The following is a 144,179-nucleotide window of genomic DNA, read 5'->3' as shown; positions in this document are numbered from 1 at the left end:
TATCATTTGAAGAATCGTTATTTATCGCATTGTAATATAGACAGCTTTCCGCGGATATTGAAATAAAAAAATATGATCAATTTCGCAAGGCCCAGTTAACAAAACTATTATTAATTTTATGATTTTTATTTTGTATTTTGTGGAAATACGTCGGTTTAGAAGGCATACTTAAAAAACTATTTTTAATTTTAATTAATTTTTAATTTACAAAAAAATTGACGAAAATATGTTATTTAGAAAATCTTCGTAACTTTATAGTAAAGATATTATCTAAATGACCTAAAGCAATAATTGAATTAAAAGGTAAAATCTTGTAAACAGAAAGAACGAGAGCAAGTTCGGAAAAATTAAAGTTTAGTTTACAAAGTACACTGCTCATATTATTACAATTATGAGAAAGCTCAAAGTGTCATGTGTGACGTCATAAAAATCCATCTCTTTTTTAGGGGTGCCCTTTCCCACTTCTCCTGTCATCCCTCCTTTATAGACGCATTTTAAAGACGTCAGATATGACACTTTTAGCTTTCATACAACTATATATGTAACTTAGGCATAAATTGATTATTTTATTTTTGAAAAAGCAGTTTCAAAGTAAAAACTTAATAAACTTTAATTTTCTTTATAATTCAAGTATTTGAATTCTGAATGCGACGTTTGTATGGACGTACTTACTACTTTTTTATACCCACCTACATAATCACTATACTAAAAAGTAAAAAAAGAGTCATTTGACCGTAAAATTGAGGTACGAAGCGCGCATGCAAATTTCTTTTTATATACCCTCTAATGGGTTTGGGGGAGGGTGGAGACCTTGGGAGGTGTATCTACCCCCTTAACTTTCCCAAGGGGGTAAATGTGCCCCACTTCTGCACGCATCTTGTTGTCTTACTGTAGTACTTTAGCACATTCTACTGTTCTCTTTCAACTTCAATATTTTAGGCTCGGTTCCCTATTAACATAATTCTTCTTGTTATGTTTTGTTGTTATTTACTCCTAAAATAAGATAAATTGTTAATAGCTGTGTATTTTAAGATTAATTATTAGCAAAAATATATCAGAAAAAAAGTCCGTTTAGTCTAGTCATAGGGAAATGTGTACTAAAAAAACATATATATAAATACAGCAGAACTATTTATTAACTCTAAACTTTTTAACTTTCCGCTGATAGTAAAATAAAAATTTTAAATCCAGTTTGGTTGACCCCTGGGGCCAAAGACCCGGACCATCACATCTGGTATTAATCTTATGACTGTTATTTTATCAAAACGGCTAATAACCGGTTCTAATCCAGCAGATATCAGTTGGTTTCTAAATTCTATTGGAATATTTATTACTATCCGAGTCTCGTGCCAATACTGATTATTTATCTTTTTTTAGATATGTCCACTCATTTCAACTTAAATTAAAATTTATATTTGGAAGCGCTGGAAAGTGTCATGTGTGACGTCATTTCTTTTTAGAATTTTCTTTTCCTCCTTTTTTTTATGACGTCACACATGGCACATTCCAGCGCTTCGAATAGTTGTTATATGTGATGGTTTTACAATAAAACAATTAAAAGTATAGGTCGAAATATTTGAATTTATTCTTTTGTAGTGTTCTATCTATAAAGTCATCACTCAATTTTTCCAATCTTACTTCTTTTTTAGGGTAAGTTTTTTCGGGAGGGTCAATGGTATAACCCCCCCCCCCCCCTAATTAAAAACCTTTCTTAGAATTTTCATTGTAAAGAAGCATATTGCTACATACAGACAGACAATTATCGATTAATGTGACATCACAAAAAATGTATCAATAGGTCATCATATTAAAGTGTTAATATTTAGCATATTTGCTGCTAATAAAAATATTGCTTAAAAGCATAAACTCTATATTAGTGGATTTGCTATGATGTGTTATCTTATTCTTTTATCTCTATGCCTACTGGCTTATTGATAAAACAATAAATGGACCAAAACCGGAGCTCGATCTTTAAATCGTTTATAGGTGATTTAAACCGGGGCGATTCATTTGGCGCACCATCAAATTATTAATATCAATCTTTAAATCGAATTTGCATGGGCGATTTGAATCGGGCAGTGGCGCAGGCCCGGCGCGGCAATGGCACTCACCGAGTGGCATTGCCGGTTTAAATCGGGGTGAATCATGCGCTGAGCCCCAACGAAAGACCCATTGCATATGTAATAAATGGATATTTATTTTAATTACTTTAATATTTTATTGCAAAACTATCGTGAAAACATTTTTATAGTTATTTTTAAAATAAATTATATATTAATGTTTTATATAAAATACCATACTGACACGGTATTTTATATAAAATACCTTACTGGCACTGCTTAAGTAATAAAGTTGTACTGGCGCGGATCGATATTTTAGTGAGTGCGCAAGCGATTTAACAACACCGCGCCGAAAATCTTTTAAAAATCAGGTGCGCTGTGGCTTACCACCAGCGCGCCTACGGTTCACCTCTGAATCGCCCCGATTCAGCGCGGCATAAAAACGATTTAAAGATCAAGCTCGGGTCAATTTGGCCCATAAGTAGCGCAGAAACAACAAGATAATTTAATACAGAAATAAATGAAACGTACATTGGATAAAAACAAGGATGAAAACATCCATAAGTAGAGAAGCACAAAAAAACAAGCGATAAATCATAAACAGCAGCCAATAAATTTACATTTCCCCATTAGCGTTACGGACGGACTGACAAAGTGAATTAAGAGTTGCGCTACATAAAACAGCCATCTCTACCTATATGAAGATCAGAAACAATAAGTAAAAAAATAAAAGCCTAACCTTCTTACATTTATGGTTGGTACGTTCTTACGTCAAACTGTCCGTAACACATATCTACAATCATTGATTTATGCATATTTTTAAAGAGTTTCCTGTTATTTTCAAACTTTGCATGATGATTTCTTTAACGGTTAGGTACAATTTAGAAACCATGAAGGTTGAAGACTATAAATAAATAATTTAAATAAACTTTGAGAGATACTACGCGTCACACGAAAAGAAAATTTGAAATATTTGGGGGTACAAATACATATTTTTGTCTCTTTAATGTCAGTTCTAAAGATTTTCTATGACAATAGGGAGCATACTAGCACAGTAAAAGGTTACTATTGAAATAGTTATTTATCGCATCGTATTCTAAACAGCTTTCTACGGATATTACAATGCAAAGTAGTAAGATAAAAACCAGTTTTGTTAGCCTTGAGGGACTCATTTTGATTTTATGATTTTCATCTAAGTATTCGTGGAAAATTGTCTGTAATACAGTACTGTACATATCTTTTCTAGTTTTTCATAGTTTCTAGATAGATTTATCACTGTTAAAAATAGTTTTTTCAGGGGGGGAGGGATATTTAAACTGTAACTTATACTGGTACCCAAAGTTTTATAAACACATTCTCCCATACGTTGTCAGAAAAACAAGGGACTAATTTGTTTATCAACACTGGGGATATTAATCAATTTTTTGTCCTTATTTTTAAACTCTATATCTTTTGATTTGGCATAATCGTCCTAAATTTTTAATGCATGGTTTTCAAAAACCTTAGGAACAACCATTTAAAGGGTTTTGACACGATTTTTAAATTCCTTTCCTCCTTGGGGGTGAGGAGGGGTTAAAGGAACATTTTTTTTTATAAAAGGGGCACAGTGGTTAAATCTTAAAAAATGAACATTAAAACGAATTGATATTTAATAACTTTTGAATTTATAAATATTTTATTGTAGTACAATTTCATTTGTCTTTGCAGGGCTCGGCAGCTGCGCCACAGCTGAGAATAAACCTCAAATTAAAAACAGTTTGAATGCTTTGAAAAGCATTTTTAATAAGAGGGATTGCAATATTTGGGTTAGGTTTAGAATTCCATCTGATTTTTAAAATTGATAAGGGTTGATTTCCCTGAGGCTTGCAGGCAGCTGATACGGGGCTGTTGAGTCCTTGGTTATGTCTAATATCATTGATAAAAGTAGATATATTATCAACATGTTGTTTTGATGGCTATTTACCTGATATTAGCATTAAAATTATGTCCAAATAGAAATATGACATTAAATATCTTTGAAACTTTAAAAAATCCGCCATTTTTCAACTGTGGAGGCAAAAAAAGTTCGAGGGAAATTGTCATGGGGAGAAATATTTGTCAGGAAGAAAATGTCCTGCGGAGAAAATTTGTCTCCTGTTCTGTTCGCAGATTGTACTATTAGTATCTAAATAATAATACATTTCAAAACAAGGATGACAATATTCTTAAGCATATCTATAAATTTCATTAGAAAACAGCAAAGGTGATTTGACAACTACAGAATCACTAGCTCTTTTTCACATTTCTTACAAATGTAGGAGGGCAGAACTACAGAATAAAAACAAGGATGGAAACATGCAACTCCTCTAAAGAAATAATTTTTCCTCTTAACAGACCTAATCAGTTTTATGCTCGAGCTCATTGAAAAGAAGAATCTACAATTAGAGTAAAACACTAGAGAGGGAGAAAGGGTTAAATAACTGTATCTCCCCATCGCAACCACCTTGTGCAACCCTTCTATTGGTTCATTGAAAATTAAATAATTTTAGGGGTGTGTATTAACACAGTCAAGTAGCAGAAAACAATTTGGTAGCAGACTAATAAGGTGATTGAAAAAGGAAGGAAGGTAGTTATCTGTATATACATCTATACATACTATAGATCTGTTAATCTACACACAAACAATTCATCTTTAATAGTAACCAAGAAAATCATGTTTTCCTAAAATCTGTACAAAGTGAACTAAATAGTGAGTTATATGGTAGCTTCTCTACTACAAAATGACAAAGTATAGTCATAACATAAGAAATTCCTATGTTAATATTCAACATATTTACCTAAATATTTTAAGATATTTAATTTTCTTTAAATATACCGTTTTAGAGATTCTATTACACTATATAAAACTAGAGCTAGATTGATATTTCAGATTAAAAAATAAGATTTATTAGGTTTATTACCAAGTCCAAAATAAGTCAATTGATCCATGGATAGAAACATTCATACAAAAAACTTTTTAAAAAATAATAAACATTGAAATTGGTTTCATGGTTTAGTATTTTTTTTGTTAATAGAATTCGATTACTTGGATGATGCGCCAGATTTTCATGTACTCAATTAAAGTCATACTCGCACCTCGCTAAAATAACGATACCCCGCATCCACCCCCTTTTGCCCCATTCCCTCCAATCCTACTGAATGAACTATCTGGCAACATAATGAGGTCCATGTTAGCAACCAAATTTGACTACAAATTCCTGTCAATATATCCACGTATATTCTATATATTGCTAGCAGCGCAGCTACTACATGTGTAAAGTCCATATGTACGTCCGTCCGTTGGTAAAAGTAAGTAAAAAATATAATATTTTCAGAGCAACTGTCCACGTCATTATAATCAATGTCCCTTTCGCAAAAATACTTTATTTGTAAAAAAAAACCTCTAATGGCTCTAAATCCAAAAAAGGCTACTTGGTATACAACAAGTAATACAACTGCATTTTTACATTCTAAAGAAAGAAAAACAAGGAAATTAAACTCAAAAGTAGCGAATTAGAATTAACAAAATCACCCCCCCTCTTTTTTTAGGAGTTCTTATTGCATACTCAACTTTAGAAAACTATAATATATTTTGTGGGTATTGCCCCTAAAACCAACACTCTTGAATGACTTGCGGAGGGTTCTTCTTGGGGGAAGGAAACAGTGATCTAAAGGGATAAGACAATGGCCGATTAACTTATGTACATTCCAACTAATGATAAATAAAATTACCCCTTCTGTAGATTAAGATTAGTGGTTTGAAACGTTTGAACACTCAATTTAATTAACCAACCAATCAAAATTCACTCAAGTCCCGAAAGTTGCAAAGCCAAAGAATAAGAAAACGTTATTATAAAACTTTGGGGACCAGTATGATATTTAGCTCATTGTCCCCTCTCTCTAGATAGGAACATAGTCCTATACAGGCTAGGACTAAATTCGCATAGGAACTTTGTAATAGACTTTGTCAAAATACGTACATACAACAATAACACTATTTCATTGATAGAGAGGTCACGCTGATGAAAAATTTGACTTTTGATGAAAAATGTAAGTTGAATTGCTGAATTGAGATCACATTAAGATTAGAAAATTAAATATGGCAAGTAAAATGTGCATACAATGTTGTTAAACTAGAGGCCTCTTGGGACACTTAAGCTGATGGGGGGAAGTCTTTCCACCCCAACATTATATTTTGGTTTCAAAGAGTCATTTTTTTATAAGGGCAATTTCTCTTAGGAGTGTTATGGTATCGGCCTAAAATTAAATATAAACCTTCTCAGTTCCTATGAAAGATTGACTATGAAGAAAAACCATATCGGTTCGGCAGTTAGCGAGCGCCTTTGGTATAGGCAGACATACGCACACACAGACAGAGATACTTTTACTTTATTATAAGGATTTTTGTTGGTTTAGTAAACTTTTTTTAGTAGTGCTACTTCTCTATAATAAGAGTCAATCGTATTACAAGATACATCTAAAATTGCTTTTTTTTTGTGTTGTCCCACATTATTACAGTTGTCATACTACTAAGTAAGTTTCAGATAGACCTAATATAGACTTCTATTAAGAGATAATTTAAAACAAGGATGACAACATCCATAAGTAGCGAATCTTAAAAAATCATGGATAAGAATACGGACACATGATTTGATAAAATTAAGATTATTGAATAAACAAGGATGACAGCATCCATAAGTAGCGGAGCTCAGAAACTATGAATGTACATTATGAATATATTTACAATATACCAGTGTCATCCTATATATTTGATGAAATAGGAAAATGACGAAAACTTCAAAATCACGCAACCTTTAAATCACGAGAAATTAAAAATCTAGGAATCGATCTAGCACCACAATTTATAAACAAATCTTAATGAAACTTGATAGAAGTATGTAGAATATGAGCATATTCAATCCCTGATAACATCAGCCGCAAATCCTGAATAGGAATTAAGAAAACAATAGAAAACCTAAAAATCTAGGAATCGATCTAGCACCCCTATTAATATAAAAATCGTAATAAAACTTAAGGGAAATATGTAAAATGTAAATTTAAGCAATCCCTGAAAATTTCAGTCCATTAACTTAAAAAGGAGTTGAGAAAATCAGAAAAACATGAAAATGTAGGAATCGATCTAGCACCCCAAATAACAGACGTATGGACAAAACAATGTATAGATTAGATGGGCATATGTTATAAGAATCTTCACTAAAAATTTCAGCTGTCTATCTTTTATAGGAGCCGAGAAAATCACGTTTCCCTCTATTTGTCTCAGACGGACAGACGGACGGACATTTCGATTATAGAGTAGCTTCGCTACTAAAAATTACGAAACCTTTTATATTTTTTTCCATATTTTTTATAATTTATATTATAAATGATAACTGACAGAGTGATGGTCAAAGTTAATTACATTCTGAATGCTTTGAACAACAGGGAATTCAATTTTTATACTTTTATCCACAAAAACTTGGAAAATAGGACCAAAAACACCAAAGACAAGGGAAAATATACAATAACATAAAATTTAGAAAAGCTACCTGTCCTTTTATCTTCTGGAAACAAAAATACCTCGGAACAACAGGAAATTCAATTTTGATATTGTCATCCAAAAACAATTTGAAAATCGAACCAAAAACACCCAAGATATGGGGGAAAATGTGAAAAATATAAAAATAGCCAAAAACTTGCCTAAAAGCAGTCTGACAACCCTGGATGTGAATACTAATTATGCTCCATAATGATGAAAATCTTGACAAAAAGTTTCAGTGTTCTAGCTTTTATAAGAACCGAGATAATCCCAAATTATTGAAAAATATAAAAATAGCTAAAAACCTAACTTAAAGCTGTCTGACTGAGTTGGATGTTTTATACTTAATTATGCTCCATATTAATGAAAATGTTGACAAGAAATTTCAGTCTTCTATCTTTTGGGATGGGAGACCAGTTACGTGCACGCCGTCCATCCTGCACCGTGCATCAATGATCCTAGGAGCTACACCAGAAGAGTCCTACTGTGCTGGAAAGGTCCTAGGGTAGATGCCAGACTGAATTCTGGTCACTTCCCCCAGTTCAGGGGGTTTGGGTGGGGCTAACAATCCCTCCCTAGAAAAAACCTGCTTATGTTCAACCCGCACAAAGTAATGACCAATTTAACTTTGGGCTCGGGAATGAAGTAGAGGTTGGAAACAACAATATGATGTTTGGCTGGGAAACCGCTAACGGACCAGTCAGGCGGATGATTCTGAATTCCCGCAGACCAGCAAAAATTTGCACCTGGAATGTTCGGACAATGTTTCAGTCAGGCCAGACAGAAAACATTTGCCGAGAAATGCTAAAAGCCAAGGTTGACATCCTGGCTATCACCGAATCAAGGTGGACAAACAATGGAGAGTTTAAACATCATTCTGGCTTGAAAATACTATACTCAGGTCATATGAATGAGGATCTAGGCCATAATCAAGGGGTGGCTCTTATGCTGACCAAGCAAGCAGAGCAGGCCATGATCAGTTGGCAACCCCATGGTCCTAGAATTATAGAGGCTTATTTCAAATCCTCAGTTAAAAACATCAAACTGAGAATTATAGTAGCATATGCTCCTACAGAACAAGCAAATACAGAGGTCAAAAACGAATTTTATGACCAGCTTGACTCTGTATTTAAAAATGGTCATAAAGAAAAGGATCTGACCATGCTCCTAGGAGATTTCAATGCTCAAGTGGGGAGTAATAATGAGAATTTAGAAGAAGTTATGGGCAGATATGGCCTAGGCTTAAGTAATGGCAAGGAAAATGACAATGGTGATAGACTTGTAAGTTTTTGTACTGAAAACAAACTTGTCATTGGTGGAACCATCTTTAAACACAAAAAGAATCATACTGCCACCTGGAGATCACCAGATCAAAGAACCTTTAACCAGATAGACCACATATGTATATCTAGACGCTTTAAAGGTTCTCTCCTTGATGTCAGGGTTGAAAGAGGACCTGATGTTAATTCAGACCATTATCTTCTATCTTCTAAAGTTCGGCTTAGATTTAAAAAGCAGGACACAAAGCCTAACCCCAGGAAGAAATATAATTTAACAACCCTCCAAAACTCTGAAAAGTTGCAAGAGTTTAAGCTCACTCTAAAGAATAGATTTGAGTTGCTGACTCTTCAAGAGGAAGATGGAGTGGAAGATATTTGGCAAGGTATCAAAAAAGTTTATAATGATACCAGCCAAGAAAAATTAGGTTTCAAAAAGGCTAACCAAAAGCCGTGGATCACTCAAAGATCCATTGATCTCATGGATCAAAGAAGAGAGGTAAGACAAAAGACACTCTCTAGAAACTCTCCAGAAGATAAAGACCTGTATAAGAGGCTCAGCAGGGAAATCCAAAAAAGTGTCAGAATTGACAAAAAAGAACACTTGGAAAACCTTGCCTTGCAAGCAGAAAATGCTGCTAATCAAAATAGAATGAAAGATGTCTATGAGATTACTAAGAGCATTGCAGGCAAAGTACACAAATCAGGATCACACATCAGGGATAAGGATGGTTCACTCCTTAAAACTGATGAGGATATTCTAAATAGATGGGCAGAACATTTCACTGAACTGCTGAATCTTCCAGTTCCAGAGGAAGAAACTGAGATTCCACCCTCAGATGCACTTGACATTGACTGTCGAGCGCCAAATCTATTGGAAATCAAAGAGGCCATTAAAAGTTTGAAAAATAACAAGGCCGCAGGACCTGATAACATCCCAGCTGAGGTCATGAAAGCAGACCTAGACACATCTGCTGAGGCATTCCTACCTTTGATCACTAAGATATGGAATGATGAGTTATGCCCAGAGGACTGGAAAAATGGACATATCTCAATACTGGCCAAAAAAGGAGACTTGACCCAATGTGGAAACTACAGAGGGATAATGCTTCTTTCAGTACCTGGCCGTATCCTTAGTAAGATTCTTCTTAATAGAATAAAGAAGAAGGTTAATGAAAAGCTAAGACCTAATCAGGCTGGATTTAGACCAAACCGTTCCACTATTGATCAGATAACCTCTCTAAGAATCATCATAGAGCAATCCAAGGAATGGAACTCTGAGCTTTTTATAAACTTTATTGACTACAAAAAAGCATTTGATTCTTTAGACAGGAAATCACTCTGGAAAATCTGCCGACACTATGGCATTCCAGAAAAGATAATCAATATCATTAAAGCTATCTATCATAAAGGAGGTGGAAATGTTATGTATAAAGGTAAACTATCAACCTTTTTTGAGATTGTAACAGGTGTCAGACAAGGATGCCTTCTCTCTCCCTTCCTTTTCCTCCTTGCCATTGACTGGATCATGAAGAACTGTGAAAGCAATGATGGCATTCGCTGGCAGTTATTTGGCAATCCCAAATATTTGGGAGATCTGGACTTTGCTGATGATATTGCTTTGTTAACAAGCAATAGAAGTCAAATGCAAAGAAGGACTAACATGATAGCTGAAACTTCCAAGAAAGTTGGACTTGAAATAAATGTTCCAAAAACTAAAATACTCAGATTAAATGCAAACTCCCAAGAACCAATAACTATTGGAAATCAAATTCTTGAGGATGTTAACTGCTTTGAGTATCTTGGAAGTAAAATTGATGAAGCTGGAGGCACTTTGACAGATGTTAAAGCTAGAATTAACAAATCTAGAACAGCCTTTGCCAGCTTGAATAAAATTTGGAATTCCAACAACATCTCCATAAAGACCAAGTTAAGACTTTTCAAGTCAAATGTTCTGTCTGTTTTGCTGTATGGGGCCGAAACTTGGTTCCTAAACACAGCAGTGGTCTCCAAGCTTCAGACATATGTCAACAAATGTCTTAGGAGAATCCACAAGATCTTTTGGCCAAACAAGATCACAAATGCTGAGCTTTTAGAGCACAGTGATATGTCAGACATCAAACTGACAATAAAACAGAGAAAATGGAGATGGTTGGGGCACACTCTAAGGAAAGGGCATGATGATTTAACCTATCAAGCCTTGACTTGGGACCCCTTCACAGGAAAAAGGAAACCAGGTAGACCAAAAACAACCTGGAGGAGGGAATTCCTTGAAGAACTGAGTAAAAAGAATTTTTCATCTTTCAGTGAAGCCTCTACTGAGGCCCAATTCAAAGATAAATGGAGAACCATTGTGCGTGGCCTATGCTCTGGAAAGAAGAGATAAATGGCGATGATGATGATCTTTTATAAGAGCCGAGAAAATCACGTTTCCCCCCTTTATCTCTTACGGACAGACATTTCGAATTATAGAGTAGCTTTGCTACTAATAAACTAGGATGTTGCAACAGATTTTCATACACTCTTAAAAAGTTACCTAACCAATAAATGAGGTCCGCAAGCTAAATTGACGACAATTTTGCCCTGTCATAAAATCCACGTATATTCTACATCCGTTAGTATGATAAACAAAGAATTATATCAGTGTTTATAAATAAGAACTTAAAATGAAAATGCCAAAATACTCATGGATCTAAAAAGACTTCTGCAATAAATTTATGTACATCCCCAATCATGATATAGAAAAGTATCCCCTAGGTATATTACAATCAGTGGACATTCAACTTAATGAACCAACAAATCAAAATTCAATAAATCCCAAAGTTGTAAGCCAACAAATAAGAACGTTATTATAAAACTTTGGGAACTAGTGTAATAAACAGTCCAAGTTTTAACCTTCTCATGTTGGTTTCATCACTGGGGATGTAAATCAATTTATCGTCCATTGTCTTTACCTTACGATACCTAATCATAAACAAAACAAAAATTAACGAGTTACAAATAACTTATCAAAAACCAATGATAAAAATATAGGTATTTATAATATTTATTTACAACAACAAAAAATAATTATAATAAATTTATAGCATATCCATTTTAACTTGAAGTGAAAAAATAAACATAATATTTTAGTAAGCTGACAACTTGAACAGACGTATTAAACTCATTAAACAGGCCAAATTCATCATCATAATGATCATGATCATAATGACTGCAAATGATAAACTGTGCATTAACTCCATTAGCTACGATGGTAGAAGAGGTACAGCAGACGCCTGGCATGTTTGTCAAGTTGTTGGCAGCAGCAGTAACCCTTCTTGAAATAAAAAAATAAAAACTTATTTTTCCTTTTGGAAATTGCATGTTGACACTAGAAATCTCCGAGCCATCCGAATGTTCATGGCCATCAATACTGCAAATGATGCACTGTTCATTAACTCCATCAGCTACGATGAAAGGATAGGTAAAGTAGACGCCTGGCATTTTTGTCATGTTGTTGGCAGTAATCCTTCTCTGGCGGAAAATCATAATACAGAAAAGAAAAATTGGCAGACAAAGTAGAAAATTAATCGGTTCAATCATTGTGACACTTTCTTTTAAACTAAGCTTAGAAATTTTAATCCCTTGCTTTTATACCCAGCAAAGGGTTGGTAAGCATCTCGTATCCGGTCATAGGATGTTAACATTTCTCCCCCCCCCCCTTTCCTTTCGTAAGTGCGACGTAATACTTGAAAACCCCTTGGATAAGACGACCGACATGTCTTGCTCAAATCTCCGCCCACTTCAAAGTAAAACTAATATTTTAAAAATTAAACGTATCTAGATGTTTGATCAATAAATAAATTAATAAAACGAATAGATATATTAACTAGTTTATAGTAACTTTTTATTGGTTACTGGCAAACAATCTATAAACTTATTTGCTCTATCAAACTGAAAGCGTTATATTGAGTTTAATTTTGAAGGGTTGATGTTTTCGACTAAGTAGCATTTATTAAAAACCTTCGTGGTTGAATATCTTACCTTTGCTATTATAAAATTATAAAACATGACTTGACTGATATCTACGTCGATATTTTGACTGCATTTATTTTTTTTCTAATTAAATACTATTTAATTCTTGGAGCTTAATATTTGAAGGAAGTATGAAAACTGCTGAAAAAAAAGAAAACCTAATATCGAAATAAAAATATATGTACATAAAAGCCTAAATACACCCTATTTTCTTTAAATGGAGAACTCCATCGGTTCAGTAAATATCGTGATCTTTAGCTTAAAACAAAAAAACTTACAACTTTATTTTGTAGGATAAGAACTATTACTAAAAAAACGCAATAACCGATTTTCTCGTATTCATTCGAATCCAGTGGATAGGAACCGGTTCTCATCCATACGAAACAACTATGTCTAGCATCGTATTATATCCAGCTTTCTACGAATATAAAAATGTACAATCATAAGATTAAAACCAGTTTTTTAGCCCCGAGGTGCCGTTTATAATACGATGAAAGAAATAACTATTAAAAAAATGGCTGAAATAATTAATAAATAAAACACTATATATTGCATAAGGGTGACAACATCCATAAGAAGCGAAGCACTTAAAATCGTGGATGGAATTTCGTACAAGTAGATTTAAAGTGTATTTATTAAAGTCAAAAATAGATTTATTGGAGAAAATAAACACGAAACCTTGTTTTAATTTGCATTTTGACGACGGTCAAAGTAAATTGCATAAAAGATGGTCATAACAATACAAAAATTACTTTGATACTGATATCTCAAAAAAGTTTGAAAATTGGACCAAAAGCACCAAAGATATGGGGAAATATGTAAAACATATAAAAATAGCCAAAAAACTGCTAAAAGGCAGTCTGACCGCCATGGTTATTTTCTTAAAACGACAGGAAATTTAATTTTCATATCCTTAACTTTAAAAAATTGAAAAATCGGACCATAAACTGATATCTCAAAAAAGAATAAAGATACTAATTCTATTCAAAAAAGTTTTGAAATTGGACCATACACTTGAGATATGGAAAAATACGTGAAAAATTTAAAAATAGCCAAAAACCTGCAAAAAGACAGACTGACTGTCATGGTTGTTTTCTTTAAACGGCGGGAAATTAAAATTTGATATCTGTAATTGAAATTTTTTTGAAAATTGGACCATAAACACCAAAGATATGGAGAAGAATGTGAACAATATAAAAATAGCCTAAAACCTGCTAAAAAGCGGTCCGACCGCCATTGATGTTTTGTAATTAATCAGCCTTTTATCTTTAACAGGAGCCGAGAAAATTACGTTTTTCCAAAAACCTTTCAGACCGACGAACAGACGGACATTTCAAATTATAGAGTAGCTTCGCTACTAACACATATAACAACAGCCATAATTGAAGCTTTGAAACAGTAGGACAAGCGAACATAAACACTTTTATAGTGTCAGAACTTAAAAACAGCAGCTTATAAATGTATAAGTCTAAACAAAATGAACAAAGTAAGAAATATAGCAGATGTTAAGGTGTCTTTAAAAAAAAAAGAGTAAGTATGCAAGAACAAGGATGACAACATCCATAAAAGCGAAGCACTGAAACGGTAGGACAAACGGAATAAGAACAATCAGAATATAAATGTATAAGAGTCGAAGCAAAATTGTAAGTAAATTTGTTGAAAAACTGCAAGAGGATAATGTTATGGACATACTTACATTTTAAGGACTTGATTATAGAGTTGCTTCGCTTGTACTTTGTTGTCCCAGGAATCAGTATACCAAAAATCAGATCAATCGGATGATTAGATCATATAGATATTTGTTGTTAAAAAAGTAAAAAAAATCAACATGTTTAAAATGGACGTACGGACATTCTTGTAATAATTATACAGTTGCTACGCTTTCTAAATCTTACTAAAGGAATGACTATGCAAAGTTTGGAATCGATAGGACAATTCTAACATGCCTAAATTAACGAAAAAAGCTATCTCTCTGTGACGGACGGACGTACGGACAGACCGACCCTAATTATAGAAAAGCTTCGCTTTTAAAAATCTAAGAAAATCAAGTTATTTTAGCTTTTGAAGCATGAACGACAGCTAGACGGAACTAATGGATAGGCTAGATGCACGCATTGAAATCTTCACTGAAAATATTATCTATAAATCTTAAATAGCAGCCAAAAATAACATTTCCATCATAGCGTTACGGACTGACTGACGAACAGACATAATTCTACTTTGCATTAAATACATTCCTGCAAATAATGGGCGTTATCTAATATGACACATCCATTATAACATAATTTTATTTGGAATTATAAAAATATTCGCCAATTTAGTTTTTTTTTGGAAATAAATTATACTGAAGCTACTCTATAATTCATAACATGGGCATTTTTCTAGCTACTTATCAATGGGGTGTTTGGTTCGAATTTCAGCCCAAATCACATGACTTTAGGATTATTCCTGTGCTGCTTCTATGTCAAACGGGTGTATTAGTAAGAACTTAATGGCCCTTATACAGGTTCAACTCTCATTTATAGACAGACAAAAGTACAATTTCTATATAAAAAAGCTTCGCTTCAATTAGCTTAGTGGGCCTTGTTTGAGAAATATTTTTCCAATGATTTTTTATACACTTTTTTAAGGTTTTAAGATTTTAACAGTTCTTTGTTAGACTGTCATTAGCTTTATAAGAAATTGAGATGTTTATAGTGATATATGAAGAAAAAATTGGAAGCAATAACATTTTTATAAAAAAAAGTTGAATTATACAAAAATAGATAGATAGATGATAGAAATATAGAAGAGTACATTACAAGTGGACAAATAATAGATATTAGATGGACAGATGAGGAGATACGGAAAGTGTCATGTGTGACGTCAAAAAAAATTCATCTCTTTTTTAGTGGTTTCCTTTCCCACTTCTCCTCACATCCTTAAATGATTTAAATGATTACTAAATGGATTAGGTTCTCCTTTTCATGGAAGCTTCCCAATTTTAATCCAAGATTTAAGCCTTTGGTGGGTTGAGGCTATTTTTTCTGTCACATTTTTCCCCTTTTGTAAATAGATCCCTAAGACAATGGGGGCGCAGCTACTAGTAGGGGAAAAAGTGATAGATAGATGATAATTTAATAGATGATAGATGGATAAATGACTGATGGAAAGTGATTAGATGGATAGATAAATAGACGATAGATTAAATAATGTAAGGTTATACTATACCTAAATTTAAAATAGATAAATAGAAGAATGAATGAACAGACACACAGATAGATAGATAGATGGATACCATTACAAATTATTTATGATATGCATTTTTGGTCGGTTTCTTATGTCTATTGCTCCATTATAATCACAGTAGATTTTACACCCAGGCAATCCTGCAATATTAGCTGTTACTGCAGTAATAGATTGTCTTCAGAAATTACTTTTATGATGCACATTCGATGCACACTTCCTTTTTAAAATTCACTTTAGACAAAATAGTAATAGAACTGGCATTTGCATGTTTCAGAATCTATTTTTAGAGGAACATGTAGTAACCCAATATCAGGGATATAAAGGGATAAGTCAATGGTCGATGAATTGATTTACATCCCCAAGGATAATACAAAAAATAACTCTTCTTTAGATTACAATTAGTGGTTGAAACGTTTGCACACTAAAATTAATGAACCAACCAATCAAATTTCAATAAAAGTCCCCAAAGTTGTTGATCCAACGAATAACAAAATTTTGGGGACTAGTGTAATAAAGAGCCTAATTTCCCCTCCCTCCCTGCCAATTATAAAGTGGTAGATTTTTTGTTTGTCCATAAGGATCTCGCTACAGAACTGATTTAGTTCTCCATTTTAAGAAAGAGCTTCACAGTTCACGGGATACTTTTTGGCTTTTTATTAATAATGAAATTCTTTGGTAAGTTTTGGACTATTTCACTATTAGTTCTTTAATCTCTAAAAAGTTCAAAATATCGTCTAAATCGGACAATAAATAATGATATAAGCGTAGCAAAACTGTGTTTAAAAAACTATTATCTGTTTGTTCAACATATGAGTTACAGCCAAAAATAAATACATAAATACAGAGTGAGTGAAATGAAACTTTAATAGTAGTAATAGTAACATGAAAAAATTATAAGATTAAAACCAGTTTTTTTAGCCCCGAGAGACCGAAATCCTGGGAATACAAAACTGGTTTGAATATTATGATTATTATTTTAGTATTCGTGGAAAATTGTCTGTAATGCGTTGCTATATATACTCTATCAGTATGGCTGATAACTGGTTTTAATCCTGTGGATATAATTAATCGGTTTCGAAAAAAATTATGATTTTATGAAAATGATTTTTTCCCTAACTCCAATAGTTTTTTGGTCAAATAAGGAGTTTGAGATTTCAATAAATGATAAATCATAGGGATATACATATTTAGCTGATTGGAAAACGGATGTTCTTTGAAAGCTGCTGAAATAGCGCTACTTATTTTTGCTACAATACAGGTAGCGCAGCAACTTTATAACAAAAATACGTTTTCTATGTAGTATCTCTAAACCCTTTAGATTTTAACAGAAATATTCTGTACTTTGTTAACCTGAATAAATTTAGTTTTTAATTACATTTACTGAATATTAAGATATATAAGTTGGAAAGAATTTTAATGTTAGAGGGTGATTTGAAATCTGCATCAAATTTTAAGGATTTTTTTTTTATAAAATTCGTTTGTTGTATAATTCTTTATCTAAATGGGGAAATACTATTTAAGGTAATTAATTTTGACATCTGTGATTGGTGGATTGAAAATTATCTGCGCTCTGATTGGAGAAGCTTAAGTGTCGCACATCATTCAACCAATTAGAGCACAGGTAGTTTCCAATCCACCTATCCGATTGGTCAAAATTAATTAACTAAAATTGTATTTCCAACTGAATATGCTTCAAAATTTACCGTTTCTGTTTTATTGTTTTATTTATTTACCATAAGTAAGTGATTAACCTTAAATGTTGCGCTAATCATGGACATTGTCCTAGTTGAATATTTGTATTGGAATGAATACAAGATTTGCGTGGATATATTGACAAGGCAAAATTTGTCGTCAATTAGCTTGCTAAAATAGACCTTATTTATTGGTCAGTTCGTTTATCCAGGAGTAGGGGAGATAATTGGGTAAAGGGATAGGTTATGGGTTATTTTAGCCAGCTGCGAGCCAGCATCGAGCCAGCTGCGAGTACATAGAAATCTGGTGAAATTGATCAAAAGTTTGGGTCCTACTAATTTGAACCAGCTAATCAAGTACACGAAGTGTTTAGTAGAACAACGAATGAGTAAACTATTTAAACTTTGGATACCAGTATAATTTTCAGTTTTAAAAGAACATTTTTTCTTATGCTGTGTGTGAATATTGAATATAAATTACAAATATCATATGTAGGAGGGATATCTTACAATCTAGGATGGGGAAAATATTCTTAACAACATATTTCTCTAACATACTTTGTGCGACGGACAGACAAACATTGGCTGCGAGGCATTACTAGGAATTTGAAATCCTCAATTATTATCTACAAAATTACCCTTTAAGATTATTGGTTTAAAAGTTTGGACATAACCCATTCAAGATTTGATACAAATGTTCAAGCCAACAAATTAGGTAACGTGTTTAAAAAACTTTGAGGACCAGTATCTATTGTACACTGTAATATAGTATTGTTGCTGCAATTTTGTTTTTCTGACGTATCTTTGCTACTTTTTGACATAATTGACTTTGTTTATAAGAATAATTATTCCAAGGCGTACTCATGATTTTACTCATATACTGCTTAGCCAAAGATCACTGATATTAAAGCCTACTTGAAAAGGGTATAGGGAAAGTTCAATTAATGATAAATCATTGATTTTTTTCTTCAAATCAAATGTATTAATGTCCAGACATTATACTACATGAGCATTCATACAAGAGTTACAGATGTTGCAGTTTCTGCCAGGGATATAAAAGGATAAGGCAATGGCCGATAAATGGATGTACATTACCAATGATGATACACAATATTTCCACTTCTGTAGATTACAATTTGTGGTTGTAACGTTTGCACACTCAAATTAATGAACCAACCAATCAAATTTCTATAAAAGTTCCCAAAGTTGTTGGGTCTACGAATAAAAAAACGATATTATAAAAATTTGGGGACTATTGTAAAAAATAGCCCATAGTCCCCTTCCTTCCTGAGTTTCTACACCGTTGTGACACTACAATCTAGGAGTGTCAAATAGTTTTAATTTATTTAATGGGTTAATTTTGTTTATCATAATAAATACATAAATTCATCATTCATTTTCTTATTCCTTAAGATCCCTTATAGCTAACTTCACATAATTGTAGAAGCAAAAATATTTAAGCTTTTTATTATGCCTATAAAAAATGACATCAAACTGGCCTACTATTGTTTAAAAATGTATCCTGGCCTGCTATTGGTTATTTGGTCTGTTTATTTGCCTATTTGTATTGTATGACGTCACTTTTTAAAAAGAGCTTCGAGTGTAGAAGCAAAAAATTACTTCTCCAATACTGATATACTCTATGATTTACCAGTTAGACTCTGGACAGATGGACATACAGACAGATGCTAAACATAGAGTAGCTGTGCTCTTCATTAGAAGAAAATACTTGAATTAATATTTGCAAAGAAATGACTTTATATAAAAGTGAAGTGTACAACAATAAGCTTTTGTTAACAATTATCATTTCAGATGTACAAGTAATGTTTTTAGCAGCGCATCTACTCTATACCTAACTTGAATAAACTCTATATGACTGGGACACACATCTTGCTAATGAAGTGCATGATTATGCAGCGCCAAACCTCCTACAGAAAACCAACTCTTTGATTGCACATAAATTTTGTCTGAAGTTCTTTACTCTGCGCCTGTTTTGGGCCAAGGCATTCCCCCTACTCTGACTATTTATTTCCCATTACAGCACTAGGAAAATTTTTTTTACGTCTTGGTTTGGGCCGATGTTCGATATAGCGTCAGGAATATTAACACAGCCAATTTGGGGCCAAGGCATTCTCTGTACTCTTTAAATTGTATACAAATATAATAATAACCCTTTTTCATTAACTAATTTAAACATTTTACTTGATACAGAATGTATCAACAAAAAATATAAACATTCAAGCACTTTTACTAATGATATTTATAAAACTGAGGTATAAGAATTAGTTTTAAAGTAGATAGAAACGTTATTAGCTAGGAACACAATGTATCACCCATAAACAAGGAAATTTATTCATTTAAGTGGCGTAGCATTTAAAGGCTAATAAAGGGTTAAGTAAACTTATACATACAGTAAAGGAAGAAAAATGAAAATCATCAAAAAAAAATTTCATTATAGCAAACTTCCTTTTATATTTTTGGAATTAGTGACGTACTAACATACCCTAGTTATAGAGTAGCTTCGCTCCTCAAAAATATCCTAGTAATGTATTCCTTTCATGTAAATAAGTATGCTTAAAGTCATATCAAGTGAATAGACCTACGAAGAACGCGTGGTAAAAACAACACTTCACTAATTTTCAGGGAAGGAATAGAACAATCCTTACACTAAAGTAACAGGATGTCTGTCTGTGTGTTTGTCTGTTTGTTTGTATGTTTGTACCGAAGGATCTCGCGAACCGCTAAACCGATATGATTTTCCTTTACAGGGTAGCTTCTCATAGTTACCGGGAAGGTTTATAACTATTTTGGGGGAGGGTACCACCACCCTCCCAAGAGAAATCACAAAAAATAAAAAAATTTACGCAAGAGACTTGAACGCAACGTAGCAAGGTATATTAGAGACTTGAACGCAAACATAGAATGGTAATGTATTATTAAAAAAAATATTTAAAGTGCCACTAGAGGCCTCTAGGGGCGTAACCTCTAGTAGACAATAAATAACCCCAACTTCCACAATATCCTAAAATAATTATACCATTGTTGAATTTGAAATATTGGTTTAAAATGATAGGAAAGGGGTGTAATTGTTTTTTTTAGAGTTACCATTATAAGAAAATATTGATTTATATTCCATTGTTACATCCCTGTATTCCTGCTAATACCTTAGATATTATGACTTGGAGAAACAGATAGATAGAAAAAAGATTCATATTGTATACATAAACCCCGAACCACTCCATTATGCAATCTACATTTTCCTGGATATTTTGTCTACGGTAGTCCATAAGTGTACAGCTTTACAGTACATTGTTTCTATTTGTTAAAGCAACACGTATGATAAAAGAAAAAGATTCTTTTTAAAGTAAAATGCTTATATTTCCATCAAAATCTTTATTTTTTTATTTTTTACCGATCCACTTCATTATGCAAATCAAAAGAAAATCAATGAGAAAACGTTTGTTTTGCACTTTTCTCCACTTTTAAAAAATGATTCTGATAAAATAACAATTTTTTTATGGGATTTATGCACTAATTTTAATGAAAAACAGTTTCAGGTAGGTTTTAATGATTTTTCTAAATAAGAAATAATTGAAAAAAAGAAATTCTATCCTTATCACTTTAGAGGACAGCTGCTGACCCCCAGTCTTATGGATGAAGCTAAATACATGTTTAAGATAAAAATTACCCTGAAAAGTATACAAAAATGTTTTTTGATGTGTTAAAAAAATCCATTTTAAAATCTTGATTTTGAGGATGATGGCCTTTAAGATGCTCTTACTGGTTGTGAAGATGAGCTAAATGTTATCTAAGTACATGACCATTACAACAACTTGTCTATTAACCTATGTACCATTTTTTGTAGACATAGCAGCCTCCAGTGGAGCCTCTCGACATGAAATATAACCATTATCTAAAAACTACATTATTTACTTTATGAATTTTAGTAATTAAAATTGCAATTTTTTTCTTTTTTAATATTGCTTGGCTGGAGGCTGCTATGACTACAAAAATTGGACCATAGTTCAATATATAAGTTTTCTTCAAGGGCATGCACTTTGATAACATTTAGCTCACCATCACCACCAGTAAGAGCATCTTAAAGGCCATCATTTTTGTATACTTTTCAGGCAAATTTTTATTTTTTACATGTATTTAGCTTCATCCATAAGACTGGGGGTCGGCAGCTGTCCTCTAAAGTGATAGGGATAGAATTTCTTTTTTTCAATTATTTTTTTATTTAGAAAAATCCATAAAATCTACCTTAAACTGTTTTTAATTATAATTAATGCATAAATCCCTTAAAAAATTGTTATTTTATCAGAATTAATTTTTAAAAGTGGAGAAAAGGGCAAAACAAACGTTTTCTCATTGATTTTCTTTTGATTTGCATAATAAAGTGGATCGGTAAAAAATACAAAAATATAGATTTTGATTAAAATATAAGCATTTTACTTTAAACAGAATCTTTTTCTTTTATCATACGTGTTGCTTTAACAAATAGAAACAATGTACTGTAAAGCTGTACACTTATGGTCTACCGTAGACAAAATATCCAGGAAAATGTAGATTGCATAATGAAGTGGTTCGGGGTTTAGATAGATTTAGATATATATGAAGATAGATATACAAACAGGTAAATTCATAGATAGATAAATAAAAATATTTATTCTAATACTCATAAACCTTTTATTTATAGTAAAGGTCAAATGATATCCTTATAATAAAGTAACAGGATGTGTGTTTGTCTGTGTGTTTGTGTGTGTGTTTGTATGTTTGTACCGAAGGATCTCGCTAACCGCTGAACCGATAGGGTTCTCCTTAACAGGGTAGCTTCTCATAGGTCCCAGGAAGGTTTATAACTATTTTCTTGGGGGGTTGGGACACCCCCAACCCCCCAAAAAAATGAAAAATCCCCCCCTCCAAAAATTAAAAAAAATTTTTTTTTAACTAAAATTAAAAAAAAAAATTTCGCCCCCCTCCCAAAATTTTTTTTTTTAAAATCTAAAATAAGAAATTGAATTATTAAATTTGACTTTCTCTTCCTCAAGTGCCTCTAGAGGCCTCTAGGGGCGTAGCCGCTAGTATAGATAAAAAGATAGATAAATAGATACATATCCTATTATATAAAGTAGTGACGTTTTTTTTTCTGTACCAAAAGATCTCGCTAACCGCTGAACCGATATGGTTCTCCTTTACAGTGAAGCTTCTTATAGCTCCTGCGATGGATTTAGGTTATTTTCTTCTTATAAATTTATAAGTCTGGATAGGGTTTTAGGCTATTTTATACCCATCCACATACCTTCGAATATAGAGCCCCTAGATGCTAGGGGCGTAGCCTCTAGTATTAATATAAAATGAAATAGATAGACAGGTAAATAGATAGACCGATATAGAGATAAATAAGTAGATATATATGTAGATAAATAGATGAATAGATAGATAGAAAGCAATAAAGATAATTGAAATATAGATAGATAGATAAAATAATATATACATATTCAGATAAATAGATAAATCCTCTAAAACATTTGTAAAAAATCTACGTATTTATTTTTAATGAAAAAAATAGTGTCTTTCTGATGATTGCAAAAGCATGAAACTCTGAGTAAAAGAAAATAAAAATTTAAGATAAAATGTTGTTTTACTTTTAAGAGGTAGATAAACATATAGATTTTGAGGAATTATTATGAATTTTCATAAAGAGTTCTGCTTTTGATAAACTAATAAAAAGAGGTGAAAGAATTCCATTTAATTTTATTAGGTTTTATTGCCTCTAGATGATAATAAGTTAAACAAATATTTCATTTATTCTCTATTTTCTAACAAGGATGACAACTTTCATATGTAACAAAGCATTGAAATATCCTATAATATAAAGTGGTAAGGATTTTTTTGGGTTTGAACCTAAAGATCTCAGAAACTGCTGGTCCAAATTGATTGTACTTTTCAGTGAGGCTACAAAGATGTAGGGTTATAGGATATTTTGCAACAAATCAATGTACAATTTTATTAATACTTACAAATTCATGTTCTGCTTATCAATTTCTTATACTCTACAAAAAGTTAGTATTTGTTTGTTATTCTTCTAATTTTAGAGCTTTGCTTTTATGGAAGCTGTCATCCTTGTTTGTTTAAATTTGTTTGCCGGATACCGGATATCTGGCCAACGCCGTATGTCTGGTAAATTACCCGATATCCGGCAGGATAACTGGATATCCGGCATTATAAATCAACCGGATACTCGGTATCCGGATAGTTTCAATATCAGGTATCCGGCCCAACCCTAGTTTAAATTTGCATGCTGCTAGTGTTTTGTAAAATAAACCTAAAAGCTGCTGAATATTTTTAAACATAGTAGACAGATTATCAGTAGAAGAATCAGAATGTAAATACTTCATAGAAACAATAAATTCATAAGTTAAGGTCTCGCGCTAACCTTTAAACCGATAAACCAGTAACTTTACAAAGTGCTGCAAAAATAAGCCATGTGACGTCATAAAAGTGAGAGATTATCCATCTCTTTTTTAGGGGTTTTCTTTCTCAGTTTTTATGACTTCACTTATGAGACACTTTGTAAAGTTATATAAAACACTAGCGGCTTCGCCCCTAGCCTCTAGGGGCTTACCCAAAGAGGTTTGATCAACCTAATTTTTCGTATTTTAGATTTAAAAAGAAAAAGTAAAAAAAATTTTTTTTTTTTTGGGGGGGGGTATTTTTCATTTTTTGGGGGGGTTGGGGGTGTCCCACCCCCCAAGAAAATAGCTTAAAACCATCACAGGACCAGTAGGTATATTCCCTGAAGAGTAGAGCCCAATCGGTTCAGTGGTTACTGAGATCTTAAGCTTCAGACGGACAGACAGACAGACAGACGGACAGACGGACAGACAGACATCGTTCTACTTTGTATTATAGATTGTAGAGGAACTTTGTATCCCGGTGTGGTATTTGGCTATTTTTTTTTAATTTTAGAATGTGGATGGCTATTTTACTACCCTCCCTTCTATAGATGCTACATACAATCCAACAAAAAAGGCATAAATCAAAGTAGCCCCGCAAAACTTATGATCAGTATATTATTCCTCTATTGTATATTTGCAAGCTTTTTTGCCAATGAAACCCACAGAAATGTTTATGGTTGATTTCTAAGGAGCTATTTTTCATTAGATAACTGTTACAGTTCATACCGCTCAATTTCAGAAATCCAAATTTGAACCTCTTAAGACTTATTTCAGTTTATTTATTTTTGGTGGGGGGGGGGATGAGAAAATTTACTAATTTGTTGACTATTGTATCATATCCAAAAAATACTTAAACGTCCTAACTGCTACGCCACTATGGGCATTTTAAAGTGGGCAATGGGGGAGGTTGGGATAGTTTAACCTCTAATTTTAATTTTAGTTCTTAAAAGAAGCCTGGATTTTTTTTTTGTTGGAAGGGGTTTTAATTTCTATGGTTGATTTCTTTGGGAAGGTGGAGTGAACCTTCCAAAAATAAATTTACACCTATACGAAGCTGCACTGTAAAGAAGAACAATATCAGTTTAGCAGTTATAGTAGATATTACGGTACACAAACAGACAGATAGACGTCATGTTTATTTTATGAGTGTGCCAAACACAACAAGTAAGGCAGAGTATGCCAATACTTCATCAAGTTAAGCAGAGTGTGCAAAACACAACAAGTTCAAGTCATGCAGAGTATGCTAATACTTCATCTAGTAATGGTACAGTAGAATGCCAAAAGGACCTTAGAACCCTTTGACTTATTTTTGCCAAATTATTGTGACCAACAAAAACTGTCTCTTTAATATTTTGAAGAAAACATACCCAGTTAAACTTGGACTCTTCGTATTGACATTAAATTTTCTCTGGTTTTAAACCGTATCCTAGTCATGCAGAAAAATCTTGTGTCTTATGGTTATAATTAATAATTTTCCACGGATAGAAAATATAACTATTAATCAGTGACTACAAAACTATAATTAATCTTTTTATTAATTATTTTATTATCCGCGGAATAGTATTTATAAAAACAATGCGATAATAGGTAATTTTCGCATCATATTATTAACAGCTTTCCGTATATAAAATTTACAATTTTGAGATTAAAGCCATTTCTTAGTCCCGAGATGCCGAATATATTTTTATATTCGTAGAAAACTTGATATAATAAGATGCTAGACATAGTTTTTTAGTATGGATGAGAACCGGTTCTAATCCACCGAATATTAATTGGTTTCAAATAAATACAAAAAAAATTACTATTATCATATTTGAAGAACTAGCTTTTGTATATTATACATAAGCGTGTCCAAATTTACAAAATTGCTTCAGCAAAAACTTGGAACTTTTTGTTACTTTTTACCAATTTTAGCATACACAAACAAAAATTAAAGTTTCTTCACCCTTAGGCCTTAAAATGACCAATACATTTAAACAAGAACTATTGTTTCCAAAAGTTTAAAAATAACTTTAATTTATAAAAGCCCATAGCCTTGAGCAAAAGGAAGGAAATCGGTGATTACCCTGAAATTGCCTACCAAGCACTATCGAGCTTGGTAGCACCGAACTCCGTAGGGTTAGGGCATCGCAGGTATAGGGTTCTGATGCTCAACAGGACTTTTTGGGAGAAGTTGTCTGAAAATCTTTCCATTTCTCTTCTGATAACCTTTCTAAAGAAACATCAAATGTCTCTAAGATTAGATAATTGGTCCAGCAGTTATCGAGATTTTACTTAATCAACATAACCCCCTTTTCCCCCTGTACCCCCTTGTTTCCCCATAAAAGTAATTGACTGATGGATAGGCTCTAACTATAAAAAACTTTTCTTTTAATTGAACGTCCTCTTCAAAAGCATATCTTTATAGCCATTAGGGTCAGTCCGTTTATACGGCCGTAACGGATAGCTATTATCGTTAATTGGGGCATATTAGAATCGTCTTAAATATTTTTAACTTTGCATGTTGATTCCTAAAACATTTGTGTACAATTTAAAAAGCGTAGCAACTCTATAATCTTTACCAAAAAGTTAGTGTGTCTGTTTTGAGATGATGAGTTCTGGGACCGTTTAGGGTCAATAATCAAAGCCTCTCCATAGTCCAGTCTATAAAGTTTGATATAAAATCGGTATAAAATCTCATAGCTCTTTACTGTGCCTATGAAAAATGATGTAATACAATACAAATGACCAATGATTGGCCAATACACAGGCCAAACTACCAATGGCAGGCCAGCATAATTTTAATTTACCAATTGGTAGACAATTTCGCAATAATCATGTTTCTATCACTCTATGTCAGTCAATGTTTGTTTGACCGTCTCATTTATTGAGCTCCGCATTTATGGTTGTTGTCATCCTTGTTTATTTTTAAAGTCTAGTTACAAAGAATGAATGGTAATCAAAAGAAAAAAACAAGGAAAACAATTGAACAAAGTGAGCGCAGCAGAAAACAATCCTTATACTAAAGTAACAAGATGTCTGTTTGTCTATATGTGTGTTTGTATGTTTGTTCCAAAGGATCTCGCTAACCACTGAACCGATCAGGTTCTTCTTTACAGGGTAGCTTCTCATTGGTCATGGGAATGTTTATAACTATTTTGAGGGAGGGTACCACCAACCTCCCAAGAAAAATCACAAAAAATTTCATTACGCAGAGACTTGAGCGCAACATAGATAGGTATCGTATTATTTTTAAAAGAAACCAATGCCACTAGAGGCCTCTAGGGGCGTAGCCACTAGTGGAAAAAAATACGTTGATGGCATGAAGCCTTACAAGCTTTACAAAGTGTCTCAAAAAATCAGCCAGTGACTTAATAAAAATTGAGAAGTGGGAAAGAAAACCCCTAAAAAAAGAGATGGATAATACCCCATTTTTATGATGTTAAGATGCTGATTTTTTACACACTTTGTAAAGCTTTTCGTATTTTCTCCTTTTCGTCCGAATTAATAAATATTATATATTAGATTCCCTTTTTAAAAAAAGATTAATCAAGGGGTATATTGTACATATAAATATTTGCACTGCTTTCAGAAAGTTTTACAAATACAATTACTGCATTACAATTATCCTTCTTTTTAATGTTTAATATAGTTATATCGTTCTTAGCGCTGAAAATATTAAGCCTCATCCTTATGATAAAGAAACAGGATATATATCTGTCTGTCTGCACCGAAGGATCTCGTAAACCACTGAACTGAGATGATTCTCCTTTAAATGGGAGCTTCTCATAAACATTGGAAGGTTCATAACTATTTAGGGGCTTCTAGGGGCCTAGCCGCTAGTATAGTGATAAAGTGAAAAAATGTCTCCAAACTAACAATTGTAGAGAAACTACGCTCCTAAGTAATAAGACGGACGTTTAGCAAACAATTTACCATAAAGGGATTCATTGAATCACTATATGAGCAGTTTTCCACTTAAAAAATTTACTAATTTATACATCATCGTATTTTACTCAATTATGGAACACTGAACTGTAAATTTATGAACCCCCTAATTATGGTAAACAAAATTACCCCATATGTATGTATATAGATCAGAATAACTAGTAGAAAGTATGAAGACTGTTACCTTACCTTGCACAACACGATCAAGATTCAATATTAACCCTTTACTACGAATAAAGTATACATTTAAACAAAATATGTTTTCAATAAATTTGTTTCTAATACTTTTAATTTAGTGACACCCCCAATTATGATAAAAAATCCTCCAATATTAATATTATTGTTTAAATAGTTTGGATATCTCTAATTTGCATCATCTAATTAAGATATGATATAAGTGCCAAACATTTTACGACAACGAATAAAAGAACGTTAATTTTCAGTCAAATGCCCCCCTCCCTCCATAGATACTCCAGTCTTATGTTGTTTAGCGTTTTTTAGCGTCTGCTGTTATGACATGGTTCAACCCATCAACACTTAAGATTGAAGAATTTAGTAAATCAAACTTGTTATAATCCTTATTAGTGAGAATAAACATTTTTGCTTAAGTCATCAAGTCAAACAAGCATTCTATCTATCTATATATCTATCTATCTATCTATCTATCTATCTATCTATCTATCTATCTATCTATCTATCTATCTATCTATCTATCTATCTATCTATCTATCTATCTATCTATCTATCTATCTATCTATCTATCTATCTATCTATCTATCTATCTATCTATCTATCTATCTATATCTATATCTATCTATCTATCTATCTATCTATCTATCTATCTATCTATCTATCTATCTATCTATCTATCTATCTATCTATCTATCTATCTATCTATCTATCTATCTATCTATCTATCTATCTATCTATCTATCTATATCTATATCTATCTATCTATCTATCTATCTATCTATCTATCTATCTATCTATCTATCTATCTATCTATCTATCTATCTATCTATCTATCTATCTATCTATCTATCTATATATCTATCTATCTATCTATCTATCTATCTATCTATCTATTTATCTATCTATCTATCTATCTAAAATTAAATAGTATAATTTTATTGGTATAATTTGTATATATGTAGATTCCTTGTAGGATCCCAAATATGAAGTGTTTACAAACAAGAACAATCATTTTAAATAGAAGCTTAGCTTTTCAAAATAATAATCCAAAAATAGGATGTTTATTAAGACTTGATATTATTAGTTTTACCAAAGAAGGAGGCAGTTTAAATATACATATACTAGCGGCTTCGCCCCTAGCCTCTAGGGGCTTTGCCCCAAGAGGTGATAAAAAAAAAATTATTGCAAAAATCGTAAAGGACCATGGAAATCTCCTTCCAAAAAAAAAAAAAAAATGGGTGGGGGATTTTTTTTTTTTTTTTGGGGGGTTGGGGGTGTCCCACCCCCCGAGAAAATAGCTTAAAACCACCACAGGACCAATAGGTAGATACCCTGAAGAGTAGAATCCGATCGGTTCAGTGGTTACTGAGATCTTAAGGGACAGACAGACAGACGGACAGACGGTCAGACGGACAGACGGACAGACAGACATCGTTCTACTTTGTATTATAGATTTATAATTATAAGAACCTAAAAAAAGGTTTATTCTGGAAAATAGTACATAGTTAAACCCACTTTTAAGTCCCTAAAGGCTCTGGACGCAGCTACTAGAAGGTAGTAAAGTCAAGGATCCAAAGGGAAAAGACAATGGCCGATAAATTGATGTACATCCCCCAATAATGATACACAAAATTACCCCTTCTGCAGATTTTCTAATCAAACCAACCAATCAAAATTCAATAAGAGTCCTAAAAGGTGTTATTTCCACGAACAATAAGAAATCACTATAAAACTTTGTAGACTAGTGTAATAAACAGCCCAATGTCCTCTCCCTCCCTGTAGTAAAGTATCTCTATAGGTGATCAACACATATTTAGCACATACTTAATAGTAATATTTATTTGGTGGTCAAACAAACATGTGAATATTATATTATCATATAAAAGCAAACTGAAAGATATTTGATTTGATCATTTTCTATATTTTTCTATATTCTATTTATCTATTCCTATTTGAAATTATGGAAGTCATGAAAAGATACTTTCTCTAGATCTTATAGATTATGCAAACAAATAAAAATTTTAGACAGACAAACAAATTTCCTATCACTTTATTTTTTTTGGCGTTGTTCAACCTAATAAGATACTTTCGAATAGTCTAATACCTGACCAGGATCATATTGTAGGCTCAGTATTTTCCTTTGATTTACATACATTCAGCTACTTTTATTTGGGGGTTGGGGGGGGGGGGTCTTTACTGGACGCAAATTCATTTTGGAGTATGTACCCTCCCCCAAAATAGTTATGAACGTTCACTGGACCTATAAGAATACTGAAGATTATGTGTTTAGGAAAACCATATCGGTTCAGGGGTTAACGAGATCTTTCACTACGTACAGGTAGACTTCCAGCTACTTTACTATATAGTTATATAGTTAATTCGCCATTTGCTTGTAGGGAAAGATGGGCTGGAAAATGGCCTACTCTCCTCCACTAAGATATCTATATGATACCTTGAAAAGTACAGCCAATTCAGACCAGCATTTTCCGAGATATTTAGCTTCAGACAAAATAAAACTACATGGTATATAATAGGATGATTGTAAAAACACTGAACAGGATATGAATATTTATAAATCATTAAGTTAATAGTCTGCATCTTAATCAAATTATAACCTAAAAGGACTTTCCATTTTTTAAAACAAATCCTTATAATAAAGTAACAGTATGTCTGTCTGTGTGTTTGTATGTTTTTACCGAAGGATCTCGCTAACCGCTGCACTGAACCGATCGGGTTCTCCTTCTCATAGGTTTCTAACTATTTAGGGTGAGGGTACCACCACCCTCACAAGAGAAATCACAAAAATATCGAGAAAATTTTTTTATTTACGTAGAGACTTGAACGCAATATAGACAATAATTACATATTTGAAAAACAAACAAACATTTAAAGTGCCCCTAGAGGCGTCTTTAAATATATCTTTGGGTGGGTTTAGTCTTTTTTTCCTGACCTCAATCGCCTTTCCCTAGAGGCTAGGGGTAAATCAACTAGTCCTTTATATAAAGTAGTAAGTTTTTTTTGTCTGAACCTTAAGATTTTAATAACTGCTGAACCAAATGATATATCTTTTTAAGGGAAGCTTCACGGGTGTTCCGGGGATGGTTTTAGGTTATTTTATTTGTAGATTTAATTATTGGAATAGTTTTTGTATAATTTCTTGATGCTAAAGGCGTAGCCACCAGCTTATTAGATATGGATAAAAAATATGCTTTCACATACATTTTCTTTGAATACTTTTCATATTCCAAAGCAAAGGTGCAAAGATTTGATTTGTGAGTTTCAAATATTATACTCCACCCTAAATATTAGGTGTTTCTGTCTTACAGTAGATTTATATGTAGCTTATCTACACTATATAAATACGCTTTTTAAAAACATACTCTATCCTTAATTTAAATATTGGTTAAAAGATTTATTAAAAGTATCCAACGTTTTAAATTAACGTACAGTGTTATACCTGTCCGTTTGTCCAACCTTTGATTCGCTTGACTGTTTGTCTCACTGATTACATGTATGTCTGTATGTAGATCTATAGGGTAATAGGACAAACGCAGGAGTCCCAAACATCGAAGTGGACAAACGTAGGAGTGGACACATTCTATTTTAAACCATATTTTAGGTTTTTTAAATGCATAAACCCTGCGGGATGCTTATTTGTATATTCATATCCTAACCTAACCTATCCTGTATAGAAATACTTACATAAATTAATATTTTAACACTCCTGCGTTTGTCCACTCCGATGTTTGGGACTCCTACGTTTGTCCTTGTACCGATCTATAGTATAGTTGTATATACAGACAAACATCTCCCTTTCTTTTTCAAAGATTTAATATGTATTAATATAAGCAACATCATTGGTTGATTTTCAATGACCTAACAGATGGGTTGCAGAAGGTGGTTGCGATGGGGAGATACAGTTATTTAACCCTTTCTCCCTCTAGTTTTTTACTCTAAAGTCCCTCTGTCCTTCTTTCCCGGTTTGCAAGATTTTTTAAATCATCAAAATGACTGACACGAATAACTTGCATAGATGTTTTGCAACTAACAAGGATGACAACATCCATAAAAGCGAAGCTCTGAAACGATATGACAGACGAACATTAACTTTTGTTGAGTGTCAGAACTGAATATACAAAACATGAAAATATAAGGTTTGACAAAATTATAGGTAAATTTGTTGCAAAACTTCTTAAATACAGAATACTGTTTAAGGACACACTGACATTTTTAATACTTGATTATAGAGATGCTTCGCTAATAATAATGAACCTTATTGTAATAGGAATCAGTAATCAAAAAATCAGATCAATCGGATAATTTTAACACTTAAAAAATTGTTATTAAAAAAGTAAAAAAATCAACATGTTTAAAATGGACGTACGGACATTCTGGTAACGATTATAGAGTTGCTGCGCTTTCTAAATCGTACCTAACTACTACAGAAATCACCATACAAAGTTTGAAATCGATAGGACAAAACTAACATGCCTAAATTAACGAATAAAAGCTAACTATCTCGGACGGACGGACGGACGGACGGACGTACGGACGGACGGACCGACCCTAATTATAGAAAAGCTTCGCTTTTAAAAACACATTAGAATAAAGATGCGTATAAAAGCCGTGCTATTCTTATTCCAATCTAAGTATAGACAGCTTAATATTTTGAAATATTTTCATCATGCATGTTTTTCTTTGGATAAGTCAGGCATCTAAAGGGATAAGTCAATGGCCGATAAATTGAAGTAAATCATTCCTCAATAGTTGTATACAAAATTACCCATTTTGTAGCTTACAAATAATAATTAAACATTTGGACACTTAACTTAATGAACCAACCAATATAATTCAATATAAGTCCCCAATGTTGCTAAGCTAACGAATACTGAAACGTTTTTAAGGAACTTTAGGGACTAGTGTAATAGACAGTCCAATGTTTAAAAACATGTAATTTTTCGGAGAAATCGTTTTAAAAATTTAGTATTTAAATTCTGACACTGAACCAGTAATAGTTACCTTTAAATGGTTCACTCCTACACATAAATAACACCAAGACGTTCCCTTTATCATGAGATTATTTTCTAGAATATAAAATAAGGTGTTTTCTATATGCCATAGGTGAAATGAAACCTTGTTATTTTGGACTATCTTTAGCTTTTTTGGTACATTGAGGTTTCATAGATTACACAATATAGAAGGTGTCTTAGGTATAGATTCACAGATGTTCACTATATCATGAGAGCATTTTTAAATATAAAATTTTGTGTTCTCTATATGTACCGGGTTAAATAAAAATTTGTTATTTTGGACTATCTTTAGCTTTTTTAGTACATTGAGGTTACATAGAATACATAGTATAGAAGGCGTCTTAAGTATAAATTCACATATGTTCACTTTATCATGAGAGCATTTTTAACAACATATGATGTGTTTTCTGTATGTACCAGGTTAAATAAAACATTGTTTTTTTTGGACTATCTTTATCTTTTTTGGTACATTGAGGTTTCATAGATTATACAGTATAGAAGGTGTCTTAGGTATAAAATACACAGTTTTCACTTTTTCATAAGAGCATTTCTAAATATAAAACTAGGTGTTCTCTATATGCAGCAGGTGAAATGAAACTTTGTTATTTTGGACTATCTTTAGCTTTTTTTGGTACATTGAGGTTTCATAGATTACATAGTATAGAATGTGTCTTAGGTATAAAATACACAGTTTTCACTTTTTCATAAGAATATTTCTAAAATATAAAACTAGGTGTTCTCTATATGTAGCAGGTGAAATAAAACTTTGTTATTTTGGACAATCTTTAGCTTTTTTGGTACATTGAGGTTTCATAGATTACATAGTATAGAAGGTTATTTAGGAATTAAATGAACATATATTCACTTTATCATAAGAGCATTTCTAAATTATAAAACTAGGTGTTCTCTATATGCAGCAAGTTAAATATAACTTTGTTATTTTGGACTATCTTTAGCATTTTTGGTACATTGAGATTTCATAGATTACATAGTATAGAATATTTCTTAGGTATTAAATACACAGTTTTCTCTTTATCATGACAGCATTTTTGAACATATAAAACTAGGTGTTTTTAAAGATCTTTTTTTCACTTTAATAATAGAACAAAATGTTCAGTATTAACAATAAATGAGTTTGTATTTTATTCTGATATAAATAGTATTACTTATATCATATTTTTCTATGTGACAAGGAACATATGCTGAATTCTAATGTATTGTTTTCTCTGTTTAGGGTTTATCATTTATCATAACTTTTTATGTTAAGTATAATTATATACATTGTTACTATTCTATCCTATATTGTTCTATGTTTAGCATTTAGCAAGGTATGTATTATGTCTAGCAGGTATTTCATTCAATCAAAATATGTAAAGGTTCTATTCATATCTTTTTATGGATTCTATTTGTTAATGCTTCACCCGTAGCTAATAGGGGTCATATCCAATGCCATATAAAAAAAGAGAGTGGGAAAGGGTAAGAAAATATACTAATTCTAATATACCCAAATGTTGTCATTCGATCAACATACCTCTGTATATAATAGGGAGGAGGGGACATTAGACTGTAAATTATACTGTTACCCAAATATTTCTCTCATTCTTTAGCTTAAATACTTTGGAAATTTTGATTAAATCTTGTATATTAAGTCCAAACTAACAAACTTTCCTGACTTTTAACTTCAGATATGTCAATTTTGTTTCTTATCATTGGGTAAATACATGCATAAATATATCATCCATTGTCTTATCCTCCAAGTTCCCCTACACCTTAGATACTCATTTGAAAATATAAAAATTGACAAAAACTATCCTAAGATTTAAACTTAACATTAAAATAGCCTAAAACCATCCTGTAAAGCTTCCCTCAAGTCGAGAACTCAATAGGTTCAGTAGAAAACCCTAACCTTCAGACAAAAAACCTCACTACTTTACAAAATAAGATTTGTATGGACTTTAACCTATCAGAGTTCTAATTTAAAGCCCTGTAAGATAACGTAGGCTCTGCTCTGGTCTTTGGCCAGTTAAATTTCAGTAGATATAATCAGATTCTGACTTATAAAAGAAAACTTAAAATTCTAATTGTATTATTTTTATTTTATTATTTGTAGAAAATTAGCAGTAATACGATGCTATACATAATTTTTTAGTATGACTGAGAGCCGGTTCTAATCTAGGGGATATTATTCGGATTCGATATTATACTGGAAAAAATATTTATTTGATTATCAATAATAAAAACACAAAAGTAGCTAACGACGTTTGATGTTCAAATTTACCAACTCACAAGACTTACAGAGTAGCCATACCACTAAAAATGTTTGGGTGGGGGGCTTTTTTTCAGCCCCTGCCCACAAATATGGCAAAGTGTCTCATGTTTAGACTTTTTGTTACTCTACTCTTGAATTTAAATATCTAGATAAGAACAAGGAGAAATAATTTCATGGATGTGCTTTAAAGATGGACATTTTTACATGGAGCACTAGAAATATTACAATTTACATTATGGGATTTTTTCATTGGAGGATTTTTTTCAGTTCGAAGATTTTTTTCTGAATGCTTTTGAAAAAACATTGAAAAGGAAAAAAAACATTAGAATAAACATTAAACATTTTTTTTTATGATACTTTTATAATAGTTATTTAAGGCATTGTATTATAAATAGCTTTTTATGCGGATATTAAATTAAAAAAATTTAAGATAATAAACCAGTTTTGTTAGTCGAAGTACCGGGCTAACAAAACTGGAATTCATTTTATGATTTTATTTTAGTAATCGTGAAAAATTGTCTGTAATACGATGTTATACTTAATTTTTCAGTATGGCTCATAACCGGTTTTCATCCAGCGGATATTAATCAGTTTCAAAGCCATGCTGGAACAAAATATTCTGATTGCAGCCATAAACAATGAAAGTACAAAAATACAAGAATTATAGAGATGGTATGCATCTAAAAAGTAAGTCCCACACTTACCATCAGATACAGCTGATAACAATTTCTGTTTTAACACGAAAAAAAAGGCTTGACAAGAAAAATGAGATATTTGGAGTAAAAAAAACAAGTTTATCAAAGAAGCTGCTCTATAATGCAGTAATTCCTGTCTTTCCGTAAAGGTGATGTCATACAATTGATTTTTTTTATTTTTGGCTTTTTATGGACAAAGCCGTCCTCACTAAAAATCATTCATAAAAAAGAAAATCCTATGATCTTAAATAGTAAGGTTTGTTTTGTCTGCAGCTTAAGATTTAAATAAATACTGAACAGATTGAGTTCTCTATTTTATGGAAGCTTCACATCGTTCACGGGAGGGCTATTAAATTTTTTTTATTTCAGTATAAAGCATAATACTCTCATAATAGCAAATTTTTACATTTAGTCTTGAATTAAAGTTATTAATTTACCAAAATCTTATCATTTTAACGATAACATTTTAAGAGTTAAAGGGTCAAGCCGACCTAAAGTGACTTACTTCGTTGTAGGTATAGAGGATCAAATAGACAGACAAGTTAAATCTCACATTTTACAAGAGAACCCAGTAAAAGGGTCAGACTGATTATGACGTAAAAAAAATAATTAGCCAATGAGAGGCCACTATAAAGTTTACCATTGGTCAATAATGGCCTCTCATTGGCAAATTTTTTTTTAACGTCATAATCAGTCCGACACTATTACTGGGTTCTTTACAAGGAACCCAGTAAAACAACATACCTAACCTTTTGATTTAGAGAATAAATCTATAGATATAAATGTATAACCAGACAATTACTTGGATCCCCCTATTGGAGACCATTTTTCTACTACTAGTAAATTGCTTTCTGCTCTTTTGTACTGATTTGGCTGTGTTAATATTCCCGACGCTATTTGTTGATTTTCATAGACCCAAGGCACAGGGTCAATGCAGATGGGGACATCCAGATATTTACCCCTTCACCCTCTATTCTTCTACTCTAATTGCTAGACAACATGTTAGAACATATTTTCCTTTTCAGTAAATTAAACAGATACCTAAGTTAATAATTACGTTTTCAAATGAGTTTGCTAAATGGGTACTATTATTATTTTTTTATTTGTTGGTTCAATCTAATGTCCTAACTTTTAAACAAATAAATTAATCTAAAAGACCAGAGTAATTTTGTTTATCATCATTCTGGATGTAAAGTACATCAATATATCTTCAATTGTGTTATCCCTTTAGATAAATGTTAATAATATGCTTTGAAAGGGGGGTAATATGGTTGTCTCAACTCGTAAAATAAGACATTTTGCTGACAGACATAAAAATTACATGGTATGGATGTATAAGGAATCTGAATGAATGGGCCCCTATATACAAATAAAACAAGGTTTTTTATGCTTAATAAAAAATCATATTTCTGTAATAAAGATGCAGGTCGTCTGTCTATCCGTCTGTATGTTTTTACCGAAACAATCTCTTTTACTGAAGTAAAGTATAATAGTTTAATGCAAGAGACTAATTTCATTTAATTGCATTTAATTCTTTTTATTATAATACGTTACAATATTTGTCTGATATTGTTATTGTTGCGCTACTAATGTAAATATATTTTATTTGTGCGCGATTATATTTCGCGTACTTTTATATAAAACCTTGGCTTACAAACTTGTGGGATCTTTGACGGGGGATTTTTCTTAACTATCCGATTTTGCGCACTTTAGCAGTTTGTTTTTCTAAATTTCAGATGCATAGCTTATCTAAAAATGTGCTTTTTATTTTTATACATTCTTTATAACTCCCCCTCGGCCCCCCCCCCTTAAAATATAAAAAGAGGGCATGATATTACTTGTTCTATTCTATGCAATTGCTCCTAGAGGCCTCTGATGTCAATTTGAATGAGGGAGTTGGATTTAACTTCAAGATAGCCTGATATCTAGTTGCCGAATGTGTACGCAGTTTCCTGGGTGTTTCCTCATCCTCGCTCAATATTTACTACTAGCTACAAATCTTCAAACTTCCCTTAAAAAAATCAAAATTTGAATGTGTAAACGATTTATACAATATACATTATAAATTTGAATTTTTTAAATTTTGATTTTTTTTTTTTGAAGTTTGAAGCTTTTTTAGCTAGTAGTAAATATTGAGCTAGGATGAGGAAACACTCAGGAAACTGCGTACACATTCGGCAACTAGATATCAGGCTATCAACTTCAATCAAGACAGAAAATAATTTTATGGAGGGGGGTATTTCTAGGAATATTTATCAAATTTGATGACAACTTTCTTGAGACCTATTTAGAGATTCTCTAAAATAATTGAATCTAAGCTAAGTAATTTAAATGATTATCGTTCTTGTTTCATGCCTGGAAAATTTTAAATTGAAATAGTAATTTTTCAAAAATAGACATTAATATCTATCTTTAGTAGAACAGACGTAATAGAGCTAATTTAGAGGAAGCCAAGTATTTTGGTTCTCTACGGAGATTTTGAGAGGTAAGACAATGGGCTAATGATGTACATCTCCAATGATGTTTTAAAAAATTACCCCCTCAGTAGATTAAAATTATTTACTACTAGTGTTAACCAAGATTTTTATAAAAAACATTAAAAAGCCAAAGAATAAAAAAAGTGTTTATAAAACATTGGGTCCTAGTATAATAAGTCCAATTTTCTTAATATTAGAGCTTTTTTCCTTAAAAACATTACTTGGTAAAGCTATTCTTATATTATCTTTTGTTGATTAGTTAACAACATTTAAAGTTGGACAAAGGTCTGTTAATTGTTGAATTTGTCTGTAATAAATCTAAGCTAAGCATATTTCTTTTTAAGTAGTTCCAAATCTTAACCATGATAACAAAACAGAAGGGGGAGAAAGTCAGAAAATCAGACACGTGACGTCATGAGGGAGATGAGAGGAGAAGTGGGAAAGAAAGTGCCTAAAAAAGAGATGGAAAATCCCTCATTTTTATGACGTCACATGGCTGATTTTTAGTGACTTTCTCCCCCTACAACAAAACATGTATTGTATAGTATGGCTTTAAACTAATTGCCTACAGATACGTAAATATACATTATATGATAAAATGAGGTGTTTTTTTGGACTTTAGTTGATGGCATCAAATTGCTCTATAATGCTTAACTCTAGAATTTATATTCTTATTTTTCCCATAAAGTACAATAATAATCGAAGTTAAAGGAATAGATAATGAGCAATTTTTTATTTTTTTAAAAATAAAGAACAATTACGTTCAATAATAGCGAAGCTGTCTAAAATTTTAGGCAAAATATACAGAAAAGCTTTAGGAGACATAAACTTATACCTAGTTGTCACAGGAATCATCTTAACAAGTTTGAAATCGAGTGGACAATTCTTAATTTCTAAAATGACGACAAGAGTTATCTGTTATGGACATACCTTTGGACCAACCCTAGATGTAAAAAACATATGAAATGGTATCTATAATACAAAGTAGAACGATGTCTGACTGTTTGTTTGTTTGTCTGTCTGTCTGTTTGTTTGTAGCGAGGGATCTCGCTAACCGCTGAACCGATCGGGTTCTCCTTTACAGGGTAGCTTCTTATAGGTCCCGGGAAGGTTTATAACTATTATCTTGGGGGGTGGGACACCCCCAATCCCCCTAAAAAATGAAAAATACACCCCCCCCCAAAAAAAAAAATTCTTCTTAAAATTAAAATTAGAATAGTGGGGTGGACTACCCCCCCCCCAAGAATTTTTTTCTTACATTCTTATTTTAAATCTGAAATACGAAAATTTGGTTCTATCACACTATCACACATCTTGGGGCCCAAGACCCTAGAGGCTAGGGGCGAAGCCGATAGTATGTAACAAGAAGTTAAATTACTATAAAATTAAAGTTCCTCCACTTTATAAGACATCACTCTCTTGACCAAAAGTTTAGGTTTTGTTACACTTTTTCTACCTCTCTTCAGGTGTGAATTCATTTCAACAATATTTATTAAAATATACTGTCTCTCTGTATGTCAAGTAGGATCTCGTAAATGGCCAAAACAATCCATTTGAGTATCTATCTAGGACTGAGGGTACATGGCGAATTTACGATTAGCAAAAATACAGTTGACTCTCATAAACACATTGATTTATCTGTCATAAACACAGTTTTACTGTCAAATTCACACCTGGGGTAGGAAAAAAATACAGTTATTGCACTATCATATTCACAGTTGATAATAGTTATTTCTCGCATCATATTATAAACGGCTTTCCGCGGATACAAAATGTACAATTATAAGATTAAAACTAGTTTTTTTAGCCCCGAGGTGCCGAAGGCACCGGCTAAAAAAACTGGTTTTAATCTTGTGATTGTACATTTTTATATTCGTAGAAAGCTGGATATAATACGATGCTAGACATAGTTTTTTCGTATGGATGAGAACCGGTTCCTATCCACCGGATTCGAATGAATACGAGAAAAAATATTGCCAAAAATACAGCAAAAACACACCCACTTTTTGTCAAAAACACAGTGGCTGTATTTTTTGTTAGTGATATAAGCACCACGTTTCATATCTTAATAAACCAATAGCAATTAATTGATGAAATTAAAATACTTTTAGAGCCATTTAAGAGCTCTTTAATTTTGTTGTTTTGTGGATTAACTTTCTGTTTTGTTTCTTGTTTGAAATACAAGCATATGTACAAAAGGGGTGAAGTGTTACAGTGTTCATACAATCAGAATATAAATGTTTTAGCAATGCTGATTTGTTAGTAGAGGAAAAAAGTGACTATGTGACGTCATAAGAATGAGGGAGATGAGAGGAGAAGTGGGAAAGAAAACCCCTAAAAAAGAGATCGATAATCCTAATGATGATATTTAAAATCATTCCTTTTGTATATTACATTTAGCGATTGAAACGTTTGGACACTCAACATAATGAACCAACCAATCTAAATTCAAGAAAATTCCCCAAAGTTGTTAAGCCAACGAATGAGAAAACGTAATTATAAAACTTTGGGGATTGGTGTAATGATTAGTGTTAAACCTATTTATAATAATTGTCTGTAATATTGGATCATAACATCCTTGTTGAGAATAATACAATTTGTTTGAGTGTATAGACACCCCTAGTGTAGTGTAGGGTTTGTATTGTTTCTATATTTGGATATCTCTATCTACTACTTTTATACATATCTCATGTCTCTCATATAAGAAGGAAGGTGACATATATTCTGTTATTTGAATCATATAATGTTTGTTTACCTCTAAATTGCTTATTTTAGGTTAGGTTTAGTTAAGTAAGGCTATGATTTGAAACACTATTATTTACGAGTTGGAATATAGGGACCACACAAAAAAATATTGTTACCCTAGAAGTAGAAGTCTACATAGGACCCCTCCATAAAAAAAAAACTTTTTGATGGTGGGGGGACCAAAAACCCAAATGGTAAAAGCAATTTTTATACCCATCCCCCCTTGTAAGTCCTTGCATCCTACAACTAACATTTAATGATCAAGGATCTAAAGAGATAAGACTATGAGCGATGACTTGCTGTACATGCATCCCCAATTATAATATATAAAATTATCCCTTCTGTAGATTACAATTAATGGTTGAAACGATTGGTTTTAATCTTATGATTGTTAAATTGGAATATCACATTATAAAATCGATTAAAATTTCTGAATATCTATTCCTTTTCCAATTTCTCACACACAAAAACAAGCGGACATCACATTACTTGGGAAACATATTTCATGTCTCACATCAAAAGAATCTTTTCCTTTTGACTCTTTGTTTTATAAGCAAAGATGTTCTATAACTAACTTTGTCCGTCTGTCCGTACTGCTAAGGTTAAATCATGATTTCCTGGCTTGCTATGAAAGATAGACGTCTGAGATATTTTTACTACACTAACTCCCATCTATTCTATAACTTACGTACATATGACGTCCGTATTTTAATCGCGTCATTTAGATAAATTTACCGGCTGCATGGTATTAAAGAAAGAAGGCCGATTTTTCCTGAATCTAACTAATTAATACCAACTCTATAACTGACCTTTTTAATCCGTATGGACGTTTATTATGAATATGAAAAATTTGGCTTCAATGTGATTTTTTTTATAAAAGAATTGGAAAGATTAACCGGATTCTTGAACATCTACTTTATAACTTACTTCGTCCACCTGTCTTTTTAAAATTTTCTAAATATTCTAATTAATTGTTTGTGCTTTTCTAATCCTTATATAATTACTTGAATATTGCACCAAATTTTAGTGTACTCTTATAGTTTTTGACAGTTTTTACACCTTGATGCTCGATGCGCATCCGCTAGTAGTATAATCTAGTATTAATACATGATAAAACTTTTTATGAAGTTGTAAAATTTTATAAAAGGCAACCTTTTCATTTAACAGCGAAGTCTTTCTAGAGGTGTTAGTCTATCTATCTATTAATATATCTATTTATCTAATTAATCATTATAACTATTTTAAGTTATCCTATATCCGTAAATAACAAGTCTATCTATCTATCTATTTTAAATGTCTAGAGATAACCAAACATAGCTGGTCTAACTAGCGACCCATCTATCTATCTAATCTATTTATCAGATAAAGTTCACCCTTAGAGTGTCTCAAAACTGCTTCTATAAATGTTTAAAAACTGGAATAACAGAAGAGTTTCTATCTATTATTCCTTTATTCTATTGTTACAAATGGTCTTTAAAACCTGATTCATTAGAAACAAACCAAGTCTAAACCAAAATGGAACATTTGATATTCTTGAATTTTGCTTGAAACTGAATTTAGATAACAAATTTCATGTTTATTTTAAAATCAAGTAGATCAAAGATTTTGTGCAAGGAGTAAAAACGACGTCTTTCTTTCTAGCGTTAAAGTCATATTTATTTCATAAAGTATATATTATTTCATAAAGTTTAATTTGTGAAAACATGGAATTCCAAAATTTCTCCTAAAATGTTGGAGTTCCCTTTCCCCTCCCCCCTCTAGAGGACTTAAAAAGTATTAGCTGGAACGAATTTAAAAAGCTTATATGGTATTTCAATTGTGTTTAAATCCTTTTTGAATATCTCAATAAAAATTTTAAGGCAAGGGTGTAGAAATTTTAAAAATTTTCCCGGATGAAAGGATAAGGCAATGAATAATATATTTTTAAACCTATCACACGCAGTCTATTTTGATCTCTAGTGGATGCTGTGAGTATTGGTGCAAAAAATATGACGTAACAAAAAAAATTAGCCAAAGAGAGTCCACAATAAATTTTACCATTGGTCAATAACGGCCTCTCATTGGCTAATTTTTTTTGTTACGTCATATTTTTTGCACCAATACTCACAGCATCCTCTAGTGCTAATCAAGAATCTTAAAGGTCAATTGACGATGAATTAATCTACTCCAAATTGTAAAAACATATGTATATGTATAATAACTTAAAAATTATATATTATTTTAAATGATGAAATAATGAACAAGGATGACAACATCTATAAAAGCGAATCACTGAAAAGGTAGGACAAACGGAAATTAACACTTGTATAGTGTCAGAACTGAGGGATCATAATATAAATGTATAAGAGTCAAAGCAAAATTGTAAGTAAATTTGTTGAAAAACTGCTTGATACAGGATAATGTTTATGGACATACTTACATTTTTAGGACTTGATTATAGAGTTGCTTTGCTTCTACTATTGTTCTTTGTTGTCCCAGGAATCAATATACCAAAAATCAGATCAAACAGATAATTAGATCACAAAAAAATTAGTTGTTAAAAAAGTAGAAAAATCAACATGTTTCAAATGGACGTACGGACATTCTGGTAATGATTATAGAGTTGCTACGCTTTCTAAATCGTACATAACTACTACAGGAATCATCATGCAAAGTTTGAAATCGATAGGACAATTCTAACATGCCTAAATTAACCAATAAAAGCTATCTATCTCGGACGGACGGACGTACGGACGTACGGACCTACCCTAATTATAGAAAAGCTTCGCTTTTAAAAACATATGTATATAATAATAAAAAAAACTATATATAAGCTGTTTATAGTGCCCATAAAAATGACACTATAATGTCCTACGATTGGTCAATAAAAATGTACACTGGTCTGCCATTGGTAATTTAGTCTGCGTATTGGCCTATTATTGGTCATTTGTATAGGCACCATAAAAAGCTTCCAATGATAAACAAATGGCAGAACAATATCATAAACATTGAAAGGCAACATTATTTACAATCCATTATCCCCTCCCTCCCAGACTGAAGGGTGTGTCTTGTTAACTACTTGATAATCAGTATTGTTAATCTTATTTATATGAAAGTAAATCTACCATTCCAAATTATTTAGGAGGTATTCTTCTTTAAAGTGTTCTAATGATATCGCTCAGTTGGTAGACTAGCAAATAGTTTCCTCTACATATATGTCATACTGCTATATATTTAGGAGGTTTTCCTCAAAGTTCCTAGTCGAGCACATAACCCCATTCCCCTTAATTTGAAATAAAATGAAAAAAAGAGGGGAGTGTTAGTTTTCTTTTTTTTATTACTTTTGGTCAGGTTAGGTTTGATTATATTAGATTCATGATGGTCCCGCAGGGTTAGAGCCCCAAACTGAGGTCAGAAACAAAGAATTTATATTCAATTTATTTTTAAAATAAGGGAGGGGGGTATTCAGTGCTTGATAGGGTCTATGAGGGAAAGCATAATATTTTATTCTTATTATGAAGACATTTAATACAAGATAAAATTAAAATAATCAATAAATTTTGTCTTAAAATAATCGTTTGAGTAGTTTATTCTTAACTAGCGGCTACGCCCCTAGAGACCTCTAGGGGAACTTGAGGAGGGGGGGATTTGAATCCCAAAACCTATTTTTTTTAATTTAGATTTTTTTTAAAGTAAAAAATTCTTATCTTAGTTTTGTAAAAAAATAATCAAATTTTTTTGGTGGGGTAGAATTTTTTTTCTATGGGCGATTTCTCTAGGGAGGGTGGTGGTACACTCCCCCAAAATAGTTTAAAACCTTTCTGGGACCTTTGAGAAGCTACCCAGTAAAGGAGAACCCGATCGGTTGAGCAGTTAGCGATATCCTTCGGTATAAACAAACAAACACACAGACAGACATCCTGTTACTTTATTATAATAATTAAAGAAATAATAGTTTATAGTTTACTAATCCCTGACTTATAATTATAATTTATACAATACCACCTATATGTGTAAATACTTGCTAGAATTTATAATAAAGTACCGTACGATGGGCCAAATTGGGACACTTAAAAACTATAATATGATTAATGTCCCCGAATTTTTGAGCCAACAAATGAGATAACGTGTTTATAAAACTTTGGGTACCAGTAAAATTTACCAGGGATCTAAAAGGATAAAAACATCGGCCGATAAATTTAGATACATACTCAATGATGATACACAAAATTACCCTTTCTGTAGATTACAATTAGTGTTGGAAACGTTTGAACGCTCAAGTTAATAAGCCAACCAATTAAATTTCTTTGAAAGTTCCTAAGTCAACAAATAAAAAAACGTTAAATAAAACTTTGGTGACTACCTGGTGTTTACCCAAAATAGTAAGGTCCCAATAATTCCAGTATTTTCGGGACAGAATCAGTCTTATGGTATGTAAATAAAAACCAAGAATAAGTAGAAAGGTAATTAAAGTAATAAATTACCAAAGCTTCTTATTAACTAAATAAATTCTTTCAAAAATAACACTTTATTGATTTTTTATTGTCCATCAATATAGGGAAGTCGAATGACTTAAGGATTCGATAGAACATCATTTTTATTATCCTATAATATGAAGTAGTAACTTCTATTATAAGCTAAATCTATCAGAAACTGCTTTTCCGATTATTTTACTCTTCAGGGAAGCTTTATAGATGTCTCTAGGAAGTTTTAGGCTATTTTTCTGACCTTCCCGACCTCCTCTAGAGACAACGAGTGACATTAAAAGCATCACATAGACATTAGATTATTTAAATATCTTAAAGATATACATGACTTATCTTGTAAAGTAGTAAAAGTGCCAATAGACACAATATTGATACGATCCGACAAACAGACCAATAATGAAAATTGTAGAGTAGCTTTTAATTACTTATATTTTATGACTTGTTTACCTACATGTTTCTCCACACAAATGGGGATAGATCAATCAATAAAGACTGCTTGGCAGGGGGTATCAATAGGCATTTTAAAATTTATTAGGAAAGTGATTAGTATTCTGTTTAAGTGTCTAGTATGTGTTTGAATGTTTGTTAAATCCAAGATAGGTTTTATGCCATTTTATGTCAGAATTATTCACTCCGTCCTCCCTTTAAAGATATGACCCCTTGAAAAAAATAACCCATACCCCCCACCCCCCAAAAAAATAAAGAAAATGAATATCTTCTTATTTAAATTCTTGCGTAAAACTGGACTGATTTCATGTAAATTTTGTATTAAACCTCAGGTTTTATGCTGTTTTAAGAGATGTAATAAGTAAAGCAAAATGGCTAGAACATTAATCTTTTTTTTATGACGATTATCATGAACATGTAAAATCATTTAGTCTAAATAGTTTTCTTTAGCATTTCACCATCTTTTTATTTTTATTACAAAAAATATAAGTTTATTTGTGTAAATGTTGGAGCACCAATAAAATGTATCCTATTTATTATTTCTAAATAAGGTGTTCAAATTTGTATTATCAATAAGCTTTTGACATACTTAGATTTGTCACGGATAGAGAGATAGGTAAAAGGAATATATTATTTTGGCAGTTAAAAAAGACACGGGAAAATGTGACTAATCAAACACTTCTTTTACCAAAAAATCAAATAATTTTTATTTGCGTTTAAATAAAAAAATTTCTAGTATGGCTTCGAAACTGATGAATATCCGTTGGATTAGAACCGGGTCTCAGCCATACGGAAAATTAATGTATAGCATCGTATTTTTGACAATTTTGCACGATTGTTAAAAATAAAAATCATAACAGAAATATCAGTTTTGTTTTTCCGGGTCTGCGGCACCTCGGGGCCAACACAACTGTTTTAATATTATAGTTTTTCATTTTAATACTCGCGGAGAGCTGTCTATAATCGAAGGGATGAATAAGTATTAAAGATACTAATATACCTTTTTCTAAACCCTGTTTTGTTTTGTAGGAGATGTTACAACAATATAGTTGATAATTTATCCACTTCGATTATCCTTCCAGTAATCGTTATATTATTGCTAGTATGTTGCACAAGATTTTCATTTACTCTAATAAAGTGATACTTGCAGCTGGCTAAGATAACGACACCTTCCATCCACCAACTTTACTCCATCCCCTTCCCTTCTACTAGATGAACGAACTGACCACTAATTGAGTTGAATATTAGCTATCTAAATTGAGGTTAAAAATGTTAGCATCAAAATAAAATCTAAAACAACCAAAATTTAAAGATTTTAGTTGGACACTGCAATGTTCAAAATAATCTGATAAAAATAGATAATTCTAGAAATACACAAGTTTGATGAAAATAAACTTTTTTTAGTTATGCTAACACAACATTTTAGCGGTATCGATAAAACATCCTTTTCTTTACTAAGTGACAAGAAAAGGAGTTCTAGACAATGTCGTTTATCATATTAAATGACACTTTAAAATAGAGGTTAAGGGAAGAAAGGTAGATTTGTTAATAATAATGCTCTTTTAGTATTTTTATGAACTGCAGTGATTATGCGCTTAGCCTCTAGGGGCGAAGTCCCAAGATGCTAGATGAGCAGCTTAAAGAAACGCGCAAAAAAGTCTGATTTTAATAATTGTTTTTCTTGACTTTGAGTTTTTTTTATTGATTTTGAATCTTGACTATTACAGATTATAAATTAACCTACCGTTTTTAATGCTGAGTGTTCAGCCGTTTGGCAGTTAGTAACCTTTAATTTTTTTCACAATAAGCTTTATTAAGACAGGTTTATTGTTTAGTTCATTTATCCATACTAGTGGCTATGCCCCTAGAGGCCTCTAGTGGCACTTTAAATGTTTTATTTAAATAATACGCTACCTATCTATGTTGAATTCAATTTTCTAAGATACCTTGTAATGTTGCGTAGAAGTCTCTATTCGTAAACAAAATTTTGATTTATTTTGATTTCTCTTGGGAGGGTGGTGGTACCCTCCACCAAAAAAGTTATAAACCTTCCCGGGACCTTTCAAAGGGCAGAAAAATAGCCTAAAACCATATCCAGACTTATTTTTTAAAGAAAAGTAAATAGCCTAAAACCTTCTCAGAGCCTATAAGAGGCTTCACTGTAAAGAAGAACGATATCGGTTTAGCGGTTAGCAAGATCCTTCACTACAGACAAAAAAGCTTATTACTTAAACTTATACTACTTTGTATTATAGAGGATAAATCAAATCAATATCTAATATAATTTTTTTGTGAATTATTTTTATTTACCATTTCATTTACCCATGTAAATATTTAACTGATTTTGTTGTCAAAATAAAATATTTTACTGATAAAACACGAAATATTGGGGTAGTAGTCAGAGAGAGGCATGCTATTTTGTTAAACACCCACGTTTCCCATGAAAATAGCCTAAAACCACCTTAGAGTAACCTTCAACTATCGTAATATTCTAAGTAGCTATAATTGTTTTACTACTAATAATAAAATCTCTATAAAATTAATGTTCGCGATTTCCATCTCCCAATTTTGTACTATCTACCAATGACAGAATTCCTCACATACAGATTGAGTGAAATTAAATTCAATATTCCATTGTTCCATTCCTGTGCTTTGCTATCTTAACCCATTTAACTTAGATCCTATCTAATAATCGATATATTATTACTTGGATGTTGCACCATATTTTCATATACTCTAATAAAGTTATACTACCTAGCTGGCTGAAATTACGGTTTCCCCCATCTACCCCCTTTACCCTATCCCTTTCTTCTACTGATGAATGAACTGACCATTAACTGAGGTCTATATTAGCAACATAAACTGGCGACAAATGTTCCCCTGTCAATATATCCGTGTATTCTATATCCATTTATCTATTTAACCCTATCCTGATGTTTTTGTATTACAACAAATAATATTTTACATTATTAGTACTCAACAAAATAACAACGTGTGCGTCTCTCATGCAAGGTTTGTAATCGATAGGACAATTCTAACATGTCTAAATGAACGAAAAGAGTTAACCGTTCCTGATGGACGTAAGAACCCTAATTATAGAAAACTTCGCTTTTAAAAATAAAGATTTATCATAATGTAAAAGTTTTTTTTTAAATTCTAATAAGTAATTTATGTTGATATGCTAACAACAAACTTTTAGACAACATTTTATGGGAAAAATTTTGGGAATAGTCCCTTTCATGGCATCACCTCTTAAGGGGGGCGATGCGTCGTATTTTTAAAATGGCTTTTTATAGGTTATTTTAGGTTAGGTTATATTAGATTAGGTGATTGCCCCAAAGGAATAGGCAATTGGCCCCGCAGTGTTAGAGCCCCCCGCAGGGTCTAGAAATAGGAGAAATCCTACTGTAAAAAATACGAAGAATCGCCCCTAAAGGTGAATTGCCACGAAAGGGACTATACCCAAAATTTCCTATCTTTCATTGGCTTATCTGTGGATCGCTGAAATAACCCTAGCCTAATAATGTCAAAACAATTTGACTGAAAGGCTCAATTAACATTCATAAGATGTGTCCCAGAGTGCTATAGTGCAGGGAGGGAGGGGACAATAGGCTGTAAATTACATTAGTCCCCAAAGTATTATAATAACCTTTTCTTATTTGTTTGCTGATCAAATTTGGGGACATTTAATGAACTTTGATTGGTTGGTTCATTTAGTTAAGTGTCCAAACGTTTCAAAAACTAATTGTAATCTACAGAAGGGGTGTTTTTGTGATCATCATTGGGGAAAACAATTTATCGGACATGTCTTATCCATTTAGTTCCCTGGCTCTAGTGAATTTTATTCAAACTAGCGACTGTGCCCCTAGCGTCTAGGTACTTAAAGGAAAAAAATAGGGGCAAATAGATAGCCGAAACCCATACCAAGGTATAGATTTAAAAAAAAATAGCCTGAACCATTCTGAGAGATGTGTTTGGCTTCCCAAAAATGAGGAACTCAATTGGTTCATTAGTTCATGAGAGCCTTGCGGACAAACAAATCTTAATTATATAATAAGATACTATTTGCTACTATATGTTTTTTACAACAATGAGCTTAGATTCCCTGAATGATGAGGCAAACATTAGCATTATAAGCACTGTATTCTTAATTTACTTTTATTTGCTAAAAGACGCAAGGACGTAACAAAATGATATAAAGATAGCTGACCTAAAATCAATCGTTGAAAATAAGTCTATTTTTAAAAAGTACTTTCAAGCTGAATGATATAAGTTTTATAAAAGCACTAATATGATTAGAATTATTAACGTATTATTCACTTATTTTATACTTACAGAGTTGTTTACATTCGAACTTTGATTTATACAAGTTTTGCTTTGAAAATTATGCACTATAACTTGTTAAACAAAGCATTACATAAAAAATTGGTGTCATATACTTTTTAAACCAGTGTTTATACGTTTTATTCAATAATCTATGGTAAATTTTAGCAAGTTAGTATTTCTTTTTGGGGACCAAGGGAAAATGGGTTAGACTGGTTCAAATTTCGATAAACCCGTTCTCTAATTTGTTGGCTTAAAAACTTTGAAGACTTTAATAAATCCTAATTGGGTAGTACAAACTAGCTACATTAATATGAGTGATTTTTTAAATTTTAATTGGCAATACACATAGATTTATCGTCTATTGTCTTATACCGGAAGATCCCGACTAAAACCCTAGTTTTAATAGCGAAGCTACTCTACAACCATCAATGTCTATCTGTCCATAACAATATGGGGTTAAATTGCTTTGTCGATTGATAACAAAGTCAATTGTTTATAACAAAGGGTTGGTTGCATGTCTGTATGATGTTGTCTCAGATTGTCTTCATATCTAATGGTTTTACCCATTAAATTAGCTGTAACGCTAGAACACCCTAAATTAACCCCAATCGCCCATTTAGGAGTTATAGAGCATTGTCTTTTAAACGGTAGTCACGGGATTCCTCCCCACGGGATTCCTCCCACTGGATTCCTCCCAACGGGATCCCTCCCACGGTATTCCTCCCACACGGGACTCCTCCCACACGGGATTCCTCCCAACCGGGATCCCTCCCACGGGATTCCTCCCAAACGGGATCCCTCCCACGGTATTCCTCCCACACGGGATCCCTCCCACGGGATTCCTCCCAAACGGGATACCTCCCACGGTATTCCTCCCACACGGGATCCCTCCCACGGAATTCCTCCCACACGGGATCCCTCCCACGGGATTCCTCCCAAACGGGATACCTCCCACGGTATTCCTCCCCCACGGGATCCCTCCCACGGGATTCCTCCCAAACGGGATACCTCCCACGGTATTCCTCCCACACGGGATCCCTCCCACGGAATTCCTCCCACACGGGATACCTCCCACGGTATTCCTCCCACACGGGATACCTCCCACGGGATTCCTCCCACACGGGATACCTCCCACGGAATTCCTCCCACACGGGATTCCTCCCAAACAGGATACCTCCCACGGTATTCCTCCCACACGGGTTCCCTCCCATGGTATTCCTCCCACACGGGACTCCTCCTAACAATGTTTCAATTTTTTCCAAGTTTCAATTTTTCAGGGTGGGGTGTCCTTCCACACCCCTGTAAAAAAAAATTTTCAAATTTTTTTTTTTTCATTTTAAAATTTTCGGGGGGGGGGATGACCTTCCACACCCCCCCAAAAATTTTTTTTTCAAATTTTTTTTTTCATTTTAAGATTTTTGGGGGTGGGATAACCTTCCACACCCCCCTAAAAAAAATTTTTTTTCAAATTTTTTTATTTCTATTTTCAATTTTGTTGAGGGTGGGGTGACCTCCCACACCCCCAAAAAAATTTTCATTAAATTTTTTTTTTTATTTTTAAATTTTTGGGGTTGGGGTGACCTCCCTCACCTCCATAATTTTTTTTTTCTTTCATTTTTAAATTTTTGGGGTTGGGTTGACCTCCCACACTTTTTCGGGGGTAAGGTGACCTTCCACCCCCCCTAAAAAAAAAATTTTTTAATTTTTTTTTTCTTTTCTGGATTTAAAATTTTTTGGGGTGGGGTGACCTCCAACAACCCCCTAAAAACTTTTTTTCATATAAAAAAATTTTAAATGGCAAAAAATAAAAATTTGAAAAAATTTTTTTTTTAGGGGGGGGGTGGAAGGTCACATACCTCCTATGGTATTCCTCCCACACAGGATTCCTCCCAAACAGGATTTCTCCCACACAGGATCCCTCCCACGGGATTCCTCCCACATGGGATCCCTTCTACTGTATTCCTCCCACATGGGTTCATTTTACAAAAAAACATTTTCCCTTTTTTTCAGTTATTTATTTAAAAGAAAACCAAGATTTTATTTTTAAAATTCTTTTTCTAAATTATTTCCAAATTTTTTATATAAATTGTCCTCTAAAGATTTTAAAAATATAGGTTTTTTATTTTGACTATATGTCTGAAAAAGTTTCATTTGATTTTATACTTCGTCTGTCTTATCCAGCTTGCACCACGAGGAGGTCAAGTATAATAGCAAGCCAATTTTTGATGTTTTTAATTTAAAAAATTTTTTTTTGCTTTTCTTTTTTTTAAAATCTTTTTATTTTTTTATTTTTTATATTTTTTTTATTTTATTTTTTTTTTATAAAAAATTGTTTCCTCATAGGATCAGACAGAGCTAAAAATGTTAGCTACTGCTCTGAGATAGATCAACTTATTTGGGCTTGCTGCATAAGTATTAACTTTGGCAGCAAGTCTTTGGGCCAACAATTTGTATTTTTGTCAAACTGCAGGATTGTTGACAGCCTGATTGTCAGCATAAACCTTATGTTGGAGTGCAATGTCCTTTATAAGCCCATCTAAGAGTTTCCACACACTGGGATGTTTAGAGAGAAAGAGTGAATTTAATCCATTGAGGTATCCTTCTACAGCATTAGTGGTTCTGGGAACATTATCAGCTGGATCTGTAAAATGGTTCCAAACTTGAGGGGGATATCTAGGAGGATTTCTTGCTAGGCCTTCACCTCTATCTCTACCCTGGATGTAAGTTACCTCAAAGTAGGCAATCAGCTCATTGACTCTCTCTATATCTGGAAATGAATCAGCTAGTTCATGAAATCTTGGTAACACATCATCTAATGGAACAAATGATAATGCCATTAAGGATTTGACTGCCATGTTGAACTCTGGGTTGCTTTCAAATTGGCTCTTTAGACCTAGTTCTCCAACTTTTCTTATTACAGACTGACTAAGGTGGAAAAGGCATCCTTTTACTGAAGCATTTGGGTACGCCAGTCTGAATGCATTTTGAGCAGCATTTTCAAAGTCAAGCAACATAATTTGTGGAACAGAATCAGGCAGAAGTTCCTTTAGGGCATCTAGCATCCTGATGTATGTATTTTGTTCTTTGTTGGGCAAAAGAAAATACACAATTGGAGGATAGTTGTTGCCTACCTTAGCATGAATTGTGTAAAGCTGGTAGAAAACTGATGGCACAACAGCAAAAGTGCCATCACCCAACCACACATTCTCATCATCCAGTACATGTAAAAGCTCCCTGGAGCCTAACATTAAAATGCGGTTAGGATCTGCAATACCTGTGTCATGAAGAAGAACATTCCTGTATTTCTCAGGAATTTCAAAGCTTAAATTCTGAGGATTTGGCTCTACAGGATTGCCCACTCTTCTCTTAGCCCTGATGTTGTCATCTAAAGATGGGCGCTTAGGTAGCCTTTGCAGTGTATCTTGACTTAGACCTGCAAGGCAATCTGCAAGAACAGATCTTGTTGTGTCAAGAGTTGAAGAGGCCTTTGTCCTCATGAGGGACTGCACTCTCAACACATCATTTTTCACTGGATCTCCAGTGTGTGAGTGTACAGGTGCCTCATTTCCCTGAAGTATGCCATTTTTTGTTTTGATAGATGCAGAGCATCTATGTTGCCTCTGCATGCAGCACCTCCATGTCCTCTCACCATTTCTTCCTATTCTATCTTTCCTCAACACATATTGGAATCCATCTTCCACTCGGACTTCACCTCCTCTCTCTGAAAATTGAGCATCTCCACCTTGCATGTTATCTTCTTCTTCTAAGATTTAAAGTAATAACAATTATTTATTTTAACTTACTGAGAAAACAACAGCAGTCTTTAAAGTCCATCTAATTTTAGTTTTACAGAAAATTTTATAAAACAAAACCTTCTTAGAATTTGAAATTAAATATAACACTGTTTTTAAAATTATCTGTTATTATGTTTAACTCTAAATTTGAAAAAAAAATTTTTTAGGGGGGTGTCAAAGGTCATCTCACCCCTCAAAATCTTAAAATGAAAAAAAAAAAAAATTTGAAAAAAAATCTTTAAGGAGGTGTGGGAGGTCACCTCAACCCCAAAAATTTGAAAATGAAAAAAAAAATTGAAATGGGAAAAAATTGAAACATTTATAGAAGGAGTCCCGTGTTGGAGGAATACCGTGGGAGGGATCCCGTGTGGGAGGAATACCGTGGGAAGTATCCTGTTTGGGAGGAATCCCGTGTGGGAGGAATCCCATGGAAGGTATCCTGTGTGCGAGGGATCCCGTGTGGGAGGATTACCGTGGGAGGGATCCCGTGTGGGAGGAATTCCGTGGGAGGGATCCCGTGTGGGAGGAATACCGTGGGAGGTATCCCATGTGGGAGGAATTCCGTGGGAGGGATCCCGTGTGGGAGGAATACCGTGGGAGGGATCCCGTGTGGGAGGAATTCCGTGGGAGGGATCCCGTGTGGGAGGAATACCTTGGGAGGTATCCCGTTTGGGAGGAATCCCGTGGGAGGGATCCCGTGTGGGAGGAATACCGTGGGAGGTATCCCGTTTGGGAGGAATCCCGTGGGAGGGATCCCGTGTGGGAGGAATACCGTGGGAGGTATCCCGTTTGGGAGGAATTCCGTGGGAGGGATCCCGTGTGGGAGGAATCCTGTGGGAGGGATCCCGTGTGGGAGGAATCCCGTGTGGGAGGTATCCCGTTTGGGAGGAATCCCGTGGGAGGAATTCAGTGGGAGGAATCCCGTGTGGGAGGAACCCCGATGGAACCCTTTTAAACATATGTTTTTGTTTTTTAAGTATAGGATTTAAATATATACTAGTCATTTTTAAAAGCGAAGCTTTTCTATAAATTAGGGTCTGTCTGTCCGTTTGTTCGTAACGAAAAGATCTTATCGTTAGTTTAGGCATGTAAGAATTGTCCTATAGATTTCAAACTTCAAGCACACTGTGTTCTTTGTAGAAGAAAGTTTAAAGTGGTGCCCACATAACGATGAAAACAAGGACCCTAATGAATTGGATGTCGACCCTTCACATTCAATTTAAGTTTTTAAATGAGAAAAAAAATAGTTTTTGGTGGGGGGCTTTTTTCTTAAAGAATCTTCTCTTGAGAAGGTGGTGCTACCCTCCAAAAAAATAGTCACAAACCTTCCGACTTCGGTGTAAAGAAAACCATTCAGTACACACAGACAGACAGACCTCCTGTTATTTTTGTCTGTCCTGTTCTACTATTTGTTTTTCCTAATGCTTTAATTTATCAGAAAATCTTCTAAAATCATTAGAATAAAATCAAAATTTTCATCTTCTCATTAACAGATTGGTTAGCTCTGTTAAACTTTATAGCTGTTATTACATCGACACAAGACTTTAAACTATATAAAAAAGGGTTAGATTGGCCCTATAAATAAATCCTTAAAAAAACAATATATAGCAACTGCGAGGAGGCTATAACCCTGCGGGGCTCTATACTTATTATTCAGCAAGCACTTATGACTTTTATGAAAACTCTACATATAAAATAAGTTCTTATAACAATCTGTATATATTATATTTATCATCTATAATACAAAGTAGAATGATGTCTGTCCGTCTATCCGCGCGTTCCTTAAGATCTCGGTAACCACTGAACCGATTGGATTCTACTCTTCGGGGAATATACCTAATAGTTATGTGCTGGTTTTAGACACCCCCAACCCCCCCCCCCCCCCAAAAAAAAACCAAAAATATCTCCCTCCATTTGTTTTTTTTGCGAATTTTTGCGAATTTTGCGAATTTGCCATTTTTCGCGAAAATTTGCGACCCATTTTTGGCTGGGTAGGTAATAGAAGATGTAATTATTTCGATACTCACATAAATTTTTTTTATACACGCAACAAATTTTTTAAAATTACCTCTTGAGGCAAAGCCCATGGAGGCTAGGGGCGAAACCACTAGTTGTAATTTAAGTAGAATATCATATAGGTTTCTTAAGTCTTAGTATTTTTATCCCAACAAAATGCTTTCTAGATTAACAGGGCAAAGAGCATTTAATGGAGTTCCTACGTATTTGCATATAAAAGATATTTGTATTCAAATCATACCAATAAAGTTTGTATCTATAGGTGATTTCCCAAGTAGTACATCAGGACCACAAACGAACTTTTTGATAAGAGACATAGTTTTAATTATTAGTTTAGGTTAGGTTAATTAAAGTTAAGGAGAGCCCTGAAGTTATAGGGCCCCGCAGGGTAGGATCCTATATCAGACGCTATGACTTTTTTCTCTCAAAAATTAAGAATAGAGAAAGTACCAAAACATTGAATTTAAATTTCTTATTTTTGTTTGACTTTTGCATGATATTCATTTGTTCAATATTTCATGAAATCTTATTCTATATTTGTACATGTACCTTTGTCCTACAGCTCGACTTAGATGGATGGTTTTTCCTCTTGTTTGTGAAAACTCTAAAATATAGAACATTAGAATAACAATTAGGATAAACTAATTAAAATATTTATAATTTTGTGAGAAATCTTTTACCCTTGATTGCTACAATGAGTTGTGTTAAATAGCAGTTATGGTGTTACATATATTTTTAGTAGAGAAGCTACTCTATAATTCACTTTGTCCGTCCGTCAGTCAGTCCGTAACGCTATGGGGGAAATGGGATTTACTCAGCTCCTATAAAAGATAGAATGCTGAAATTTTTTGACATCAGTAAGGAGCACAATCCTATTCTATAAAGTAGTAAGCGTTTTTTGTCTGTCTCGAAGGATCTCGCTAACTGCTAAACCGATATTGTTCTCCTTTACAATGAAGCTTCTTATAGGTCCTGGGAAGGTTTTAAACTATTTTTGGGGAGGGTGTCTTTTCCCCCTCCCCCCAAAAAATATTTTTTACTCTTGAAACTCAAATTTAAAATCAGGTCAACTTTTCCCTCTTAAGTGCCCCTAGAGGCTACTAGGGGCGTAGCCACTAGTCTATATTACAAAGTAGAACGATGTCTGTCCGTCTGAAGCTTAAGATCTCGGTAACCGCTGAACCGAATGGGCTCTACTCTTCAGGGAATATACCTACTGGTCCTGTGGTGGTTTTAAGCTATTTTCTTGGGGGGTGGGACACCCCCAACCCCCCCAAAAACAAAAAAATCCCCCCCCATTTTTTTTTTTACGAATTTTACGAATTTTACGAAATTTACGAAATTTACGAATTTTACGAATTTCGCGAATTTAATCGCAAAATGTTTTCCTGCTGGGTAGGTGCGAAAATTTGTGATCCGTTCTGCTGGGTAAGTAATAGAAGATGTAATTATACCTCTTGGGGCAAAGCCCCTAGAGGCTAGGGGCGAAACCACTAGTTGACTATAAAACATCATTGGCGTTCGGACCGATTTTTAGCAGGTTTTAGGCTATTTTTTTAAATTTTTCACATTTTCCTCCATATATTCAGTGTTTATGGTCCGATTTTCAAAATTTTTTCAGTTACAGATATCAAAATTAAATTTCCCGTCGTTTAAAGGAACAACCACGAAGGCCAGACTGCCTTTTTAGCAGGTTTTAGGCTATTTTTATTTTTTTTCACATTTTTCTCCATATCTTCAGTGTTTATGGTCCGATTTTCAAAAATTTTTCAGTCATAGATATCAAAATTAAATTTCCCGTCTTTTAAATAAAACAATCATGACGGCCAGACTGCCTTTTTAGCAGGTTTTAGGCTGTTTTTTTATATATTTAACATTTTTCTCCATATCTTCAGTGTTTATAGTCCGATTTTCAAAATTTTTCAGTTATAGATATAAAAATTAAATTTCCCGTTTTTTAAACAAAATAACCATGACGGCCAGACTGCCTTTTTGGCAGGTTTTAGGCTATTTTTTTATATATTTAACACTTTTTTCCATATCTTCAGTGTATATGGTCCGATTTTCCCAATTTTTTAAGTTAAGGATTTAAAAATTAAATTTTTTGTCGTTTTAATAAAACAACCATGACGGCCAGACTGCCTTTAATCAGGTTTTTGGCTATTTTTATATGTTTTACATATTTCCCCATATCTTTGTTTATTTTGATGCAATTTTCAAACTTTTATGGGATATCAGTATCAAAATAATTTTTCCCATTGTTATGAGCATCTTTAATATAATTTACTTTGACCATCGTCTTCATGCAAAATAAAACAAGGATTCATGTCTATTTTATCCAATAAATCTATTCTTGATTTTAGTGAAGACCTTTTAAATCTACCTGTACGTATTCCCATCGACGATTTTTTGTGCTTCGCTACTTATGGATGTTGTCATCCTTGTTACTTATTAAAGCATTGTATACTAAGATATATAAGTTTTCCGGAATTTTAAAGTTAGGGGGAGATTTGAAATCTGCATCAAATTTTGAGGATTTTTTTTTTATAAAATTCGTTTTTTATAAAATTCTTTATCTAAAAGCGGAAATGTAATTTAAGTTAATTAATTTTGGCATCTGTGATTGGTGGATTTAAAAGATCTGCACTCTGATTGGATGGCGTACATCATTCAACCAATTATAGCGCAGGTAGTTTAAAATCCACCTATCCTATTGGTCAAAATTAATTAACTTAAAATGCATTTCCGCTTTTAGATAAAGAATTATACAAAAAACGAATTTTATAAAAAATCCTTAAAATTTGATGCAGATTTCACATCTCCCCCTAACATTAAAATTCCGGAAAACTTATATATCTTATTGTATACCCGGTTCCTTTTTTTATTCTTCTTTTATTGAGCTCTCTCTCATTTGAATTTTAAACTTCAGTTTCCAAACATCTTACAGAATTGTTAATTTTTATTTATCATAATTGGGAGAGCACATTACTTTATAGTCCATTGTCTTTTCCCTTAAGATTCCTGGATGGGCGTGAACATTTTATCACAAGAGGACAACAATGGCCATATAGCCACTTATAGTGTCCATATAATATCACAAAGTTTTGTCTAAATTTATAGCCCAAACAGAAAACCAAACTTATTACAATAGAATGTTTGGAAAATAGCAAAAAATAGCAAGACATTTTTAAAACAAGAATAGCCATATAGCCATTTATAGTGTCCACACTTTTTACTCATGTATAGCCTTAGCAGACAACCAGCCCTTTGCTTGTAGGATCTTTGATAAAAAAGTACATAAAACCCCTTTAAGACCTAAAAAAACTCTACTACTTTCTTGTACGATAAATTATTATACAAAAGAAAGTCTATTAGTATGTCTAGAGTACTAAAATTGCTAAATAATATTTTTTGCAGTTTTATAGATCAACCGACAAGGACCAAAATCAACTTTATTTATATGAGTCACACAAACAGTCAAAGTAAATATAAAATATATCAGAATTTGCGCAATTGCTCGATTTCGGAAAGGTGATTGGTTTGAATCATGCGTGGAATGTCATGTGCATGCTATTAATAGTCATAATAGGCGCATAAACAGTCGCAGCTCATTACTAAGCACAGTTAAGACTTCCATACAAACGCTGTGCAATCAAATATTTAGTTGGTTGTCTTTAGGATGTGTGTCCACGTAATCATGCACTTTACAAGCAAGAATTGGTCCAGAGATATGCTAAAATAAGACCGAATGGTGTATCACATTATTTAAAGGTTATACAGGTTTGGGCCAAGTCATTCTCCATACTCTAATATTTTATGATGAGCTTCACATAGCAGCAGTAGCAACATTTGTAACGTCTTTAGTTATGACTTTGTGTTGGGAAAAGATTCGAACCTATCACCTTCCCTTCGTGTTACGCCTCACTCGCACGTGTCCTTTATATGCTAACTTTGACCTAACAATGCTAGGCGGAATATTTTTGAAGACTTATGCTTAATACATAACTTCCCTTTATTCACTAGCCACCAAATAAAATACCTTTAGTTCATAAATAATGGTATTAAATAATAGAAGTTGCTGGTTAAAATTTCTTTTAAAAATTTGTTCAAAATAAGCTGATTTAAAATTACACTCACAGAGATAGAGGAGACAATGGGCTGTTTATTATACTAGTCCCAAAAGTTTTACAATAACGTTTCTGTTTTATTGGCTTGCCAACTTTGAAGACTTTAGTGATTTTGATTGGTTGTTTCAATAAGTTGAGTGTTCAAACGTTTCAATCACTAATTTTAATCTACGGAAGGGGTAGTTTTATGTATCACCATTGGAGATATACATTGTACATCCATTAATTGGTCATTGTCTTATCCCATTAGATACCAGCACAATCAAACTATAATAATACAAGATCTTCGTTATCAAACTGCTATAAGGAAGAACCAAACAATTTAAAGCTAAAATTTTGAAACATTGATTTAGATAGATCGCTTATTATTTGGATATATAGAAATAAAAGGATAGATAAAGTAAATGAAAAATTACTAATATAAAATCTTTTTTTCCTAGAAGGGAGGTAAAGGACATTGGACTGTAAATCATAATGGTACCCATAGATTTATAAACACTTTCCCCCATTTGTTAGCATAAATCATTATAGTCTTTATTAATTCTTGATATAAGTATAATATTTTCGTCTATAATTTATATATACACAAGGGGCAATTTTGTTAATCAATTTAAGTTATCATCCATTGTCTTATCCCTTAAGATCCCTACATAAATAATTAGCAAAATTATTCTTAAGTCTTCAACAAATGGATGTAGAGTATACGTGGATATTATGACAGGGGAAAAATTGTCGTCAATTTAGGTTGCTTCCAAGGACATCATTTATTGGTCAGTCCGTTAATTCATTAGAAGGGAAGGAGATTGGGTATATAGGGTCGATGGAGGGGGAGAATCGTTTATTTAGCCAGCTACAAGTTTCACTTTATTAGAGAACATGATAATCTTGTGTATGATCCAAGTAATGATGAATCCATTCTTCAACAGCATTATTACCTATTTACTTCACCCTTTATTCATGGTTTTAATAAAACTTTTTAATGATTTTTGATACTTGATAGTCTTCTACTGGCTAGCGGCTAACTTACATAAAATATAAATGGATTTTTCATGGAAATGTGTTAAATAAGTAATTTTCTCTAAGACCGGGTCCATAGACTTAGGTATCAGTTGTGTTACAGTAAAGTTTTAGATTATTATTAGATGAAATTCTACTGTCATTCTACAGTATTTAACACTGTAGAAATCTTCCTAAAGTCGACCTATGTCGCGTCATTGAAATGTTTTCACGTTCTAACATAACATTTTCAATAAATTTTTAAAATTTAATAGATTGATGACAGTAATATAGCCTAAAACTATTTCTAGATTCAAAGTAAAAAATAGAACAGCTTCATCATCACGGGACCTACTCTCTCGATCAGTCCTTCCAATCCAAAGGCACTTTCAAGCTGAACCCGTCTATCTTAGCCTTCAGAGCCATTCTTTAACCCAAAGTTACAGAACCAATTTGCCGACTTCCCTTACCTACATTATTCTATTGGTCAGAGGTTCTTAACCTTGGAGACCTGCTGCGGATATGCAAAACTATCCGATTTGAAGAACTCAATTTGTTCAGTGTTTTCCGAGATCTTGCGGACAAGCATTATAACCTCATTACAAATGAAATGTTTAAACGACTATATAGTAAGCTTTTAAAAAAAATTAAAAATAGTGTCCTAATTTGCCTAATACAATGTCGGAGCACTCTTAACTGTGTTTATATTAGAGAGGACATATATACGTACATTATTCTATTATACAGAGTAGCTTCGCTACTAACAATATAAAGTTTTGCTGCAATGATAAGCAACCGCCATGAGAATTTAACATTTATGGTTTGCGGCATTTTTTGTGGTGGTGTTGGGTTTTAAGGGGCGGGCACCATTTTAAGGAACCCTCATAGAATTTTAAAATTTTAATAAGTCAATAGAATAGATACTATAGTGTCATAAAATACGTCCGTCCGACCGTTAGTCCGTCAGTTCTTTCGACCGGCCATATATATAAATTGACAAATTAATACTAAGTTTCTAGACATCTAATCGGCTGTTTCAGAGATATTTATAGACACACAATTAAACATTTAACTATCAGAGTTTCTCTTTATGGGTAAAAATGGGGCAGAACCATTCTGTCATCTTTAACCAATAGACTTCAAACTATTTTTTCAAATTTGTACAATCCTTTTTTAAAAATGGATATAATCTAAAGTAAAAGTATTTTTCCTCTAACATTTTCACCAGTGAAATATATCAGTTTTGTATTCTTGTAAATTACAATTACAGAATAATTTATTGTTAATACACTGACAAGCACAAAAGTAACACATTTTGTATGATTTTTTGACTGAAAATGTTGGAGGCGATTTAGTTTTTTTTCTTGAGATATAAAAGCGTCACACAGTTTGTCTTTTTACTCAACAGAATATCTGTTCTTTAATACCCCACTGTCGGGATTACAAAAACGCTCAAATAGGTTGTTTGATTTCGTAAAAAGGTCTTTTATTTTTAAAACAAAATGAAAGTTCTTTCCCTCACTTTGACTGTTAAACACTGAAACTCCCCTGTTATTCTAAAATAAATTGAATACTCAAAGTGCCTTTTGGGGGCCTCAATGCCCAAAAGGCACTTTATGGATAACACCGAATGGCTAAATTTTTTCTTTGTTAATATGACTGCTGTACATATATTGACAATACGTTTTGTTGTACTCTGATTAAAATTTTTAAAACTTTACCCTTTCATTTCATCAAAAAATTTAAATAAACAATTTTTGACATAAAAAGTTTTTCCAAAAATGATTAAAATTTGTAGAAAAGATAGATGTTTGTCGGAAATAGCAGAATCTTTTCCGTCCGTCTGTCTGTACGTCCCTTAAGATCTCGGTAACCACTGAACCGATCGGATTCTACTCTTCAGGGTATATACCTACTGGTCCTGTGGTGGTTTTAGGCTATTTTCTTGGGGGGTGGGACACCCCCAACCCCCCAAAAACAAAAAAAATCCCCCCATTTTTTTTAAAAATAGAAAGTAGTGGGGGCACCTTAGTGGGGGTACTTAATTTTTTTTTAATCACCTCTTGGGGCAAAGCCCCTAGAGGCTAGGGGCGAAGCCGCTAGTAAATCTATAAAGTACCTGATTTGATAAGAATAAAAGTTTTACATTTATTTATTTATTAGCATATACGTCCATAGAATAACATAAATCTTCCTAAGACTTAATATAAAACAATAGATAGCCTAAAACCATCCCGGAATCTATGTAAAGCTTACCAAAGATGTAGAACTGTATAACCTCTTGTTACTATAATTCTCATTGTAAAAACGCTTATTTGGAAAAAAAGGGTTTTTGATTAAATATGTAAAAAATCTGTTCAAATTAGCACTTTTTCCAGACAACAAGAAAAAATTTATACAAAGATATGAGATAAGATAAAATATGAAACTTAAATTAAGCATTTTCTGAATTTAAAATAAAACAAAATTGTCTGTAAATAATTCAAGTACGGTCTAATTGTAAATTCATACTCTACATTATGAAACAACTAGCGACTGCGCAACTAGATGACTAGATGAGGGAAGGGGGTGGGGGGAGTCGACCATCCACATTGAATTTTAGTTATATTGATATTTTCAGCGGTAAGCGAGATTCTTCGCTATAGGATTACATATATGGAACAGAATCATTTTTAAGTTGTTGAACCCCAAAAATTATTTTAAGATGCAAAGTGTTTAAACAAATAATTTTTTAGTGTAGTACACCACAAGTAGTCTACAAAAGGAATCGATATATCATTACTTGGATGTTGCACCTGACTTTCATGTACCTGCAGCTGGCTCAAATACTGATATCCCCCATCCACCCCCTTTAACCCAATCCCATACCCTCCTTCTAGATGAACGAACTGATCAAAATAATAGGAACCATATTAGCAACCTCAATTGACGACAAGTTTTTCCCTATCAAAATATCCACGTTTTATCTATCCATTACAAAATATGATAAGTAAACAAGGACGATTTCGTTTAATAGTAGTGGAGATGATTGAATTTATGTCTGCAAATTATGCAATCACAGATTTAAATGTCAAAGAATAAAGAAAATAAAAGAGAGAAAGAGAGAGAGAGAGAGAGAGAGAGAGAGAGAGAGAGAGAGAGAGAGAGAGAGAGAGAGAGAGAGAGAGAGAGATAGAGATAGATAGAGAGAGAGAGAGAGAGAGAGACAGAGAGAGAGAGAGAGAGACAGAGAGAGAGAGACAGAGAGAGAGAGAGAGAGAGAGAGAGAGAGAGAGAGAGAGAGAGAAAAAGTAAAGGAAAAAAGTTGTAATCCAAATAAGTGAAGTGTTCTAGTTTTCTCCTTTTTTTTTATAAAATATTTTAGTTAAGATAGCCAGTAAGTACACTTTTTAGGAAAATTTTCATTAGAGCTTTTATAATTATTTGTATATAGGAGAATTTGTAAATATTTCTGTGGAAGATTTTATTTGTTTAACTATATTTTAATATTCTAAAGTCGTGTGTTAATTGCCTAGCCTTCGGATCAAAAAAGTGTTTGGACTTTTTTGCCACTAAACCAAGTGTATTATTCAAATGAATATAGAATACTTTGATATATTGATAGAAGAATATTTGTCTATCGTTATTTGAGCCAGCTGCGAGTATCCCTTTATTAATACCCAATGTTTTCTTAATTCGTTTGCTCAATATTTTGTACTGAATTTTTCTTGGTTGGTTCTAAACTAGTTTTTTGATCTAGGAAAAGTTTATAACTAATTTATGGAATGATACCTTCACCCTTCCAAGAGAAATCAACCAAAGAAAAAATACTCTAACCCCCTTATTTTTAAAATAAGTGGTGGAGGGTCTACTTCACCCTCCCATTCCCGCAAGTGCCCCTAAAGGCCTTTGTGGGCTCAGTATCAACAGTATACTAACTTACAAGATTGAAATAAAGCTTCGCTGAAAAAATATTATTTTAATCTTTTTTTGTGATCGTAAAATACAACTGATTTTTTAGTGTAATATTTTCAGTAAACAAAGCAGAAGAGTGTTTTAAAATATGGACAGATTTCTAGTGATTTTTGATGAATTTGAATCGTGTAAAGCGTATATTTTAGAAGCTTGACTACTCTAGAACTAAAGTATTCTCCTGAGACACAAGAACTACATAATTAAATTATTAAAATCTGTCCATGGCATTGGCCGTGAGTGTTATTGGTTTTCAGAATTCATTAGCACCCTATGCCTCACCGTGTTAAAAGCATATTTCAAATCTTATAATTCTATATTAGTGGTTTTGCCCTAAGAGGGAGTGGTAGTAAACCCCCACAACGTTGTATTTGCCTCAAATAAGATAGTCTACAACTTTGTTGGGAGGTGGTTCTTAACAACCCCCAAGAAAATAGAGCAAAATCTTGCTATAACCATCTATCCTCATAATAAAGTAACAGGATGTCTGTTTGTTTGTCTGTCTGTCTGTTTGTCTGTACCGAAGGATCTCGCTAACCGCTTAACTTGTAGGCTTCTTAACAGGGTAGCTTCTCATAGGTCCCGGGAAGGTTTAAAACTATTTTTAAAGAAGGTACCACCACCCTCCCCAGAAAAATCGACAAAAAAATTTGAAAAAACGCCGCCCTGCGGGCATTTTTGCAATAAGCTAAAAACATAACTAACACCATCTATCTGCGAAACATTTTGTTTGGTACATAGCTGATTTTAAAATACATTGAAAGAAACAATTTTACGTGTTTCATGAGGCCTCTAGGGGCGTAGCCGCTAGTGTAAAATATTCCCTTATAATCAGAGCCTTATCAGATTTGTATTTATCGAGATCTTAAGCTTCATTCTGTTCTACTGGGTTCGTTCTATTTAGGGTCAGACATGTAAGGGGTGATTTTAACTTCCCCCAAATTTATAGATAAAAACCTTTCTGGGTCCTAAATGATGATTTCCTGAAAAGAAAAACCTTATGGTTGCAGTGCTAAATTTTTATTTTTAAAATAAATATCTATCTTAAATAGCAGCCAATTTAATCCTATTTCCCTCATAACCTTATGGACATATATACATTATACATAGTACGTAATTTATTGAACAATGATTGAACACCTTCGCTTTTGCACAAAATTATTCTTGTATTATAGTGTTATTAAAAATAACATCTAATGAATATTTTTAGGCAGAGCCCTTTTCTTATTAATTAATAATTTTATTTAATGAATTTTAAAAGTTTATTTTCATTAAGATAGCTTCATAATAACCAAATTAAGAAAACTATTAAGAAAATCAAGCCATAAAATGTTTGAAGCGAAGCTTATCTTTGTTTTCGGTTTATCCGTTCGTCTGTCTAAAGAAATTTTACTATGGAAATGATGATATTTATAACATGATAATCAAAACAATTCTATTGTCATTCATAAATGGCAAGCTTACCAATTTAGTTTTTTTACATTTTAATAAACGTATAATTATAGATGTATGATCCAGACAACTACCTGGCCCAAGTGGTGGAGACTCTTTTAGTCTGCTTGCAAATTCCATTTCGTTCTTTTACTTTAATTGCATTTTAGAAATTTAAAATAGATAAGTAAATTATGTATTTTTTAACATTTATTTAACTTTTTTTTTTTTGGGGGGGGGGAGGGTTAATTTTTTCTTCAAGTTGCCATAACTGTATGGGGCAACCCCCTGCCAAGTAGCCCAGGAAGATTCCAAATCAGTCTTTGGATGAAACTAAAGTATACCTTACTACATAAAAATACTGAATTAAAGAATGTCAATAAATTGACATTAGTTGCTCTATAGAAAATATTTTTTTCCTCATAAAATTATTAAATAATTATTGCTTGTTTTTGCTGCGCTCCTAGTGAACAAAACTATCCTTGTATTAAATGAAATTAAACAAGAAAAATATGTACTTTTAATCGTTTATTCAGATTAAAATGTTAAAAATTGTTAAATATAGTTATAATTGTTAAATACGAGATTTTTTAAATTGAGGGCGGAGAGAAATTTTTTACAAAGTCTCCCAAAATTCAATGTTCTCCAATCAATTTAGGTGAATTTAAATGGAATAGTTACTAACTTTTCTGGCCAAAAATTCCAGAAAAAAAGTAAAATTTGGCTAAAAAATCCCCCACCACCCCTCAATAATATGGCACTATATTTTATACCAGTTTAATAGTATAAATGAGATTACTAAAGTATTAAATAACATTAATAAAAAAATATTTTTTTAAAAAGATTAACAAAGAATTACATTAAATGTTAAATAATAATATTGCAATTAACCCAATATTCTAATTTTAAACAAAGTTGATCACGTCCAAAAGTAGCAAACACTTGAAAAATATACAGTGTTTTTTTTATGAGAACTTTTTTGAAAGCAATTTTACCCCACTTATAGTTATCAGAATTTAATGATTAATGGCTCATTTTCTTTGTTTTTTAAGGCAATTAATAGAACAACAAAAAAATATTTCAGTTTTTATTTCAAAAGTACAGTAAAATCTAAATTTCAAAACTTAGGTGTCAACATCTAAAAATGGTTTTAGCGCATTTTTCTTTAAAAAATGGATTTTCTGTAGTCGACTTTGGGGAGCCAGTACTCCCTCCCTGGTTGAGATATGACCTTTAAACTTTGATATATTCTAGTACATGTCCCTAATAGTATCTGTATACATTTTCAGCTCTATATCTCAACTTTGAAGTGTTTAGCAGCCATTCTTGCAAAAGGTTGATTATTTGAGCATAAGAAAAATGCGCTAAAACCATTTTTAGATGTTGACACCTAAGTTTGAATTTTAGATTTTACTGTACTTTTTAAATAAAAACTGAAATATTTTTTTGTTGTTCTATTAATTGCCTTAAAAACGAAGAAAATAAGCCATTAATCATTAAATTCTGATAAATATAAGTGGGGTAAAATTGATTTCAAAAAAGTTCTCATAAAAAAACACACTGTATATAATTTGGTGTTTTCGCACAAATTCCTTATTGAGCAATGATATCCCCCCGTTACTTCAAAAAATTTAAAATAAGAAGATGGTAGGTTTTCGTTTGTTTGTTTCCTACTTTAGGTCATGTAAGGTTATGTTATATTTGGTACTTTGTGTAGCCCCGCACGCAAGGTTAGGGCATCGCAAGTAATAGTGACACAGGGTTAGAGAAAAAAGTACCCATTTTGCTATTTTCAATATTTGTAAAATTAGGATGTGGAAAGGGGATTTCAGTGTTCAAAAAGAACATTATGTCAAAGTACCAGATAACTATTTTCTTACAAATTCTTTTTGGATATGTAAAGAGCCATTTAAATCCTGCATATTACCAACTGACAAACATAAGCGTACAACTTGTAAAGTAGCTTCGCTACTAAAAATTAGAATATAAAAAGTAGATTAGTAAGGTTTAACATTTTTTAGACAACTTAAAATTTTGTGTAGCACATTTTAAAATTGCATGACAAACATAAGTACTATGTAAAACAAATTTAATTGAACAATAAAAGTTCTATTTCTCATAAATGTAAATTTTTAGTATGACTGAGTGTGAATGAAATTTAAAAAAATAAATTTAGCTTTTTTTCAATAACCATTATTGCGTTTTCCATCAATAAGACTTATATAAAGATTTATAACATTAACATCTTTAGATTGGTCTGTCGTTGTTATTTCTGTGTTCTGTATCGTTGTTGAATTATCCTCATATACTACATAATCTTTGTCTATGGCAGGTGTCCCATTCGAGTCATAAACGACATAATTTCTTGGTAAATCAAGTATGTGAGAGTTGGCAACTTGTGTTGTGGTTGTATCCGGCATTGTTTGGTACACAACGTACTCGACAGATGGCTCTGGTACTGCACTGGCCAGTTGGACGGCCTGCGGTGACGTCATTGGGATCAGCTGTTGAATTTGCGCGCCATTGGCAACGACGCCATCTTGGATTTGATACAGCTGACTTTGTGACGTTGCTGTTGTCACGTGGGACATATTTATTGGTGAAAGGGTTGGAGATACAGGTTTTAACAACATTGTGGGTGAAGGTGTCCTACTGCTGCTGCTACGGCCACTTGAATATGACCCAGCCTTGGATTTCCTCCCGGATTTTGCTGCCGTAGATTTAGCGGATTTCTTAACCAGTCTTTTATTTTTCATCACAATTTTGCCGCGGATTTTGCGCAGGGAACCGGCCGCCGTTCTGTTGCCTTTGCTTGGTGTTGATTGGTTGGCTTTGGGCTGATTTTCCTTGTCGACAGCTGATGTAAATCTGTACTGGTTTGGGTCTAAGGAGCCTGTGTCGTAGTCAACCAACAGACGCTGTAACTCGTTGATATAAGTGATAGCTGACCGCAAAGTTGTAACCTAAAATATAAATTTCATTTTCAACAATGAAATAGACTAAATATATGCCGATCTTTTTTTATGGCTGCCTGACTGTTTATCTGTCTGTGTATGTATGTATGTCTTTTTTTATTTCTATATGTCTGCCTTCCGTTTTGAATTTATGTTTATGTCTGTTTGTCTGTCTGTCTAACTATATTAGTATCTATCTATATGTGCATTTCTGTCCTGATTTCTGTCTATCTTTCTACCCTCTATCTATATATATCTGTATGTCTGTATGGCTGTCTGACTGTCTATCTGTCTATGTATGTCTATCTTCCTTTCTTTTCTATGTCTGTCTGTCTGTCTGCCTTCCTGTCTAAATCATTTTTAATGTTTGTCTGTCTAACTAACTATCTACCTATCTTAGTATCTATTTGTATATCTGTGCATTTCTATCTATTTACAGACTTATTTGTCTGTCTGTCTATTTATCTATCTCCTTACCTTGGTTTCTTTATTATCCTCTTCATGCTTGTTGAGCCCCTCTGGAACAATTGTCTTCAGTTTATCAAACATTTCGTTCACGCGGGACATTCGTTCTCGTTCCTAAAATAAATAATCTCTGTTAATATGCATGGCTATTTCTGACATAATTGATATATTATTACTTGAATGAATCACCCGATTTTCATGTAATCTGATAAAAAGGATACTAGCAGTTTGCTAAAATAACTATACCACCCATCCATACCTTTTACCTCATACCCTCCCCTACTACTAGATAAATTTGTGAAAGTTAATATCTATGTTGATTCAATAACAACATAAAAGTCGACTGTTTGTGTGTGTGTGTGTGTGTGTGTGTGATGAGTCAGAAATTGAATAAACTAAATAACAACCCAGGGCCATCTTAATTAAACATGTTTCTAATCCGTTAAAAGCAAGGAAAAAATTAAACACGAAAAACAGAAACATGGGCGTGCACCCCCCCCCCCCCTTTATATTTGACACCCCTTTTAAACTGAAAACAAGGAATGTGTAATACAGTCATCATGAGTGGTGTAATTTTATTGTTAAGAAATGGATAAACAACAATCCCTTGCTTGGTAAATTGATACAATTGGCTACATTAGAGGTATGTATCAAGGGGTATAAATCGTTGTTTAAGGGGGTGTAGGTAGAAGGGGGTGGGGACTTTGTGTATTAACCCCCATAATTTTGACATAGGTTAGAAACATTATTCATTTTAAAAAGAAATAAACCTGTATAATACTTTACTGTTCACTTTTACAAATATTTTAATGTTGCCATAGCTGCGCTATATATGGGCATAACTGTCCTTGCTATTTTGATATCTATTTTGGTAATTTTACAAGGCAACCAATCGCGTGCCTTAAAAGCATAATCAAGCCCTAGAGATAGTTTTATTTTTATCTGGGCTATTTATCTATTTATATATCTCTATATCTTTTTTTCAAATTTTTTAAAATTAAAGCTTCTAAATAATTAGTGCAAGTGTCAGTCTTAACTAGAGAAGGATAAACGTTGTAGTGTAAAATACATTATTACCCAAAATTTTCGTTCGCTCAAAAACTATGGGTACTTTTATTTAATTTTGATTGGTTGCTCCAAACAAGCAACATCCAACTTTTTCAACCAATAATTTTGATCTAAAAAATTGGTAAATTTGTTAAGCATCATTGGGTATAAATATAAATTTTCTATTACTTGTCTTTTACTATATGATCCCTGGTCTCAACCATATGACTGGAGTGATAAGATAATATAATATAAATCAATATAACCCACAAATTTTGATAAACAAAATTGCCCCTTCTACAATTTAATTTGTTGGTGGAAATATTTTGACACTGAAGGTTTGTACAATCCAATGAAGATTTAATCAAGGTATTAAATTAAAGTTTTGACTAATGAATAAGAATTTTGGAACAAGTATGATTTACAGTTCAATATCGGGAGCATCTAATTTATAGAGTAGTATTGCTACTCAAAAAAAACATTTACAAACACCTTGTATTAGATAAGCTAAAAAGAGAAAGAAAAACACATTAGAATAAGGGATAAGGAGCTTAAAAACATAAAAATGCTAAAGTAAGTTATCGGAAAATTACTATTAAATTAATTTTTTTTGCCAATTATGGCTTCGAAACCGCTGGATTAGAACTGATTTTTAACCATACTAAAAATCATGTACAGCATCGTTTTACAGACAATTTTCCACGAATATGAAGATAAAAACCGTTAAATTAATAACAGTTTTATTAGTCCGTGCCTTTGGCCATTCGGGGCTAACAAAACTGGTATTATAACTCTTACTTACCTCCATATCTACAAGCTACCAAAAGCAAAATTTTAAGAATTAAGGAAATAATAATTTATCATCCCTTGTCTTATCTTCATAATCCCTTATCCCTGACTCTACGCAAAGTGTGTATAACTCGCCCCTCCCTTGGCAAAACATTTTAGCACTTATGCTAAATCTCCACAAAATTATTGGCATCTTTAAATACTCTAAAAAGACTGTCTGTTTTTAAAATTTTATAAACAAAATATAAAAAAAAAGATTACTGTCCTTTCGTCTGAAGATATACATTTCATGAGACTTTCAGTAAAAAATTGCCAAGATAAGCAAAACAGACGACAACGACAGTCAGACAGATGGACGGACTATTATTTTCATAATATACAATATACAAAAAATATCAAATATTTGAAATGTACAGACCTTTTTAAGTTTACGATCTAAACTTAATTTTTCATGAGATGAAAGTTTGCTATCAACTAGTTATAAATGAGCCACTAACAGTCTATGTACCTATCCATTCAAAGGGTAAATGCGTCCACCAGTAGTCGAGGAGAAAATAAGCTTATACAATGATTTTTGAGATAAGACAATGGATGATAAATTGATGTAAACTTAAAACCATATGTGTAGATTTAAATTATTGATTGAACTAACTATGCAATAAAGATGTATTAAAACTTTTTAGGCCAACAAATGTGAGAACGAGTTTTTTTTAACTTGGGTACAAGTGAAATTTATTCTGAATTCATGCCTGTATCATACTAAAGGCGTTAAAAATTTTAACTGCTGCTTCTGTGCTAGGTAAGTGCCAATTATAAAAATACAATAATCAGGAATTGCTTGGCCCATAAACAGGCTAAAAGATAGACATATCTTAAGAAACCAGACGTTTAAGGGTTGTCTGCATCTGCAATAGTTGGTATTTTAGGGCAGTAGGACTGGCTCCACTTTGTTATCAACCATCCATAGATGTAATAATCGACATCTATTAACATTAACTATAACTAATAATAGGAGTTTGTAGAGTTTTAAAAAATATCAACTCTAGGTACAGACGTACAATTTCAAATTATTGAAAATATTTGGTTTGAATATTTATTCTAGACATAACGCAACTTTTAATGTAAAACAATGACAAATATATCCATTATTGACAAAGCTTCAGATACTTGAAATATAATGAATTTTTTTTATGTGTTCAATTGATAGTGTATAAGAATCAAGAGAAAGAAGGGGCTGCAGATTAAGTAAATCAACGTTAAAGTCTTTCTTCAAATTGAAAAAGTAAAGATGTCAATTTAGATAATCATTTTATCAAGCTAGAAATATATGCTTTACAGGCAGACTAACAGACACACATACCTTGTAGAGTAGCTATTCTACAGACCACTGTCTGTCATCTGTATGACAATTGTATCCAATATTAACGTTGACAACTGTAGATAGGGGTAGAATTATTACGCCAATTACATACTTGTCTGGTAAAAAAGCAAAAGGTGCTTCTGCGTTATGACAAATATAATATAATTAAATTAAGTGAAGTAAATTGTACATATATCCAATAAGATCTCATAACCAATTTAACCAACTTTAATTGCAATTTTCATTGTTCATTTATTATTTTTGGTCCGGTTTAATGCTATTTTACGGGAAAATTAGTGTACTATACCTTTCAAAGGGGGAAAAAAAACAAGAAAAACCAACAATATTTTTATTGTCAATTTACAAGTTAATGCTAGAAGGGCTTTTAAATGACTATGGTTAGAACCATAAGAAAACTCTTCTTCAATTTGATTTTTTCAATTTGCAGTATTGCAAAAATCTCCCGAAAAAGTGAAGTTCATACATCTTTTATGACAAGCACTCCTTTTATGAAAATTAACAGATTGTAAAAATTAAATTACACCTCCATTTTTGGGCGGTATGTCGGTGCGGCCGTTCGGCCGCCGATTCGCGACAAGTTTTGCAGTTGTGCACACTATGCAAAAAAATATTATTTTTCAAAAAAAAGCAAATTCAGCTAAGTATTTTGAGGGGGGGGGGGGTAGTACAAGTATCTGTATTTCCTGAAGAGTAGAGCCCAATCGGTTCAGCAGGATAAAACAGACAACATCATACATTGTATTATAGATAAAGATTAATTATAGAAGTTATTTCCTTTGCTTTTTCTCAATCAAGCTAAATCACAAGAACACTCTTATAGCACGGCTGTGTATTGAATTACCAATTGAAAACAATAAAAAATATACACCATGAAAAATTGATTAAAGATGCGTAAATTCAATTATTTAATTTTTCACTTTTTCTGCCCATTAATTTAGTAACTATAATAATGGTTTTTGTTGTTGACAGATTTACATTTTAAGAAAAATTTTGAAAATATAGTTTGACTCAAATTTATTGAGCTGAATTTATATCTATAATACAAAGCATTAATTTAGTAACTATAATAATGGTTTTTGTTGTTGACAGATTTACATTTTAAGAAAAATTTTGAAAATATAGTTTGACTCAAATTTATTAAGCTGAATTTATATCTATAATACAAAGCAGAACGATGTCTGTCTGTTTGTTTGTCTGTTTGTCTGTCTGTTTGTTTGTCTGTTTGTTTGTAGCAAAGGATCTCGCTAACCGCTGAACCGATCGGGTTCTCCTTTACAGGGTAGCTTCTCATAGGTCCCGGGAAGGTTTATAACAATTTTTGGGGGGGGGGGGGTGGGACACCCAACCCCCCCCCCAAAAAAAAATAATGAAAAATACCCCCCAAAAAATTTTTCTTTCTTTTTAAAACTAAAATTAAAATAGTGGGGACGACTAACCCCCCCCCCCCCAAAAAAAAAAAAAATTTATTTTTTATTTTAAATCTAAAATACGAAAAATTGGTTTGATCAAACCTCTTGGGGCAAAGCCCCTAGAGGCTAGGGGCGAAGCCGCTAGTATAATACAAAGTAGCTTGATGTCTGTCAGTCTCTCCGTCTGAAGCTTAAGATCTCAGTAACTGCTGAACCGATTGGGCTCTACTCTTCAGGGATTATACCTACTGGTCCTGTGATGGTTTTAAGCTATTTTCCTGGGGGGTGTGACACCCCCAACCCCCCCCCCATACTAAAAAAAAACACCACCCCCCAAAAGTTTTTTTTTCTCACATGTTTTGTAAAATCTCAGTAAATGCTGAACAAATTGGGCTCTACTCTTCTGGGAATATACCTACTGGTCCTCCGGTGGTTTTAAGCTATTCTCTAGGGGGGTGGGACACCCCCAACCCCCCCAAAAAACCAAAAAATCCCCCTCCCATTTTTTTTGCAGAAGATTTCCTTGGTCCTTGGTCCTTTTATCTTTTTGAAACTCAAATTTTAATGGGATGAGGTCGACTTTTCCTCCTCCTACCTTAAGTAACGTGCCCCTAGATGCTTCTAGGGGCGTAGCCGCTAGTATCTTATAATTCATTGCTAATAACTTCACAAATAAGAAATTTATCCTTATATAAAATATATAAAAGCTAAGATCTCGCCAACCGCTGAACCCATATGGTTCTACTATATAGTGGAACCCCAGAGAAGGATTTAAACTAGTTTTCTTCAAATAAAATACTCCCCGGAAAATCGAAAATGAAAGGTTGACTTACACTCAAGGGGCGTAGCCGCTAGTATAAAATATTATTTAGTTGTGCTAGATATTTGTAATATTATCCTTGTTTATTTACTATAATATTTAGACCCTAAAAGGAAAATTTGTTGTCTGTGACAGTATAAACTTTATTAGAGAAATATTATATGCAGGAAAAAGGAAAATCTTTCAGTCAAAATATAATATTTTTATTTTTCTAATTTTCATTAGATATAAATGTTTTACTTCTACTACTTTCATGGAGGGGAAAATTAAAATAAATCATTCCCAAAGTTTTATAAACACAATATATCATTCTTATAGATGGGGTAGTTTTGTCCATAGTAATTGGGTGTGTACATAAATTTTTCATCCATTGTCTTTTTTTACCATATTTTCTGCATCTATGTAAAAATCGCTTTCTATTAGGTATTTTTTAAAAGATATATTTTTCACTGAAAGAAAAACTTATTTGCCTTTATCAAAATAAATACAACCTTTAAAAGGGACGTCATTATTACTGGCAGAAAAGTTGAAGGCAAAATAGTTTTTTTTCTTCAGATAAATCATGCCTATCCTGAGACTTTGACAATAATAAAGTTTATGACCTAAATATGCGTTTTCATTGTTTACTTGGGTAAACTTTATTTTTGGTAGCGCAGCTACTTTAAAACTTTTGGTATATTTGTCTGTTATTTGCATAGAATAAAAAGAATTTTGTAAAAAGGGGGAGGGGATAACATAAAATCTTAAACATTTTTATTTAAAATTCCTCCCCCCTCTGAACACCTAACTAGAAGAGAAATCAACAGCCCTCCCCATGGGAAAAATAAGATTAATTTTTCTCCAGTTATATCTACCCCCCCCCCCCCACTTCAAGTAATTATTCTGCGCACGCCCCTCTGGTTGATATCTCAACCACAATAGAGTCTGAAAAATATGCTAATTTTTGAGATATTTGAATAATGACGTCAAAACATTGACAAGTTATCTTAAAATCTATTCCACTATGGCTCTGAAACCGATCAATATCCGCTGGATTGAAACTGGTTCTTAGCCATACTGAAAAATCATGTATGGCATCGTATTACAGACAATTTTACACACATATAAAAATAAAAATCATAATTAATACCAGTTTTGTTAACTCGGGCCTTCGGCCCCTAGTGACTTGCAAAACTAGTTTAAAATTTGTAACTTTACAACGTGTCTCAAAAATCAACCAAGTGACGTCATAAAAGGAGGGAGATGAGGGGAGAAGTGGGAAAGAAAACCCCTAAAAAGGAGATAGATAATCCCTCTTTTTTTGACGTCACACGGCTGATTTTGAGCCACTTTGTAAAAGTAGTAAATTTTTGCGAAAAGCTGTCTAAAATAGGTGACTATTATGATATTTTTATAGGCATTTTAAAAGCTTTATATTGGTTTAGGGTAAATTAGTTGTTTGAAAAATACAGGGATCGGAAGCCGCGCGTAAGCCGCGTGTAAGCCTCAGTGAAATCGTCATTTTATCACTATAAAATTTAGCTGGATGTATAAAACTGTCTCTTTAGTAGTCAATCCTTCTTTCAAAAATTTCTTTATCTGCTCACAAGCAGGTTTAAAACTGAGGCTTATGCGCGGCTGAGGCGCGGCTTCCGAACCCTGGAAAATAAGTAGATTTTATGTCAGCCAAGTCCACTTTTTTGCATGCTATATAATCGACATAAACAATTAAAAGTCTTATGCCACCAAATTTAACAGGGTGATGAAAAGTTAATGTTTATTGATGGGTAATCGATACATATCTAATGGTATCGCACATAACTTACGAAAAAAATATAAAATCTTTTCTCGTATTTATTCGAATCCGGTGGATAGGAACCGGTTATCATCCATACGAAAAAACTATGTCTAGCACCGTATTATATCCAGCTTTCTACGAATATAAAAATGTACAATCATAAGATTTAAACCAGTTTTTTTAGCCGGTGCCTCCGGCACCTCGGGGCTAAAAAAACTAGTTTTAATCTTATAACTGTACATTCTATATCCGCGGAAAGCCGTTTATAATACGATGCGAGAAATAGCTATTAGAATATTAAAATTTTGGATGGCAGGTTAAAATTTCTTTGGTTCATTTATTATAAATTTATGTTCTGTCCTATCTTCAAAACACAATTTTATACAAATAGAATAAAATTATATTTTTTATTTCGTGCATTGTTTACGTTGCAAACTTAAAACTTGCAAAATTGCGAACAATTTTTTAGAACATTTATATAGACTAATTTCCTGATTTCTATGTGGATATTATGACCACAATTAAGCCTCATACTAGAATGTTATATACTGTAATTGTAATAATACTATACGTGGAGTAATCAATCCTAAGTTGTGGATCATTCTAATGGCATGTAGCTCTATTTTATATATATCAGAAGATGGCTCAAATAACTTGGGGCTATTCTTTTAGGCATAGATAATGATATTCCACCTTAACCCTGTTAGACGAAATAGTTATTTCTCGTATCGTATTATAAACGGCTTTCCGCGGATATAGAATGTACAATTATAAGACTAAAACTAGTTTTTTTAGCCCCGAGGTGCCGAAGGCACCGGCTAAAAAAAACTGGTTTTAATCTTATGATTGTACATTTCTATATTCGTAGAAAACTGGATATAATACGATGCTAGACATAGTTTTTTCTTATTGATGAGAACTGGTTCCTATCCACTGGATTCGAATGAATACGAGAAAAAACATTAGGGTGACATACAATGTATCGATATATAAATATATTAATATAAATAAAAAGCTGAACTTTAATCCTATAAAACAAGGATATATTACAACTTATTTGCGACTAGTAAGCACTAATTCAAAATTACATAAGTTAAATTAATTAAAATTGAAGCTAGTCTTTCTTTTAGTTCTCAGTTTTTAAAGGATAATAGAACTTTAATTAATCTACAAACCTTTCTTTTCCCTTCTCCTCCATGATTTTAAGCAACGATAATAAATACATTATTTTTACATTAAGACTTTTCTCCATTTAAGGATAGATTGGATGGTTTTTGGCTGTTTTATTTTTGAATATCTTGGGATGTTTTTTCTAACCCTTACTACCATTTTCATATAGAAAGCCCGTAGATGCTAGGTGGAGCGTAGCCGTTAGTTATATAAATATATAATTTTGTCTGTAGCTAAAGATCTCCTAAATGTATTTGAGTTGATTTAGAACGTTTTGTCGCCTCCCTAGGAGCTGGGAACCAAGAAGCTTATAAGACTCTAAAGTGTAAAGGATGAGACAATTTTTACCCCACGGGCAAAACTTTCATTTAAATCACACATAAAATAAAATTTCAATTGTAATAAATACAACTTACTATTTTGGTAATTCTATACAGAAATTATATTTAAATATCAGTGCAGCTACTTTATAGCAAGTGTGTGTAGGTCGAACGTCCATATGGCACTTAGGACGACTGAGTATAGTACCATTCTTGTAAATTTCTGGACAATTATTATTAATATTTTATGTCCTTTTATTAATTTCAGGTTTAAAAGGAAGGTTTTAGTCACACACAAAAAAATATATCATACAAATAGTACAACTTAGTAAAATAGAGTATATAGAAATCTGATAAAATAGGTTTTAAAAGGTGTGAATTTAAATATCATAGGGAAAGAAATCAAGATTAAGGTATAAACAAATAGGCAAAATACACCCCCCCCCCAAAAAAAAACATTTTTGTCCCTTAAACATATTAATTGATTTTGGATCTATTAGAAATTAAATTGGTTATTATGTGTCAATGATTTAAAAATTTAAAATATTTTTGGTAAATTGCTGATTTTAATATAGATTGACAAAATATCAATTTTACGTGACACTAGAGGCCTCTAGGGGCGTAGCCGCTAGTTAAATAAATGAAGAAATAATATATTGATCAAAAATATCTTAAGAACTGGTATCCATTAATGATTGGACTCTAAACAAATTTATTGAATTATAATCTCTTAAGAAATGACCTTTTCTTTGCCCTAGACACTGCCAGCTCATCCTACACAGATCAATTTACCAGTTTTTAAAATATTTTTCCGTTTTCACTAACAAGAACGTAAATATCTCAAGTTTCCTAGCTCAAACTTATAGATAACAATATGATATACGGGTTTGTTTGAATTCACTTTTATATGAATATTTCTACAAAAGTCGAAAATCAACTTTTATTTTCACTATGTTATTTTGTAAATTTCTGAAGGATGGACGGACGGACAAAGTGAATTATAGAGTAGCTTCTCTCCTACTAAAAAAAGTTTAAAAACTGATGTTTCATTTGTAAGGCGGAAAATAAGGTGCGCAGATTCATTGATGAGAGACCAGGGTTTAAGGGATGGGACAATGAAATCAAATAAATCTTCACCCCAAATTCCAAATGTGTAAAAAGATTCCTTATATTTAATTGACATTAGCTGATGCACCCCTAGCATCTAAGAGCGCTGTAATCGAAGGGTTATGATAAGTAGAAAAATAGCCTAAAACTATCACAATAATTAAATCTAAAAAATAAATAGCATAAAACTATCCATATATAGAACACTAGCGGCTGATATATGAACGCTGTTCTCGAACGGGTAGGGAAATTAGCAAATAAAAGAAAACAATCAATTTAATTTAATAAAAAAATCAAATAGCATAAAATCATCCTGGAACCTTTGAGAAGATTCCATTAAATGGAAAACTCAATCTGTTAAGTATTTATCGAAATATTAAGCTACAGATATAAAAAACCTTACTCCTTTATGTAATAGTATTATTTATCGGCTATAAATTATTCTTCCTCTATTTGTAACTATGCTTTCTTTAAGTATGCTGATCTAAGAAAGAAAGAAGGGCTGTAGATTATTTTAGTTGCTATTATCCATCCCCTTTCTCCCTGATGATAAATACAATGTGCATGTACGTACTTCCTCTTATGAACAAATGACGTATATAAATGTGTATTCTTAAAGAAGCGAAGCTACTCTATAATTAGGTCTGTGTGTCTGCTTGTACAAGTGTTTGTTTGTCTATCAATATGTCATATAGTAGGGGTTATTTAGAATTAAAGAATATTAAAATCAAATAATGAAATAGTCCTATAATCTAAATTGATATACATCCCCATGATGATAAATAAAATTACCCCTTCTATTAATCAAAATTGTTAGTTTAAAAATTTGGACACTATAACAAGTTAGAACTAACAAATAAAATTCAACAAAGTTTTAAACCAACAACTTGGTCATAAAACATTGGGTACCAGTGAAATTTACATTCCAATGTGTCATCCCTCCCTGCCAAAACCTGATTTGTGAGCTTATAGGTATAGGCTTTTAAAAGCAAAGAGGCCTAAATATATCCTTAAGCTATTTTCATAAACAATCATACACACACACACACACACACACACACACACACACACACACACACACACACATAGATAGACATGATAGATAGATGGATAAATAAAGGCCTACGTAAGTTTTCGAGACCATAAAAGGAAGTTTTCCTTTGAATGTCCCCACAAAAATTTAAAAAAAATATTTATTTCGTATAATAAACAGCTTTCCGCGGATGTAAAATGTACAACTATAAGGTTAAAACCAGTTTTTAGCCCCGAGATGAAGAAGGCACGGGCTAAAAAAACTGGTTTTAATCTTATGATTTTACATTTTTATATTCGTAGGGAACTGGATATAATACGATACTAGTCATAATTTTTTGCGTCTGGAAGAGAACCGGCTCTAATCCACCAGATATTAATCCAAGAAAATATTTTCCAGCATAGCTTTGAATCACATTAATTTCCGGTGGCTTAAAACCGGTTTTAAGCCATACAAAAAAAAATATTTATTGTATCGAATTATAGAGAATTTTTCACGAATAATAAAACAGTAAAAAAATATTTATTCTAGATTTGTTGGCTGTGATTTTAAAAATTAATTGATAAATCTGTCAAAAAAAGATTATAGCTGCGCTATATATGAACATAATTATTCCTGTTTCACTATTTGGCCCACATTTTTTATTGTTATTTTTGTACGGGAACCTTTTTTACACCCACATTAGTATTAGAGAGCTCCGTACATTTTGACTTTTAAACATTATTCATTACTAGTATTATTATTATTACATTTTTAGAATTACTGTACTTTATCTTCTGCTTGAGTGAGGCCTCTAGGGGCACTTGAGGGTGGTGGGTTTAAATTCGCTAACCAATTTTTAATTTTTTTTTTAAAAAGAAAAAGTAGAAAAAATGGAGGTGGGTTTTCTAGGGGCATATTTCTATCGGGAGGCTGGTGTTACCCTCCAATCAAAATAGTTATAAACCTTCCCAGGACCTGAGAATGAGAATAAACATTGTAAAGGAGAAATATATCGGATCCGCGTTTAGCGAGATCCTATAGTACACACAGACAGACAAACCGACAAATAGACAATCTGTTACAGAAAACTGAGGATAGCATTTGTGAACGTACGGTTTGACAGAAATACTTCAATCATAGAGTAGGTGCACAACGGAAACAAAAATGTTACCTTGGCATTCGCGCATTTCCGCCGGTACTTGCTCAGCTTGGGTTTGCCGGGGGAGAGCGCGGTCGGAGGCCTCTGGCGCGGCTGGCGTCTGCGGGCTTCTGCCTCCAGCCTGCGGGCCAGGGAACTTCCCCGCAGCGACTGTAGCTTGGCGGGCATGCCTTCTGTTATACCTGGAAAAACGGATAGAAATATGAAAAAAGCGTTATTGATTGATTGATTTTGAAGTACAAAAAATAGATTGATTGATAATTAGATTAACATTAGAAAAAGCATAAAAAAGAGAGAAATAAATGGACATTAGATAACAAAATGTAAAGTTAACGATTAATGAAACAGTATCGTAAAACTATAAGACATATATGTTACATTTATATGAAGAAATCTATGATAGACAGACACACAAACATCCTACAACTAACGCTGAGAGTGATATTGGGCTGTTTATTATACTAGTCTTCTAAGTTTTAAAGTAACGTTTTCTTAACAACTTTAGGGACTTTTATTGATATTTAATTGGTTTGTTCATTAAGTTGAGAGTCCAAACGTTTCAACCACTAATGGAATATACAGAAGGGTTAGTTTTTTATATCATTATTGGGTATGTACATTGTACATCAATTTATCGGTAAATGTCTTATCCCTTTAGATCCCTGCAACTAACTAGTAGTTGCGCTACTAAAATTAAATAAGACTACACATGGTAGTTAATAATTTTTCCCTAAATAGATAAAGTAATTTTTAAAAAAATTCATTACTTACAAAAACATGGATATACTTTATTTAAAACTAGTCGCTTCTACGGGAGGGCGAGAAAGGTCAGGAAAATAACCTAAAACCATCCCAAGACATTTAAAAAGCTTTGCTGAAAAGTACAACCAATTCGGACCAGCAATTTATCGCTTCGTATTATAGGCAGTTTTCCGCAAATATTGAAATGAAAAGTTATAAGATTAAAACCAGTATTGTTAGTTCCAAGGGATCGAAGGTCTGGGTTAATAAAACTGGTATCAATTTTATGATTTTTATTTTATTACTCGTGGAAAATTGTCTGTAATGGGATGTTATTGATTCATGATTTTTTAGTATAGCCGAGAAGCAGTTCTAATCCAGCGGATATTAATCAGTTTTGAAGCCATACTGGAAACTTAAAGTGAAAATGAAAAGCCATAACAATACAGGTATAAAATATGAATAAATACCCCTTTCCTGGAAAAACTTATTGAAATTACACCTTCCAGCTAATTGGCGTATCTAGACATTGTAATTGGGTGTAGATTAAAAACAATAAAGATAAAGACATTCATATCTAGCGCAGCACAAAAAAATAAATGTAATTGTATAGACAAACGAATATAGAAACAAATTTGCAAAACTAAAAAAATACGAAACCTTTAAAAAATAAGATCTATGTCATAATCAACAGACGGATGGACAAAAAAATGTATAGTCTATATGCACATATGTTTTAAGTATCTTCTCTGAAATATTTTTTTCTCCATTAACAAACAGACTGTCAAACTAATGACCATGAACAAAAAGCATACAGAAATATTTTGACGAAAATTCAATTGAAATAGGTTGCAAAATTACTTGGGCATTGTGCCTTATAATCATAAGAATCATTTATTCAAAAGTCAAGATGATATGATCATTTAACATCAAAATAAAAATTATTTATAGCTTAAACATATTTGCATAAGTATCTATATATCCTTGTTCAAACTTGTTTATGACTATTACGTGCCTATAATGATTTAAACTAATGTAATCACAATTAGGGGGCATTATCCTTTTTGTGGTTAGTGGACCAATCATTCAACAACCCCCCCCCCCAGGTCATGGTTTTACAATTAGGGTTAATCAGCAGAGAAAGGGGGGACAATGGGCTGTTTATAACACTAGACCCCAAAGTTTTATAAGAACGTTTTCTTATTCGTTGACTTAATTACTTTGGGGACTTTTACATTTTGATCGGTTGGTTAATGAAGTTCAGTGTACAAACGTTTCAACCACTAATTCTAATCTACAGAAAGGGTAATTTTGTGTATAATCTTTAGATATGTACATCAATTTAACAGCCATTGTCTTATCCCTTTAGATACCTGGTTAATCAGGTTTAAGATTAATTTTGCTTGACCAAAATTCACGTAGTGACTTACGGACTTATAGAGTAGCTGCTCTTTAAAGTATTAACATATGAAAATAAAAGAACAGGGGTGTCAAAAGAGGTTCACTTGGATACAAGTGATCTTACCGAGTTTAGGGTGTATAAGAATTTCGAATTAATTAATGTTAAATATTTTTGTTTCTTACTTTCTTTACCGTCATTTTCTTTTATACTAGCTGCTACGCCCCTAGCATCAAGGGGCTCTGTATTTGAAGGGTCATATAGGGTCTAGAATAGCTTAAAACTACTCCCAGACTATAATCTGTAAACAAAATAGCCTAAAACCATCACATGACCTATGAGAAGTTTAACTAAAACAGAGAACTCAATCTGATTAGTAGTTATTGAGATCCTAAGCTTCAGATAAAAAGAAAACCTTAGTACCTTATAAAATAGGATTCTGCTTTTCTTTTACTTTTCTTTTGGGTCCCTAACTTTTCTACTCCATTAATATTTTTTTACATTGTTTTTCAATCTGTCTGTCTGCCTCTTATTCTCTCTCTATCTCTGAGTTTCTCTGTATGTATTTCTGTCTATTTATTCTCTCTCTTTGTCTCTCTGTCTCGTTAAATTTTTTTCTGTCTGTGTTTCTCAATTATCTCTATCTCTATCTGTCTGTCTCACTTTGAATTGTTTTCTGTCTGTCTGTCTTTCTCTATTATCTGTCTGGCTGTCTGTCTTTCTCTATTATCTGTCTGTCTGTCTGTCTTTCTCTATTATCTCTCTGTCTGTCAGTCTTTCTCTATTATCTGTCTGTCTGTCTGTCTTTCTCTATTATCTCTCTTTCTGTCTGTCTTTCTCTATTATCTCTCTGTCTGTCTGTCTTTCTCTATTATCTCTCTGTCTGTCAGTCTTTCTCTATTATCTGTCTGTCTGTCTGTCTTTCTCTATTATCTGTCTGTCTGTCAGTCTTTCTCTATTATCTCTCTGTCTGTCAGTCTTTCTCTATTATCTGTCTGTCTGTCTGTCTTTCTCTATTATCTGTCTGTCTGTCTGTCTTTCTCTAATATCTCTCTGTCTGTCTGTATTTCTCTATTATCTCTCTGTCTGTCTGTCTTTCTCTAATATCTGTCTGTCTGTCTGTCTTTCTCTATTATCTTCTGTCTGTCTGTCTTTCTCTATTATCTCTCTGTCTGTCTTTCTCTATTATCTCTCTGTCTGTCTGTCTTTCTCTATTATCTCTCTGTCTGTCAGTCTTTCTCTATTATCTCTCTGTCTGTCTGTCTTTCTCTATTATCTCTCTGTCTGTCTGTCTTTCTCTATTATCTCTCTGTCTGTCTGTCTTTCTCTATTATCTCTCTGCCTGTCTGTATTTCTCTAATATCTGTCTGTCTGTCTGTCTGTCTTTCTCTATTATCTTCTGTCTGTCTGTCTTTCTCTATTATTTCTCTGTCTGTCTTTCTCTATTATCTCTCTGTCTGTCTGTCTTTCTCTATTATCTGTCTGTCTGTCTGTCTTTCTCTAATATCTGTCTGTCTGTCTTTCTCTATTATCTGTCTGTCTTTCTCTTTTATCTTCTGTCTGTCTGTCTTTCTCTATTATCTCTCTGTCTGTCTGTCTTTCTCTATTATCTCTCTGTCTGACTTTCTTTCTCTATTATCTCTCTGTCTGTCTGTCTTTCTCTATTATCTCTCTGTCTGTCTGTCTTTCTCTAATATCTGTCTGTCTGTCTGTCTTTCTCTATTATCTGTCTGTCTGTCTGTCTTTCTCTATTATCTCTCTGTCTGTCTGTCTTTCTCTATTATCTCTCTGTCTGTCTGTCTTTCTCTAATATCTGTCTGTCTGTCTGTCTTTCTCTATTATCTATCTGTCTGTCTGTCTTTCTCTAATATCTGTCTGTCTGTCTGTCTTTCTCTATTATCTGTCTGTCTGTCTGTCTTTCTCTATTATCTGTCTGTCTGTCTGTCTTTCTCTATTATCTCTATGTCTGTCTGTCTTTCTCTATTATCTCTCTGTCTCTCTCATTCTCTGTCTAAATGCCTGTCTCTCTATTTCTTTGTTTCTCTCTGTCTGTTGGTATGTCTGTATCATCTTATCTCCAACTCTGTTTCTCTTAATGTCTGTCTCTCTGTCTGTTTCTCTGTCTCTCTTTCTCTGTCTCTCTCTCCGCCCCTATCCCCCTGTCTCTCTACATCTTTGAATCATCGAAACAATCAATTATTTTTCATTTATATTTCCCTGTAGGTATAGAATGTACTCAATAGTAATAAATAACTCAAACGAAATCATAACAATATGTTAAGTTTGAGTGCCTTATAACGTTCTTACAAAGCCGCTAATACAATTTGGGTAATGTCCCTTTCGTGGCAACGCCTCTTAAGGGGTGTTTCGTCGTATTTTTACAGTAGCTTTTGGTAGGTTATTTTAGGTTAGGTTAGGTTAAATTGGGTTATGTGATTGACCCGAAAAGTTAGGCAATAGGCCCCGCAGGGTTAAAGCCCCCTGCAGTGGCTAGAAATAGGGAAAAAGCTACAGTGAAAATACGACGTAACACCCCTTAAGAGGCGTTACAACGAAAGGAACTATATCCTAAAATTTTAAAAGATTAAAATTGGGAGAAAATGTCTTAGAAAAAACGGCCAAATCTAACCAAGACTACAATAAATGGACAAACAAGTTACAAACAAAAAAACATTTTAATAGCATCACGCTTGAGGTAGATTTCCAGTATGGCTTCGAAACCGATTGACATCCTCTGGATTAGAACTGGTTCTCAGCCATATTGAAAAGCCGTTTATTGCATCGTATTACAGACAATTTTCCACAAGTATTAAAATGAAAATAATTAAATTAAAAACAGTCTTGTCTAATACGATGCGATGAAAACTTTTTTCTTACTAAAACTTTAATTAGGTAATTCATTAGCTAACTGCATGTCTTTCTTGTTTAAAGTAACACCGTTTAAAGGGATTTAGATGACAAACAAATACAATTTTTTCTTGTACATTTAAAGAGAAAGCCCAATCTGTCCCGATTTTGTATCACTTTTGAAAAGTGCGATTCCTGTGACGTCATAAAAAAAGGGAAGGGGGGAAGGAAATCTCTTCCCTTTTCTCCCATCTCTTTTGAAGAGATTTTTTCTTTCCCGAAACGTATATGACGTAATACAAAATCGGGACAGATTGGGCTTTCTCACATTTAAAAGATGTGTACATTCTCGGACTAATGGGTATCTGGTATCAGGATTCGTTTCACTTTTGGGGCGTGGTCCACTCCTCTTAAACAATTCAATTTCAGGGCGTTTCTTTTACTCAGATCCTTAACCCCAAACCATCCCCTTCGGGGCATATCCCCTCCCCCCATACTTACAAAAAAAGTTCCTTTTACCCCCCGCCGAAAATTTTCTAGATTTTTAACGCGGAATCTTTTGAGAATTTCCTACAAGTGAAATTACATATGTATGGCTTTCAAATTTTATGAATTTATGGATAAGAACAACAGGGTTTCAGGGCTGGGTCAATGGAATATTTTGAAAAATTTATGTTAAAAGTTTGCATCGCAATTTACCTTAAGTCACTCTCATAAGGATCGAGTATCTTAAAAAATAATTATTTTGAACAATATCAAACTTTTAAGCCATTTCAGGGATTCTAAGTTACGATCAAACAATTCACTTGCAGTTGTAAGGTATCCATCTCATATCGATAATAAGCTATTTCTATGTTCTCTATCTTAAGGTACAAGCAAACACAAAACTAACTTTTAAAGATCAATAGTTACAGACGAACACACATACATTCAATTACTTAAGTGCATTAATACCATTAAACATATGTAAATTAAAATCACTTTTAATAAATAATAAGCCGTTTTTATATCTTAAGTAACAAACAGACACACTTTTAGAGATCTTTGGTTACAGACGAACACACATACATTCAATTACTTAAGTACATTACCATTACGTATGTAAATGGATTTAAATTACAGACGTAACTTCAAATCTTCCAAGAATTATTATTATAAACTATAGACGAACCAGGAATAAGGTATAGCCAACTAACGAAATAAATCTAGCATATTATTTTAGGGGTGGGGAAGGGGGGGGGCAGAGAAAAATATTTTCTTTACTACAAGCGTTGCCCCCCCCCCCCCCAAAATCACGAAAATATCATCTGAAATGACCAAATATTTTTTTTTCAAAATAATTCAGTTGTTGGTTCCTGCTAATGGCTAGAGTATTTTCGGGGATATGTGGATGTTTAATGCCTTAAATTCAGGATAGAAAAAAAAATAATTTTAAAACATAAGATTTTAGGGTTTTTCTTAAAAGATGACAACCATTTGCTTTAACTTTTGTTTGAAAAAAAAAAAAAATTTTCTTATCCCTTAACCCGTCTATAATTTGGGCAAGTAATATTTATTTGGCCCTTTAATGTAATTTTTGACCCCTCGCCCCACCCCCCACATTTTTCAAATGGTATCAAAATTAAACAACCAAAAAAGTTGCCTTGATGAATAATTTAAAAGACTATGATTTAGTATTAAGAAGATCAAACATAATCAATTTTATTTTATCAAACTTCGCTTTATTGGAAATTTTCATTCTTGTTTTATTGTTTGATATTTCCTTAAATGTACAAATACCATTTTGATTTATCAAACCTTTTTTTAGCACCTTAAACTCTCAATGCAAGCTTTAAACACTTAGAAATGGATAGAAGACAATTGTTCTGGAATTCAGTATTATCACTGAATAATAAAGCAATAAACAAATATCATAATTATAAATCTAGTCAAGGAAATCTTCCAGAGGCATATTTTAATTTACCCCAATTAACGTAATGGACATAGGGACAACCAATTTGTAAATTGTTAGGTTAGAACAACAAGAAATTTTTAAGTGTATCTTAAATACCATCCATTTCATTTTTCTCAACTTGTAGACAATCTCAAGTTAAAGATTTGCTTTGCTTCCAAAATAGAGAAATTCAAATCTATCAATACTATAAATTGTTAGAGCGCTACTTTGGAAAAAGAACTTATGTTTTCTTAAATCTTTTTCCAGTATGGCTACGATCAAAAGATTAATATTCAATGGATTCGCAGCCATACTAAAAATCATGCATAGCATCGTTTTACAGACAATTTCTCACGAATATCCAAATGAAAATCATAAAATTAATCCCAGTTTTGTTAGCCCGGGTCTTCGATCCCTAGGGACTAACAAAACTGCTTTTAATCTTATAATTTTTAATTTTACCTGTCTATAATACGATACTATAAAGAACTAATTCTGTCCAGTTCTTTTTTCTGAACACAAGGCCTTGTTCAGAAGTTCCATTGCAAGTTATAGCTAGCACCCAAGTGCAAAAACAATAAGACCAAAAAATGAAATTGTATTTAAAATATGTGTAAAATAGTTTAACCTTTTATAGGAGAGTTAGGGTTTATGGTAAAGCGGGTCCGATTCAAAATACCATTTTTCTAGGAAACGTAAGTATAGATAGAAAATTATTTTTTTTGATAGGAGTGCAGCTTTTCTAAAGCTAAGGCCTGACCGTATGTACGTTTATCTGTACACAGGAGTATTTTTGAAATTTGTATTATGACATACCTAATAAAGTTTATTTTAAAATTATTTATATATTTCACCAATGTTCTGTAAATTATAATTTCATTTCAATTAACTACCTACAACCTCCTTGTTAGTTTGATACTTTCTTTAAATATCAACATAATGTCATAGAATAGACAATAAAAACACCTTAGAAGGGAGAATGCATTGGCCTTTGATAGTCTGAAGTAAACTACAAAGGTATTTTGTTAGGGCTCTTATTGTAAATTGTTAGGGTGTAATGTTCGTTTCAATTTAAATCAGATTTCAAATTCCTTAACACTTTTTTTCTGAAACATAAATGGGGTGTTTTTTTTGGGTGTAAGAATCCCATTATTCGTAAATGAAGCTTACCCTCCACCCCCAGCTATAACTCATATTATGTAGGGCCCTAACCTTGGGGGATCCTTAATATACTATTCAACCGTACCTGACCTAACCTATAGAAGCATCACATGTACATATTATTAAAAAAAAATATAAAAAATAGGAAGGCCTATGGGGGTCAACGTGGCTTTACCAGGTTTTTTTTGTGACTGGGTGTGTAATTTAATTTAATGTGCTAGGTTATTTTGAAAAAAAATGTGAACCTACTCTATAAGTCTGTAAAGTTGGTCTGTCTTTCTGTAAATAAACAATGAGCAATTGTCTGCTAATATATTAGAGTAAAGCACTAGAGGGATAAAGGGTTAAATAACTGTACCTCCCCATCGCAACCTACTTGTGCAACATTCCTATTGGGTCATTGAAAATCAACCAATGGAGTCGCTTATATCAACACACCAAGTAGCAGAAAATAATTTAGAAGCAGACGAAAGAGGTCTTTGAAAAATGAAAGGAGGTAGTTGTCTGTATATACATCTATACTATAGATCCGTTGCTAATATAAGAATAGTAAAAATGATCATAATTTAGACAAAATGCAATAATATTCGTCCTTTTATCGCATACATAATAATACAACAGATTAGAAATATTTTCGAAATAATTATCAAAATTCATTCTTAAATCTTTATTTTTTTCAGTATATTAGTCATTAAAATTAACTAGCATTTAACCATTTTAAGAGCTATATCAAAGTAAAACAAGGATGATAATATTTTATCAAAGCGAAGCCTTTTAAAACTTTTATTACACTATAATCAATGATACAATTAAAAAAATCCTCGAAGAAAATGACAATTTAAAAGTACTTAATTATCAAATAATTAGATATAAGTATAAATAACCATATTTAAACATAATAAACATATTGATATTACACATTTAAGGAAGTTATATAAACTTATAAAATTATTTCAAAACGTAAAATGCAGTATCCCAAACTCTAGAAATGTCATGCTTGAAAAAAGCATATTAAATCAATTTCATTTGGTCACCATAATAGGCGCATTTTATTCTTTTTAATAGTTTTCTCGTATTCATTCGAATCCGGTGGATAGGAACCGGTTCTTATCCATACGAAAAAACTATGTCTAGCATCGTATTATATCCAGCTTTCTACGAATATAAAAATGTACAATCATGATATTGAAACCAGTTTATTTAGCCGGTGCCTTCGGCACCTCGGGGCTATAAAAACTAGTTTTAATCTCATAATTGTACATTCTATATCCGCGGAAAGCCGTTTATAATACGATGCGAGAAATAACTATTAAATTTGGATATTCTAAACTGCTTAAAGCTTTCGAGGGGAATGAACTCGGAATACAAGTTTGTTAATCGATAATGCTGTAATAATATCAACATAATCAGGGATCTAAAGGGATAAGACAGTGGCCGATAAATTGATGTTTATCCAAAATTGTCCCTTCTATAGAATAACTAGAGTTGGCTCGATATAACTATCTCCCTATTGGCTAGTTTTCTATATGCATATATATTTCTCAATAAATCTATTTTCCTCACCCGGCATTACTATTTAAACGGAAGTAAATATTTAATAATTTAAATGATCTTAAAAAGATCTTTTAAATTATATTTTTTTCTTTACATTACCATCACCAAAGGGTTTATTATATGATTACAATTTTAGTTCAATATTTGAACACACAAAGTGTCGCCACAATCGAAATGTTTTAAAACAGAGTTTTCTTAAATTTATTATATCATAAATTTAAATTTTCTTTTTTATGATTAGAAATTAAATACTTCATTATAATGTAAATAGCAACATGAAATGAAAATAATGAATTTGTTTTTAATAAAGTAAAATAATGGGTCTTATCGTTCTGGGCAATGAGAATTTATTATGGATTATTGGAGCACTATGAGTTTTCAACGAATAGTCCTTGGAAAACTTGAGCTCGTTTATAGACATTTATTTCCTATATAGATCTGACATGGATCTTGAAGCAATTAAGCAGGCCGTTTTGTACAGGTTAAAAATTGGAAGATTTCATTAAATAAAAGTTATCGCAAATATACTTAGTTAATATTTATTGGTTGAAACGTTTGAATGCTGGACAATGAACCAACCAATCAAAATTCAATGAAAGTTGTATACCCAACGACTAAGAAAACTTTGGGGACTGGTGTAATAAACAGCCAAAAATAGTGTTGAAATGCCAAAAGCTTAAAGTCAAATTTGGTATATATAGGTTTAGGGCAGTAGTTTTGTCATTATACAAAATTAATCGATGGTATTTAGGGCAGTAGTTTTCATTATACACACTTATTCGATAGTATTTAGTAATTGATGTATATCCCCATTGATAAAATGACTCCTTCTGTAGTTTTAAATTTTTATTGACAATTTTGGACAAAGCTATTTTTAACCAACCAATCAAGATTTGATAAAAATGCCCAAAGTTTTTAAGCCAAGAAATTAGATAGAGTTAATATTTTGATAATAAAGTCGAAAAATGACTATAGAGTTGACGAAGCCCAATCTTTACCACTTTTGCCCCACTTTTGATTCCTGTGACGTCATAAAATGAGGGAGATGAGAGGAGAAGGAAAGAAAACCCCTAAAAAAGATATGGAGAATCCCTCAATTTTATCAGGAATCAAAAGTGGTGCAAAAGTGGTACAGATTGGGCTTCGTCTATAGAGTTGCTAAGCTTAATTCATAATACAGACCAACCTTTTTAAAATGGTTTTAGAATATAGGTTGATATTATGACAGAGCAAAATATGTTAGATTACTAACATGGACATTACTTATTGGCCAGTTCGTTGGTCCAATAGGATTGGTGGGGATATGGTAAAGAGGATGGATTTGGGGGATGGGTCCCGTTCTTTTTAGCCAGCTACAAGTTTCACTGTTTTAGAGTACATGATAATCTGGTTTAAGATCCAAGCACACCTAAATGCAGAGGCGAATTATACTATCCACGCCTCTCCGCAAGAATCCGCAAAGTGTGGTGATAAAATTAGGGCCTATATTTCATGTTTTCATTTACAGTTAAATCCTTCTTTCCCCTTCTTCAGAGATATCTAAGTTTTTTTTAAAAAATTAAAAACCTTATCATTAAAATAACAACAACGACTTTTAATTTTCAGGGTTAATATATTGCCTATCAAAAATATATTATATTGAAATACGATTATTGACAAATAATTAGATGAACTTTTGAAATGAAATAAATTATACACTTATTTTTAATATCCCTGAAAATTTTACCTTTCTGAATTTTAAATTTATATTTGTCTGCTACAATGTCCATAACATTCACATAAATAACTCCCAGTGGTAAAAAAATAATATTAATTTGTTGTAATTTATAACAGATTTTTAATATAATATCGTTCGTATTTGATTTTATAAGATATAATCATATATAAAAAAAAGTGTTAAAAGGCAATCAGCATTGGATTTTTTTTATTACAGCCATAGCAGTGCCGCATTTTTTTGCGGTAACCAAGATGAAATTTAAATTATCTCCCGCAAACATGTATTCAATTTGCAAATGAAAAAAAAGGGCCCAGAAGCACTAGTCAGAAAGGATAGTTTGAATTACCTAGGTTAAATGTTAAAATTTTTATAAATTGGGGGGGGGGAGTTCTAACACTTTTACGTAAACAGTGATTATAGGCTTTGTCTTTGGAGTGAGAGGATAAATTATTTCACAATAAAGTTTTCTTTTGGGATGTAGTTTTCCTATTTAAAAAAATTGGGATTTGCCTCCAGGTCTAGGTACTACAGGCCTCCAGGTGGATTCTGGACAGGTAAAAAAATTTCAAGTCAGAACAAAACTTATTTAACAAAAGTTGCTACTTTATGGGCAGTATGAACTAAATTGAAGAAAATTTTGAAATCAGGCTCCAGGTTCAGGTACTGCAGGCCTCTTGGTGGATCCTGGACAGGTAAAAACTAAAAATGTTTACTTTTGAAGTCAGACAAAAGTTGCTACTTTATGGGCAGTATGAACTAATTTGAAAAAAAAATTTAAATCAGGCTCCATGTTCATGTACTGCAGGCTTCCAGGTGGACCCTGGACAGTTAAAAACTGAATATTTCCACTATTTAAGCTAGAAAAAAACTTTTTTAACAAAAGTTGCTACTTTATGGATGGTATGAACTATCTTGAAGAAAATCTCGAAATCAGGCTCCATGTTCAGTTACTGCAGGCCTCCAGGTGGATCCTGGACAGTAAAAAACTGAAAAATTTTACTATTTAAGTTAGAACAAACCTTATTTTAAAACCTGCTACTTTTTAGCTAGTATTACCTAATTTGAAAAGAAGTTGAAATCGGGATCCAAGTTCAGGTACTGCAGGCCTCCAGGTTGATTCTGGACAAGTAAAAATGAAAATATTTACCTTTAGAGTTGGAACTACTACATCTATTTAACAAAACTCCTACTTTGTTAATAGTATTAACTAATTCAAAGAGAAATTAGACTACAGGTTCAATTTCTATTGAACTCCAGATGGATTCTGGACAGGCATAAAATAAGATCAATGTTTTTTAGCAGTTGCTGTGGCTCACCTATGGCCCACCTCTGGACCACCCCGATCCGGCTCACCACTAAAGTGAATTAAAGATCCAGCTCAGAATCAACCTCCACTATCTGAACCTAAAGCTTGATTTTTAAATTTTCTTCAAATTGGTTTATTCCATACATAAAGTAGCTACTTTCATCTTTTTTCAAAATAGGTAATACTAGCTAAAAAGTAGCAACTTTTGTTAAATAAGTTTTACTATAACTTAGTTAGTAGAAATTTTTGTTTTTAACTGTCCAGGATCTTGACTGCAGTACCTGAACATTGAGCCTGATTTCAAAATTTTCTTAAAATTAGTTCATACCATCCATAAAGTAGCAACTTTTGTTAACTAAGTTTTGTTTTGACTTAAAAAAGTAAAATTTTTCAGTTTTTACCTGTCCAGGATCCACCTGGAGGCCTGCAGTACCTGAAACTGGAGCTTGTTTTAAATTTTTTTTTCAAATCAGTTTATACTATCCATAAAGTAAGTTAAATAAGTTTTCTTCTAACTTGAATTTTTTTACCTGTCTAAAATCCACCTAGAGGCTAGCAGTACCTAAACCTGGAGACCAAATAAATTATTTTTTTAAAAATAGGAAAACTACTTCCCAAAAGGAAACTTTTTGTGAAATAATCTCTCCTCTCACTCTAAAGACAAAGCCTATAATCACTGTTTACGCAAAAGTGTCAGAACTCCCCCCCCCCCCCCGTCTTAACACTAATTGAAAGGCCATAATCTATTGAATTAAAAGGTCCTAGGAAGGTTTTAAACTATTTTTTGGGAGGGTGTCTTCACCCCCCTCCCCCCAAAAAATATTTTTTTTATCTTTTTAAAACTCAAATTTTAAATGGGATGAGGTCGACTTTTCCTCCTCCTACCTTAAGTAAAGTGCACCTAGATGCTTCTAGGGGCGTATCCGCTAGTCTTATTATATAAAGTAGTAAGCTTTTTTGTCTGTAGCGAAGGATCTTGCTAATCGCTGCTAATCCTTTACATTGAAGCTTCCTATAGGTCCTGAGGTGGTTTTAGGCTATTTTATTTTATAGATAAATCTGGGCATGGTGTTAGGCTAATTTTCTGCCCTTATTTATCCTTTAGAATAGAGCCTCTAAATGCTAGGGGCGCAGCCGCTTGTATATATTAAAGAGCGAAGCTTTTTTTATCATTATTAAAAGTGAGTTTTTCTATAATTAGGGTTGCTCAGTCTGTTCGTCCAGAACGGATAGCTCATTTCGTTAATTATGGCATGTTAGAGTTGTCCTATCAATTTGAAACTTCATATGGTGATTCCTTTTGTAGTAAGGTACAATTTAGAAAATGTAGCAACACTAAATTCAATACCAGAATGTCCGTATGTTCATTTTAAACATGTCGTTTTTTTTACTTTTTAACAAGTTTGTATGTACGTGATGTTATTATCCGATTGATCTGATTTTTGGAATACTGATTCCTAAGACAACAAAGTACAATTTCATAAGTGAAGCATCTCTATAATCACCTACTAAAAATGTATGTATGCCCTTAAACAATATCCTGTACACAGCTATCCTCAACAGTTTAGCGGATTTATAAACAACACGCTCCAAGCGGTCAATGGATCCTAAAAATAGACAAACTTGCTGAATCATACCTGGTTTTACCTAAATTATACCTGCTCCTTCTTCGGGACTATAGGCTTTTAAAGATTTTCACTTAAATTACCCTATTATTTGACTTAAAAATAGCGTTCGACAAGACATCCTGTCGCTGTTTATAAGTTTTAATACAAAAAAGATGTTATTATTTTCTTTTAAGGCCATCCAAATGTCTTTTATTAGATTTAAATTTAACCAGTATAATTGTTATTGGTTCCCTCTGCCGATTCTATCCATATTTCATGAAATTAAAACCATATGAAAGAGTTGACGAGAAAATAAGAAAAGTGTTGCGAGGATAAGTAAAAACTAAGTTAATGATAGAGGTATAGTATTAAGACTAAAGTAATTTTATCTAATATAAGGTTTAACAAGGTTAACCTCAAGAAAAACGTAAATATAATGGTGGGACAAAGTAAATTATAAAGTAAATGATCAGTTAAGTTGTCATAATAAATAGGAAATCGAGGAATAGAAATAAAAGAAAAGAATGTTTGGAGAATATATAAGAAAACCGAGAAACCCTTAAATATAAATATAAAAAATGTAGCATGACCAACAGACTGACAGACAAAGAAAGTTCGTTGTATGCTGTTACTTTTTGTTAAGGGATATCTTCACAAAAATTGACTTATCTATCTGAAATAGTATTGGTTAAAATTAAATTTTACCATATTGTTATGGACTGACAGACAAGATGAATTATAAAGTAGTTCTGCTACTAACCCGCAACTATGGCTCGTCATGTAGCGCATCCGCTCTTCGTTGGGGATGTGATAGGTTCGCGGTACAATTAAAGAAGTTAAAAATTGTTCCTACTGTTACTATATTAGGTGCGCGGCATAAATAGTTAGAGTAGGGAGACAGGAATCTAAAGGGATAAGACAATGACTTATAAAGTGATGTAAATCCCCAATGATGATACACAAATTTACCCCTTATTTAGCTAAAACTTAGTGGTTGAAAAGCTTGGAAACTCAACTTAAATACCAATCAATCAAAACTTAATAAAAGTCTCCAAAGTTGTAAGCAAACAAATAAGAAAACACTATTATAAAACTTTTGCTACAGCCCAATGTCCCCTTTCCCTTCTCAGACAAAGTGTTGGTTGTCTGTTGAATGTTACTTAAATGAATATCTAACAGTGGGCGGTAGAGCTCCCATGACAAGCGCGCGGATTTTGAAATTAAAAGATAAACCCACCCCAATTAGGTAATATTTTCGCTATTAAAAACTTAAAACACATAGATGTATTTATGTTAAGTATACTCTGCTAACTTAATTTGAAGTCAAATAAGCTGATCATAATTCTACCATCCACTTTCTTATATTATGCCTGGAGTAAAACTCCAATTATAATATATAAGTTAGTACTCTAGCCTATAACTTTTCCTCAAGATAAAAATACAGTTAATCTTTTAGATGATTGTAAATTTCTTTGCTATTAATTATAGCATACTATTGAAAATCGGTATGCAAAAGATAAATTTCTTGTCAAGTTTCACAATTATCATTTTTATCTCTTGATATGATAAAAAGTAATGCATAATTTAATTTTCTTTCTTATCATTGGTGTTGGGCGTTATATACCAAAAATATTTGATGCAGTTATCAGTAAGTATACAAACAGCAGGTCAACAGTCTTTAGATTTATGAAATAATATTAAATATGTATTAGATTGTAGTTCACAGCACAAAAAAACGCGCGAACAGAGGTTAGTGGGTTAAACTAAGCACTACTTTTATTCCTCAAAAAAATAAAAATCACCCTGTGATAAACATGCTGCTACTTTTGTTTTCCATAAATTGTTACATGTCTTTTATTACTATAAATAAACATATGGTTGCCCTTTAACATCCAGGGGATTTGTATTCAAAATGGAAGGAAAAGGCAGAAAAATAGCCTAAAACCATTCTGAGACCGATTTAAATTTTCCATTATTTCGAGAATTCAATCAAATCATTAGTTATTGAAATCTTAAGCTAGCTACAAACAAAAAAAACCTTAAAACTTTAAAAAATAGAATAAGTATAAAATACATTTTACATTTGTGCCAATAAAAAAATTTGATCCTAAATTCATGTTAGTATATTATACTGTAATCTTAGGCAATATAATTATTTTTTAGGAACCGCTATTCTTGACTAGCTGGAGAATTAAACGTACACTAGATCATTTTCTGATGATATTATTTTCTTACTGCCCTGTAATTTACTAATTACATTTCATATTTTGTTTTGTTTTTTTTCTATTTCAGCTTAAAACTGTAGTCATAATGTCACCAATCCTACTTTATAAAGTAGTAAGTTTTTTTGGGTCATGTAAAGGAAACGAAGTTGCGGGTTTCGTCGTATTTTAACAGTAGCTTTTGAAAGGTTATATTAGGTTAGGTTAGGCGATTGCCCCGCAAGGTTAGGCAATTGGCCCCGCCGGGTTAGAGCACCAGCAGGAGCTAGAAATAGGATAAAAGCTATTGTGAAAATAAAACGAAAACCGCAACTTTGTTTCCTTCACATTAGCCAGTTTGTTTTATAAAGCTTAAGATCTGAAAAGTTGTTAGGTTGTACTTTTCAAGAAAGCACAATAAATTTTTTTTAGTTATTTTAGGCTATTTTCCTCCTCCCCCACCTTCCCTAGAGGATCAGGTTGACCAATTAGTAATCTTATAATGTTAAGTAGTAAGTTTTGTGAATGTATGAATTAACATTCTAATATTTGAATGGTAATTTTGTATAAAAACAAACACTGTAAATAATGGTTTTAGCAAACGCTGTTAACAATTTTATCAATATATTAAATGCAAATGTCTCCTTTTTTGTAATAAAACGTATAAACAGCTCGACAGGATGTCTTGTCGAACGCTATTTTTAAGTCAAATAATAGGGTAATTTAAATGAAAATCTTTAAAAGCATATAGTCCCGAAGAAGGAGCAGGTATAATTTTGGTAAAACCAGGTATGATTCAGCAAGTATGTCTATTTTTAGGATCCATTGACCGCTTGGAGCGTGTTGGTTATAAATCCGCTAAACTGTTGAGGATAGCTGTGTGTATTTCAGGAGTTTTTAACAAATTTACTCAAAATTTTTTCGACTTTTATATATTGATTAATGAGTTCTGACAATCTACGGGTGTTAAACTTCGTTTTTCAACCGTTTCAGAGCTTCGCTTTTATGGATGTTGTCATTCTTGTTTTTTAATGTCTATTTTTGGGGCGTCCAAATAATTACTGTTTGGAGGGATCGAACAAGGGGCATAACTCCATCTTTCACACAATTAAAATGAGAGTGCGATCTAAATTTATGATCCTAGTATGTTACTTCAATTTTCAAACTTGATATAAATATAGTTTTTAATTGAAATTAACAGGGTTCAGAAGCTGCGGGTAAGCCTTAGTGAAATCGTCATATTATAACTTTAAAATTAAGCTGGATATCTAAACTTGTTTCTTAACAGACAATACTCCTTATTAAAATTCTTTTTTTTTGCACACCTGCGGAATTTTAGGCTTGTGAGCGGCTGTCGATCCCTTGAAATTACTATTCTTAGCCCAACATAGGAAAACGATATATTCTTTGATAACAGCTGATTAGATAAACAATATTTCCTTTTAGTGAAAAAATATCTATTTTTGCAAAAATCATGTTTTAAAATTTTTTAAAAAGTTATACAGCTTAAAAAATAATAATAAATAATTTTTATTTTACACCATTTTTTATTTTGCTGCCTTAATAAGGAAATATTTAATATATTTGAATCGGCTTAATGCAATTTTTTATCTTTTTTTTATGATTATTCAATACATATAAAAAAGTAACATTTAAAAATCTCGCCACAAGAAGATTTAACAAACAAACCATTGATTTTGAGTACGATTTGATTTTTAAGTTTTAGAAAAACTATAGAAAAATTTCAAAGTTAAGTGTTTGTTTGCATTTTGAAAAAATAATTTTGCCCTGTTCTATTTGATTAGAACTTTTCAAACAAACTTCATTTTATAAAAGATTAATATTTTTTAATGTTTTTTAAAACATATTACTTTAGATTGGTTAAAAGTTTATTTTTCTGTGAGATTTAGGGGTTGCAATTTTTTTGCAAATTACGTTTTTTGGTTTTTCATTCAAATAAGTTGCACAATTCTGGTTTTTACTGTATAAATTTATTAAATGACTTCAGAAAAACATATTATAATCCTTACATTTACTTTTTTTTCTAACAATCTGTTTTTTAGGAGACTTTTTATATCGCTGACAAAAATGGCATTATTCTGCAAAAAAATTATTTTTTTTTGCAAATTTAAAGATATGAAAGTATTTAATAAATGGTTAACTTTAATTTTTGTTTTAGCAAAATGCATTATTGTTTCTTATAAGATGAAAATAAGGTATCGCAAATATTTGTTGCAATTTTAATGCAATTTTATTGCAAAAAGCAGGACATAGGATTTTAGTTTTAACAGATTATGATTCTGGACCCAAAATTACATAGGACTGAAGTTTTCGTTTGTTGATTGCTGAAAGTTAAAGTTTCTTGCTCTAGAATAGCTATGTGAGCAATAATAAATCCATTGTGATTGACTCAAGTCCATAATTAAAGAAATACTTCTCTTTTAATTTAACTCGATTTTAATTAATTTACAATGTGTTCTGTAGGTGCACTGAAGCGTGGTGTTACATATTTGACTTTTTAAACACATGTGTAATATCAATTATCTTTTATCTTGAAGATGTGGTTTCATAAAACAGCAAAAATATGCCTGAATAAAAACAGCCAATTGGAGTTAGTTTCAGCCGTATATGAGAACATATTACCAATTATCCTACTAATTTAATAAACATATGCATAAAAAGTAATTTATAGAGCAGAATCTCATTGGTCAGCTAACTGTTTGCAAAATATTTAGCATTGTACTTCTCTGATAAGAGTAATTACATTTACAGTATGGATTCGAAACCGATTAATATCCATTTTAGATAAGAGCCGGTCATACTTAAAAATCATGTATCCTATCGTATTATAGACAATTTTCTACGAATAATAAAATTAAAATGATAATATTAATACAATTTTTGTAATCTTACTATCCGCAGATAAGCCGACAAAAAAATTGAGCTATAAAGAAGCTCCTCTTCTGAAAAAATTTTTAAGATATAAATGTAAATAATGCTGGAATGAAGGAACATACCCTCTATTAGAAATGCAGTCACAAACACACATCTTGTTTCAAAGAAAAGGTCCATTTAAAAGTTCATGGGGGATTATTCTAGCAATATTAAAAAAGAGTAGGCGAAACCAATACATAGATATACCAATTTATAAAGTAGTAAGTGTTTTTTGTCTGTAGCTTAAGATTTAAATAACTACTTAACAGATTGAGTTCTTCATTTAAGGGAAGCTTTATTTACGTTCTGTGATTTTTTGGCTATTTTACTTTTAGGTTTAAGTCTTGCGATGGTCTAAGGCTATTTTTTATGCTCTTAACTACCCCTACTTTAAAAAAAAACCATAGTTGCAAGGAGTATAATACAAATAATATTGCTGTCTCTCTAAACTAAGTCACTAAAATCTGTCTAGCTACTGGACCAAGTTGGTTAAACTTCTCGGAAGGTTTCTAATAGAGTATAATTAACCTATTAGAAGCTTTGCTGTAAAAGAGAACCACATCGATCCAGCGGTTAGTGAGATCTTTCGGTACAAACAGACATCATGTTAAGTTTGTGTAAGAATGATGGGAATTTTAGAATCCCAGGCCGCCAAAAAATGTTTCATCTATACCCATACTTGGGAAAAGGGTGGGAGAAAAATTTACAACATAAAAACTTTCCTACACATTCGGCTTTTTAACTGTAGCACACATACTCTACAATTAGGTTCTGTCCGTGCGTCTGTTACTATGTAGGGTTAAGAATACTCAAATGACAATATATTTTACAAAGGTTATTGCTACAAATTTCCTAGAAATGAGGGGACATTGGACTGTAAATTACACTAGTATACAAACTTTTATAAACACATTATCTTATTCGTTGGATCAAAAACTTTGGGTACTTTTATTGAATTTAAATTGAATGGTTCTAAACATGTAGTGTCCATACTTTCCAACGCATAATCTTAATCTACAGAAAGGGTAATTTTGTTTATCATCATATCAATATAGTCCATTGTCCTATCCCTTAAGATCCCTGGCTATGCCACAAATACAGCCCTAATAAATTATATCCCCCATTCCAATATCCCTCTTTCCTGTAATATAGGACTAGGCTAATCCTATTATATAAAGTAGTAAGTATTTTTTGTCTACAGCTAATATTTCGATAATTACTGAACAAATTATGTTCTCCATTTTATAAAATCTTCACAAAGGTTCCGGGATGGTTTTAGGCTATTAAATCTTCATTAAAGTCTTAGATGGTTTTCGAATATTTATATTTTTTCTCTACTCCTTCGAATACCGAGCTCCTAGATGCTGGTTTTAGCTTTGGATCTAAATGTACTTGTTTGTACAGATCTGGGTAGAAAATCAGGAATATTTGGATAGGACAATGGAACTGAAATTATGTTTTTTGATGATGTTACAGCAGCCATAAATTTGATACAATCAGGTTGGATCCAAAGTTTTATAAACATTCATTGGCTTAAAATCTTTGGGTGCTTTTATTAAATCTTGATTGGTTTGTTTAAACTAGCAGTGTCTAAACTTTACAAATAATATTTTTTAAAGCGAAGCTTTTCTATAATTAGGGTCGGTCCGTCCGTCACAGTTAGCTCTTTTCGTTAATTTAAACAGGTTAGAATTGTCCTATCAATTCCAAAATTTGCATGATGATTCCTGTAGGAGTAAGGTACAATTTAGAAAGCGAAGCAACTCTATAATCGATACCCGAATGTCCGTATGTTCATTTTAAACATGTCGATTTTTAACTTGTTTGACAACAAATTTTTGTATGTTAAAATAATCCGATTCTTCTGATTTTTTAAAACCTGATTCCTATTACAACAAGGTACAATGTAATAAGCGAAGCATCTCTATAAACAAGTCCCAAAAATGTAAGTATGTCCTAAAACAGTATCATCTATTTATGCAGTATTGCAACAAATTTACTTACAATAATTGTTTGTAATGATGCATTAATATTCTGCTAATTCAGTTCTGACAATCTACAAGTGTTAATGTTCGTTAGTCCTTCCATTTCAGAGCTTCGCTTTTATGAATGTTGTCATCCTTGTTAATCTACAGAAAGGGTAATCTTGTTTAACATAATGAGGGATGTACATTAAGATATATAAGTTTTCCGGAATTTTAAAGTTAGAGGGAGATTTGAAATCTGCATAAAATTTTGAGGATTTTTTATAAAATTCGTTTTTTCTATAATTCTTTATCTAAAAGCGGAAATGCAATTTAAGTTAACCCATTAGTGCCGAGCGCCACTTTTATGGACCGATCGAGCTGAAAATTTCAGGGAAGCTTTGTTATGGTAAAAACGGAATTCCAATTTTTTGTTTTGCTCTAGTGGCGTGCACAGGAAAGTTGCAATAAAACCCGGTTCGGCGCGAGTAAAGAAACCGTTCGGCATAGGTAACCGCTTTTGGCGTTTTTTGGTGCTTTCCCCCGGCATTCAAGCCCGGTTTTGTCCTAAATACCTGGTTATTTGGCCCAAAAAATTAAAAATGTAATTTTTGAACGCCCAAAGTGAGATGAACACTTTTTAAAACTACGACACGATCCGTAATTGAAAACTACATAACCTCATGTAATTGATAGAGCTACAACTAACATACAAAACAATTTATATCACATTTAAGATTTTGGCTATAGGTACCGCCCTTTTCGGTTAAAAAAGCCCATTTCGAGGAATTTTTAAAACTTTTGATATTATATGTGGACGGGTATCTTTACTCGCGCCGAGCCGGGCAATAAAACTAGCGGGTATTTTTACTCACGCCGAGCCGGAGCTATATAGAACGTAAAAAAACGATAAAAAAATCATATAAAAAATAATAATTTGAATAAAACAAATTCACAAATGAATGTAGTTGCCAATAAACATTAAATTTCATGAAAAAAATCACTAACTTTACTTCATAAACAAAAAAGTTAGGAGGGGTATTTTAAAATCACCTCGTTTTTCTTGGTTTTCAAATTTTGTTAAGCTATACCGGCAAACGGAAGTAAGCAAAACTGCCTGCTCCAGGGGGAAATGAAAACCAGGGTAGTAGAGGGGGGATTCATACTGAGAATGATGCAATCCTAAAACTGAGAACCGGTTTTTTTCGGCATTTTCTGGAACCGGGCGTTAAAAGCCGGTTCGTCACTAATGGGTTAATTAATTTTGGCATCTGTGATTGGTGGATTTAAAAAATCTGCGCTCTGATTGGATGGCGTACATCATTCAACCAATTAGAGCGCAGGTAGTTTAAAATCCACCTATCCTATTGGTCAAAATTAATTAACTTAAGATGCATTTCCGCTTTTAGATAAAGAATTATAAAAAAAACGAATTTTATAAAAAATCCTTAAAGTTTGATGCAGATTTCAAATCTCCCCCTAACATTAAAATTCCAGAAAACTTATATATCTTAATGTACATTGTACATCAGTTTATCGTTTACTGCATAAAAGTTACGAGGAAATTAATCTTGCATTGTCTTATACCTTCGTTCCTGTTCTAAAATGTAAAAAAACAAGTGGTTAAACCATTTTAAAAAACATCTGGTTAAACTAATATAATTTATTTTAAAATCGCGGTTTAAGAGTTCCCTGTTAAGCTTTTCCGCTATTGTTTTAGAACTGAGTCATTATGCCATTATTTAAATATAATTGTGTTGATAATATGTCAGTGATGACCACTTTTATCAAACACATGTAATTGACACTAAAAGTGTAAATATCATGTCTAAGAAAGTCCAATATTGATGTAATAAATGTATAAGTATAGATGTACGTACAACCCAGATAACTACCTAGATCCAGTGTTGGGAACCTTTTTTGTCTGCTTTCTGCTCTTTTGTAGCGACTTGGCTGTGTTACTATTTGCGACGCTATTGGCTGATATTCCATAGACCAAATTGAAAGTCAGAACAGGGTCCATGGGGTGGGGGAGTAAGTTTTTTAACCCTTTCTACTGTATTGTTTACTTTAATGTTAATATTTAATGATATTCGGAATCATATTTTATCCAGGGATCTTAAGAGATAAGACAATAGACAATATATTTTTCCAATGAAGAATAACAAAAATACCCCTTTTGTAGAATAAATTATTCATTGAAAAATATCATATTTAATAAAAGATCCAATTTCTTAAGTTATCGAATGAGAAAACATTGATAAAACTTCAGGTACCAACAGTTTGTTTACTGCCTATTGTCCCCTCCCTCCCTGCTTATATCATTGAAGATGATCGAAAGGATTCGATAAGAGATAGAGGGGAAGCTAGTGATAAGAAATTTAACACAATAAAGGAAAAATAAAGTTATTCAGTAAATATAGGGGGAAAAAAAGTTTGTAGCTAGTTATTGTTGCGCTACCTACAGACAACCCGCTATTGTTTACTTCCAGTTTTCTTGGCCCAGATGGTCCTAAGGCCCGGGCCAAAGCTAATATTACTTTTAATTAATAGAGAAAAATTGTCAATAATACTAAACAATACATGATTTTTCAGTAAGGCTCAGAACCGAGTCTAATCCAGCTGATATTAATCAGTTTCGAAGCCATACTGGAAAAGAAAATCTATGAAATTTTGTATTTCAACTATTAGAGTAAAACACTAGAGGGAGAAAGGGTTAAATAACTGTATCTCTCCATCGCAACAGCCTTGTGAAACCTTTCTATTGGGTCATTGAAAATCAACCAATGGTGTCGCTTATATTTGCACAGACAAGTAGCAGAAAATAATTTAGAAGCAGACGAAAGAGGTCTTTGAAAAAGGAAGGGCGGTAGTTGTCTGTATATACATCTATACTATAGATCTGTATTTCAACTCCATGAGATACCTAGTATATGCACATACTTCCGCAGTAGCATCATATTATCATGTCCTCTGAATCGCAAATTATTACTCCAGCACATAGTGAACCTTCTCGTATACATTACCGCATTAAACAATCCTTCTTTTTAAAACTATACTAATGGCTTAGCCCATACCATTCAGCCCAAGACCCTATTTTTTAGGGGGGGGGGGAGTAATGTTTTTTTTTGGAACAATTGGTTGAGCCGTTTACGAGGTCTTAGCAGACAAACATTCAGACACACAAACATCCTATTACTTCATTACCAATTATTGTGTTTTTCTGAAAATAATATGCGGATAGATAAATAACGGAAGCGAACGCACACCATGAGATAGAGATCGAAGGTATCATTTTTCAAATGTCTAAACTTTTGGACTCAAATGATTTGTTATTAGTATATGAGATACCTTTCAGACGACGGACTTTTTTATGTTTTAAAATAAACATGACTTCATAACGTTCATAGTCATATGATTTTAATGGTTTATGTCTACTTTATAGCATCTAATAAAAGTGTTTAACATAAATGCTTTTCTAATTATAAGATTATGCTACAAATTTTGATATAAACAAGGATGACAACATCCATAAAAGCGAAGCACTGAAACGGTAGGACAAACGGGTATTAAAACTTGTATAGTGTCTTAACTGAATAATCAGAATATAAAAGTATAAGAGTCGAAGCAAAAGTGTAAGTAAATTTTTTGCAAAACTGCTTGATGCAGGATAATGTTTATGGACATATTTACATTTTTAGGACTTGATTATAGAGTTGCTTCGCTTATAAAATTGTTCTTTGTTGTCCCAGAAATTAATACACCAAAAATCAGATCAAACGGATAATTAGATCACATAAAAATTTGTTGTTAAAAAAGTAGAAAAATCAACATGTTTAAAATGGACGTACGGACATTCTGGTAATGATTATAGAGTTACTACGCTTTCTAAATCGTACCTAAATACTACAGGAATCACCATGTAAAGTTTAAAATCGATAGGACATTTCTAACATGCTTAAATTAACGAATAAAAGCTATCTATCTCGGACGGACGGACGGACCGACCTAAAACTATCCCGAGAACTATATAATAAAGCTTCCTAAATATGGAAAACCAAGGATGACAACATCCATAAAAGCGAAGCACGGTAGGACAAACGGACATTAACACCTGTATAGTGTCTGAACTGAATAATCAGAATATAAAAGTATAAGAGTCGACGCAAAATTGTATGTAAATTTGTTGAAAAACTGCTTGATACAGGATAATGTTTATGGACATACTTACATTTTTAGGACTTGATTATAGAGTTGCTTCGCTTATAATATTGTTCTTTGTTGTCACAGGAATCAATATACCAAAAATCAGATCAAACGGATAATTAGTTCACATAAAAATTTGCTTTTAAAAAAGTAGAAAAATCAACATGTTTAAAATGGACGTACGGACATTCTGGTAATGATTATAGAGTTGCTACGCTTTCTAAATCCTACCTAACTACTACAGGAATCATCATGCAAAGTTTGAAATCGATAGGACAATTCTAACATGCCTAAAATAACGAATAAAAGCTATCTATCTCGGACGGACGGACGGACGGACGGACGTACGGACGGACGGACGGACGGACCGACCCTAATTATAGAAAAGCTTCGCTTTTAAAAAGGACAAAAAAGTTGCACAATTATATTTCTAATTAATTACAATCTAACCTAGTTATGTTACATTAGATTTTCCTTAACTTAGCCTTTTAAATGATATCTACAATGCAAAATAGTTTCTCTATCCCTGCGGGGCTACCCCGTATCCGATTAAACCTAACCTAACAAGACCTAAATGAATAAAAAAAGAAACAAAAAATAAACAAAAATAAAATCTTTTTAAATGTAAAAACTGGAGGGGGGGGGGGTGTTCTCTGCTCAAAACTCTAAAATCCAAATTTTTACCTTTATCTTTGAACCTAGTAATAGTGTCTGACACTGATTATGACGTAAAAAAAATTAGCCAATGAGAGGCCACTATAAAATTTACTATTGGTCAATTACAGTGTATACTGGCCCCTCATTGGCTAATTTTCTACGTGATAATCAGAGTCAGACACTTTTACAAGGTTCCTATCTTTTTTTTAAACTGCTATATTTTTCTGATAGTTTTATGACATACCTAAAAATAAAATAAAAATATTAGTTTATTAAAATAAAAAAAAAACAAGTTTATTTTAATGATTTATCTTACTACTTATCTAGAATATATGATTTTATCATCATTTTTTTGTTTATTTTATATCTTTTTTTTATTTTTAGTTAAAAGATAAATTTGATATGATTTAAACAAGGATGACAATATCCATAAAAAATCACACAAAAACTGAACAATAACAAGGACGACGGACACATCGATCATGTCATCAGTTATAGATTTTAAGTTTAGAGAAATATTCACAAATATTTTCTGTGTATGACTCAACCTAATAAAGAAGCTTTTAATCTAAAAAATATATGATTTATCGTCCTTTGTCTTATCTCTTAAGATTCCTAGATTTTTCGAGGGATCTAAAGGGATAAGACAATGGCCTATAAAATGATTTTCATGAAGATACACAAAAATACCCCTTCTGTAGATTGAAATTGGTCGTTGTAACGTTTGAACACTCAACCTAATGAACAAACCCATCAAAATTCAAGGAAAGTCCCCAAAAGTTGTTAAGCCAACGAAGAAGAAAGCGTTTGGGCAATGGTGAAATAAACGGCCCAATGAACCCTCTTTCTCTGGATTTTTCATTGCACTATCCCGGATTATCGAAGAGAAACTTTGACTGGCTCCTGTGGCTACTCGTGTTAAAACTATTAACCCATTGATCTCATGTAAACCATCCTATAGGGTGGTTCCAAAATTTATTGATAAACATGTAATTACAGCATAGTTTTAAGCTAGTCTAGACAAGAAATTTACTGTCATACTAACTTTTAAGGCCCGTTATTATATAATATGAGTGTTTTAGCAATGTAATTAGTTAGCTAAAAATTAAATAAACAAGGACTACAGCAACTATAAGTATCGAATCTTCTAAATATAGAATAATCAATAGATTTATTACTATTTGGATCTTACACCAGATAATCATGTTTAATAATAAAGTCTAGTTTGTAGCGGGCTAAAATAACGATCTACCCCATTCCCTTTAACGAATTGACCAATGAATGACAATTTATTTTTGTTACATTGTACTTCACACTAGAATATTTATTAAAGGGTTATCTATGGGTTAACTAGTAGGGTGAATGAAACTATTTCCTTCTCGAAACCGATTAAAACTAGAACCGGTTTTCAGTCATTCTTTAAGAATACATGTATATTATCGTATTTAAGACAATTCTCCGCGATTATTAAAATAAAAATTAGTAAATCAATACCAGCTTGGCTAGGCCGGGCCTTCGGCCCTCTGGGCTAACAAAAAAAGGTTTTAATCTTACAATTTTATATCTTAATATCCTCATAAAGCTGTCTGGATAAAACAATATAAATCTACATATATTGCAATATTAGTAATAATTAGCTTATTAAGATATTAAAGAAATTTTCAGCTGCCTAACTGCAAACAATAAATAACATTTTGTCAAAGAGTAACATTAAGATATAAGATAAAATTGTGTCTTATGTCATATCAACATTTCTTTTCATGGGTGGTGTCCCTCTCCCTCCTCCCTTTCTTAAATGGATAAGATAACTAAGAGTTAAGTTTCTTATAAATGCAGGGAGGGAGGGGACATTGGACTGTAAACAATACTTAACCAAAGTTTTATAAACTCGATCTCTCAGGGTCCCAATCAGTGGTGTGCTCAGGGTTTCCTCGTGGGGGTGTATTTCTTACTTAGGTGAAAAATATGCGGGCCTTTCTAATTTTAATTTTATGGAAGGTGTGGACACTTACCTAAACCCCCCTTCCGCAATCATATGCTTCAAACTTTTTCTCCAATAATTTCGTAATTTTATTTATCATAATAAGGTAATTTTTTGTAAAGCAAAGTTTTTTGATTTAGAATGACGTGTTATTTTTATCCTAATTATCTATAGAATAGCTACGCTAAACCAAAAAAAAACTGGGCAAATTAGCAAAAAACGTACTAAAATATGCTTATTGTCTAAATATATTGTTTATCATGTATGAAAGTACCTCTTTGTAAAATTTTTAAAATGTAAATCAACCGGGTAAAATTTAAAGAAACAAGAATGATAAAAACCAATAGTAGCATAGACTCTACATATAGCAGAATGGAAGAGACAGTAAACAATAAATCAATCTTCTTATATTTTGTCTTAAGAAACTAGTGAATTTTGATATCAAAATTTAAAAATTTAAATATTTCAGAATTTATGCTTTTCCCTCTCACTCAGTAAACGAAAATTGTCTACAGAAGCGTCTGGTACAATACAGACCAGCAGACTGCACCATAAAATACAAATTTAGAGTAGCTGCACTACTAAAAAATGTTGTTGTATAATTTGTTTAAGAGCACAATATATCAAACTAAACAAGCTAAAATTTGCATTTAAACCTCCTTAAAAGTACCAAGGAATGAAAAAAAGATGTTTTATGAAGGAAGGGGACATTGGGCTGTTTATTACACTAGTCCCCAAAGCCTTATAACACCTATCATTTTCTAATTCTAGCCTTGGGAGAATTTTGTTGAATTTTGATTGGTTTGTTCATTAAGTTGAGTGTCCAAAGGTTTCATCCACTAATTGGAATCACAGAAGAGGTAATTTTGTGTATCATCATTGAGGATGTACATTAAATTATCGGCCATTGTCTTATTCTATTATATCCATGTATATTTTCTTATTATTTAAAAATATGCAAATTCATATTTTCAACGATAAAAATAATTGAAATTTCGATTATTTATCCATTTTCTGCTGTTATTTTAGACCACAAAACAATGTAAAAATTCTTATATTGTTTTTATATTACTGTAAATATGTAAATGTTTTCAAATTGCTTTATTTTTATTAACAAATGTTCATTTTTATACCACAAAACGTCATCTTAAGAATGTTTAATATGGTAACTACTGCTGCTATGTCTGGCGCGAATCATCCTTGTTAAGAGTCTTTGTCTAAAAACGGGCACAACTTTTAACTAGTCAAAGTTAGGATGTCCAGATAATGATCTTAATCAAATTGTTGGTTGTCTGTTGGATGTTACAGAAAACATTGTTTATATAAGTTATCCTTGGTTTCCGGTGTGTACATAATTTATATCTAAGTTCTGTTCTAATGTCAGAAAATTTAAGAAATATCAATTCTTACAGTTTTTCCAAAATATCATTATGTTGCTGCGACTCTTATATTCAAATAGTCTTTTTTCCTATAATTTTAAGAAATAATTTAGCTTAAAAGTTAAAACTCTAAAAAAACTTTATGTAGTAAATTTCAGCTTTGAGCTTTGATGCGAAAAAATACTTGCTTTTATTTCTTTTTGAATTGAGACCAAATTTTAGCAGTGTTTTTAGGAAACAACCAATTTATGTCCAGGTAATAGGGTAGCTTTTATGCATCTTTGGTATGTGTCCATCCGTTTGGATTGCTTTAATCTTTAGTTTATACATGTTAGTATCTTAATGCATTAAAAATCCTCTAAAAATAAAACATGAAACTAAGTGTAGCAATAATTATTATATAAAACTAAGTTAGCTATTATGCCGCCAAATTTGTATCTGGTAATTTCTCGGGCGATTAGACATGATAATGTTTCTTCATTAAATTGTTAATGTTTATTTGACCATTTTTTGTTGATTTACTTTTGCTGTATTATAAAAACAATATTTAAGTTTAGTTTAGAACTTAAAAAACAGTAGGGTATTCTTTTACACCAAGCTGAATAAAATTTCTTTGAGCATAGCTACTCTATAGACATGGTATGGATATACGTCCTTTTAAATGACATTTCAGGGACCTTAAGGGATAAGACAATATAATTTAAACTACAATTAAGAAAATTATCACTTCTGTAGATTTTTGGTTGACCACCCAATCAAGATGTAATAAAAGAAACATTTTTTTTGTAAGCGAATCAGAAAACATGTTCACTAGACTTTGGGTACCAGTAAATTAAAATAGTTTTAGTTAGTAGTTTGTTAGTGCTGTATTACTTAAGGATATAAGCATACTTGTTTAATCTTAAATTGAGTAGTTTTAAAACAAGAAAAAAGTAAAACAGTAAAAACAATTACAAATTTTAGATTTAATTTGATATTGTTACATATGCTAAAGCAAAGTATCGAAGCTTCTCATATCCTATAGAATAAAGTAGTAAGATTTTTTGTCTGTCGATAAAGATATCTCTTACCAAACAACTGATTAAGTTCTCCATGATAGGGAAGATTCAAAAGATGGTTTTAGACTTTTTATTGTAGGACACACCTTTACTTATAATGATCTTGCTATAACTCGACTATTTTAGTTAAAACTTATTTTCTGTATTATGAATTACTATTCCGCTTTCAAATTTAATTTGGTATGTTAAATACAGACTTAAGTACAGAACATACCTTTCAAGGAAGGTATGGGACATTGGACTGTAAATAACTTTAATACCTAATGTTTTATTTTGACCAAGTTTTCTTATTTGTTGGCTCAAAAACTTTGGGTACTTTTTTAAAATATTGATTTGTTGGTTTCAATCTTTTCAATTAATAATTTTAATCTAGAGAAGGGGTAATTATGTTTAGCTTCATTGGGGTTATATGTATATCAAATTATCATCCATTTTCTTACCCCTGAAGATCCCTTTCTCAATTACTCTGGATTTGATAGTTATTAATTGGTAAAAATTATATCTGAACAAAAACACAAATTGACAATTAATAAAAGACATTTAAAAGGGTGTTTTGAGAATGACTTATAATTTTTAAGCAAGGACAATTTCGTCCAGAGAAGGATAATTATTTCCATAATTAGCGCTGCAAATTTAGGTGTTGAAAACATATTGATACATATAAATTTTTATATTTAGGTATTTCTTTAGTTTTAACTTTTTATAACCCAGACAGACGTAAAAGGTTTGTTATATAATATTTATTTTATGGTTGAACCGAATTTATATGTACAGAAGCTGTAATCAAAAGCAAATACTTTTTAAAAATCAAGTTAACAAAAAATCTTTTTTACAACTTTTATAATCATGTCTTATATAAAAATGGTTAGAGATTATCTATCTTACTGTTCCATAATCTACAACATTATATGATAACTTTATGAATGAAGCTAATTTAAAAATCAACTTATTGTTGATGTATAATAAAAGCAAAAAACATTTGGTATTTCAAACTACAAGAGCTACCTAATGCCCATTCATAGCGATTGGATTGGCAGGGATATGTATTTTGAAAAGAAAATAGTAGAACAGGACAAACAATGATTAATTGAAGAAATTTTCGGTACTTTAATTCAAACATATGTTAGGACCACAGAAATTTTAAATTTTAAACCTCTTTTACCTTTATTTAACCTAACCTAGTTTAAAGCCATTAAAAAGTTTATCTGCGTAATTAATGCAATAATTGTCCTTGTTTATTTGTCAATATGAAAGAAATCCAGGAATTTTAATGGAAGAAATCTCCGAAAAATAAAATGGCCTCTTTTGTAGAATAAAAAATATCCGTAAATGGGTTTGGTAACTTTTTAAACAACAAATCAAGATTTATAAATGGTCCAAAAGTTTTTAGGATAAATAATGAAAGAGTTATGATCAATCATAAAAACAAGGAAAATTTTCAGTCCAATGTCTCCTCCTTTCCAGATGATGATGTTTTTGTTAAATGTTGAGTTTTGTGATATTAATCTATATGGATGATATTCAAAAGTCAATTTTAATAGAAGCGTAGCTACTCTATTACTAGAATGTTTCCGTTTCTGTACTGACCGAGAAAGGTTACTAAATATTTTTTGTTGTTGTTAACAGACTATAATTTCTGGTCATCTGTTGCTTAAAATAAAGTTTTACCATAATCAAATTGTCGTATACTAAGATTTATTGACAAAACATATTTTCTTTATCAAATTTCTCAGAGGAGCAGAGTTTTAAAATGCAGGTTTTAGTCTATTAATTGAATTTATTTTTTAGTTCGGGTCAAATAAATCAATATGTTTTAATCTTTCTTCTTTTGGGATGGTCTAAGGGCGCAGGCACTGTTATCATAAATATTCACGTGTCCCTTGTGACCAAATCTAAAATAAATAATGAATAATGATCCAACATTTTAAATAGATAAAACTTTAACATGTCAATTTGCTACTTTTATCTTGTTAGGAAGGCATTCAGCCGGTAAAATAAACAATTTTACAAGTTTTTGATAAAGAATTATAACAAACAACAATGGATTTAATATTACTTGCATTTTACACCAGATATTTTTCATGTTTTCTTATAAAGTAAAATTTGTAGCGGGCTAAAATAACTACCTCCCCCCCCTCCTTTATCCCATCTTATCCCCTACTACTGGACAATGATAGTTTTAGTTTATAGTATTTTTCAAAACATACTCAAAATCGTAAACGATGGGTGATTTCGTAGAGAAATGTTACTGTTTTCAATATTTTCAAAATACTAAAATAACCCTAAAAATATACAAATTCCCCGATATATTCAAACGACCGGAAATTGAGACTTCACACCTCTGTTAACATTTTCATACGGAGAGAAGGGGTCAACTTATGCTAGATTTGGGATGTATTTGTAAAGTACTACATATGTTCAAATATCTTTACGGTCAAACATTGTCAGAAAATCATAAAAATTCCGGAAAATATTAACATACGAATAAGGTTTATGACCTCAGTAGAATTTTATGACTTGAATAATAGAGGTTTGGTGAATAGTTTTTTTTTATAGCATCACGCAATCTCGTAGCCAGATTATCAAGATAGTTAATCTTAGTTCTTATTGCTAATTTCGCTTGTTTTTTTATTTCCATTTTGGCAGCATTTCATGCTTAATAAACCAACCAATCACAATTAAAGAAAAAAAGTCTCCAAAGTTGTTATTGCTAATTTATCTTTTGACTTTGCCAGTTACTTTATGTTCTGTTGTGTTTGTCAGTTCAAATAAAGAAATAGGATTTTGTAGATTTATTAATTATGTATTATTTTTTAAAAATGTTATGTAACCCCCCCCCCCCCCAATCATATTTCTTAAAATATCTTATACGTGAGTCACACACAAAGTAGAGAAACAGGTGCACATATATTGTTAATGAATTCTGGCGTGGGGGGGGGGGGGGTTACAATGATGCATCAGATTCAGAAGTAGCTAATATACCAACCAAAGGTTTTTTTATAATATCTATATGTGATACTTAATTTTTCAAAATATTGCTTGACTTTGATGTATCAATGATCAGAAATAGCTATTTATTTATCTAATATACCAAACAAAATTTTTTTTTATAATAATTAATATAATATCTATATCAGTTACTTAAGTTCTCAAATTTAAAATATAGCTTGAATTTTCTAAAGAATAATTCTTACAACATTTCTGTACGAACACCTTGGCTGACCGTAATATCATGTTACCAGTTACTTACCACCCCCCCCCCCCCCATATTCCGTGGGTAATCCCCATAAATCATACATTTAAATAAATACAGGAGAAGACTTTATAATAATAATACTCGAGTCCCCTCCCTCCTCTTTACTACTTACTAGTAATATAAATAAAGACATCTTCTTAGCTTTAACTTTTCCAATTCCGAGCCTAACCAAGGAGAGCGCAAAATCTGTCGGACGACACGAAACAAACAGACCAATGAGAGTTCGAGTTGGGTGGGTTAGCGGAGATTGTTAAATAACAAATTAGCTGTAATAAATAATAGGTTTATTTCATATTGTTCAAACAAAATTGAAAATACAAATAAACCTTAAAAATATTCCTCACCCCCCCCCCTTCATATTTATATTTGACTTACAACTTTGGATGGAAGAAAATAATACCCTTTAGGATTTAACTTTCACTTTACCTATACTGAACTCCCCCCCCCCCCCCATCTCTTTTAGCAAAAGTTGACCGATGATCATTCATCATATATCATACATCATAATAGGGGGAGGGGAGGGATCTTTTACTTAGAAAAAAATAACATCCTATTATATAAAGAAGTTGGAGTTTTTTGTCTTAAGCTTTAGATTTCAATAACTGCTAAACAGATTGGGTTCTCTATTCTAGGTAAGCTTCACATAATTTTTGTGATGGTTTTATGCTGTTATATTTTCATATTTAAGGTTTACGATGGTTTTAAGCTATTATTTAGTTCTTTTTTTGCCCCTTCGAATAAAGAGCCTCTAGATGCTAGGGGCGTAGCTGCTAGTATACATATAATAGGATACAAGTTCAGATATTTTTTAAGCTACTGACCCAAAAAAAAACAAAAATAACAACACAGCACAAATTTTGCCGTTGAATGTGTGCGTCTGTTTTGATCTAGCTGAACTTTACAGGTTAGCTTCTAATAGGTAAAACCCTCTCAATATTTTTTAACTTTCTTACATAAAGATCATAATAGAAATTCTTTACTGTCCCCAGGGAGGAGGGTGTATTAGACGATAAATTAAATTGGTACCCAAAGTTTTAAAATTACTTTATTTTATTGGTTGGCGCAAAACTTTGGGTACTTTTATTGTATTTTCATTGGTTGGTTTAAGACTATCAGTGTCCACACTTTTCAACCAATAATCTTAATCTACATATGGGGTAATTTTGTTTATCATTACTGGGGATGTACCAGGGGCATCCAAGCTTATTTTTTTTTTTTTGGGGGGGGGGGAGGGTAAATATTTTTTTTTAATGGGAGGTTATTTTTAACATATGGTTTTGTTTTCAATTCTAAATATACTACAAACTACGCTTGAAGTTAACCAGTATTTCTTGTAAAAAAAAGTAACAGGATGTCTTTATAACTTATTGTTTCTTTGGATCGATATGATTTTAACCCTATTTTATGGGGGGGGGGGGGGGGGTTGAAAATGTATGAAATCTGAGTACTTAGCTTAAAAACTTTGGGTATAAAATGTATTTATCAACTCTGTGATCGTTGCTTAAAGATTATGTGACAATTTAAAACACAATAAAGTTAAGTGTCCAGACATTTTAAACTTAAATTGTAATCTAATGAGGGGTATTTTTGTTTATCATCAAAGTTCCCTTCCTGGGCCCAGCTGAGTAAACAACTGCAACATGCAACATAAGTATTTTATAATATAGCTCTATCAATATCCAGGGAGGGAGGGGACAATGGGCTGTTCATCTCACTAATCATATATTCGTTGGCTTTACAAATTTGGGGACTTTTATTAAGTTTTGAATTTTGATTGGTTTGTTCATTAAGTTGGGTGTCCAACGTTTCAACCACTATAGTAGTAAAAAAAGGGTAAATTTGTGTATTAATATTAGCGATGTACATTAGATCTTTTCATGAAAATACTCTTTTTCGAATTTTAGTCTTCTGCTAACCTAAAAAGTTACTTTAGGAGCCTAGAAATACATGTACAAAATTTCAGCTCTCTATCTCTACTGGCGACCTAGCGCCAGGCATGTAAAAAATCAACAGATAACGGTAGCACGGCGGTTTTAACAATATCTCAGCAATGTGCAGGTTTTAAGCTCTTCTGCATATTTCAATTTAAATACATAAGGACAAAGGTATATTATCCCAAAAATCTTTTGTCAAAGTCTACTCTACACCTAGCGCCAGTCAGTTTTCTAAAATTATGCATTTTATACCTGTGAAAATAGAAATCGCCAGCGCTTGGTGTAGAGTAGACTTTGACAAAAGATTTTTGGGATATTATATCTTTGGCCTTATGTGTTTAAGTTGAAATATGCAGAACACCTGAATTCATCTTCCAAGCCATTCTCTAGGCATTTTAATTTTTTTGATGAAATAACGGGATTTCAAAACTGCCCTTTGAAAAGGCCCAAAAAATATCTTTTTTTGTCACTTTTTTCACTGCTTATAGTTACAACTTATTAAGATATTATGCTCAGTTAAAAAAAATCGGCGCCTCCAGCACCAAAACCGGCAAAAACTGGCAGTTAAACTTCTGTGCCCCTACTTGCCCCCTTCTTCAGTAAACAGTAGTTATCTCAAGAAGTAAAAGAGATATCAACACACAGAAAGAAAGCTTTTTAAATAAAACTGAACTAAGTAACTATTACACATTTAATTTTGGGACTTTCTTTCTAGGGGCTTGTGGAGCAAAAGACCTACCAAAACACTAATAATATGAGTTCTGAGCTTATTTTTAAAGATATCAACCTGATTTTTTTTGAAATCTTTTGTTACCATAATTGAACTCAGTAACATTTACAGATTTCATTTTGGGACTTTCCTTCTAGGGGCTTGTTTGGCAAAAGACCCCCAAAAACAAAAAATATGAGTTCTGGACTTATTTTTAAAGATATCAACCTAATTTTTGTTGAGAAAACTTTTTTCTCATAACCAAACTCAGCAACCTAGACAGATTTCATTTTGGGACTTTCCTTCCAGGTGCTAGTGGAGCAAAAGACCCCCCAAAACACAAAAAAATATGAGTTCGGAGCTTATTTTTAAAGATATCAACCTGATTTTTTTAAAGAAAATGTTTTAAATAAAACTGATGATTACACATTTTATTTTGGGATTTTCCTTTGAGGGGCTTGTGCAGCAAAAGACCCCCCAAAACACAAAAAATATGCGTTCTGAGCTGATATTTAAAGATATCAAACTGATTTTTTAAAGAAAATTTTTTTAACATAACCAAACTCAGCAGGGGCGTCCAAGCTTTTTTTTTTTTTTGGGGGGGGGGTAAAATTTGCTTGGTGGGGGGGGGGGGGGGGGTAATTACCCCCCCTGAAATCTGTTGGTAAACAAAATTTGCCCCCAGGGTAATTTTTTTTTTTTTGGGAGGGGTTATTTAAATTTTATTAAAAATTTAGTATTTTTTATTTTTAGGGGGTATTCAAAATTGTTTACCCCTCCTAAAATACCCCCTCCCAAATGGTTGATATCTTTAAAAATAAGTCCAGAACTCATATTTTTAGTTTTTGGGGGTCTTTTGCCAAACAAGCCTCTAGAAGGAAAGTCACAAAATGAAATCTGTAAACATTACTGAGTTTCATAGACGTCCAAGAGCGGGGGTAAAGTGGGATTACCCCCCCCCCCCCAAACTAATTTGGGGGTGCGCCCCCCCCCCCAAAAAAAAAAAGCTTGGACGCCCCTGCTGAGTTTGGTTATGTTAAAAAAGTTTCCTTTAAAAAAATCAGGTTGATATCTTTAAATACCAGCTCAGAACTCATATTTTTGGTGTTTTGGGGGGTCTTTTGCTCCACAAGCCCCTCAAAGGAAAGTCTCAAAATGAAATGTGTAATCATTACTGAGTTCAGTTTTATTTTAAAAATTTTCTTTAAAAATTTTGGAAGGTAAATTTGCCCCAGCCAACAGGTTTTAGGGGGGTAATTACCCCCCCCCCCCCAAGCAAATTTTACCCTCCCCCTCAAAAAAAAAAGCTTGGACGCCCCTGCTGAGTTTGGTTATGTTAAAAAAATTTTCTTGAAAAAAATCAGTTTGATATCTTTAAATATCAGCTCAGAACTCTTTTTTTTGTGTTTTGGGGGGTCTTTTGCTCCACAAGCCCCTCAAAGGAAAGTCCAAAAATGAAGTGTGTAATCATTACTGAGTTCAGTTTTATTATAAAAAAATTTCTTTTAAAAAATCAGGTTGATATCTTTAAAAATAAGCTCAGAACTCATATTTTTGTTTTTGGGGGTCTTTTGCCCAACTAGCCCCTAGAAGGAAAATCCTAAAATGAAATCTGTAAACATTACTGAGTTTGATAGACGTCCAAGAGGGGGGGTAAAGTGGGGATTACCCCACCGCCCCAGGGTTGGCAGATAAAAAACCCACCCCAAAACCCACCCAGGTTTTTTGCCCTTTAACCCACCTTAAAAAACCCAAGGGGTTTTAGGTTTTTGGGGTTTTATTAAAAAAAGTAAAATTGTTTCAAAAATAAGTTTATTTTTCATTGTTTATATATAAAAAAAATGTTTTTCATTGACCCCTTGCATGTATTTAACAAAGGAATAGACTGCTGTGCTTGATTTTGCCATTGTCACGGGCTCAGGAAGAGATATACCAGCAAGAAAAGCACGTACAGTTTTAGGATCTTTAGATTTTTGCATTTTTTTGTTTTTCCTGTAAATAGCAGCCAACTTTTCATCTTTCTTATGTCCTAGCCTGTTTCTAAATATTTAAAGAATGGACCTAATTGGTTTCATGACACAGTGGTTTTCTTTGTATTTTTATAGTAGCTATTAATAGGTTATTTTAAGTTAGGTTAGTTAAGGGGTAATGATTGCCCCGCAGGGGTAGAAATAAGAGAAAAGCTACTGTGAAAATACTATGAAACTCGCTGCGCCATAGAAAGAATCGTCTATTACATATTATATAATTATATATAATATGTTATTCAAGCTTTTACAGTATAAAAACTATAAAAACCCAAAATACCCCAAAAAAAAACCAAGAAACCCCTAAAACCCGGGTAAAACCCCTATTTTCCACGACCCCAGGGTATTTTTTGAAAAACCCGGGTTTTGCACAGCCCTGCCCCGCCCCCAAACTAATTTGGGGGTGCGCCCTCCCCCCCCCCCCAAAAAAAAGCTTGGACGCCCCTGCTGAGTTTTGTTATGTTAAAAAAGTTTCCTTTAAAAAAATCAGGTTGATACCTTTAAATACCAGCTCAGAACTCATATTTTTTGTGTTTTGGGGGGTCTTTTGCTGCACAAGCCCCTCAAAGGAAAGTCCAAAAATGAAATGTGTAATCATTACTGAGTTCAGTTTTATTAAAAAAAATTCCTTTAAAAAAATCAGGTTATATGAAAAAAGTTTTCTCAAAAAAAATTAGGTTGACATATTTAAAAATAAGTCCAGAACTCACATTTTTAGTTTTTGGGGGTCTTTTGCCAAACAAGCCCCTAGAAGGAGAGTCCCAAAATGAAATCTGTAAATGTTACTGAGTTCAATTATGGTAACAAAAGATTTCAAAAAAATCAGGTTGATATCTTTAAAAATAAGCTCAGAACTCATATTATTAGTGTTTTGGTGGGTCTATTGCTCCACAAGCCCCTAGAAGGAAAGTCCCAAAATTAAATGTGTAATAGTTACTTAGTTCAGTTTTATTTAAAAAGCTTTCTTTCTGTGTGTTGATATCTCTTTTACTTCTTGAGATAACTACTGTTGGCTGAAGAAGGGGGCAAGTAGGGGCACAGAAGTTTAACTGCCAGTTTTTGCCGGTTTTGGTGCTGGAGGCGCCGATTTTTTTTAACTGAGCATAATATCTTAATAAGTTGTAACTATAAGCAGTGAAAAAAGTGACAAAAAAAGATATTTTTTAGGCCTTTTCAAAGGGCAGTTTTGAAATCCCGTTATTTCATAAAAAAAAATTAAAATGCCTAGAGAATGGCTTGGAAGAGGAAATTAGGTGTTCTGCATATTTCAACTTAAACACATAAGGCCAAAGATATAATATCCCAAAAATCTTTTGTCAAAGTCTACTCTACACCTAGCGCTGGCGATTTCTATTTTCACAGGTATAAAATGCATGATTTTAGAAAACTGACTGGCGCTAGGTGTAGAGTAGACTTTGACAAAAGATTTTTGGGATAATATATCTTTGCCCTTATGTGTTTAAATTGAAATATGCAGAAGAGCTTAAAACCTGCACATTGCTGAGATATTGTTAAAACCGCCGTGCTACCGTTATCTGTTGATATTTTACATGCCTGGCGCTAGGTCGCCAGTAGAGATAGAGAGCTGAAATTTTGTACATGTATTTCTAGGCTCCTAAAGTAACTTTTTAGGTTAGCAGAAGACTAAAATTCGAAAAAGAGTATTTTCATGAAAAGATCTAATGTACATCAATTTATCGGCCATTGTCTTATCAATTTAGATCTCTGATCAATATCCTTGTCAACATGCAATTTTATTGGTTTATATCGACTACAAGAAGAGAAAAATTTAGGTTGCAATATCCCCTCACATTTGTTGGTCGGGATGGAAGGGAAGGGGTAAAGAAGAGGAATGGGGGAGATATAAATTTTAGCCCGCCGAATAGTTCACTTTTTAATAGAACAGGAAAATCTGATGTAATGTCTAAGTAATTATAAATCCATTTTAAAGTCGATACTATCCCAAAAAAGGACCACTGCACTGTTAAGGACATTTGATAATTAATGACACAAGTACTCAAAGTTTTATTAATAAGTTTTTTTACTCGTAGGTTAAAAAAATTGAATTGTGATTGGTAGGGTCCGAACTTGTAGTGCCCAATCTTTTTAACCAATGTTTTATATTGTATAGATTTTTATTTATAATTTTTGGTGATGTACATCAATGCAAAGTCCATTTTCTAATCCCCTCAGATTCCTGGGTATGAATCATAGATTATTTGTGTGTGTGTCCATTCCATTTTAGAGGCGCTACTACAACGGAAATATTATTACTTGGATGCTGCATCATATTTTCATGTATTCTGATAAAGTGAAACTCATAGCTGGCTAAAATAACCATACCCCCCACCCCCCAATCTACCCACTCCCCTTCTACTAGATAAACTAATGAACAATAAACGAGTTCTGTGTTAGCAAGCTAAATTAACTACAAATTTTCTTTCTCAGTATATCCATGTATATATTTCATATTATTTCATTGTTTGTCCATTTTTAAAAACCCGGAAGGCAAGTAGGGATTGAATGGACTGTAAAGTGTAAATTATACTGGTACCCAACGTTTTATAATCACGTTTTCTCATTCGTTTCCTTGGACTTATAAATGTATTATTTTTGACAAAATCATACGTCATTTTTTTTTGTAAAATTGTTAAATACAGAATACTGTTTAAAGGACATACCTAACCGTAATTGACGGACATACCGACTCTAATCATAGAAAAGCTCTGCTTTATTAAAAGTAAGGTTTCAAGTTCGACCCCTTGCTCAAATCAAAACCTCAACTTCTTTTCTATTATAAGAGTCGGTCCGTACGTCTGTAACAGTTAGCTCTTTTCGTTATCAGAATGTCCGTATGTCCATTTCAAACATGTTGATTTTCAAGTTTTTCAACATCAAATTTTTATGCATTATAATTATCTGAATGATATGATTTTTGGAATACAGATTCCTAGAACAACAATGTATAATGTTATTCAGTTCTGACACTCTACAGGTGTTAATGTTTGTTTGTCCTACTATTTCAGAGCTTCCCTTTCATGGATGTTGTCATTCTGTTTTTATAACTTTTATAAATGCTCAAATTAAAATTAAAATTTAGAAAGCGTAACAACTCTATAATCGTTACCAGAATGTCTGTACAACTATTTTAAACATTTTATTACTATTTTATTACATACAAAATGATATTTTATTTTTCTAAAAAAATAGCTGTTTTAAGGCATACAAAAATTATTGCATGAGAATACTGAAGGGGTTGGAAAGACAAAAGTATAAGTACAGATTCTATATATAACATATCTCCGCCCATTTCCCTATCCAAATCCTAATCCTAATCATAGAAAGCTTCGCTTTAAAAAAAAGCTTATTATATAAGTTTTACAAGCAGAGAATCAATACAAAACAAACAGATTCTATTTTAAAAAAAGATTAATTTTGCAGATTTGTAATTGATTGCTTTCTACCTATTCCCTAGAAAGGTCCAGGTCATGCTCTAACTAAGGATCTCACTAACCGCTGAACCAATGAACAATAAAGCTTATATGCTCATATTTAAACATCAAGTTCCTATTGTAAAGATTTATGGGAAGGGGTGTTAATTATATCTACTGCTGTTAAAAACAAAGCTTTTCTATAATTGGGGTTGGTTTCACGTCCGTCCGTCTGTACATCTAGAACTGATAGATTAAGAAAGTGGAACAACTTTATAATATTAACTTATAATTCTGTTTATACTTTATTCTGATTATTCAGTTCTGACAATCTACAAGTGTTACTGTTTGTTTGTACTACTGATTCGCTTTTATGGATGTTGTCATCCTTGTTGATAAACCCTCTGATTTCCTTTATTTGGCTAAAGTTAAACAGAGTTGCCCCCCCCCCCCCATATCCAATTGAATATGATTTACTACTATTTTCTGCCAAAATAAAGGTAAAAGGTAAAACATGGACAATAATTTCTTTCATTGTATTATAAACGGCTTTCCGCGGATATAGAATGTACAATTATAAGATTAAAACCAGTTTTTTTGGCCCCGAGGTGCCGAAGAAAAAAACTAATTCTATATTCTAATCTCCCTCCCCCCCCCCCCCCCATAAAAAAAGTTGCTCTTAAGAATTCATTTGTAGTTCAGGAAGGGAGCAGAGAAAATAAGAACGGCTTGTTTTTTTCCTATGCCTTGTAAAGTAAATCATATTCAATTGAATATGGGAGGGGGGGGGGGGGGGGTTAAAAAACCCTGTGAACACACCCCACCCCCCATAATCCTATACAATAGGAAGTTTAAATATGAGCATTTATAGAAACAACAAGGATGACAACATCCATAAAAGCGAAGCGCTGAACTGGTAGGACAAACGGACATTAACACTTATATAGTGTCAAAATTGAATAATCAGATTCTAAATGTATATGAGTCGATGCAAAATTGATTATAGAGTTGCTACGCTTTCTAAATCTTACCTAATTACTGCAGGAATCACTATGCAAAGTTTGAAATCGATAGGACAGTTCTAACATGCCTAAATTAACGAAAAAAGCTATCTGTTACGGACGGACGTACGGAGTGACGGACGGACGTATGGACGGACCGACCCTAATTATAGAAAAGCTTCGCTTTTAAAAATTAACTTTTATGTGAGACAATGTTAGATATACCTTTGTAAGAGTGTGTTTTTAAGGACCAATTTTTAAAAGCGAAGCTTTTCTATAATCAAGGCCGCTCCGTCTGTACATCTGGAACTGATAGATTTTTTAGAATTTAGGCATGTTAGTATTGTTCTATTGTACAATTTAGAAAGCATAGCAACTCCAAATATTCACTTATAATTTTGTTTTTACTTAAAAATTTATATTCTGATTATTCAGTTATAACAACAGACAAAATACAAGTGTTAATGTTTGTTTGTACTACTATTTTGCTTTTAAGGAAGTTATCATCCTTGTTTTTTATCTCTCATTTTATTCTTAATCCTCTCCCTCTCCCATATGTTGACCCGTTTAAGATGACCCCTTCTTAAGTTACCTTGGAGTATTATCATAAGAACCTCATAAAAAGGAGGGAAATTTTAACTGAAGATAAATTTTTTTTCTGCAGTGCCGCTACTTTACAAATACGAACTGTAAAATTACAAGTCAAACAAGATTAAGTGGTTCTTTGACAATCACTATTTAATCTGGACAACATTTTGCTTCAGTAAACAATGTTTATACTTTATAATGACGTGCATATTAAGTAAATATTAAGTAAAAAAACCTTTCAGTGTTAAAAATCTTATCTATTATACAAATTTTATATCTATTTAAATTTTTTCATGTATATTTCAACAAAAAAAAACTTTAGCTAGAAAATTTTTTTTGTAATATGCGAAGGTTCCGTGATCATATGAACATGCTAATTTATTTGAGAAATCCAATATTTTTTAAAAAACTCAAATTGCCCAATAAAATTAAACGGTCTAGCTAAGTTTTTGAAAGGGATAATTAGTGATTTACAACGATATCCTGGCCGTATGAAAATGTATAGCTATTTCAATATTTATCAAATACCTATTTAACCCCTTTCTTTCACACGTTTAACCCCCAGTATGAAAATTAGGGAATTTAGCAATATTTGGCACCAATTTTAATATTTTGAAGCCGTAAATTAGTTTTTGAAACTAACGATATGACTGCTACTGGATAAACGATTTGACCAATAAATGATAATTTTCCGCTGATATAATATCCACGTATATTCTACATCAATTCAAACACCACAAAAATATACTAAAATTGTTGGAGAAGTGGTTTTTTTGTAAAGGCATCCAAGATCATTCCAATTAATATATATAATCTAGATAATACTCTTTAAATCAGCCAATAGGAAAAAAGTGGATGTACAATCCGGTCATATTATTGGTTAGAAAGTGTACAGATTTTGGTACGAAATGGCATTTTTCATTTTTCATTTAATTTGTTTTATCTATTTTGCAATTTATTTTTAATTAACACGTACTAGTTTAATAGGGAAAAACAATTATAATAAAAATCATAAATTAACCCTAATTTATTAATAATAAGATAAAATTCTTTAACTAACATTTTCCATAATAATAGTAAATATATTTATGGCGTATTTTACCTAAAAATCATTAAAATTGCCAGTTTGCAAAATAGATTCAATAAATATTACATACATTATTTATAATTTTCAAAATCATATAATGCGATTTATTTATCTTATGTATAATTGACAGTTGACCGCAGATACGTAAATTCAAAAAAAGGTTTATAGTTGCACTAACAAGATATTATTATTCCGAGCCGGTTTTCATTCAGTGGAAATTATTATCCTTAAAAATATAGAATAAAATAAAGATTTTATTTAGGTAAGGCATCGAATCCAATAAATTTCTACCGGATTAAAACATACTGAAAAATCATGCATCGTTTCATATTGCATAAAAGTTTAATCCAGGTTTTATTGGTTCAGTCCCCAGGGACAACAAAACTGTAACTAATCTTATAATTCATAATTTTCTTATCCGCGGAAAAATGTATATAAAACGATGCTATAAATTTATTTAAAAATTACCTTGTTCTACTTTTTGTTCACACATGGTCATTGTTATAAAAAAAGTCTTTAAATTTTTTTGTGTTTTTCCCGATCAATATTTGAATCACTTCTGTGTAAGAAAAAAATACACTTCTCTAGAAAACGTTCTCACATGGACTAAAAAGTTCTCACATAAGTTTTTCTTCTAGCGTCGGCTTTTCTTTGTAATATAATTATATACCCAGCAAATTGTCCAATTTACATCCAAGGCAGCACGCTTCTGCGTATAAAAGGGGTTGTGTTTTTGGCGATATATAAATTAGACGCAAATTAGCTTTTTAGCACATATACATGTATGCATGTATGATTATGGTCTATATGTGATTAGAAGTCCGTAAAATTTCTTTTAACCCTTTTGAAATCACTATAAGCGGTGGGTTACGCGGTTAGTGACCGTTTAAAGAAGGGGTTGGTTTGGTTGTTATGTGTGCGTATGGTGATTCACTTGCGTTAGATTTCACTTAAATTTACACCTGTGGATATACGATCATATGTTGGTCTGTCCGTGCGTGTACACACTCACACGCACACGACCATTCGATTCAACTATCAAGTCAGGACTAAAATCTGTAAAAATCTGCCTCTTAGATTCCCTCCTTCCCCCGCCCCCATAAATCTTTCCCCCATTCATCTAACATCACCCCATTTTTGGCCCAAACCATGGGGTTACCCCACGTCCTTAAAACTCATACTTTTGGTCACAAGGGGGACGGGGGGACAAAGGGAGGTGGGGGAGCGAGGACGCCCCCGCAAATTTCAAAATCAATCTTAAAACTTAAAAATCTGGTGTAAAAAATGAAATTTCATTAAACTTATATAAATACAACTTAATCTTTATTAGTAGATTTGATATATTTGCTTATAAAAAATGCTTTTAGCCTCATAAAATTTCTTAAAATGATAGAATAAGGTTAAAAAGTGTAAGTGTTCCAGATGGAAAATTTTTCAACATGGGCGGATTTATAAAGGAAGATGTTTATACTATTACGCCCTACAATTTATTTTAGCAAATTATCAGCTGTGGATTTATGAGAAAAAAATCAAACTGACGACTCTGGATTATTAAAGAATGTTAAAAAGCTGTTGTTTTTTATGACTGCTTAACCACAATCATCAGCTTTATTGACAGCTGTGGCTGGAGATTGCACTGCGTGTATAAAGCAGCTTCTAAAGAACAAGCAGCTGAAGATTGTTCAAAATTTAAAACATGCCTTGAATAATAATAAACTTCCCTAAAAGACAAAACAGTTTGGATCTTTTAGAGACTTTAAGAATACATAGAGAAACATCTGAATAATTCTCAATATAGAATGGTATTTGTTTATATGTCCACTAATATATCTAAAATAGATGGGCTTTTCTGGTAAGCTTTGTAATAGTAAAGGACAGGTTTCAGATTATTTGACATGCTTAGTTAGGGAGATTGGTTAGTTTAAACCCTTTTAGAGATTTGGCAGCTTTTAAACTTATCATAACTTTCTTTCTTTTCATATTAAAAAAAAAATTAAGTAATGAAAAAATCCCTAATTAAAAATCGAGCCATTGGTTTACATTATAAAAAGATATCTTATAGTTTAATTTCTTTGGTTTGGCTATTTTTGCATGTAAACAATTTCTGTTTTGTGGTCACACTCTAAAGTAATAATTTTGGTAAACACAAACACACATGTGCATTAACACTATTGAGTAGATATGCGCCTAGTCAATAGATATATTAATACCTTGATGTTGAACAAGATTATTATGTAATCCATTAAAGTAATACCCGCAGCTGGCTAAAATAACGATACTCCCCATCCCCTTCCCTTTAAATGAATGAACTACATAACTGACCAATAAATGAGGTCCATGTTAGCAACCTAAATTGACCATAAATTTTACCCTGTCAATATATCCACGCCTACTTTTTCCATTGCCTCCTCTGTGTATATAGTCATCATACACATTAACATATGGATTAATAGATGGACTTATATGTATATACAATTTATTTATACAATTGTTTGATGTCTGTTCAATTAGACTACCATAAAGTAGAAGATGATTAAAGTCCCTCCACAGATTATGACGTCAAACGATAGAATAGCCAATGAGATGCCAGTATACACTGTGGTTGACCAATTGTAAAATTTATGCTGGCCTCTCATTGTTTATTTTATCGTATGACGTCATAATCTGTGGAGGGACCTAAATCATCTTCCATAAAATAAATCTGCATAGCTCCTCTATAATTAATACTTACACGTTTGTAATTTTTTTAACTTATCTATTTGCATATGAAGTAATTACTTCATTTACAACTAGCAGCTACGCCTCTAAAAACCTCTAGGGGTCCTTAAAGCTGAGAAATTTCTCATGGGAGGGTATGGTACCCTCCCCCAAAATAGTTATAAACCTTCCCAGGAACTATTAGAAGCTACCCTGTGAAGAATATCCATATTGGTTCAGTGGTTAGCGAGACCCTTCGATACAGACCAAAAAGCTTTCTACTTTATAATTCTAGGATAGATTTATAGATGTACAATTTATTTATCTAATTATCTAATTTTGTTTGATTTCTCTTCTGCAAGACTATAAAGAGATCAACTGAACAACATGTAAACATTTCCTTTTTGTTTATAAAATATCTTTCCTTTTAAACGGGGGCAGGAGGATGAATTGTAAACTCACATCTGATAGCATAAAACCTTCCCCAGACCAATTTATATTTATTTTTTAAATGAAATTCAAATTATGTGCCTCTTGAGGGAAATGCCTATAGATTCTTCGGTAGAATATCAGAAGTCATTCAATTAGCAATTAAGTAAGACCAACTATTAAAAAGATAGACTGACTGTCATTTTTAAGTTATAGAATAGGTTAGCTTATAAATCTCTAACCTAGAAATAAGACATGTGTACTTCTGAATTAAGTTACTATTTGCTTTGCATAACATATTTATCAGGGCTCGGCACTCGCGCGTAAGCACCGAATATAAATCTGTTTAGGTAATAAAATAATGTTAATAAAATAGACGGAAACACACATTAGGAACAGGTTTTAACGTCCAGTGGATTTTCAAAGTTTTAAAACATTGGTTTTCGATCGTCCTATAGATGGCTGAGTCACGGCTGCTGAGCCCTGAGTTTTATAACTAAGTGATCATAAAAGGTATGACATGCCTATGATATGATATGATGTATCTCTCTCTCTTGAATATAAGATTATAATCTAGATTTAGATACTATAATTTTAGTTTTTGAATAAGCATAAATAGTTTTCGTAGATTTTTTATAGAATTCATATTTTGACTTTTATTGCTGGAAAAAATTGTGTTTTAGCTATTTTGCATAATAAGGAAAAAAATATTAATAGATTTTATAGGTAGTTGAGTCATTTGCTCTTTAGTCCATTCTTGAAAGTAATATTTCTTTCTAAAATGGATTAACTGACCATTATGCTACAAAATTTAATTCCATTCATATATAGAAGGTTTTAAATGAATAGGATAATTATATCTTATCCTATTACATAAAGTAGTAAGGGTTTTTTGTCTGTAACTTTAGATTTCGATAACTACTGAACCAATTGAGTTCCCAATTTTATGGAAGTTCTTATAGGTCCCTGGATGGTTTTAGGTTTTTTAATTTTTATACAAAACTTTGTTTTAGGCTATTTTCCTCCTTTCCATGATAAATCGAATACAGAGCTCCTAGATGCAAGGAGCACAGACGCTATTGGCTACACAGTTTTAGAAGTACAGACTGACCGACAGACTACCGTACAGAAATGTAGAAAAAACATCAGCATAAAAAAAGAGGATTAACACACTCTAAAATGCCTCAATTGCAATAATATGAAGTGACTGCTTTTTAAAATCTGTCTGCTAATCTATTGTATTGTCTTACATATCAACATTTTGTTACAAAGCTTTTTGCATAAACCTTTTTTAAAACGAAGCTTTTCTATAATTAGGGTCGGTCCGTCTATACGTCCGTCCCAAACGGATAGCTCTTTTCCTTAATCTTGACATGTTAGAACTGTCGTATCAATTTCTTACTTTGCATTATGTACAAAATAATGTTCTGCCTATTAAGTTCTGACACTCTGCAAGAGTTATTGTTCTGTCAGTCCTTCCTTTAATTTTTGAGCTTCGCTTTGTTGATGTTGTCATCCTTGTTATTAACGAAGCTACTCTAGTCTCTAGTCTAGGTATTTATGTAAAGATATCAGTAATAATGTTTTTATTTGATCAGAGAAATTAAAATAAATACCCGTACAGAATTTTTTTTACCAAATAGGAGTCTTTATACAACGTTTGAAATCTATAGGACTATTCTAACTTTATTAACAGACTTACAAACGATGGAATGATACTTTATGTATGAAATATAACAATAAAAATAACGGCAATAAGTAGAATAGAGTATTAATTCTAAAATATAAGTGCATCTATTTAAAATAACTTGGAAATAAAATTACAAAAAAAGAAGTATAAAAACAGCTAATAAGCAGTCTGTTAAGAAGCTTTCTGTCTGCCTATATTGTTCTATATCTAAATATGCCTAATTGTTTTTGGAATCGTCACAAATTAATCTGAGACCTGTCCTACATAGAGCAGCTAAGTAAATCCAATTTTCATTAAAACGGTCCAGCACAAACAAACATACGGTTTGACATAACTACGATGGATAGTAGCTTCGCTACTAAACAAGGATGACAACATCCATAAAAGCGAAGCACTGAAACGGTAGGACAAACGGACATTAACACTTGTATAGTGTCAAAGCAAAATTGTAAGTAAATTTGTTGAAAAACTGCTTGATTCAGGATAATGTTTATGGACATACTTACATTTCTAGGAATTGATTATAGAGTTGCTTCGCTTATAACATTATACTTTGTTGTCCCAGGAATCAATATACCAAAAATCATATCAATAGGATAATTAGATCACATAAAAATTTGTTGTTAAAAAAGTAAAAAAAATCAACATGTTTAAAATGGACGTACGGACATTTTGGTGATGATTATAGAGTTGCTACGCTTTTTAAATCGTACCTAACTATTAAAGGAATCACCATGCAAAATTTTAAATCGATAGGACAATTCTAACATGCCTAAATTAACGAAAAAAGCTATCCGTTACGGACGCACGGACGGACCGACCCTAATTATAGAAAAGCTTTGCTTTTAAAAATAGATAGTTTGCTAATTTTATTGACTTACGACTAACTAGTTAAAATCAATGATTATAAAGTATTAAGATAAATCAAGGATAAAGAGATAAGACAATAGCGAGAATAGTTATTTATTTCATTGTATTATAGACAGTTTTCCGCGGATATTAAAATGAAAAATTCTATGATTAAAACATGTTCTGTTTTCCCAGAGGGTTACCTTTACTAGCAGATATGACTTTGTATAAAAAAAGTGTGACCTTTCCCCTACTAAAAATAACCAAAGCAGTAAAATTGATTTATGCCTTTACTTGTCAAATATAAATGTTTTTAAAGAATCGAAAGAAAAAGTCATATTCTTCCAATTTCGATAAAACTGTAGATAAATGGATTTATGGATACATAGATAATAACTATAGTAGATTTAAGAAATGGATAGATCAAATAAGACTAAGATAGATTGATAAATAGATAGATATACAGATTGATACATTTTTTTGTTTAGTTTAGACTGACAGACAAACAGACAGACAGGATTATAGACAAACAGACATACAAACATAGAGTCCGACTTACAGACAGTTAGAATTGTAAACAGCCTGACATACAGACTTTCAGACAGGAAGAAATATAGAAAAACATATATACAGACAGAAAAATAAATATATAGATAGATGGATACATTCCCACGGAAAATGATTGTTAAAAATTGATATCTTTGTATTCAGAATTGGTACATCATTCTCATTATAACAAAGTGTTTCTGCATTTCAGTCGATTAATATCATTTGTAATTGCAGAAAATCAAATATCTTTTTGTGGCGAATAGTTGGCGTAAAATTTGTTTTCTGATGTAACTAAAGAGAAGTGGGGAAGAAGGGGGAGAAATAAGGGCATAGGGTTGTAGGGAAGCCTTATAATGTTTTTGTTTCATCAGTTTGTAACACTACGGTTAAACTTTTAAAATCTATAATACAATATATAATGCTAAGTTTATTTGCAATGATTCCCTGTGAGCAATGAGCATCGAGTAAGTAATTAATTTATTCCGTCAGTCTGTCAGTTATACTGGTACCCAAAGTCAGTCAACATGTTCTCTTATTTATAGGCTTAAAAGTTTTTGGGACTTGATTGGTTGGTGTTCGAACTATTAGTGTCCATATTTTTCAACCAATAATTTATATCTACGAACCCAAACAACTCATAAAAAAAAGTTTCATGGCAATAACTATTTTATTTTGCTAAATTGAAATATATTTTGTAACGCAATCACACCTCATTCAAAAGATCCTTAGTTTTAGGGAGGATAAAATATAAACGATGATACTTTCAAAATCAAAATATAGGATAGTCATAAAATATTTTCAGGAAACAAGGTAAAGTAAGTCAATGGTAGCGCAGTAAATATCTAAGTTATAAGGAGAATATTATAACAAGATATAACTTTCAGAAAGGCTGTGAAACGAACATATAATAGGGTAAATATACAAACAAATAGACATATCTATAGATATGCAGTCAGACAGACTGATAGATAGGTATTCAGACAGATCTGGAGACATATAGAGACGGATAAGGCCAACAAGATAGACAGATATAAAACAGACAGATAGACAGGTATAAAGTAGGCATAAATAAATAGACAGACTGATAGATAAATAGACCAACTAACAAAATGATACACATACATTCAGATAGACAGACAGCCTGACGGGTAGATAGATATACATCTGACAGATAGATAGACTGACCTACATTTAAGTAGATAGGCTGAAATAAAGATGTATGTACTGACAAATAAATAGATAGACTGACAGATATATATATAGGCAAACAGATGGACTGATATATTTACACATATACAGATAGATGGACAGATGAATAAAAAGTCACATAGATAGAAAGCCAGAAAAAAGTGTTATCATATTATATAAAGTAGTCTATAATACAAAGTAGAACGATGTCTGTCTGTTTGTGTGTTTGTTTGTCTGTTTGTAGCGAAGGATCTCGCTAACCGCTGAACCGATCAGGTTCTCCTTTACAGGGTAGCTTCTCATAGGTCCCGGAAAGGTTTATAACTACTTTGGGGGAGGGTACCACCACCCTCTCAAGAGAAATCGCCCCTAGAAAAAAATTGCCCCTCCCGAAAAAGAGACTTGAACGAAACATAAAGCAATTATTTCTCTAATTAGATATTTTAAATAAGAAAAAAACATTCAAAGTGCCACTAGAGGCCTCTAGGGGCGTAGCCGCTAGTATTTTATAAAATGACAGATATAGAGATGTACTTATATTTGAACGGTTAGCTAGACAGACTTTTATTGAACATACTAATTGCTGTACAAATTCTGAAGATGACCTTTCCAGATCTCTTAATGGGCATGCATAATGTAGAATTTGCAACCTAAAGGGACAAGTCATGCCTCTTAATTACTCCCATTAAATCAAACAGGGATGGAGGGGATAATTGCATTGAAAAAAAGTAACGAACCTTATATTTTCCAATTAAAATAAACTACATAAATGGATTTACTATTACTTAGATCTTACACCAGATTATCTTGTACTCTAATAAAATGAAAATTGTAGCTGGCTAAAATAACGACCACCCCCCCCCCTCCCATCTCCCATTTACTCCATCCCCTCTACCCCTACTAGATGAAAGAACTGACCAATAAAAGACCTATATTGAAGATATTTTTCCCCTGTCATAATATCTTCGTATATTCTTCATCATTACTACACAAGATATGATACATCCAAAAATAATTTTAGAAAATATTAAAGTACTGTCTATTGTCACATCCTTATCACCCTGTAATAAATCAAGAATTCAAGTTATGCAATAAAAACAGCAACTATTTTTAAACAAAGCTTCTCTACAAGTAAATTGTGCTTTTTGTCCCCTGATGTCATTGTGAATAAAACGAATAGGTCGTGTTTTATCCTTTCCATCGTTTAGAGAAAGTTATGATCATTTATTGCAAAATTAGACATATTTAATTTTAGTTATAAATGTCTTTTATGTTGTTCCTAATTGTCATAATAATCACCATTTCTTTTATCTATGATATCAAACTACAGCCACATTATGCATAAAATTGAGTCATAGCTTTGAATGGCATTTAAAATTGAAGGTATGTATTATTAATGTAATAATTAGGTTAATAACAAGGATTATAACATCCATTAAAGAATGGATAGTCAATTAAAGGGATTGAAAGGAATATTTCCTCTAAATAAAAAATGTTTTACCTTTCCCCAAGATAAAGTGTGTGGATAGATTTTCTGTGTTTGTTGTGAATGCATTGACAATACTAATAGCTGCTGCGAACCAATCATCTAGGGTTATTTAGCTAAAAATAGCCTAAAACCATCTTTATACCTATGTAAATCTTTCCTAAAAAGGAGAACTCAATAGGTTCAGTAGTTATTCAAATCATAAGCTTTAGACTAAAAAGCCTTTCTACTTTAAATATTAGGGTTAGTGTTAAAAATGAAGAAAAATATAATATTCATAGCAGAAAGTTGCAACTAATTTCAAATTAATAAAGGAAAGATGGTTTCTTATCGTACGTTGAATATTTGTAAAAGCGAAACAAGTTGCTATTTTCGTTAATTTAGGCATGTTAAAATTGTCCTATCGATTTGGACGCATAAGTTAGGTACGATTTCAAAAGCTATCTCTTAAACGTTACTAAAACCTTGTATTTATGCAATTTTGTAATAAGTTTTGGTTTTAGTGCATCGCTTTTATTGATTTTGTTTTAATGGGGAAGGGAGTGAGAAAAAAAATTCTTCCAAAAATTTTAGGGGTGCCTGTTACCCGCCTTAACAAGTGAAACTATTTTCTGCGAGGGGGAGGGGGGGGGGGACTTTACTAAAACACGAAAAGATATTTTTATTGCGCTTTTTTGTTGTATGTTTTTTTTTATCAAATGTGTAGGCAAATTTTGGCCTAGGCTTGTAAATTAATGCCTACAGATTATATTCTAAATTTTGTCCTGGTATTTATTATATACCAATTGCCGAGTTCAGTAGTCATTATAATGTGTATCAAAGTAATTGGATGTTTTCTGCCTTTTTAAAATGAAAGTTCAATAGTTTTCAAGATACTTTCTTGGTTCAGGTAGGTTTTATTTTTAAGTTTAATTTAAAGGGGACAAAGATATCTGATAATTAATATCTCAACAACGGATTGGCTTGTTTTGATTTTATGTGCAGTTTTATGGTGGCCCTTAAAAGTACCACATGTTATTAAGGTTTAAATGAAGTTTTTTTGTGTGTGTTGACTTGCTAATAAAAATCAAATATTCTTAAAGAACTCGTCCTAATTGATTTTATTTTTGTCATGTTATCCTACTACCCAAACCCTTGGGGCTTCAAATAAAAAATATAGATGTTCCTATGATGGTGACAATAATCATGGTTCAGTTATTCCTATTTGAACGGGGGGAGGGGTTGATTTGACCACCCACCCAAATGGCTCTTGAATATTAAATAAGCTGCCTGAAAGGTACAGATTAATAAAATAATAACAATATTGACAATTATTTAATTTTGCTCTTTTAAAATTTGGCTGTTTTGTACAAAAAGTAATAAAATTGTTTAATTTGTTTGAAATATTTATTTTGGTCTTTCATCATAAAATTCCTGTAAAAAAGGTCAGATCGTAATTATAGTGACAGGGATTATATAGGGAGGGAGGGGACATTGTTTATACTAGTCCCCAAAGTTTTATAATAACGTTTTCTTATTCATTGACCTACCAACTTTTATTGAATTTTGATTAGTTGCTTCTTTAAGTTGAGTGACTAAACGTTTCAACCACTAATTGTAATCTATAGAAAGGGTAATTTTGTGTATCATTATTGGATATGTACATGAATTAATCGGCCATTGTCTTATCCTTTTAGATCTCAAGGAATTATAGGTATAAAGTCAGGAAGGAAGAGGCCTATAACACTTATATTAATCTTCAATTCTGTCTTCTCCCCAATAGAATTATATCAAATCATTTTCCATTGTCAAATATCCATGATCATTCAGTATATAAATATTTAAATACTTGGCCGATGTTATGCATGTATCTGTCTGCTGTTACTTTAGATCTCTGAAAAGGAAAATTTACCAAAAAAATACCACAATAATAAATGTAATAAGGGCTTATATTAAATTAGTCGTTCAGTAGATCGGACAGTTAAAAAGTAGCTGTGCTTTTTAACTGTAAGTATGACTTTAACGATTGTGATAACGGCATCGTTTTTACTTAATTTTCGACGACAGTAGTACATGTGAGTCTGAGTGTGTTTTATACTAGTGTACAGTAGTACTTGTGTGTCTGAGTGTGTTTTATACTAGTGTACAGTAGTACATGTGTGTCTGAGTGTGTTTTATACTAGTGTACAGTAGTACATGTGTGTCTGAGTGTGTTTTATACTAGTGTACAGTAGTACATGTGTGTCTGAGTGTGTTTTATACTAGTGTACAGTAGTACATGTGTGTCTGAGTGTGTTTCTATACTAGTGTACAGTAGTACATGTGAGTCTGAGTGTGTTTTATACTAGTGTACAGTAGTACTTGTGTGTCTGAGTGTGTTTTATACTAGTGTACAGTAGTACATGTGTGTCTGAGTGTGTTTTATACTAGTGTACAGTAGTACATGTGTGTCTGAGTGTGTTTTATACTAGTGTACAGTAGTACATGTGTGTCTGAGTGTGTTTTATACTAGTGTACAGTAGTACATGTGTGTCTGAGTGTGTTTCTATACTAGTGTACAGTAGTACATGTGAGTCTGAGTGTGTTTTATACTAGTGTACAGTAGTACTTGTGTGTCTGAGTGTGTTTTATACTAGTGTACAGTAGTACATGTGTGTCTGAGTGTGTTTTATACTAGTGTACAGTAGTACATGTATGTCTGAGTGTGTTTTATACTAGTGTACAGCAGTACATGTGTGTCTGAGTGTGTTTTATACTAGTGTACAGTAGTACATGTGTGTCTGAGTGTTTTATACTTGTGTACAGTAGTACATGTGTGTCCGAGTGTGTTTTATACTAGTGTACAGTAGTACATGTCTGTCTGAGTGTGTTTCTTGTTTACTAGTGTACAGTAGTACATGTGTGTCTGAGTGTGTTTTATACTAGTGTACAGTAGTACATGTGTGTCTGAGTGTGTTTTATACTAGTGTACAGTAGTACATGTATGTCTGAGTGTGTTTTATACTAGTGTACAGTAGTACATGTGTGTCTGTGTGAGTGTTTCGCCCTACATAGACTTTTAAAACACACTTCATATACATTATAAATGATGGTGTTTATGCACAGTCGCGTACTCAGGATTTCTCTAGATGATTCAATTTAGATTTTAAATTTAACAAGGATGACAACATCCACAAAAGCGAAGCACTGAAACGGTAGGACAAACGGATATTAACACCTGTATAGTGTCTGAACTGAATAGTCAGAATATAAAAGTATAAGAATCAAAGCAAAATTGTAAGTAAATTTGTTGAAAAACTGCTTGATACAGGATAATGTTTAAGGACATACTTACATTTTTAGGACTTGATTATAAAGTTGCTTCGCTTATTATATTGTTCTTTGTTGTCCCAGGAATCAATATAAAAAAAATCAAATCAAACGAATAATTAGAACACATAAAAATTTGTTGTTAAAAAAGTGAAAAAATCAACATGTTTAAAATGGACGTACGGACATTCTGGTAATGATTATAGAGTTGCTACGCTTTCTAAATCGTACCCAAATACTACAGGAATCATCATGCAAAGTTTGAAAGCGATAGGACAATTCTAACATGTCTAAATTAACGAAAAAAGCTAAAAATAGCTTGAAAGCTCTACGCGTTATAAGCTTTAAATACATTAATTAATAAACTTGGATTTTGCACCAGATTTTCATGTACTCTAATAAAGTGATGATTTCAGCTGGCAAAAATAACGATACCATCATTCCGTCCCTCCCCTACAACTGGATGAACGAACTAACCAATACATGAGGTCCACTTTGCAACCTAAACTGACGACAAACTAATCACCAATAATATTATCAAGTTAGAGTTAATTCTACACTTTAAAGGGTGAAAAAAGAATAATAATAAATTGTCTATTTTCTAATCTCTTTATTATGATCAATAAAGAAAAGAAATGAAATATATATAAAAAAAATAATTGGGGCAAGGGCCCGAAGGGGGGAGGGGGGAGTTATTAAACAAAATATAGTTTTGGCAACACAAAGATTAGCTGCGCACTGACAGTGTAAATTAGTGCAAATGTTTAAACACCACAAATGAGTGGGAAGTATTGACATATTTATTTTTAGTAGCGAAGCTATGTATAAGTCACATATAGCTCTCTTATTGCTTCTGTAAGTCTGTAAAACACATTGAGCCAAATTCTGTAAAATTTAATAGAATATTAGAATTACACAGGAGTTGGGGTTTTCTACCCTATATAAAGGAATAGGTAACCCTAACTCCCATATAACTTCCTAACTCCTTATAAAATTACAAAGGATATTGCTCATGACGATTATTAAGTAAATTTTTCCCTCTCCTTGCCCCCCCCTTTAAAAAATCAATATTTTATACGATGTTTAAAAAAAATAATTTTTAAATACTTTTATAAATATAAGTATAAGCCAAGGTGCTAAAAATTCTCTGAGATATTAAAAAGGGACTGAGCAACGAATTGACTAATCTTTTCTATCATGTATGTTGTCATCCTTGTTTTTCTAAGAACTGCTCTTTACTAGTTTTAAAGGCGTTTTAAATGGAAAATAAATATAACAAGGATGAAAACATCCATACGATTGATGCTTAATCTAGGAAATTCTCTGTTAACATGTTTAATTAGTCGATTAATTGACACTTATTTTGAAAAAGAATTGAAAATAAGTGGGGGAGAAAAAAAAGTAAACCCATTTTTTTCTAGGGGCGATTAGGAGTGTGTTGGTTCCCTACTCCAAAAATGGTTATAAACCTTCCCAGGACCAATGAGACAAAGTAGAACCATATCGGTTCAGAGGTTAATTATATCCTTCGATACAAACAGACAAAAACACGGACATCCTGTTACTTTTATATAAGGATATATTTAATATGATAACAGTACAATAACTTGACAAGATGCCAATTCATAAAACTTAAATTTTATAAAAGATAAAAACTTATTTGTAAAGATAAAACAAAACTTACAGTACAAAGCATACTAATATTATACATTCAAAAATATTTTACCAAGAAAATTTTAGATATTTGTACTTATTGTACAATAACTCTTAGATACTACCATTTTTCCGGCTTAGATTGTAAAGATTTACGTTCTTCGGGTCTATATCTCAAAATAGTCAAAAACCATCGTGATTACCTATAAAACAAGGATGACAACATCCATAAAAGCGAAGCTTTGAAATGGAAAGACAAAAGAACATTAACACTTGTAGATTGACAGAATTAGTAGAATATTAATGCATCAGTGCAAACAATATTGTAAGTAAATTTGTTGCAAAACTGCATAAATATATGATACTGTAATAGGACATACTTACATTTTTGGAACTTGTTTATAGAGATGCTTTGCTTATAACATTGTAACTTGTTGTAATAGGAATCAGTTTTTTTAAAAATCAGAAGAATCGGATAATTTTAACATACAAAAATTTGTTGTCAAAAAAGTTAAAAATCAACATGTTTCAAATGGACGTACGGATATTCTGGTATTGATTATAGAGTTGTTACGCTTTCTAAATTGTACCTAACTACTACAGGAATCATCATGCAAAGTTTGGAATCGATAGGACAATTCTAACCTGTTAAAATTAACGAAAAGAGCTAACTCTCTGTGACGGACGGACGGACGTACGGACCGACCCTAATTTTAGAAAAGCTTCGCTTTTAAAAATCTTTAATGTATACTAATGTAACCCTTTCAGCGAATACCTAGATCTTAGATGACATACAAAGTCGTATTAATAGTAAAGCTACTCTCATAATTCGCTTTGTCTGTCCGTCAGTCAGTCGGTTACACTATTACGGAATTTGATTTACTTGGTTCCTATTGAAGATTGATTATTCCTTCAGTCTTTTGAAAGACATGAACATTATTTTTAAAGGTTTCGTAATTTTCTTTTTATTTTTGAATATTCTTTTTCTTTCCTTCCTTTGTTATGACAACTGAACACCTGCTCCATACTTCCCTTTTTCTGATTGTCTATTCCATGATTTTTTTTGTGGTTTGCTATTAATGTTGTTATCCTTGTTCATTTAAATGATTTTTAACTTTATTCTTTTCTGATGAAAGTAAAAAGTAAAATTCATATTCTCAATCAAATAATCTTTCCAATAATTTCTAACCCATGTTTATATAAATAGATTTATAGTATAGATGTATAACCAGATATCTACCTGGATCCCCCTGTTCAGAACCTTTTTCGTCTGAAGCAAATTGTTTTCTGCCACTTGGCTGTGTTAATATTCCCGACACTATTGGTTGAAGACCTAATTGAGAGTGGGTACAACGTCCTTGGGATGGGAACATACAGATATTTAACCCCTTCCCCCTCTAGTGTTTTACTCTAATATTTATATAATACAAATATTGATAGAAAGTCTATATGGCCTAGAGAAAAAAAATCCATATTGATGATTCATATTTTTTGGCTTTAGTCTGATGTTTGTTTGAGTTTTGGTAAGGTGAGAAGTAATATTTTAAAGCTATCATACAAGGATGACAACATCCATAAGTAGCAAAGCACTAAAAATCATAGATGGACAAACTCACAAAGTGAGTTATAGAGCAGATATTAAGTAGGCATAAATTAAGAAAAAAATATTTGTAAGAAATCTTTCCTATTTGTTTTTTTTATGTTCTAATAGTTATCTTATTGTGGCATAATTGACCGACGGACCAAGTATTTATATATTGGCTGCACATTAATAGTTTAAATCTTCACAATTTAGCAGTCTATTTTCAATATCAGCTTGAATCTTATTTCCTCCATAGCGGTATGGAATGACAGACGGACTGTCGAGCGGAGGGATCGACAGACAAAGTTAATTATAGAGCATCTGCGTTACTAAAAAAAGAGACATCAGACATTATTTCTTATTTTCAATGATTCCAACTATATTACTATCTAGTTAAATAGTCGATTGTTTGTTGTTACTTAGGATCTTCGAACGGCTTTTTTCGTTGCTTTGTTTTAACACCCAGAGACTTGGCATAGTTTAAGGGCGGGTTCCTTAAATGGTTCTTTGATCAGTCAATGGACAAACTAACATAAAAGACAAGCACACAAAACCTATCTTAAAAATAACAGATCTATAGTATAATAGTTATTTCTCGCATCGTATTATAAACGCCTTTTCGCGGATAAAGAAAGTACAATTATAAGATTAAAACTAGTTTTTTTTAGCCCCGAGGTGCCGAAGGCACAAGCTAAAAAAACTGGTTTTAACCTTATGATTGTACATTTCTATATTCGTAGAAAGCTGGATATAATACGATGCTAGACATAGTTTTTTCGTATAGATGAGAACCGGTTCCTATCCACCAGATTCGAATGAATACGAGAATAGTTATTTCTTGTATCGTATTATAAACGGCTTTCCGCGGATATAGAATGTACAATTATAAGATTAAAACTAGTTTTTTTAGCCCATGGTGCCAAAGGCACCGGCCAAAAAAAACTAGTTTTAATCTTATGATTGTACATTTCTATATTCGTAGAAAACTGGATATAATACAATGCTAGACATAGTTTTTTCGTATGGATGAGAACCGGTTCCTATCCACCGGATTCGAATGAATACGAGAAAGATAATTACCTACCCCCCTTTTCCAATGACCTTTTTTGCTAGCAAATTGTTTTCTACTACTTGGCTGTGTTAAAATACTAAACAATAAACAGAAAACGTTTAATTCCTTGGGCAGTCACTAGACAATCGAACATAAAAGAGAAGCCTACAAAGCCTACCTTAGATTAAAGGACATACAGGTTAAGAGATATAAGTTTTCTGGAATTTTAATGTAGGGAGTAGATTTGAAATCTGCATCAAATTTTAAGGATTTTTTATAAAATTCATTTTTTGTATAATTCTTTATCTAAAAGCGGAAATACAAATTAAGTTAATTAATTTTGGCATCCGTGATTGGTGGATTTAAAAAATCTGTGCTCTGATTGGATGTCGTACATCATTCAACCAATTAGAGCGCAGGTAGTTTAAAATCCAACTATCCTATTGGTCAAA

The 144,179-nt window shown here is 32.3% G+C and overlaps 2 protein-coding genes across 2 annotated transcripts; both read right to left on the bottom strand.

Annotated features, from left to right (window-relative positions):
- Positions 1 to 53,318: 53,318 nt before the first annotated feature.
- Positions 53,319 to 54,608, bottom strand: LOC145324543 (uncharacterized). Its single transcript, XM_080167127.1, has one exon. The coding sequence runs from the start codon at positions 54,606 to 54,608 to the stop codon at positions 53,319 to 53,321; it is 1,290 nt and encodes a 429-aa protein (XP_080023253.1).
- A 14,452-nt stretch (positions 54,609 to 69,060) lies between these two features.
- LOC145323726 (uncharacterized) lies at positions 69,061 to 128,316 on the bottom strand. The gene is made up of 4 exons (XM_080166210.1): positions 127,734 to 128,316; positions 82,600 to 82,769; positions 70,606 to 70,707; positions 69,061 to 70,137 (listed from the first exon to the last, which is right to left on the bottom strand). Exons 1-4 carry the CDS (start codon positions 127,762 to 127,764, stop codon positions 69,358 to 69,360), a joined length of 1,083 nt encoding a protein of 360 aa, XP_080022336.1. The 5' UTR covers positions 127,765 to 128,316; the 3' UTR covers positions 69,061 to 69,357.
- Positions 128,317 to 144,179: the final 15,863 nt, after the last annotated feature.

This window comes from Acartia tonsa, chromosome 7 (genome assembly GCF_053477335.1).
Source record: "Acartia tonsa isolate MP-2025a chromosome 7, ASM5347733v1, whole genome shotgun sequence".
NCBI lineage: Eukaryota > Metazoa > Arthropoda > Copepoda > Calanoida > Acartiidae > Acartia > Acartia tonsa.
The sequence above is the reverse complement of the archived record's forward strand: the minus strand, read 5'-3'. Positions and strand labels throughout refer to the sequence as shown.

Bases quoted from the DNA above. Each gene is read 5' to 3' on its own strand.
- LOC145324543 (XM_080167127.1), bottom strand. From the start codon at position 54,608: ATGCAAGGTGGAGATGCTCAATTTTCAGAGAGAGGAGGTGAAGTCCGA.
- LOC145323726 (XM_080166210.1), bottom strand. From the start codon at position 127,764: ATGACCATGTGTGAACAAAAAGTAGAACAAG. The intron at 82,770-127,733 runs GTAATTTTTAAA...CCGTTTTTCCAG, and splicing joins TGAACAAAAAGTAGAACAAG to GTATAACAGAAGGCATGCCC. The intron at 70,138-70,605 runs GTAAGGAGATAG...TTTATATTTTAG, and splicing joins AGGATAATAAAGAAACCAAG to GTTACAACTTTGCGGTCAGC.